The following is a 117,130-nucleotide window of genomic DNA, read 5'->3' on the forward strand; positions in this document are numbered from 1 at the left end:
TGTGCCTGCAATCACGTTCACCAAATCATCCCCTTGCATACAGCAGCCACAAGGAATTCAACCCACTTTATACTCTTGCTCTGACTCACCCTGATGATCTTCATAGCCAGCACAGCCTTTGCCAGGCAGGTAGTTCCCAAGGCCCAGCTACTGTCATTCTTCCCACCTGCCTCCTGTTACCACCAGAGCCACAAACATGACACTACATACCCTACCTGCTCTATTTTACTACTGCTGCGTTTCCTCACCCCTCACTTCAGAGGGTTTGGAAGCTTTCTATCTCCTACATCAAATAGAAAGAGACTTAATTTTGAAATTATTTATCCTCATCACCTTTAAGGGTTGCTAAGTATTTGAGAGTCATGATATTCCCATAGTGGCTGCATCATCACCAAGGTATGAAATATTGCTACTGCAAAACTTAAGGTTACAAAGCATAGAACACCAGGGCCACCCTGGGTGAGCTCAGAGCCAACACACAACAGTCCTGTCCAGGCAGATGCTTTTCCTGTTTTGGTCCTAAGCATGATCAAGAGTAGGAGGATGGCACCTATTACAGGAACTGCAAAAAGTCAGGTTAACAACCTCTAACTGCCCACCTTTCACCAAGATTGCCCTCTAGACTGTATCCCTAAGCACCACATCTACATGTTTCTTGAACATCTCCAAGGACCGTGACTCTACCACCTCTCTGGTAAGCCTTCTCCAGCCATTTGCCCACAAAACAGACATGACAGGCTGGGCAAACTGCTGGGTAACACATGCTAATTGTATTCTTGTACTCCAGGCTAAATAAGAACGTCTCTGTGGAGCCTGAGAGCATGCAAGTCCTCCCCTCTATGCCTGCTCTCCTGGCACACAGCTTTGTCTCTGGGGGCCTGACACAGAGCCTGCTGCACAATTGCTGTCACTGAATTAAGGAGCTGGCAGAATTTTCTTACTGAACTTGCCAGTGCACCAAACGGAAGATGGGCATCACTCAGCAGGTGTGCAAGTCATCTGTTGGCTTAATAAGTGGTTTGGGGTTTTTTTCCGTGCTGTTTTGTTCTAAATAAATATCATTGTGCTTTAAGCAAGGTGGGGTTCATTGGCCTGTTCTGCTCTTCCTCTTTGGAAAGAGAACCTGTAATTAGTAAAGATATATTTGGGTCTGCTGAAGTAACGATGGCAGGGTTTATCAAGGGAAGTGGCAGACCTACACAATCAGACCAAATGGAGAAGAAAATGCTATTTGATTCTGGTACAGATGAGCCAAAGTGGATGCAGTGCAGAAAATAATGAAACAAATAGAGTTATTATTAAGCCAGAACATCTCCAGTAAATACCAGGAAAACAAATGCATCGTCTCACACACAACAAATCTACAGTTATTTTTCCAGCACCAAAGCAGTTCTTGATACAGATACCAGAGGTACTACAACATAGAGACAAAGATTTTCAACTGCTTGCTAAAGGATTTCTCTCTAGGAATGCAAGACAGAGACACAGTCTTAATGAACACCAAATATCTTCCAGCATGGCCACATATGAAGCAAAATCTGCCAGTATTTGTGACTACAAAAGCCTGTTTGTTATGACCTTCAACCTGTTAGGATGATCACTTTGGAGACATTAACCAGACTTTTCAGTAACTTCAGGAAAATGCAACTCACATTTGCTTATATTACAAAATCATTCTGTTTTCATTTGCATTTGGTATTGTGCTAGTTAGCTCCCTTACACACAGCAAGGCTCAAGCATTCAAACTGTGAAATGAAACATGACACACATGCACACACCACAAAAAACAGCAAAGAAGAGAGTGTGATGAGTGAGTGGCTTCTTATCAACATAGGTGCTTACCTCTCTTTCTTCTGATGTGTTGAATGGTTAATATCTTGCTTTGAGCAGAGGAGCAAACACACATCCACCCCTAAAATGACCAACCTCAGCCTCCTTTTTACCTTGTTAAGGATTCAGACAAGTGGGTGGTAGGTGGGTCCCTTCCTCCCTCTGATAAAGAATATTAGTACCTGCTGAAGGTAGCCATAGTGGGAAGGAGTTCTTGTTGTGGTGCTTGTTGTGCACCAGTCACAGACTCTTAGTTTGGGCCTGCCAGAGGCTTCGTGGTCATCCTTTTGCTAGCAGTGTCCCAGCTTTAGCAGAAAAAGAATTCCTGACTTTGAGGCCTCATACAAACAACACAGACAGTGCTTGTTATGAAGACACAGCTGTGAGCAAGTTGGATCCCAGCCTCATCACTGCAAACTGATGAAGCTTTTCTGATGCCAGGAGTCTCTTGAAATTCTGGAGCTGGGCTCCAACTCACTGAAGATAAACATGGGCTTTTTCCTGTGGTGTTCCTCAGATGGAAACTCTATGTTCTTCAGATGCACTGTATGGAGAGATAGGTAACGGACATAATGGCACTGCATGACCTCTGTTGCAGTTAAATCAAGATAAAGCGGGTCCTTTTCTCTTGCTTATTCTCCATTTGGGGAAGTGAACATGTGATACTAAAAGCTTGCTGTTCTACAGGTCAGGATGTTCTCTTTGATGTCCAGGCTACACCTTTCCTGTCCACATAATGCTCATGTACTTTTGTGCCAGTTCAGTTTGAACACAACAGCTTCCTTCTCTCTCTTTCTCTCCAGACACTGGAGTAAACCCTGTGATGTAAAGCAGTCCTATTCCCTTGTTTACACATGGTCAGACTAAGCAATCCAGCAGCCTCCAGAAGGGCTCTTTTCCACCCCCTTCATCCTAACAGCTCTTCCCTCTTCTGCCCATGCTTTCGTTTTTCACTGGAACTGCAAACAGTCTGTCAGTTGACGCTGTTGCACAATAAGCCACTGAAAATTCAGTTCCCATTGATTAGGTAAATGCTGGCCTTATGTGTCCTGGAACCACACTGCTGTATCGCAAAACAACAGTACCCAGCTGATGTACTCTGATTTGCTTCTCTTCATCCACTTCCGTCATCTCCCCTTCACCAGCTCCTGGCTACGTTGCAGCTAACAGCTTGCCAAGCACCACCCTACAGAATACTTCTCTGATGCCCAGATAAACAGAATCTACTGTACATTCTCTTGTCTACAAAAGTCACTTATCAAAGCTGTGAGGTTAGTCTGCATTGATTTGTTCTGCTAAGTCTATTGTGCATTTCAATTATATTTACACCCCAAGTTTTTTTTCCTAGCAAATCACATACTAGAAACTGTTGTGTTACCATGGTCAGGCTATCAGGTCTTTGGTTTTCTACGCCACATGGTATTTTTCATGCCTCAGATACGAGCACTGTTCTGTTCTCCAGTCATGTGGTGCCCGCTCCACTCGGATATATTTACATTCCTTGCTTATAAACACTTGGTGCGCCTGTTCTTTCACCTCCCCTGACACAAGCACAGGAGCTTTCAGAACATTGCTTTTTCTTCAAGTACAGTACCATTTTTTTAGTTTAAAAGCACAGCAAAGTGCCAAAGGGAGGTTTCTCTTTTCCATCCCATATGAGCATCCTGATACTTCTTACAGCCTTTCTGAATTCAGTGGTTACTCCCCTAAACACTTGTCCTTCCCTGCTAAGGTTGCTAATTGCAGACCTCTTTCTACCTTTGACCAAGGGTCTTCTACTTTTCAATCTTCAGCCTACCTGCTTCTGTAAGTTCCTTCAGTTTTCTTCAGATCTACTTTGTTAAAATAAAATTGTAGCCATAATTTTATCTTCTCTTGATGCCCAAAGTGAAACTAAACCATGCCACTGAAACAGCCTGGATGAGGTGCTGACGTTTCAGCTGAGGCTGAGGTTCCCAGCCCAGCCCAAGTGAGCCTTGCTACCTCTTGTCCCAGTCTCCCTGCAACGCTGCTGCCATGCAAATCCATCCAGTTCCTCAGAATACCCTCCCAGGCATCAGCACATGCCTAAGCAGCAAGGCCAGGCAGTGGGGAGCCAAGTACAGCAAGTTACAGTGCACCACTATGAGTTGATCCAGTTCCTGGCTCACAGCCTGGCACTTGGATGAGCTCCTGGCTTGGGATGCAGTGGGATCAGGGCAAGGTTCTGTACTCAGCTGTTACAGCAGCAGAGTGACCAGAGCCATTGAGACCAGCTCCTGCCAGTAGGTCAAAACTGTCCCCAAGCTTCAAGTGAGAATGGAAGGCAATGCTGACAAAGGCCATATTGCAGTATGTTTCATCCATGTACAGGACTCAAAAGCCAAAAAGTTAACATGGGGTTTTCTTTGTAGGACAGTAAACTACCACACCATGGGAACAGATGGCATGTGAGAACTTTCTTTTGGATCAATGGATTACTTTCCCTTTTCTTTATTTTCTTTCTCTTCCCCACACTAACAAGTCCAAGTAACCACTGCAAACTCTTCCATAAAACATTCCTGATCCCCAGGCTCTTATCTGGAAGCTTTAACAATGCCATCTTTATTTGCATGTGTTTGAAACAGAGACATCTGTGCATTCATACAATGTATGCTCCTACCTGATAGTGGACTCATAAATGCCATAGGAGTTGGGTTCAACACATAGAAGTAAGATACCCGGTGATGTGTGTGGATGTGGCAATGTAAATATCAGTTTACATCACTAGAATATTTTTGTGGCATGGTTTGAACTTCACAATAGCTGTAATCTTTACTGAAGCCTTAAGGAAAAGGGGCAGATGTGTTCTTTAGAATCTCTTGTTTGCTCACTGTAAATAGAGGGAAGCGGTGCCAAGTTGATGGTGGTAGATGTGGCATCTGAAAATGAACAGCAGTCTTCCCATCCCCCATCAGTGCCAGCTGAGTACAACACGTTTTGGTAAAAGCCACTGTGTGTCCTCAGCTTATTGAGCCTGATAATGAGAGCCCGAAATGCAAGATGAAGCTAATGGCGGTTTCAGTCCACTGCTATGTGTCATGCCAGCCCTGCTGTTGGTTCCTCTGGCTCTGCGATGATTCACTGCTGTCCTGAAAAACAGGCACCTGTGGCACAGCATTAGTCACAGACACTGACATGGAGGATGCTCGCGCTGGGGAAGTACAGAATACGCTGCTAAAGAAAAACTAGGTCTACGTTTTCCTGCAGCCTGGGAAAACCAGTTTCAGGATGTCACAAGTAAAGCTACAGTTGGCTTTTGTCCCCCTTCCTGAAGGAAAGCAAAAATAATAATAATAAAATGCTTAACAGCAGGGAGATTTAGGTGTGTTTTTTAATAGTAGGCCACTGTCTTCCATCCATTTTTTCCCTTTGACACTTCCAAGCTGTTTGACGCCTACATTTTTTTCCACCTTCTACCTCACTCCTGCAGCTCCATCCTGTTCCTCCATCGCTGCACTGCATCCTCCCTCACACCCAACTGAGCATTACAGTGGCTTACTTTGGAGGCTGTCCTCCTTCCCTTACAAACACAAGCTCCAACAGCACCGGCAAACACAAAACCTTCCCCTTAGTACCCACTGCTCTCCTTACCTCCCATGGGTGCTGCTCAGCTCCTTCAGCCCCACCAATCCTCACAACCTTTCTTTTAACCTTAATAAAATGAAGGTACAGGCAGCAATGAGAAACAGATTAATGAAAGCTTGAAACCAGCAACATTCCTCAAGTCTTGCTGTGCACGTAGTAACTTCAAAAGCAGTCTTTCCCCAGGCTGTGCTCCTAATGATAGAGCAATATTCCAACACCTTTACTCAAGAAAATGGGATACTTGACTTCAAAATACGTTTCTAACCTCAGACTTAATTGCTCCAGGTGTAACAGTGCTGAAGGGAACACAGACCTGCAGCGTTCAGCTGGTGTGGGATCTGAATCAGGCCCCCTGCGGCTCTTGCTTTAAGCAGCGGTTCCTTGCTGCAAATGATGGAAATGGAAATGAGTTCTTTCTCGACAAGCATGCGGCCACTTCCCAGCAGCATCTTTTATTGCGTTGTGTATTATCTTTAGCTTGAGCTAACAGACAAAGCGCAGTTGCTTCACTTGTGAGACTGATGCCTTACACAGCTCATTTCTCAGCTGGACAACATTCACATCCTGGGGAAAGCTGGAAAAAGAGGCTAGATTTGTGCTTTTTTAACCGCTTTCTCTAAGAACGGAACCTAGCAAAATCTTCTGCTCTTTATCTCTTAGACACTGACTTGTCTGTCACACCATTAGGGCTGACCTTGCGATGGGTCATGTTAGACACCGAGCTGGGCACAGCAGGGCTGGGGAGCAGGGCACTCTCTATATAAGGCATGGTAGGGCAGATGCGACAGCAGCGCCGTTGTGTCACCCATAGCGCGGGTGCCAAGGTCCAGGGAGCAGCCTGTGCTGTGCGTACTGTATCTGAAACGCCCTGTTTACGTGGGACAGAGAGGTGGGGGCCCGCTGGACGGGGACCAACAGGAAACTAAAGCAATGAGTGCAGGCGGGCCGTGTGGGTGATGAATGCGGGGAACAGAACAACGAGGAGTTCTGGTTCTGCATTTCCTCCACCACCAAAACGAATAACTTTGTAACTTGTGCCCACCCTCGGAGCGGGCTGCACGACACGCCACGGGCCGGGAGCCCAAGCTCCAGCCCTGGGAACGCACTGCATCGCTCGATCCCGCCCCATCCCCTTGTCTCTGGGTTCTCTTTACTACTCCCGCACTGTCCGCGCACTTCCCGGCTCCATCTGTTCCCCGTCCCGGTGCTCCCCGCCCCTCCCTCTCACTTACAGCCGGCCCTGCCGCCAGCAGGACGAGCGCTGCGGGTAACGGCCCCGCCTGACGCAACCCGCGCCCCGTTTTGCCCCATCGCGGTGCGGGGCGGCGAAACAGCCCGCCCTCGTTGCATCACCCGCCATGGGCAGAGCCGGCCGGGCGGGGCCACGCCGCTGCGGCCTTTAAAGGGCCGGGGCGACGCGTGCATCCCCAACAGCGCCCGGCGCGATGAAGCGGGACGCGCAGAGCACCCAGGAGTACCCGGGCCGGCCCGAGGGGCCGGAGCAGCCCGAGGCACCTTCCAACCCAGAGCCGGCCGCGGAGCTCAAGCCGCGGTTGTGGATCTTCGGGTACGGCTCGCTGGTGTGGAGGCCGGGCTTCGAGTTCACGTCGCGGAAGGTGGGCTTCATCCGCGGCTACAGCCGGCGCTTCTGGCAGGGGGACACCTTCCATCGCGGCAGCGAGCGGGCGGTAAGCGCTGGGCTGTACGAGGGGCGGTAAGCGGGGCGGTCGGGCAGCCGGTTTGTAACTCGGTCTCCTCGCTTTCTCCCCACAGCCCGGCCGGGTGGTGACGCTGCTGGAGGATTGCGGGGTGAGTAGGGCGGCCGGTGCCGCGCTGGGGGCCGCGGGCAGGTGCGATGTCGGCGGGGTGTGAGCGCCCGTCCTCTCGTTGCAGGCGTGCACGTGGGGCGTCGCCTACGAGGTGTGCGGGGAGCAGCAGGTGGCCGCCTCGCTGCAGTACCTGAACGTGCGCGAAGCCGTGCTGGGAGGATACGACACCAAGCTGGTCAGCTTCCACCCGCAGGACAAGGAGGCGGGGGAGCCCATCCAGGCCCTCGTGTACATCGCCACGCCGCAGAACCCCTCCTACCTCGGCCCGGCGTCCGAAGAAGACATCGCGGCGCAGATCATCGTCTCGAGCGGCTGTGCGGGTCACAACGTGGAGTACCTGCTGCGCCTGGCGGACTTCATGCGCTACTTCTGCCCGCAGGTGGAGGACAAGCACCTGTTCTCCATCGAAGAGGCCCTCATTGCCCTCCTGCCCTGCCTGTGCCACTCCAAGAAAGCCCTGGAGGAAGCGCCCGGGGTCCCGCAGAAGGCTGAGAGAGAGAACTTCTTGCAGGGCTCCAGTAGGAGGGACGAAACAGTCGGGACGGCCTGAGCTCTGACAGAACTACACAGGGCTGAGTGGATGCAAGGAAAAGGGGTGGGAGGAAGGGAGGGGGCAAAGGGGCTGCACGGTTCCTGATACACTGTTACCTGTAGCACCTGCAGCCCATCGCTGCTTTCCAGATGGGCAGCGGAGATCTGACCAGAGCTGTGCCCTCAGGCTTGGTTTTGGGGGTGAGAGCTGAAGCTGTGTGCTTCCTCAGGAGGGGAAAGAGGCTCATCTGCACACTTCTTTTATTCCTTATTTTTTCCAAAGACTGGTTGAGCAGGACTTGACTGGGTTTTAGCAGTATCTTTGTGTTCTACCTCAGGCTGGCCAAAGCTGTTGCATGGTGGTAGAGCTTGGGCATGCTCTGCCAAACAACCTTTTTTTCCCCCTCCCGTGTCTCACCTCCAGTGCAATACAAAGTGAATGTGCCTCTGTGGGTCCTGCCTCCTGGTGTTGCAAAGGATCACACTAGTGCACTTAACTTTTTTTAAACTGTTATGTTGTATTTATTATGTGTTGTGTGTCTCCTCCTTAGGAGAGGTGTCAAGCTGCTTATGTGCCACTGTGGGATGCAGCCCATGCTCACCTTTGCATTGGTGCCTTCTTGCTTTAGCTCAGTTTCCTGAAGCACTGAACCTGTGTCAGTGACTGCAGCTTTGCTCTAGGCTTCACTGACCTTGTGCTGCTGCAGGCTCAGCTGATGCTGTAAGAAATGGGAAAGCTGTCTGATGCAGCAGCACTTTAACCTGCCTCATATTGGATTGCCCTCTGGCAATGGGTAATATGGGCCTTTGGAGAAGAACCTGAGAGTTCCAGCTTTGTACCCAGAACTGTGCTTGGTAGATTTGTACTTAACTGTGAAGGACCACTGCTGAACATAATGCAATCCTGGATCCTGCTGTGTCAGTAGAAGCAGAGGTACTGCTGCAAGCTCGGGCTTCTCAGCTTCACATATTAACAGCATGAAAACCTATAGTATTTGGAAAGGAAACTGCTGCTACTGCAACTGGCAAAAGAACTCCTGAGGGCTGAGCGCAAGGACACTCAACTCCTCCCAAACATTGTTCTTTTATAAAAAATAAATAAAAAATAGGGAATATTTCCATTACTGTCGCTTGTATGTCTATGAACTGGTGCTGTGCTGTGCCCAGTTATAAAACAAGCTGACAGCGTCACTCCTCTGTACTTCTTTAAGTTAGTGACTACAAACTGATTCTTATTTTAAATATGCTTGAGTTTTATTTATTTATTTATTTATTTTGGTCTGTTTTCTAAACTGAGCTGTAATACTCCTGCAGTTCCTATCTATTGACAGAAAAGCAAGTCTTGCTGCTGAGCAGCTTCCCTCAGCCAGATTTCCTAGAAGACACCTATTTTGATATTTCACTTTAAGAGGAGTGGGTTCAGTCATCCTCCTCCCCCCCTTCCCCCCCCAGCACTGTGCTGACACCAGCCATAAGTCAGCCCTGCTGTCTGTACAAGGCGGGTGAGGAAATACAACTCCCTGGGCATGCCAAGTGCTTTTTACCTGAGCTGACCTCGCTCAGGCTGCTTCCATGGAGTAATAGCACAGTGCCAGGAAGCTGCCACTTGTGGCCGGCTCTGCCGACCGTGGTGGAGGAGAAACATCTTCTCCTGCCTTGCGCACAGCTGCTGTGTGTGCAGCAACAGACAGCTGCCATGCTGCCTGATTCCTCTTGTTGCCAGCTGCCTCCACGCTGAAATAACAGTACATACCTGTGTTACCTGTTTCTAGACAGGAGTTACCGAGTGAAAACTAATTGAAACAGCTTAATTTAGCACTAATTAAAGGCAGGTAATAGTCTAGAGAAAACTCTGCTTTCCCTGTTCTGTGGAGGCTCTCACTTCAGCTGAGCAGCTGCATCTTCCCCAGGTGCTGCTGCATGGAGTGAGGGCACTCGGCTGCTGCCAGCAGAGAAGCTCCTACATGAGCTGCCGCTGCCACCACTGTGAGCAGCATCATGTTCCCTATAGAGGACCACGAGACAGCTTTGGAGTAACTCACAGTGCCCTTCTGGAGATGCTTACGCGTGACAAATGTCCAGTTGTTATTCTCCTGTTAAAGCAAGCAGTGCCACAGCTGATGGGCAATGTGGTGTTCAGCTGCTCCTTTGGGGAAAGCCGAAGGAGAACCCCATCTCACCCACCTCCAGCTGTGGTTTCTTGGCACTTAATTGCTGCAGTCCTCCCTGGGGCAGTCAGTCCGATGTCCCTCCTCCCCCAGCTGTTAGTGTCTCTGCCTTGTGTCTGTGCCTTGCCACTAGCCACCAGCTGCAACATTCAAGTGTTAAAAAACCAACCTATTTGCAGGGAAGCGTACTTTCATCTTGACAAACAAAGTATCTGCAGCATAGATGGTTTCTCAGCTGTAACAGAAACGTGTTTGCAGCACCACCACATGCTTCCTAAGTCTAAAACCAGCACGCTTCACACCATCCACCTTTATTACAAATGCGGTTACTGTGGTTTACGTAGAGCATCACCAGAGCCCCGTGCGGGACCAGATGCTCAGTGGGGCTGTCTATCTCTGGTGAGAAGGGAACTCCAGCATGCCCGAGCCGGGAGGGGCAGGGAATGAGCATCACTCGTTGGATGGCAGACAGCAACGCCTGGGCTGAGCCTCCTTGAGGACAACGATGCTCGTCTGGACGCTCAGAAAGCGGGGCCAGCACCCTCCAGGGAGCAGCAGGGAGCCGTGCAGAGGAGCAGCCACACGTGCCCTCAGCGTGGCAGGGCCCCGGGCCTGCGGGCAGCACGCGAGCTGCGGGAGGTGACACGCGCCGACTTCAGCAGCTGCTGCGGGGGATGAGGAGGGCAGCGCGTCGCACATGTGTCGCTCCATATGTGCCCGCTTGCCGCTCGGGAGGCGGGCCGGAACGTGCGCTTAATTACATACAGATGCTTCGCAGGCAGGGGAAAAGTAAAAGATCAAAACAAAGGGCGCTTACCGGGGCTCCCGGCCTCAGCACGGGTCAGTGCCAGCCTCAGCTTGGCGAGCGAGGAGCGGCCCGCGTGGTTGTTAGAGACGCTGCAGCGGCTGTGCTCTGTCTGCCGCTCCCATCTGCAGCAGGGGCTGAACAGAGCCCCATGCACGCTGCAGCACGGATGTGTTTGTCCACAATCTGGCTCAGTAGGCAGGGGAAAGGAGGGGCTGCTCGCTGGTTGGGATGGATTTTGCACGAACCAGCCTGAATCGCCCAGCACACAACTCACCTGGGCACCGTGAAGCTTCCCGGTGTAACACATTCCTCACTGCCAGAGCGGTAGCACTGCCCACAGCATAAGGCTGTAAGTCAGCCTGTGCCTGAAAAGCACCTCACAGAATCTGAAATTGGTTTGTCTTGCATTCAGCTCAGGATGGAAGATTCCCCAAGTCAGACTTCCTGCTTTGGTACCATCCCATTTCACAAGGCTTCAGCAGCACAGGATCCAAGGGGCTGCTCAGAGCTGGCGGACAGGCAGGCACAAGCGAGGCCCCAGCATAAGGGTGACAGTGAGATGCCACCAGCTCCAGAGGAAGAGAGGGGACAAGGAACGGACTCAGCCAGGCTGAGAAAAAACTGTGCTTGCAGCAAAAGCAGTGGCCACCTGGCAAGCCTGGAACTTCCTCCTACTGAGTTGCCTTGGCTCATGAGACAGCCTCCCTCATTTGTGAGCTGTATTCAAGTTTATTGAAACTGCATTAGGAGAGAAGGGCAGAGGGCAGGGGCACTTGGGACAGCCCTGTGAAAGCTCTACATGCTGTGTTTACAAACCCCGCGCACTTTTTGTTTGGTTTTGGATGTGCATTATTCATTCCCAGCTCCCTTTTCATCTCCCAGCAGTGCCAGCCAAGCCGATGAGTGTTTATACTCCTGAATTCCTGAAGCACAGCCAGTACCTTGAACTCCAGAGAATGAGACTGAAATAACGTAGAAGGTCAGGAAAGTTCAGAACAGAGGGGCTGTTTTCCTGGCTGGGGACACCATGCTGTTCCAGACCACGCTGAGCTGTGCTGGGGACAGAAACAAAGGCTGCTCTCAGGCCCTTCTGTTTATGCCACTTTCTGCCTCCGTCATCTCACTTTTAATGGGACACATTTCCCTGGGCGCTCAATGATGGCTCCCAGTGATCGGCCTGGCTCTGTGCTGAAGGCTAAAGAGACACCTGGAGGCTGCTGGCACCTGAAAGGCTGCCAGGGGGTTTTACCGCAGCGCTCACACAGCAGGAGCAGCCTCTGCACAGTGCTTTGCCTGCACACAGATACTGCAGCACCCAGAAATCTGCAGGAAGAAAACTCAGAGGATGACTTTAGCACAGAGCAGCTTTCACTCACTGTCCTTCAGAAACATGACTAACGCATCGGAGCACCTGCTGGGTGCATGCAGCACTGGGGCAGCACAGGGCACCCATGGATGTCCTGCACACTTTGCATGGCAGGCCCTGTCCCAAACACCTCCATGAGCAGGAGGCTCCAGAGCAGTCAGAGCTAGCACGGGCACTAGGACCTGCCAGGGTTACCTGCTCTGCTTCTCCACCACCAGCTGAGGCTGCAGACATCGACACTGACTGCACAGATGCTGGAACCCTCTCAGACTCGTATCCAGCCTGCTTACAGCAAATACAGCCCCACTGCAAACAGCCTGGGGGGCAACCGCAACAAAGTATATGTGCCACCTGAAAACATTTGGAAAACAAGCCAAAAGAGCAGCTTTTTGTTCTCTCTGTGTCTAGACAGGACACCTGCATTTCCAAATCCCCCACACAGTGCCCTTGCCCTGCTCACATTTCGGCAGAGCCCGGCTGGGAGTCACCTCCCAGCACCAGGGCTGACACGTGGCAGATACTGTTACAGACAAGTGCGATTGATGGCTTTGTCCTCAGGATGCTCCCAGAGGCATCCAGAGCTGGAATCTGTTTTGGTTTCCCGATGAGGTACTTGTTTCCTTTAAAAAACAAGAAACAAACAAACAAACACAAGCAACACAACAAAAGTCCCTTTCAAACAGCTAGCAGGTTTGGAAATCATATATATATATATATATATGTTCAATCTTTCAGACCGCTTTATAAGAGTGTGCTCTTGTCTGAGGCATTAGTTTGACATGGTGCAGACAGGGACAGGAGCAGCAATGCCAGCCTCAGACAGATGCCTTCTATCTCCCCCTCCTACTGGACCCCCAGACAGGAGCCAGATGAAATCGCATCTCCTGGTGCCACATAGCACACTGCATTTTGGCAGCATTGGCATCTCTAGAATACATATGTATCATATCTATTCCTGGAAGCACATCCTATAATTTGAGGACCCACGAGTTCTGCACCAAGAAGTAACTAAAGGCCTCATTTAGAGTACAAATCTACTTTTTTTTTCCCCAGAGGATTCTTGCCTTGTTTCACTTGATGGAAGGAAGGTCACACACAGGCGGCAGCCCCACTCCTTTTTCTCCCATCCAGCTCTGCTTATTGACACACACCTTGCTCCAAACACCAGGGACCATCCCCCATTTTCTCTTTTCTCTGGAAAGCCAATACAGCCACAAAGAGCTTTGCAGCCCCCCAAGCTTTTCACTAATGGCTTCAGCTCGCAGTTGCCAGCAGATCCAGACCTCTCCCCTGTTTATTCCTGTAACATCTCAGACGTAGGCTCTGTTTTAAATTAGGAATTTAAACAACATTACTTCTCTCATTTGCTATCAATTATATCGCTGCAAGGGAGAGCTGGGCACTGTAATCTGTCTGCAAATACTCTACTGGCCCAACACTCGCTCTTAGCATCAAATAACTCGATTTCAGACAGGCACAAAGATACATAGCTGAGGACAGCAAACTGCACCATAACCAAATTACACTCATTGCACAATACATACCTCTGATTGCATATGGCAGCAGCAGATTACCAAAGCCAGAGAAGCCAATCTCCTTCAGCAAAGCTCCTGATGGTGTGTTTCAAAACACACCCATCACCTGGGTTGTAACAGCCCATCGTGGCTTCCAGTCCCAAATCACCACTGTTGCACTTCACAGATTCAGCTTCATGGCAGTAAGTTTTCAACGTAGCTAATAGGAATTGAGCTGCGTGACAAATTACTGAGCAATTAGCAGTTGTTTTTCCATGTTGAGCGGTGCATATAACACATTAAATTCATGACTAAGAGCAGGCACTTCTTCCAAACTATGAACAACACAGAGAATGATGTAAGGAATACCAAAGGTGACCTCTTCAATGAAGTCAGATCTTTATGAGCCAACGCACAAGAACACAAACAAGAATTTTTGTGTTCGAAATCCACAACAGAGAAAAGAGTAAAAAAACAAACCCCAAGCAAACCTGAACAGCAGACATCTCACCTTGCGGAGAGGGCTCCTGCCTGGGATTTACTCCTCCCTAGAGGAAAGCCTACATCAGTTCTGTGACAGTCCAAAGCAGCAGGGTATTCTCAGACAGGCTCTCCTTATCTCAGAGCAGCAGTCTTTGGTTTCTTTGGTTTGTTTGTTTGTTGTTAATGTTGGAGGAGGTTTATTCAGTGTCACAGTGCTTGCACACTGTGTATGCTTAGCTTTTGTTTTCTTCTTCCCCATCCCCATAACCTCATAATGCAAGGCTGAGGGTTATCTGTTTAAAAATTAACCTCCTGTGGCCAGAAACCCTGAAGACAGCCCATTGGTCTTGAGAACGGTTAGGTAATGCTAAAGAGCAAGGAGGGAAAGACAGGTGCTAGACAAATGTCGTAGTTATAACAAGGGACCCTGTGCCACATCACACCTCACTGCTCATGTGCTGCAGTACAGAGAGAGGAGGGTTTAATGGCAACACTGGAAGAAGGAAGAAACAGCCCCTGGGAAAACTCCAGAAGACGTGGAAGTGGTTTCAATCTCTTCCTCCCCTACCTCATTCTATCAGTGATGCTCATCGGCTAAGGAAGGAAGGAGCTGTCATTTCATACCTGAGCAATGAAACATTTCCTCATGCCTGGGATGCAGACGAATACCTTCATGTGCCACTGGATGAGCACTGTGTGAATAGTTTGGTGTAAAACACATGGAAGAGCCATCAGCTCTGTGGTAAATTCACCTTCCTGAGGGAAGAGGTGGGAGCTAAAAAGATAACAAAGCTGGAAGAAACCCAACTCATCTCACCATGTATTTCTCCATTCTACAAGACATTTGGAGTAGTATGATAATCTGAATGCAACAAGACGGCTGTTTACAGTGCAAATCTGCTGGCTGGATCTGAGAGCTCAGGCCATCAGTATCACCCTAACAACAGCACTCCTAAAAGAAATGATGATTTGCCCCCCTCCCCTTCTCACTCACCAGTACACACCTGATGCATGCTGCAAATGAAAAATAAACCCTTCACAATTCAGAGTGCTTATTGCCTAGGGGCATACGATGCTTTATTTCAGCATATTTGTCTCGGTTACACTTAACATCCACGTAGCATCTCTTTGGGCAGATGGCTTTCAAGGGCTTCCCAGATACCTGTGCAGAAGTTCCCCCAGAGGACAGCATGGAGTGCACAACCTCTTCTTATTGAGCAGCAAGGTGAGAACAAGATATGCCTATAGGGCTCGTTCAGAGTTACAGCATATGCTTCAGTCTCAGCAGTCAATTAAAAGGAAACAGGCAGAAGCAAGAGGAGGAAGAGCCTGTAAACACACCTGGGATCAGAAGCAGAGCAGCTCACCCTGCAGACAGGAGGACATCAGGACTGCAGCACTGTGGTTATAGGGCAGCATTTCCCACAGCACTAGATCCACATCCTGCCCCCAAAGATTCCATCAGTTGGGCTCTTCCTCCTCCCAACCACAACTCAGCTGTGCTACAACCAAAGCAAGATTCCTACTCCCTTGGCACAGAACGTTTCCCACTGAGTTGGATGTGCCTTCCCCCCTGAGAAATGCTGCTAAAGGAAATACTTCAGGAAAATGGCAATAAAGCAAACCATAGCCCTGGGCAAACAGAAGGCATTCCACAAACAGAACATGAGACAGCAAAGCGCAGAGACACTTGGTGGGAAAAGCGTGCAACAGAAAAGGGAAAAGGCACAGAAATAATATTACATTTGGTCACTGTGACATTAGCACACCGACGTTGAGAACTGAAGCAGTTCCAGATGAAAATTCTTCTCCAGTAATCTGTCCAAGTCTTTGCAAACTAAGAAGACATCAGTGGCTGACTAAATGGGGACAACAGAAAGAAAATGGCTTGGAGTAACGATGTTCAGGGAACTGTATTTGACAGCTTTGCAGTAACTGCTGAGTGAAGATATCAACGCTACAATGAAACAATACGAGGCATACACAGCATGCCCTACTTCCCACAAAGCTGACATCTATTCCACCATTTCACCACTTCGATCACACTCCCTTAATTCAGTATTTTGTTTCTGCCAGCAGCAAATACCTCCTTCCCTCAGAGGAAAGGGCCATTCCTCGCCATTAATCCACAAAACAAGAGCACAATGCACAGAGTGAAAAGATGCTCAGACTGAAACCTCACAGAACAAAACTGCAATATGCACATCATCCATGTTAGGAGCACTTCTGTCTCCTGTGTAGACCACAAAACCTCCTTCACCTCCTTATAATTTTTCCCAGTCTATGTCTATTTAGCACTACTTAGTTCCCCAAAGCAAGAAAAACCAAACAGAACAGCTTTGACCTGAATTCTTTGTAATTCCCTGATCAATATTCCACAACCTCAGCTCTGATATATAATACAAAGAATTCATCTGTTTAAATGTTTCACATATTTTGAACAGGATCTGACCTAGCAGTTCCTTCACTGCTACGTTTGGTCTTCCTGAGTTTGCTGGTCTGTAAGCAGCCGGGATGCTGCTGCTTTTGGCAAAACTTGTGATAGCATTCTGTACTTCGTCTGAAGATTAAATGAGTTTTTAATATGCTGTCGTCAGCTTTCACAGTATCAACACTTGGATCTCCCAAAAGCACACACACAACGGTATACGTTTGTTGCAAATCTTTTCAACTCACAAACGTATTTTTCCTCTTGACTTGGGATTACGCCAAATTAACACCGTTACCTCGCAGTGCAAAAACCAGAGTTGCAACACAAGTCATTTCACTTCTCACTGAAAAAAAGAAATGCAAGAAGGAATTTTGTTTCTAAAGGAAAAATCTATCCCAAAACAATCAACAGCATTAAATTCACTCATTGTAACTCAGATACCATTATGCAATCACAGCTGCTTCTGTTTTCTTGTGACCTGTCGCATACCTGCTCCAAGGCAGCTCACCAGACCATCGGTGTATACAGACACAGGATAACGTGCACGGTTGTAACTGAAAAAGGTCACGGAATGTGACACTCAGAGGAATGTAAAGACGCCAGAGCATTACACTGAGCAGCATGTCCCCAGGAGCACTTGCAGATGTGCGCCCTCCATGCTCTCTTCCCTAATCTCTTGTTTAGTTTTAAGTGTAAAAACCACAAAGACGCTGATTTACATAAAATTATCTCACTCCATTTTATTTAAGATTTTCTTCTCCAGTTAGTAAAAGAAAGGTGTGTCTCTCTTTATACATATGTACAAGTTCAGTTATAAAAATAGACAGCACATTCAAAGAGAAAAAAAGGCTTGGCATTTGTCTGATTCCCTCTAACTATCATATATACATGTGAATACAAGGGGAAGGGAGAAATCTTCAATGAGTTAATTAAACACAATCTCTCCCTCAATTATCCCCTGCAAATCTGTTTAAAAATCAATCTAACTAAGCTCAGTTCTGCTATTTTCAGGTGTGCAAATTAGAGGCAGAGCCAACAGGAAGCACTTGCTCCACACTGTAGGACGCCAGGCAAAGGATTTGGGGTTGGAAAAAAAAAATTATAATAAGTCATCTTCTGCTGTCACAGCCCAGACCTGCAACTCAAAACTTGCTTCTCTCTTGACAGATTGAAAGTGCCCCGGCAGAACAGCCTTTTAATTCAACGTGTCAGACAGAAGAACTGCCCCACACCTAAATCTCAGTGCAATGCAGACAACGCTTACAGCAAAGCAAGGGCCTACAGAGGGGGTTTGTGCATTGAGGAAGGAGAAGGAGCAATAGGAGAATGAGAACACAGATGGGCACTGGCAGCCCTGCTTTCTGTCAGCCTGCGGGAGATGGCTACCAGTATCCGCACGTGGCAGGGAACTCAACCAAGCTAGTACATCTGATGAGCACAAAGATGAAGGGAAAACACACTGGAAGAACAATCAATGGATGGCTGGGATACGAGACAAATTTTCTCCCCAGGATTTGGCTCAAAAGGGGAATGGCACAGTTCTCTTCCTCAGTGCTGTTTTTCAATGCTCCGCTCGCAGAGCTGCTAGCTGCAGAACCATGCTCTGCTATGGCACAGTGAGAGGAACAGCAGCAAACTCTTCCTCGGCACTGCAGCTTTCCCTCCTCTCGAGATCTGTTCAAGTAGAGCCTGATTGCGTTCCTGAGCCTTCAAGAGCTCAGCACACCTCAAAAATGTGAAAAATCTTTCTAAGTACAGTGAATGCTCACGCTGGTAACAACTTTGAAAGACAAACCAAACCACTGGCTTGAGGCTTCTTCCACTGTACAAAGCAGAGACAGTGCTGCTGCTCTCACTAGACCTGTCAGAGCTCTCTGTAGTTCTTATCCTATTCTTGACAAATGGTGCTGACGAGTCCACTCCCCAGAAACCCCCTGAGATACCTTCCTTTGCATTTCAAACCTTCAAGAACACAAAAAATAAACAAAAACAACCAGAGGTCCACACTAGAAGAATACAAGATTTTTTTTGATCATACCATATCCTCAGCTTAGCCCCTAGTTACCCCCTGCATGTACACCAACCAGCTCCCAGTACAGAAATGTCTTCTTACTCTGGCATTCAGATACTGATTTCACTGAAGAAAACTAAAGCTGAGTTCCACCTCAAGCTACAAGAGAGAAAGTACACTGGTGTGACTTCAAGTACATGCAGCTTCGGAATATTGCATGGAGTACCTGGATGCTTTCTTAGGAATCTTTGTCAGATACATATCAGAAAACAACATCTGACACTCTCAGCCACTCCAGACCCCCCTTTTCCATCCTTCTCGCAGTGTCTGCAAAGATAAATTTTTTTGGGATACACATAATCAAAGTGCTCACATAAACCACCCATTCCTATTGTGCTTTGATTTTCCTTTCACACAGGTGCATGACAGCAACAAGACATTCCTTTGCATGCCTTCAGCTTGCAGGGTGGTCTTCTCCAATAGCCGACACAGTTTAGACAAGCTTTGGGGGTTCAAAATTACTACCGACCACCTGAGGTGTGGGCACCTTTGCTTTGCTTCCGAATGGCAGTTTCTGATACGAGACTGCTGGTCAGGTTTAAGCTTTTGGGGGTGCCACAAACACTGTTTCCTTTGCTCAAAGGTGAACTCAAAGGAGAAGAGGCGCTTGAAGGTCCAAAATCTGTCAGTCCAGAAGGCCGAATAATTGCTGTTTGTAGAGGGCTGCTTGAAGACATGCCTAGCAACAGAAAAGAGAATCAAATTCCATGTGAGCACATTGTACCAACTGAAAGATTTCAGCAACAAAATAACACTTAAATGGCAACAACACACTAACACTTAGTAAGCACTGCAATGTACTCATGATTTTTGAGATTTGATGAAGAGGGATAGCCTTCACATACAAGTCTTCCATTTATACCCAGGGTCAATTGGGTTACCTAATGTAAAGGCTGAAGCTCCACCACAACCTATTTAGAACATTTTGGAACTTAATGCTGTAAACTGAATGTTACAGCAATACAGAAAAGCAACAGACAAACCCATGGGATAAACAATACAACCTCATTTGCCTGGGTGCCAAAACAAAAAACAAAAGAGAAGTTTTTGATATAATTCAAATGGCAGATAAAACTTCCGCAAAGCTAGTTTTTCAGAGTCCTTTGTGGTGACAGTGGCTGCCCTCTCACTGTGTCACAGCACTACGCTGCACCCTGCCTGCATCTCAGAATATACTGCGCAAGCAATACCAGCAATCCAACAGTTTTATCTATTTTTTGGCAGGCTGTAAACAAGCCAACGCCCAAACTTATGTGTTTGGCTGTGCTCTGGACGGCCTGCCGCCCCCCTTCCCCCACGTACCTTTGGAGACATTGTACCCGTACGCTGCATACGCTGCTGCTGAGGCTGCTGCTGCCCCTGCTTTGGCACCTGCCATTGCAGCTGCGCTTCCTGCTATCGATTTCCTGCTCCTGCCTTTCCCAGTGCCCTTAGATCCAGCGTTCCCTCCTTTAGGACGACCGCGGCTTCGACTTGACTGGCCTCTGCCAGTGAGAGATGCATCTTGCATTGAAACTCCTTAATGAAAACAGAATGGTAGAAGATTAGCCACTATAGTGTGTTGGACGACACACAAATACAGCCTCATAACTATCTCTTACCTACAATAGCGCTGTTCCTGTTAACTGCTACTGTTCATTTACATTAATGCAGACATTTAAGCAGTCATCTCATGAAAAAAAATTATGTATACTTGAACATTCATCGATTACATCTTATTAACTCTAATTCCTCGTCATTGTTACAAATCCTATCTGCATACAGATGGAGGATTCTAAGTTCTACTTCAGGATGAAACTTTTTTTTTTTTTAACTGAAGGAACATTTCATCTTTCCATCTGCTATTTGTAAAGAAACTCATTGAAGAACTTTGTTTCTCTTTATTTCAGAGAAGAAAGATATGGTAGTTAAAAACTTTTACCATTCTTTGAAACTATAGTTGCTTCAAACACGCCATGGAAATAAAGAACTGACTATTAGCCCTATGGCAAATTCAAGGAAAAGATTAAATATTTCTGTGGTTGTCTGCCATTTGGTAAGGTGAGCCCAGTATTCTATAGAAAGAGGGGTAAAACTCCTAAGAGAGTAACATAGGAAAAAGGAAGTTGTAATGAATGACAGACAAACAGACATTTCCTATCATATCAGAAATTATTTCTCAATGAAAAGATAAATTATTCAGTGCAAATCTTGTCAATCATGGACAGAATTTAGTTCAGTTATACCATACATATCACCTAGGCATACAAAGTGAAGTTTTAGTGCTAGTATTAAATCAAGGCATGAGTACTAACCATTTATGGTGTCTGAAACTGAGCCAGTAATGGAAGCAGGAGAGTTTGTTGCCCTTGACTGAGGTGCTGAAGAAGCCGGATCATCCACAATCACAAGCATATCATTGCTGCTCTCATCAGGAGGGATAGAGCCCATATGTAATTCACTGCTGATGGAAATCTAAACACAAGCAGGAAGAACAAAGCCGTTAGCTTCTCAGGTTAGGAAAAGAAAGGGAACAATCACAGTAAGACATACAATCACAAGTAATTAAATAGTACATGTTCTGATTTCTCTCATTTTCTCTAATGGCATGGTACATATCCTGCCTACTCACACCACACCCTATATTTATATGCTGAGCAGCAGTAAAAACCTCCAGAACTTAACATCCTTTCATGAATGATGTATGTAAATGTTAAGATGTAAATGTTAAGAATGTAAATGTTAAGAATGTAAATGTTAAGAAGCAGGAAACTAATAAGCTCAGCAAAGACTTAAGAAAACTACTGTACAAATGTGCATTTTTCTCAGATTGCCAGAGAGAAAACAGAAGGACTCTTAACCTAATAGTAGTGCCAAGAAAAATCTTTATCAGTAAGGGAATTATCTAACACAGGAATCTCAATCAACATAGTATAGAACAAAACATACTTGTTGCCAAAAATTGTTTTCAAATCTTTATTAAAAATAGATGAAGGAAAACATGATGAGTACCACCAGAAATGTACAGTCTAAATTCTGGATTAAAAACACATTAATTCAGAATCAGAAGCAAGGAAGGAAGTAGAGATAAGATGCAGATGAGGCTAGTGAAGTACTTACAAAGAAACTGAACTAAGGAGCTAGTTTAGGGATACTGCTTGGCTCAGAAGCAGAAAAACTGCTCTTGCTACGGAAGGTAATGGCATGGAAGAAGGGCATGCAGTTATCAATACAGACATGACAAAGGAAGGAGAAAGGGAAAGCAGAAAGATAGTGGGAGCGCAGGCAGGAATGGAGTAATTTCAGAGGCTGAAAGGAAGAGAGATTTATGAGCATTAGCTTGCTGCAAGAAAAGGCAGACAGAGAGCAAAGGAAAGGGGGCATAATGATATGCTAATAGAACAAAGGAAAGGGGGCATAATAGTAAGTTAGTATAGAAGAACTACAGTGGGTAGTTTACAATCCGCTTCAATGAATTACTTTCTCTTCCATGGCTCATCTTTAAGACACACCATTTACCTACACATCTGAACTCTGTACCAGCTGAAAAGCAAGAAACTTACAGGGTTTAAGATCACAACTAAAGTAGTGCATAGTGTAAAGAAGCAGTCTCACCTCACTGAAAGGACTGGGCATGGCAGAGTCTACACTAACAAAGGAGTCATCCCCATCAGCGGACAGGTTGGAGTTATCAGCTGAGGGAACAAATGGGATCACAAGGTTCATGCCCTCTTTCTTTCTCTTCCCATCCAACTCATCCTCCTTCTTCTTCTGAAATAGATAAAACAGAAGAGAGAATGAAAATTGTAATTAAAACAGAATAAATGGAATAAGAAAACTAACATTTCAACATCCAATGTTATATCATAACTCAAGGAATGCCAGGTACAGAACTATCCAAAACAAGTTTCTGAGGGACATAAGAACAGATTCCCTTAAAGGCTCTGCAAATGGGCTTTTTTCTTCTTCATAAAAAAAGCTGGAATGCTGTAGAATTACTCTTATGGAATTACTTTGATTTCTACTGCCTTCTGGAATAAGGCTGAAAATCATTACCATTATACAAAATTATTAATGCAAAGCCTTCCAGTCTCAAAAATGCAGAATTTTTATAAACTACTTTTGATGATACTTTAAAAAACAAAACAATGAATCTTCCCTCATTCCATGCAAGCCTTATAGCTATTGGGTTTTATCTGTATTTAGTGCTTCATCTGTATTCCATTTTCATCCTTGCAAAACAAAATCTTAATTAAGTCTCCTTTTCATATGTCAGTGAATGATCATTTAACTGTTTTTTTTTCATTTGATTCCCCAAATGGTCTGTAGACTACTGATGATCTTCTGTGCTGTATGACAGCACAGTACTTCCTTTTTTTTCAAGTTGCAAAGGATATTAAAATACCAGGAGCTATTTATTACATATTTTGTAACAACTGTATTCTGATTAAGAAAGTACCAGACCGATGTTCAGTGGTGAAGGGAAGTCTTCCCTTATTAAACTGACTTTGCATAAAATGCTTCCATACCACATAATCAAGTGCCTGAGGCCTTTCAGGCTCTCTGTCACTGACACAAAAAACTTCTCCATCAAGTTACCTTTTCTGCATATTTTTCCCTTTTACGTTTACGTTCCTTCACACGATTTGTTTCTTCTTGCTGTCGCTTCTCTTCTTGACGCTGACGCACTGTCAGAAAAGAAATACAAGTTGTCACCACTGAAAAGATAATTCATATCATTTTCTGAATCTTACAAGCTCTAGTTCTTACAGAACTGTGATGAAAAGTCAGCTATAGTAAAACTAAAGCACATTGAAAAATAAAAAGGAGAACTATTACATTAAAATTATTTGCACCCGAATTACTAAGAAACCTTACAGTTATAGCAGAAGTATTCTTTCAAATGTGTGTACCTCTAATACAGCTTCAAAACTACAAGGAAATGCAGCACTCTTCTTGATACTTTCCTTGTCATGACCTACATAGATCTTCTCAAAGCTTTGTCATTCAGGAACAATGTAATGATCCTGAATGAATGCCAATAAAAACTTTCATCATCGAGTCTCTCTTGCACAACCTCACCTCTCAGCTCGGCAGTGACAAAAAACTAGCTTGTACTAATGAGACTGGTAATACAAAATAGGCCAGGAAAGACTGTAAGAAAAACAGATTTCATAGGCTAATGAAGTGGAAGATGGAGAAAATGCTGTAACACGAATTTCACATACATTTCTTTTCTAGTTCTTCATCATCTAGTAGAAGACTGACCACCTCTTTTGGCTTCAAAGTGTCAGGTTTGAAATTGCCACCTGAAATTACCATTCGTTGGATCTAGGAGGAAAAAAAAAAGAAAAGAGAGAAGAATAAATTACTCAAAGAAGTCAGGAAATATTATCATTTATTATCATACTCTTCACTGAAAGCCAGGTAAAAAAAAGACACGAGTGCAAGTGTGCAAAGTCAAACTGATTTTAACATCAGTCAGTGTCTCAGATTGAGTAATTAGTTCCACCTCTTATTACCTCAACTCTATTGAAAAGTAGTAAAAGGCACAACTCAGCAAAAGAGCTTTTGTGTAAGTCAATTTTGATGGTTCGGATTGCCAGCAAAAAGACTGTGCACATAGTTTTATATTTCTTTCCTCATCCTGATACGCATTTTCTGATACTCTTTTCATACAGTATCTTCCTATTCCAGATGATTTCTTTATTCCTACCTCACTCTTTTCCTTAGCTCTTTGTAAAATGCGCTCCTCAATGGTGCCTTTACATATCAATCTGTACACAGTGACTTGTTTTGTTTGTCCCAGCCTATGCGCCCGGTCCATGGCTTGCTGGTCTACTGTTGGGTTCCAATCACTGTCATAGAAAATCACCTGTAAGAGAATACCAGAACAAGATTAATTAAATAAAACCATATATTTTGAGTACTTGGAGATTAAACAAACAAAAAGCAACATATATTAAAAAAAAGAAAAGTTCTAATATATATCTCTAAAATCACCAACCCACTGCAGGCTGTGTTCACTCAGCTTTGGCCAGCCCTCTACAATATTTTTCATTGTATTTCAAATGCATTCAAACATATCCACATTGCCAACATTTCAACTTCTGGTTGAAATATAATACAGTATGTTATTGTACTACAACTTAAATATCTTCTTCAATAAATCTGCTTCCATACAGCAACACCAATCTTCCTAGATAAATAGTGAGGCTGGGATACATGAAAAGAGCAGCCTGGGGAAAATGGTGTTTGGAGGCATGTGAGAACTGAAAGCTAACAATCAGTAAGCTTGTTTATTTTGTTCTGTATTACTTTAAGATATTTCACCTACCGTATCTGCAGCTGTAAGGTTAATGCCCAGGCCTCCAGCTCTTGTGCTTAACAGGAACACAAAAATATCATTCCTGGAGAGGAAAGAGGTTAAAAAAAAACACTTATTTTGTGCATACTGAACAAGAAGTAACCTTGGAAGTAAGTTTTTTGACCCAAGTCATCAGGGTGATTTTTATTACTTGAACACTTCAGAATGTTTTGTGCTGTTCATGAGTTAGAGAAAAACATATGAAAAGTTAATATAAAAAATCAAGACTGCTGGAACAAGCAAACATTCAGCTTGTAAAAGCAGCAGCTTCTCTCTTATCAAAGCAAACCAGGGCTTGTTTTTCTTGACCACACTGGAAATTAAGACTTGGGAGTGATTTATTGTTTCACAGAAATGATCAATGTTAAAAAATAAAAATGAACAAATGAATAAAAACTTGCACTAATGCTGCTCAATTAATAAAGAAAAATCAATGCTTAAACTGTCTAGATGCAATTTTTGTTCCAATTTCGATGCTTTCAAGAGAACAAACAACTGCTGGAGTAAAACAAAATAATGAATAAACTTCTATAAAAGTACACTGGCAAATTGAGAGGTATTTATAAAAGCACAAGGGTCTATCAGCAGATTCAGATATCCTTCAGTTGAAGAAATCAACTCTAGTCCTACTGCTGCTGATTTTTTGCAAGTTTTATTCTCTTTTGTCTTGTTTTCTTATGAGTACAATGAGAATAAATTGATTCCATGACACAGTTTAGGCATCGCTGAACACCCCACTAGAGGTCCACAAACCCTCACACAGTCACACTAATGCCAGAAGTGACACTTGCTAGCACCAGATTTAGGAATGCTGGATACTGAAGGAGACTCGAAGCATCCCAATATCTGACTTGGAATAATTCTCTCAAGCTAAGAATCCTTTAAGTAACTAAGGCAGGTACCTGTAAAAGTGCATTAAGTCCTAGCAGCAATTTGAGGAGTAAGAGAAAAGAGAACATGAATTTTGAAATTCTGTAGCAGTTCTAACATGATGCACATACAAAATGAAGGAGACAGGTCCGTATGCAGGACAACCATGTACTGACAAAAACCTGAGTGGTAACAGGGAAATGAGGATTTCTTTTAAGAGTGTGAACCTCACTAGTGCCACTGGTACAGGGCCAGCAAAATATAATTGTGTTTAACACTGTGTCCAGTTGGCACAAAGCAAAGAGAAGAGGACCTCAAAGAGGCTGACATCCTTTGACAGGGCACAGCAAGAGAAGTGCTTAAGACATGAGTATGGATTAAATAAATAAGCAAACCAACAACTCTAAAATCAGAAACAGAAGGCTATTGGCAGCCTGAGATCTAAGAGTACAAAAACTCCACCTTGAGCTACAGGCAGCTGAGAGGAACTAAAGCCAAGCTACCAACTCCAGACTTAATCTGCATGTATTCAAGCCAAAGAAGCCAGTAAATGCCTATTTACTATCTAGCTAATCCTTGGCCAGGAAGTCTTTCTACTCTTACAATAGTGGAACATGCATACAGACAGCCACCTGAACATCCAGCTTTGAAATGCTTCTGGAAACGCCATAAGGGAAGGAAAGAAAGAGGACAGTTCCACAGACTACAGGAACGAATTATGGTTACATATTTTCAGCACCCTGCTAGGACATCCTGCAGGATAGTTTAGTCTCAGTCAGGCCTTTTTTTTTTTTTCTGGAAACATTCTCATAAGTAAATCATGTATAAGAAGAACACAAATAACATTTTAATAAGAACTCTTGTTTATACTGGCTGACCTGTATCGCAAAGGGATTTCCTGTCAAAATGATTGTTTTTCTTTAGTTGTTCTGTTCATTAATAAAAACAAATTTCTTTTTATTAATAAAAACAATTTTTTTGACTTCTTTGGTTAAAAGGCCTTGCAGGAAGAAGTGTCAGGATTCCAGAAGGATATCACAGCCAGCACAGAACAGGGAGAAAAAGCACTGCACAGTCCTTCCATCTCCGGCACTGGCACAGACATTTTTCAAGTTCTACTGTTCTGAGGAGCTCCCCCTGTCTTTGGTCGTGATACCCTGGGACTGTTAATACTAGGACTAGAGTCACCTGCTTTCACCTTGCAGAAAACCATCTGGGAACCTAACTTGTCTGAAAAACAACAGTGACCATCTTAAAAGCACACATCCACATTCAGGAAGGGTAACCTCATTTCACACAATGATACAAAAGTTATATCCTACCAAGCCATATGTCATGGTTAAAAGGAAACTTAATAACCATAAATTCAGTTGTTTATTTTTAATGTGCTTCAATGGAGACAAGGTTATGCTGAAATATTTGAACTTGCAAGATGATTACAGAGCTTTCTGTTCTGATGGCCAACTAGAAGTTGCAAGAATCCATCTTGTTTTTCTCAACTGAACAAGCAGCATGTCTTACAACTTAACAACATTTGCTCACCCCCACCTCCCTCCTTGTTTAAGCTTCCTTAATGAATCCTGCTGCATTAATGATAGAATCATTTATTTATACTGCTACTCTGTGAAACATGCTTAAGTGACATGGCTTGTTTTGCAGCACAGCAGGACACTTCCAAAGCTGTGGCACATGCAAAATTTTGCATTTCTTTATTGTGTCAGTTTTCAGAGTACATAATAACTGGAGAATATTTTTTCCGTTCCTATTGTACTTCTTTATAAGAAACACCATACTTAGAATGGCAACAAACAATTTATGAGTACACTAAAACTTGCTTCCTACACTGCTTCAAGATGACAAACTCCTTAAGGCTTAGCATCAGTACCAGCGACTTCTGGCTGGCAGACAACCAAGAAACTTTCAGATAAATGATGTCCATCAGATGCTATAAATCACAAACTTCATTTATTTCCATTGAAATTAATACTGACTCTTACCATACATATGATGAACCACACAAGCATCTTTTAAAATATATTACCTGTTTTGGAAATCCGCTACCATATCCCTTCGTTCAGAAATCTTTGAAGAACCATCCAATCTCATGTAGGTATGCTTCCTATAAACCATGTATTCCTGCAAAGAACACACACCAGAAAAATACAGTTGTTCTCAGAACTGCTCAGTCTTGATTATTAACCATAAAAAGAAAAAAAGAAAGAAAGAAACATCAACACAATAAAAGCAGACCTTTTGCTTAGGGGAAAAAATGCCTGTATGTCACTGGTAAATGCTATAAGCAGTCCTATGCAAACAACACTTTATTTAGGGCAGCTTTCATTTCTGAAATAATGATTTGACAGTTTTTGCATTTCTTGTAAGGTAAGAGATGAACAATGACGTTATTTCAGAGCTGGGCGACAGAAAGCGTCATTACAGCATGTGTCTTTTCCTACTAATAAATCTAGCAGTAAATGAAAATCATTATGCTATGAAACTTATGTTCACAAAGTCTAAACTTTTACCAGACCCTGAGCTTTCATTGTGTCAGTGAACCTTTTCTAACCAACCAACAGTACCTGCTACCTGTCGATTATGAACCACCTGACCAGTGGTTTTAAAAACCTAGTACTGCACACCAACACCTGTCCAGGCTTTATCTCAATGATAAAGACCCCAGTGAATCTCACTGAGAGCACTAACATACTGGTGTTAGCCCTCAGTAGCAGAAGTGAACCCAGTTACCTGGACAAAAATCAAATGGCATCAACCAGAAATGCTGTGGGCAAAAGACTTTTCCAATGAAACACATTTTTCATGTTCTAAAGTACTCAGCATTTTCTGGTAACTGTGCAACTATCAATACAATCTGAATTACACAGAAAGCCCTGCAGGCTATACATATATCCTTACAGTTTCTTTACAAATACACCTCCTGATATTTTAACACTAAGAGCCTTGGCTGACAAGGCACAACTCCTACTGGTTAGATTTGTTAGATTTAACTCTACTGGTGCATGTGTCTCTTTTCTATCTGCTATGACTGCAAATGAAGACAGAATGGAAACAGATGGTGCTTTAGCAGCAAGAACTATTGGATTCATCTTGTTCCAAGCTCCAACATTTAGCAAATAAACTGCTGTGCAGTGCGAAGTCATAGCAGTATTTGCACTCTCATGAACTCTCCTCTGATAGTACCACGCTCAGCTCTCCTTTTCACCTAGCCTTAGGGCTCCCATTTCTCCATTTTACTTCATCACTGCAGAAGAGGTGAAAGAGCTGCTAAAAGGAATCTGAGAAAAAGAACACTGTGCTAAAGAGAAGCTTCAACGTGTAGCAAATTAAAGAGAAAAATAGGTAAATAAAATTAATGATGTTGAAGAGACCAAAAGTCACATCTGGTTTACCTCTACAAAGCAGGGCTTGTGGGTTGTAGGATTTACGGAACAGAGCAATAGAATTTCAAAGCAAAGAACAGCTGCTTAACCACACAGGCACTTAAGCCCTAATTTATTATCGATTTATTATCCATCTACAACAGCTTTCTGCCACCAAATGAAACCAGAGCAATACGGTTGTCAATTAGGCACTATGCAACCTTTTCTCCAAATCTGATCAACCCTTCTTCAATTATCACATGGGCTTTCTCTTTCCACTTCTTTTTTATTGTCTCAATCAGCCTTTACACCAATTTAGTATTTCAACATCTTTTAGCATTCCCTTGTCTTATAATTTCCACCTCTCCATCAGCACCTTCTAACCAAACTTTACCACAAACAAAAAACAACTTCCACTCAGTCAAGTCATTTATTCTAGACATACACCATTTTCACTATCACACAATTTACAAAAGAATAAGCTATGAAGTGCTCCTTGAGTCTTTAACGCTGACAATGCATAGAACTTCATGCAGAATATAATTTGAGTCTTCATCACACAAATGCATTATGATTCCCACTGAAATAATTAGCAATTACTCTTCCTTACAGGAGCAAATAATCACATTGGAAAAAACAAACAAACAAACAAACGTGGCACTAATCTAAGAAGGTGTGAAATAAACATCTGCCTGAAATGATGATATTGAAATTATATTTTATCTCTTTCAGCCAAAAGAAAATCTTTTTCCTCTTTGCATTTATATCTACCATTTCATAGCAGCAAAACTAACCCATAGTTCATTAAGTGGTGAGAGAAAACTAAAACACAGGACTTGGTAAGTGGCTTATTTGAGTAACAATGCCCAACAAGCGAAGCTGAAAATTTAGGAGGTGCAATAGCAAAATGGTGTGCTCCCAAGCCTTTACAGTGGAATGCTAACAGAAAACAAACCTGGACGCTCAGGCTTTTCATTTGTTCTCTTCTAGACAACAGCTCAAGTAAAACACTGCTGAGGGAACCCATGTACATCTAGAACCAATGGCTGAAGGATCACAGGACCTTCATGTTTTATCAGGACTGAAATTACACTGCCAAATGCAATTATTGTCTTATCTGTTACGTATTCAGTCAAAAAAGTTTATCTCTTTGAAACTAATGAACGTCAAGTTTCCTATTTTCTTACTCAGAATTAGATAGTCATAAAAGCTACTATGACTAATCCTCCATTGATAAAGGACTGCAACACAAGACAATCTCATTTCTTTTTCCTCTCCCAGATCCAGAGAAAAAAAACAAAATTTGCTGTCTTCAACAGAAGTTCAGAGAATGAGGCAATTGTTTGGTTTTTTTTTTTAAACACTGTAAGTATTACAAACAGGAAATAAAATTAATAAGCCTCTCACTAAAGTCATTTTAGACTAGCTCTATAGCAGCATGGCTGCTAATCAAATAGTGATTATTATTTTTCTTCTAAGGCAGCATGGCTGTATTTAAACAATGAGTATCACTTAGTTACTGATTTCTTTCCTATCGTATACACCAGATAATCTCTTCTTATTAATGTCTATCAAACTTCTGCACTGAAATAAAACGACAGAGGGAAACAGTAAGGGTCTGTGAAATTACCAGCAACATTAACAATGGAAAATTAATGATTGTTCTCACTTTTCCTTCCAGTACATGGGCATCAAAAGAAACTAGAAGAAAGCAGTTCAGAACCAGCAAAAGAAGCTTATTAAGCCATGCAGCATCTCTCCACAGGGCAGTGCACACAACAAAAATTTACAAAGACTCAAGATGTAACTATTAAATTTCATACAAAAGCCACACCTGGCTTAAGAAGCCCTCAAGCTACAAAATACTGGACACAGAGAATAACTGTGAACTATCACTGTTCTTATACATCTTCCCCTAACCATCTGTGCTGTACACTGCTGGAAGTTCGAGAAGAAGCCAGACCTTCAGTCTACCTCTGTATAGCAGACCTTACACACTCACATTAATGAATCTGTTGAGTAACCCTCAGTGTAATCATTTTAAGTCAGGCTTGCTGCATCCACATTTTTGTATTTTCTCCAAAACATGGCTACTTAATTTGCACCTTCAGAATTTGCCTCCTGTAGGCTACAGATCTCTTACCTCCAGTAAGTCAATCATCCGCGTCATCTGAGAGTAGATAAGAACTCTGTGCCCTTGAGATTTCAGCCGTGTCAACAGAAGATCAAGAGCATGAAGTTTTCCACTGTCAGTGATCAGACTCTCCTTGTCTAAGAAGAAATGGAAGAAAAGAAGTAATACAGTCAAAATAGCTACAAGCAATGGCTTAAGTAAATTCTAAGTTTTTCTAGCACTTAACAACATTATAATTCCTAAAGCAATGAGTGATGACAAAAGAGATGGCAGTGTTCCCCTGGCTGGCACTCGTGGTCATTCTGCTGATAGTAACTTTTGTTTGCTGGGAACATGAACTTATCCACACAGCAAAATTACATCACAGATTGATCTGCTCATGAGAAGGGACACAGTCCTTCTTTGGACAGTCATTCCTCTCTTCTAAGGATCAGTCCTAACCAGTTCAACAAGTGTAACGTAACTCTACAGTTCCCTTCCCACATCATAATGGTGTCCTTTGAACATTTGCCGCTACCCACTGCTGAGCTTTAGACTCATTGTTCACAAACCTGTTTTCAAGACCAAACTCATCACCAACACAGGAACTGAAAAACAGTTCTCTAGGTCTCTGTACAACAACTGCCCCTTCACAGCACTGCCTTAATTTTTATTTCTCTTCCCTGCCCTCCACTTTTTTTTCCCTCTGTTTAAGAAACACTTCCAAACAGCAATCTTGTAAATCATTGCAGATTTTATACTTCACGTCCTCTCTATTTCAGCACTGCTTATGAAGTATTTTTCAGGAAGGAGATCTTCCTGTTTGTACATTCTCTACATAAACTTCAGTAAACAATACATTACTGTTGAAAGAGGATGAGGAGACATTTTCTTCCAAAAAAACTATCTGTTGGAAAGGCCACTGATCATTCTTTATTCTTTGGCATGTCTGAATGTAGGTTTACAGCCAAAACAGAAAGCTGACAACAGCAGATAGTACAGGCTAGTACAGAGTCCAAATATTTTCAATGCATCCAGCAGGTAATGCTTCTCACAATTCTAGCTGCATAGAAAAAATTAACCAATAGTCTGAAGAAAACCCAGCTATACAGCGTCACACTGTATATCAAACAAACGGTATATGCAAAAATCAAGGCTGATCCACTCCAATTTTCCAAAGATCAATGTGCAATATGCAAGGTTCTTTTAATCAAAAGTTTTCAACAACAAAAGAGAACTTTATACTAACAGAGTATCCAGTAACTAAACTCAAAACCATATAAGCTGAGCATGCTTCTCTCCTTAGTCTCCTAACAGTAAAGGAAAAACCAATGAGCCAAAGTTTTAGCCAGAAACATGGTGGATTCTTCATTGTTTTAGTCTTTCCAATAAAGATCTCTAGAAAAATTAGATTCTTAAGTTTAAATGTAAGGAATGGGCTTGATGCTGGAATTACTGGCATCTGTATCAGGACATCAGAAGCTGAAGCCACAGTATTGTGTTCCGAAACTCAAAAAATTGTGAAATGTCAGTGTCGCTTAGAACTATTAGCTATTATATCTGTGCTGTGAATGCTTCCTCCGTTGCTAACTGTGTAGACCTTCTGCATTACGCCAGCTAAAAAATTGAGACAGAAAAGCTCAGCTCATTTTTGCTTCTCTGCCCATCTAGATGCTCACTGTTTTTGTTAATTGGAAACAATGAATGTCCTTTCCTACTGGCTCCTTAAGACTCCATTACATAAGTCACTGTTTTTGAATTGCAATAGAATGAAAATTAAAAGAATTGATTTACAGATGGTTTTACAGCCTAAAAAGCTAGTTAACTCCTCATAATTTGTCTAACATCTCAGCATCTGAGCAGACCACACTGACAAGAAAGCTTTTTCAGGAAAGCAAACCAAAACCAAAAAAGAGATCTGTCATCTTTGGAAGAGAAAACCACATGACTATAAGCCTAAGTGCGCTGAGGGTGTTATCTCGGTATCACTGTTTTCCAAACTCATATATTTTTGCATGCTTAAAGCCTGCCACCTAGTGTTTCAAAGGACGGACTGTGTAAAGTCCTAACAAAAAATGTGACATTTTATTGTCCCATGGTTGGAGAACATCAAAATTATTTCAAATGTGTCTTCTATCTCTAGCTTTTCCCATTGCTGTTTCTCATTCTCTTTTGCCCTGGGGGAAGAAAGTGGCCTCTCTTATTAAATGGGATTTTCAAAATTTGCAATTCTAGTTTCAATAATTGGTGAAAGCTTTCAACAACGATGTATATATTAATAACATCATCAAATGAACTTCCAGAACTTTGAACCAGTCAGGTAAAGAGGTCCTGGGCTGCACCTCAAAGAACAATCCTTGGGGCACCTTTTTTTGGATTCTTCTTCAGCACTGTATGACAGACAGAGAACAACAACCAGAACAAAAGGACAGCAACTGTAAAGTTCTACTCTGTGGCTTTCTGTCTTAAAAAAAAGTTCCTGCCTCCAGCTGTGGACAATGATTATCAACAGAGAGATACTTTGGGTTCCCATGGTCCAGGAAGAACAGCTAGAAAAGATTATGACTCAAAATAACCCCAGCCAGGAGTACTGGCCTATGATTGCAGCCGGGCTCGCTGCTGTCTGAAGAATGAGAAAAAGTGCCTCTGGACATGCAAAATGCAGAGGAAAGAGAGATAAAGCCCGGGTTCCAGTTGACACCCCTGGATCCCCTCCCGACAGTCTGTGCAGCACAATGGGGTCAGTGAGGAGCTAGCTGGCTCTCACAGTAAACAGCCAGTGAGGCCGGTGCTTTTTATCGATGCTAAAAGGACTCAGACACTTCCTGCCATTTAATCCAGGACCATTTTTCTTTCAAAGAACAGGAAAAGCCTCAAGAGATTCCCACAGTGATCGCAGCTGAGCCCACTGCCAGGGCACTGGGAACGCCAAGGCTGGAAGAGGATAGATCAGGGTTAGGAGAGAGGTTTCCCCTTTGCTCCTGTCACCTATTTACCACGGACCTTCACACCTATGGCTCCATCTTACACTTGCTAGTTTTCAACACTGTAAATGGCTCCTTCAGGCTATCAGTCACTTTCTAGAGCCTGCTTCTGCATGTATAAACACAGATGTCCTGTTGTAGTATGTGCCCACTTCTCTTAAGAGTAGGTTCAGATTTGAATGCACCTTTCCACCTAATTAAAACACAGCTGTAAAAAACAACTTTTTTTTCATCCACTTTTAGCTCCAACACCTCCCAAATTAAGCCAGCTTCACAAACAAATGCTTTATTGTGCTTGGACAGCAATTTGTCAAATGTTGTACCTATTCACTCACTCCTGTAAGATTCCTGTTCCCCATCTTTATTCCTCTACACATTTCTAAAGCTCTCAGTCCCTTCATGAGAAAGAAGCTCTCTCTCTAATTATATATTGCCCTCTTTTTTTTCATTTCTGACCCTGATTTCTATCTCAGTGTACCCCTTAATTAGCTCCTTGTCTTCTACTTCGGAGTAACTGGTAAATGATTCTATGAATTCCTGAAGAAAGGAAACTATTAAATCAATCGCTAAACATTAATTGAGTGCAAACTCATGAAAAAAACAGTTTCTCTATTACACAGGTACAAATGTGCATGTTCTTCAAATGACTCCATGTACTTAGGATGTACTTTCTTAAACCGGACTCTAGCAAGCAAAAGGCCATTCTCCTTTTACTGTACTAACTTCCCCTGCCAAACATCCTTGACCCAAAAGGGTCTGGGAATAACTTAGGATCTGGCAGCGTAAGCTGTTTTTCCTCTTAGCTATCTCTCAGATCTCTAGTGCTTTTTGCACAACTCTGCTCACTGTTCAGGACCATCTTCTGATAACTAAACCATGCCCAATTTATGAAAGTCACTGTAGTATTGGCAATCAAATTCTAGTAAGTCTTGAATTATTTTAACCGAATTCCAGGAAAAAGTGACATTCACTTACATTTACATCTCTCACTTTACTGGGAAATATGAGCAAGCCTTCCTTATTGCAACTCAGCAAATGCTGTATGCCTTGTTTCCCAGGAAAATCTTACTAGGTCTGAACTAAGTCCCTGTACCCATCCTTCTTATGGTGAACTGCTACAAGTAGTTTTTATCCTTTCACTACCGAGAGCAACAAAATACCTCAGACCAATACAAAGGTCTTCAGTCTCCATTGACAGCTTTACTGCCCACAAAGGATGTGAAATCACAGTGCATTTTATGATATCAGTGTTAACTTACACTCAGGAGGAACAAACAAAACTGAACAAAATCCATAATCAAGCAGCATGACTACCAAAGAACAGATGGCCTTATTTACCTCACCTCTATTCCATGACAAGCTCCAAACTCACCTGGTATCCTGATGAATGACCAGCCATTCTGAGGCCTGATTCCCAACAGTCCTCCTGGATATTCTGGGAAGAACTGGGAGCTTTGTTTCTGCCAGTCAGCTGCTAGTTCAGGGGCTCCATTGACTAAACACTGCTTTGCTTCAAGACTTCCTCCTTCCCTCAGTGCTCTGCGCTCGTATTCTGCACTTCGATCATTGCAGTAGAACTCCAGTGGCACAGCTGTTACCTGTAAGTAAAATTGTAAATCAACATTCTTGTTCAGGTTGTCTTCATCCTCATCCTCAAATCCCACTTCAGTCACCTTCACACTGGTTCAAATTTAAAAACAACACATCATTTCTGACACGTACAAATGGAAAACAACCTTAACTTGGTTTAAAATAAGGGCAGCACCTTCCCTCCCCACAGAAGGCTCCATGAACAATCAGGCACGGACTGTTTGCCTTTTGACACACACAGTCTTGACTCAATTGCTATACAACTGATTGCAAAGCGGACAGTAGAAAACAATCTTCTTGCTGCATTTTTCATTTTGCCTAATTGTTTTTGTTTTGCTCTTCACAATGAAGCATTTACCTAGCAGATATGAAAGGTTTGTTTCACAAACAGGTTTATCTTTGCAAGGACTGATAGCTTCCTTAAACAGATTCATAAGGACAATTATAAGACACAGTGAAACAAATACCAACCAGTCATACAAAATTTTAGGAATAATTGCAAGGCCATTGTTTTGCAAGATGCTGAGAGCCATTTTTAAATCAAGCTGTCTTGTAAGTTGCATGCAACACTGCAAAGTGAAAGGGACTTCATTAAGTAAGGCTTTGTACACATTTCCACCACTTATTAGATGGTGCTGGAGTTGATGCTGTCTTGCACTGCCACCTGCAGTCCATGCATGGGACTGCCTTCTGAGCACAAAAGCTCTCACAATTCCAAATTCTAATTTTGTTGCTTCAGCATTGTTGTCCACTGCAAACTATGGCAGAGATTGGTATTGTTTCCCTTAAGGGACACTGTTAGCCATCACTTTTCAGTTCCTATTTCTACAGAGGATAGTTGGGAATATTTCTTCAAGCACTGGTAACGTGCAATACCTCCCCTTCAGGAAGCACTATTAGGAGATGGCACCCCCACCAATACCTCCTCCCCACTGCCCTCCCAAAATTGCTATTACATAAACACACGCTCCTGTTTCTTTTGCTCCATTAATTTCTCAAAATCCATCACAGGTCAAACAACAAGAGAAGGCTACAGTTTCTGAGAATATGTTCACTTTGCTATTCCAAGTCTTGTACACTCCTGCCAAAAGTTTCCAACAAACATAAAATTCAGCCTTTGTATTCCTAGAAACAAAATGTAATGCTTCCATTTCATCATTCTGATACACTAGCCAACTAAAACAAGTACCTTGATTCACTGGAAAAATGATCAGATAGGATCTCTCTTCATCTTTCCCTTCAAACCTGACCTTCTAAGCCTGTTTCTCACCTCACCAATATTTAGGTAGAATTCAATGCATATTTCAGAAGTAATTCAATCTTAAGCGTAAAGAGTGACAAAATATCTTTCTTAGAAATCTAAAGGAGTTTAAAGGAAAAGGGAGTAACTGCTTGTAATCAAACCAGGCTGTATGTTGTGACTGGGTGTTGATACGTTGCTTTGAAAAACTCAGTTGTATTTCTAGCCCTTGGGACTGAAGGCACAGATGAATTCAAATCAAGGAACGCACAGGTGGTAAGCAGAGACCTAACAGCCATTTTCCCTTCTCCAGATGCCAATATATAAATACACACGCAGCCACATTTTGATCAGACGGTATCAATAACATCAAAACTGATTAAAGAATATAGCATTCTATAGTCTGGTAATGGCTCTTCTGCTATTAAACTGCTTTTGGATCATCATAAACAGTATTAAACAGATATCTCAAAATTACAGGGATTTTATTAGCCTGTAACTGCTTCAAAGTAACTTGAAGCAGATGTCTACCCTCATTCTAAGCCCCACTGATGCTTACTGTTCACTTACAGTAGGACTCCTCCTCAAGAGCAGAAGGCTGATTAAGGGCAATCTTGGATATGTGATAGTGTACAGAAAAAAGAATTGGAACTGTAATATTAATTTCCTGAAGGAAAAAGAAAGGGTTTGCTGGTTGTTTCCTCCCCCCCCCCCCTTTTATTTGACTGTGAAGCAATACAAGATAAGGTGTGCTATTAATTAACGTTTGTTGATTTGGAGATATCATCCACACGACTTCATTCACCAACTTAAGTTGAGAAGAGCAAAGAACTACATGGCAGAGAAAAAATAATCCAGAGACACAACTACACTAAATTAACTACATACTGCCTACTTGGTGGAGCACAGCTTCAGCTTTCTTATCTTTAGCAGGACCAAAGATGTGCCCAGCAGCCAGATTTCTGTGGAACTTTACCTCTGTAACTCATTCAGCATGCTATAGAACTCAGCACAGTGGCATCCACTGCATGTTTATCTTACTTTCAGCTGTTTCCTCAAATCTGATGTTCATCCATGCGATTAGGAGAAACAACGTTTGGTGATTTATCTTTTAACAAGAGCATAGGTCAAAACCTCCTTTTTCACAAAAGGTCATTCTGAAGGTGGAAACTCTCTATAGATATGCTTATCTATTATGATGACAAATGGTAGATTCAAGCCCAGATTTGAATCTTAAGTATTTTGTCGAGCTTTGCCAAGATCCAGCAACACAATAGCCACGGACTTCTGCAGGTCCCCTGTGTCAGCCCAGAAATCTTCAGCTAAAGTAATTCCAAAATTCAGTTACTAGCTGATAGACAATCCCAAGCAGTACCATTTAATAATATCCACAAAATCTTGAACTTTTTACTCAGTCCACTTATACTACAATTTGGTGTTTCTTTTTTGGAGCATAAGCTGATGCAACAAGATAAACTCAGCACCCTTCTCGAAAAATGCATTACTTCTCAGCTCCCTTTGTCATGAGAATTCATCAAACAATCACTCCATTCCATTCATACTTACGCACCCATTAGATTAGATGGGAAGAATCAACCTCACAATCTTTTTCTGTTATTTTACTGCTTTTATTATTAAGAGAGAAAGTGAAATCTACGTATGTCACAATAACTGCTGTTGGGTGCATCTCACAACTTTCCTTTTCCCTTCATTAGCCACTGCAGTCACTTCCTCTATGAAAAAAGCACTATAGAATACAGTAGCAAAAGGATATCCTCACAACAATTTTTACCCAACCAAAAGAAGGCAATAGATCATCCTGTTCCTATGACACAATTCTAACAAAATTCTAACAATAGAAAATACATAATTTATAACTTCACTTGGACTTACCCGTGGACTGGCTATGCACAGGAAGGATGGCAGCTCAGTCACCTGGCAGCACCGTACACATGAGGTAGCTGATCTCCTTCGATGTATGACATGATCTGAATAGCCAGTAACTGCTTTACAGTGGCTACTGAACACCAGGTTCTAAAAACAAATTTAAAATGGAGAAGTTATTATCTTTCTAATGAAAAACTCCGTTCAAATCTTGCAATCGCGTACAAGAAAGACAGAAAAAGAACAGTCTCCAAGTATTTCTCTTGGAAAGAAGAAACTCTGTGCATCTTCTGAGGTGGTAATGTACAAGATCTCTGTGCAGTTACCACAACATTCAAATACTGGAATGCCTGGAATCAGCATAGCTCATACCCGTATTTATCTTTACACTCAGTTGGAACTAGAAACCAGTTTTGTTGTTGTTGTTTTTTTCTTTTTTGAACCCTCGGATCATAGTTTTTATAATGAAGGAATATATTCCAGCAGATCTAACTCTCAAGCCATTTTCTAGCTGCTCCTTTATTTATTCTGAAGTATGGGAATAAATGAAATCTGGCCCAGAAACAAACTTAAGACACTAAATAACACTGGACAATCTTTAGACATTCACTTTTTCCAACTTTTTCTTCCCTTCCAATGCAAAAGAGCCCTGAATGTTACCCCCAAAACTTTCAAGTGTTGGCACAATTACTGACACATGAACATACCAATGTGTAAAACCTGGAATTTGCAAGAGGATCGATGTCCTTTTGATATAGAACAATATACTGACTGCCCCTGCTGACAAGTGGGGTCCATTCAGTCAACACTCAAGTTTAAATCAAGGACAACTCTTTGAAGATGCCCAACTACACAGAAGAAGAACAGACAACACAACTAGACTTTCTTTGTGTGCATCAGTTATATTTCCTTTATTACTGTTAACGGCTGCATCAAATGATGAAATTAATTGCTTATAGACTAAGCCATTTCCACTGCTTTGTTTTTATTCCAGCTCTTCTACATTCTTACCAACCAACTGTTATACTCAATGCAATTACAACAGCAAGAACATAACATCGTTATTCTGCATACTACAGGAAACAAGCAGCAAAAAGCAAACATTAAGAGGCAAACTCCTTGCTGCCGTAAGATCACAGAACATGCCCTTATTTTGCCACAGATCGTACTGCACCAAAATTCACAACATGCTACTTTCAATCAACAGGAACTCCCAATTTTCTAAAATTTCAGTGTCTGGAACTCTGAACATCAAGCCACACTTAGGAAAGTTTATATCCAGAGTATCTCAAAAACGTTCAAGAACGTCCAATCAGCCACAGCAGTACCCTACCATGGACATTCCTGGCCCTATTTCCAGATGCTGATGCACTGATCAAGAAGCAGATGGCTAGCACACAGGTGACTCCACTAGTTAAAATCTATACACCATCACCTGATCTTTACATTGATTGGGTTAGTTCACAGTTCAAAAGAAGAAAACAAAAGAAATAGTGTAATAAGAATTACACTAAAGGAAAGAGATAAGCAAAATAAGTTGGAACCTCCTGACAAAGGAGATAAATAGCTTTACTGTACTAATTGCTCTGACCACCTACGAAATACAAACAATCCTAGCACACAGGCTGATCTTCCTGCTGCTACCAGTATTACTTGTGATCAAGCAAAAAGTTCCAACTCTTACTGAATATCTGCTCCTCTATGTAAGATGTCTGAAAAGGCTGACAGTAGACTTCCACTGACGCTCAGCAGGGCTTGACCCACATAGGATAACATGATCCTAAGCAGGCTCTTACTCAGCTGCAACTCTGTATCAGTAGTACTATCTTAAGTAGAAACTGTTTCACACGTTCATTCCCACACCGACAGAGCCCCTTCTGCTTGTTGGCAGAACTGCACATTAAGAAGTGGATCAAGATGAAAACAAACCCTTGCTCGTCCACTACATGGTTTTGTGATCCTTTCCATCACCTGGTAAAACAGACTGTGCTGAAATAGCATAGTGCACAGTGCAAGGCTGGGGATACACAGCTGTGGCCAACTTACACATCTGCATACCAAATATTCAGCTATGCAAAAAAATGAGAGAACAAATTCAACAGAAGGAAAATTACTGCAGATGGCTCATTCAGGGCTCTGAGTGCAAGGGCACGTATCAGAGCAGGCAGGATCCAGCAGCTGGGAGTAAAGAAACGAAAACAAGGGTCAGAGGAGAAGACTGGCTTCTCTTAGCAACAGCAAGCTATTAGTCAGAAGAGTTTCTTTAGGTTAAAGTTCATTTCTCCCCTGGCCCATATACAAGGTATAGCTGGTACTAGAAGTACACAGGAAGAAGTAAAGAAAGAATAAATCTTCCAACAAGGTACCCAAAATAAAATTATTATTTTTACATGCAGACAGTATTAGAAGCAGTTCTCGTACAGTGGAAACAAGCTTGCCATTGGTCACCCATGTAGAAAAGCCTGGATAAGGTTACAGAGCAGAACACAGGCATGGCTCTAAAATAGCTCCTATATCTCAGTACAGCAAAGCTAAGCACACACAGACAAGACTGTTAAACATGCATGTACGTGTCCACTGCAACCATGCAATCACAGTAAGTGCTGAAGGAGGCTTTCCTATCTAGCAGACAGGGTTGCAAATATGGGCTACGGCTACCAGCACTGTCCTAAACTCACTAAGGTTTTATACAAAGAGAACAAGGAAAGCGAAGGAGAAAAGGGTTCATCTCAACAGATCAGACTTCATATTAATTTCAATCAACATATACAAATCAATACACGTGTGGAACTGCTAAGGCAAATGAACAGACCTAACACTGCAAGGGACTCCTGTGTCCACATGAAAAAACTCATGCCAGCTTTAGACAGATGTTACTGCAATTTTAGATTGAACCATTTAAAAAGGAGGCTTTTTTGGTCTACTGACTTATTTTCATAGTTTGCCTCTTACATAGGAAATGCTGATCTGAGCAGTTAAGAAAAGCCTTTCCAGATTTATACCATTTCCTTTTTCCTCTGTTTCTCCCCCTCCCCACTCCCTACATGTTCCTATCTTGCAAAGCCCTGGATGAAGCCTCAGGGAGTTTGACTTGAAAAATTTCTCAAATTTGGGCCAAGATTTAAAAAAAGAGTGTCCTGTTAACAGAAAGAAATGCGAAGGACTGCTTGATCTTCTACACCAACTTCAGTTTTGCACATTTTTAAGAAACTCTGCACATAAGTTACGTGAAAAATTCAGGAAACGTCACTTTTTTAAACATGATTTCAAGTAGAAACTTGTCTATAATGAAGGTTAAAGACTTCTAAGGAATCCTTCATAACTGTAAGGCTAAACCTCCTTTCTCTTTACTGGGGCTATCACAAATACGCTGTATTGCACAAGCTTATGAACTTTACTCCTCAGCTGGCTGTTTTCTTTGTGAAACACAACTTATGACAGTCACAGCCCTGGGAACCCCAGAGACACCAGTAACAGCATCATGAAACAACACAAATGATTTATTTGGAGAAACAAAACCACACATCTAAGACCTGCCAGACTGTGGTACAGACGAGTCTCAAGTCTATCCACTTATTTTTCATTTCATTCTTAGTATTAAAAGCTAGATATGCATATTCCACATCTCACATCTGTAATGTAAGACCATCTTCTGTTCTATAGCAAACTATAAATTTTTTATTTCAGCATTTACTTGTGCTTGCCCAACAGACTTATAATGGCCTACAATGATACCATCTCCTACTTTCCTTTTGTTAGACTGCAACATTTTCTACAACACACAAGTTTTCCTTGGCCATACTCTAGAGAGGACAGAGCTCCAGTATAGTTTCCGAGACAGAAGCTCTACACAGACAGTATTCAAATGGCTGAATACAACTTAAAAAAAAATATTTCACAAGCAAATCCACAGTTTAGACATTTTATCAGGCTAGAACGGGAATTGCAGAATATTTAAACACCAGAACAGGCAGAGTTAATTGGCACACACACTCACTTGGCTCGATCTTTGTTTGATAACTAGAAAAACTCATTTTGTTGGCTTTGCTGTTAACGATGCAAAACATGACACCAAGCTCAAGGTTGGTTTCCTACTGCTTATGTGTCTTCAATTTCAACTTCCTCTACACGCTGTTCAATTGAATTCTGGCTATCTCCTTTCCCCTTGCAGACTCATGAAGCGAAGCAATATTCCCCAGAGATATTTGGCAAGATCTCAATGTTTCAGAAAAGATTTTTTCACTGCAAATATGACTGCCACTAGAGGAGAATTTCAGCTATATGCTAGCTGTTTTCCTGACCCTAATGCTAATCTTTTTTTGATCTTATATTCCAGTGAAACAACTTGATGGAAATTTAACTCAAGAAATCAACAAGTTTGTAAGTGACAAAACATTCACTCACATCCTAGAGTAAGGCTCAGAGAAAACAACCTTGCACTACACAGTAAAATGAACACATTTGTAATCTACTAGCCAGCAACAGAAACAAATGGTAGAATAGAAAGGCGAACATTGCTAATGGTGGACAAGTGTCCACCAGCTGCAACAATGTACTGAATTTGAGAAGAGTTGATTATACTTATTAAACAAGTAGATTACATGCAGAAAAAACTACAAAAAACTCTCAGGCTTACACACAGAATCTGCCTCTGACAAAGCTTAATTCAGCTATTCCAATAAAGTTTTTAAGACTTCTAATTCATCAAATTTATTTTTGAGTAGCAAGTTTTTAAATGTATTGCTACACAAGAAGAAGACAGTAGTCAAACCATTTTTTTGTACAGCACTCCATACTTCATCTAAGAGAGGGTACTAATAAAGCTATCTTGTTTCTAATTTTGTGTTTCCTTCTGTTTTGTAACAACAAGAGGTTCACGCCATTCTTCCCTCATGGGGATTTGCTTACCTGCAGCAAAGTGCAGCTGTGCAAGTTAGGGAAAGACAGTGGGAAATTTACATCAAGCAAGAAATCCTTGTTCTTTAGACAGTGTGAGTCCTGCTGTTTCTCTTCTTCTGGTTCCACCCAGGAACGCAAATGATGGAGCCTGTAGGAGGCTTTCAGAGACAGGAAAAGAGCTAACCATCTGAAACAAACCACAGCAGACACATTTACTCACCATTTCGTGAAACAAAAGCTTGAAAACATTTAACAATAATAATTTCATTTGACACAAATGTTTTTTAGGTTTTTGTTTTGTTTTGTTTTTTTTAAGAACTTTAGGCTGAGAGTGTTCTGACTTGAGGATTTTTACTGGTCATCTGCTAATTTTTATTTTCATTTTTCTATAAAGGCTTAAACTGAACCTTAATGATGAAATCAGAATACAACTGGAAGTACTTCATTTAAAAGGGTCAAGTTTGAGTCAGCCACTACTTCCTAAAATTGCATTCTGACTTCTCTGCAAATTATTCCATGTACGTATTGCTCATGGCAACCTGTATTTATTTATTTATATGTATTTATATAATGCAGAGTTTGTCACAAAGATCATTCAGACAGAAATTTATACTGCTACTGAAACACAGTAAAACAAATTGTCAAAAATAACTGCAGCAGTAAGAGAGTAAAACAAAGCCCTAAAGAGCACATCTTCATTTATTAATACATACTTGCTTTTTATCTGAAAATTCTTACAGTCACTACTAAATGTCACCCATAGTACTGTCACTTATGGAAAACACCATCTTAAACAGATGATTCTTTTTCCCTTCCTTTCCAAGTCAAGTCAGTTCAAAATATTAAAAATCCACCATTCTCAGCCTGTGCCAAGGAATTTAAATCTACATTAAAAACAGGACATGTGGAGAAGAGAAGATATGTACTGGATGAACAACTATCACAGTGCAAGCTTATTCCACACATGTTAAATACACGTTCAAGTGCAACTGATGAGCATTACTGCAAACATTCTTCAGAAGTCTAGATTTCATGCTTCATAATGACAACAACCCACAGTGTGATCCTAAGCAAACTCTTCCCTTGCCCTTTGATCATCTTGTATATTTGGAATGTAAAATCTTTGCAATAGAGGGTTTCTCTCACAGAGGCATAAAAAAATTACCTCACATAATGGTCTCCTGCACCTGGAGAAAACAAGTTTACTTATTCCTTAATGATAGATGACAAATATTAGGAGGCACAGTAAATGCAGGTTTACAGAGATACCTTAACATCGCCTGTATTTTTCCTACAATTATTAAGAGAGAGAAAAAAAATATTGTCCTCACCTGGCTAAATGTCCCTGATTCATGAGGTTTGCCATTTCTGCTGGCGAGACATCAATAAACCGGAGGAAAGAGAAACAGCTTTCTTCATTGATGCCTATGTCACAGAAATACTGAAGTTAGGCCAGGACATATTACAGACACCCATAGCTAAAAGAATGAATACACTTCAACTGTGGTAAACTCCATTAAAGATACACATTCTCTAATACAGCTACTCTGAGTGCATGACCAGGAGATTCTAATTTAACCTAGATCTCTCAGAAATTCTGAAAAATAAAGCTTAATTGCTGTTTCCCAATTCCAAGTTACTGTTCATTTTCCAGTCTGGGCAAGGGAAGGGTATTTACAGACAAACTTATTCTGGACCAGAAAAACATGCAATCATTAAGGACATTTATTTGACCTACAAGGAATCAGCAGGCAATTATGCATTTGTTACTGTGATCACACATCAGCCAGAGAGCTAAGTAGAACATGCACTCCTACGGACAGTCTGCCAAACATACTCCCTCTCTCACCCAAACAGTGAGTCAAACATGTTGGATGCAGATGTAGGAACTGGCAGGAGAATGTCAGTGAGTACAGGATGCAACAGGTACAGCAGAGAGCAGAGAAGACATGTTCCACTGTTAATTAATAAAGCCTTTCAGGCCCATCTAAGTGCCCTTCTCTTCAGGTAGAAAGGCTAAAAGAATTCTAACAAATTCTAATCAGATTATCTCAGAGGACAGACTGATCCGACCTTTCAGTTCTGTCCCTAAACAACATATTACACCTCACATACAAGTGTGCAACCTGGCTTGCTTCCCAGGATTATAAAACATACCCTTCCTATGGAAGAGAGACTGCTGGATGTGGTCTGGTGCAAATGGCGAAAGTAAAACCCGTAACCACCTGAAAATGAAAGCAACAAAACAAACAAAAACACTAAGAAGGTGTCAATGCATACAGCATTCAATCACACAAACAGCAAAAAAAGTAAAGTAACCAGCAATCCCATTCTTAGTAAGTATTGCTGCACTCTGGATATGTGGAATTGCATAGAATCAGCAGTGCACATGCATTATTGTCAGTCTGACACTGAGAAACACCGCTGTTTTTGAACTGCATTTTACGCAGGAGAACAGTTAGTCACATCTTCAAACATGTCTTTTTCATCTCTGTCTTGAGCATTCTCAAACTGAGCACAAAAACAGACTGCTCAGGAACTGCCAGTCAGAAAAATCAGCAAAGTGCACTCAGGCAGCTTTTACTCATCCAAGGTAAGCATTAAAAGCTGTCAGTGCACAAGTACATACTCACAACATATCATGTCACTACAAGCAGATACCGATAGCTTCCTTACACATCAAAAACTGCTGAAGGGAGAAGTTTTTTTCTGAAATTCTATTAAAGATAGTTCTATTATACATCATTAGCAACTACTTTAAATTCCTTTTACCCACTTTCTTATTCAATCAAAGGAATATCTGATGATCTGGATTCCAGTAAGAATGAAAATCAGACATAAGACGTTTAACAGCTGTATAAATGAAAGAAAATGCATTGCTTGGCAAATGCTATTTAAAGTTCACCAGGTAACAGTGTTAATTAATGTGTACAAAGCTAAAATAAGTCTAAGTCATACTACTAAATATACTAAGTTGGAGAGGAAGTGGAGTTGCTTGCCTGTCTCGTGAGTGGTTGAAGACCCTGATCTGTCCATGACGGTAGATGAACTTTGAAATTGGGTATGGCTTTAAGGAGATGTGAAATGGAGACCAAGTTTCTTGTCGCTCAAATAGCTCTGGGTGATTGCACACCTGTAAGAAAGGGAGTGTCAGACATAAAGAAGAGTTGAATTCAGGCTAGTGCAGCATTCATATCCGAACACAACTATGACTACCGATCACTCTAATATTGGCTAGAATTTCAAATCAAACACCGCATAGTATATTTTCCTATTCATTTCACGGCTACTCCCTCTCTTCCCCAAGTAAATGATGTCTTCAACAACCGATATGGAACCAGATGCAAGAAGCATTTGCCTGAAGCTCTTCTAACCCAACACAGTGCAACATTGCTCTAGAAAGACAACTGAACCACACACAAATTTGCATGTTTACAGCATAAGTTTTTTTAATATGATGTTTTCTAGAAGTTGTACTTCAGCTGTCAGCTAACAATGGAATATACTTCTTAAATTGTTACATAAAATAGCCTTACCTTCCTGAACTGCATGACTAGATTCATGAGACTACTAGTAGTGGTCTGTGCTTGCTGTGTAGTGCCCATTGAGGACTGCAAGAGGTCATCGATAGAGATTTTATTTTTCAGAGCTTGATACAACAGCTTCTGTCGACTTGTCTGCTGGCAGTACATAAGAATCTCAATCTGCAAAACAATAATAAAGTTTTAGCTTTTTCTCTCTCAGAAGTAAAGCATGACCACATCAGTACAATCAAAGCAGGGAAAACTCCTATTAAGTGATTCTTAACATTCTCAAATATATATATACATGCAGTTGTGTTCATATCTGTATTTCAGGATCCAGTCTGGAAAGCACTTAACCATCAGCTGTTTTGAAAAGCTTAGTTAACAATACAAGAGACAGACCTTTACAAGTACATGAACACAACAAAGAAAGCAAGAAAATTAAGAAGCTACTGAAAATACCACATTTGCATCTTCGTTTTGAAGAGTTCCAGTTTTGAAACTAACAAGTACTTAAAAAAAAAGCACGTCTCTTAGACCCAAAACCATGGGACATGTTGTTCACAAGTCCATCCAGCACCACTAAGAAGAAATTACAACCCAAGAGAGAAGAGCCTGATGTTGCCATTATGTATATCTTGCTTAGGATGATTGACGTTATTGGAATGAGATGCCAGAAGCAGAAGGTCTACAACCAAATTTTAGATTACAGAGGGACAAGTCAGCCTGTAAAAAGCAGATGTGATAACAGAGCTACGACAATAAGTTGAAATACTCTAATTAAGGATCAATACTTTTTCTCACCTTATCTGACAGCTCATTTTCCACATCTTTCTTGATTCTTCTCAACATGAAAGGCTTCAGGATCATGTGCAAGCGGGATAGCTGGTCTGAAACACAAGGAAATGTGAAAAAGGAACAATTACTTCACCAGAAAAGGAAACTACTACTACTACTTACTGCTCAGCCAGTTCCACTAATATGAGTTCTTGAAGGACATAGTTTGGGTTATTTAGGAACTCTAAAACCTTAACCTCTGTGACAAGATCCAACTGTGCTGTGTTCTATTCCAACAAAAATTACCTATATCATGTAGCTAGATTTTTCAACATAATTATTCCTTGAAATTTACTGTGAAACTTACTCTTTTTTTCCAGCAAATAATTTTTATACTTCTGAAGCTCAAAAGGTGTTCAGTGCCTTCTATAAATAAAAATTTATTTAGAAAGCTTGTAACATACTCTCAAGGCCTACAAAATGATAGGCTCTAAAGAAATTCACAAATAATTGAAGTATTTGTTCTCCTGCATTGGTAAGTGGGAGGATTCATCAGAAATCAAACCACCACCTCCGCCATGTGCCTTTCTATTCATTATGCATGATGCAATCAGAAACAAAAATTCTGACAAATAGTGGAAAACACAACACAGTGTCCCAATCTCACTAATGTACGCTCTGCCTTAGAAGACACTTCCCATGCACAGAATGATAGAAAGTTTATTCATTGGTAGCTGGAAAAGACAACAGATTTTCAATACACAAACCATCATAATCAAACACTGCGCTTACTTTCATCAATGGCAGATTTGTTCTCTGCATGACTTTCTATGTCCTTAGAAAACCACTCATTAAACTCTTCATGGGAATCAAACAATGTTGGCATGATAAAATGCAGCAGGGCCCACAGCTACAAAGGAAAAGAAAAAAATAGCGTATCAGCAAAAGTCATTCTGCTGCGGATAAGCTAACTAAGGATCCCACATTCTTGCAGCTCTTTATAAGCTAAGCCACTTTACCTGATCACCAGACAGGGAAACTGAAAATGAAACTCAGCCAAATTCTTCCCAACAGCAACAGCTACCAGAGCTATTTTTTATCCTGTAACCTAGGCATTACTGACTATTAGATATCTTCAGCTTTACTGTTATTCGATTATGCCCTTGCAGACCTGATACTAGGGATTTGTTTGGCAAGTGGTGTGTAAGACATGATCCCACACAAATACAACAGGTTTCTCAACTGTTCACAGACATTTAGGACACGATCTTGTGATAAAGCAAAGCCAGCTCTTGTGAGCTTATGAATACCTCAGCCATTGTGTTCTGGATTGGGGTCCCCGTCAATAACAATCTATTTCGACACTGGAACTGCAGTAGGATCTTCCAGCGAACACTGATGAATAAAATTGAGAAAAAAAAGTCATGAGAATTGTTTTTGTGGGATATAAAAAATAAGGAATTTTAAGACCAACTGCTTCTAGTGACCTTGGAGGTCATTGGGTAATAACATCATAACTACTGCCCAATTTCAAAAGGGAATTACAGAAGGAAGTAGCCTTTTACAAAATACAAAGGAATGCACATCATTTATTTTATTTATCTAAGTATGTTTTAACTCACTTTTAATACAAATGATAATAAACTCTTATCATCAGAATAATTAACTTCCCAAAAGACAGTTATTATCAATCATAATCTTGTGTGTTTTTCAGACTTTACAATACTAAGTCTATGGGACACTGTGAAAAGGGTGCTGGGCTGTATGTTACAGTCTTGGAGGGGCAGTTTAAAAAAAATGCTGGAAAGGCAGATTTCAGTCTGAGTGAGTCTCCATCCAAAGGAATCCTGAGCTTATGGAACTGAGATTTGATGTGTACAGTGACAGTATGGGGAAAAGTTATGAGAAAGCAGTTACAAAAGTAGAAATGGACACATCTCCACTCAAATCAAAAGAAAGTTTTCTGACACAGAGCATTATGACAAATATGGGGCTTTATTGCAACTTCATAGGGTTCTAACCTTCATTAGAAGGGTTGGAAGTGCCACAGGAAAAGTAATCAAAATAATGCATTTAATGGAGCAAACATAAGAAATGCACACTAAAGACTACAGTCTGTTCATGTGGCAGAATTGTATGAGTAGTCAAGACAAAGGTGAACAGCATTTAATACCATTTACTTTCACAGTTCTGTACTTTATTCATACTTCTGTTCCACAGTCACTTTTTAATTATGTTAACATGTTCGGAAGAGAAATATTGTGGATCATTCCACTGCCACAGAGTTGCAGTTATATACATACTTAAACTATGTTAAGACACTTGATGTCTTACATCTGTTTCTGTATTTGTATTTTTTATATTCCCATTACAAATTGTTAGAAAGAAAAGATGTTTTTCCAGTTCATTCATTACCTGGAGCTACTCTTGAGTGCTTGTGCTTCATCCAGCACCATATATTGCCACTTCACGCGCTGGAAATACTTCACATCCTGCACGACCAGTTGATAACTGGTAATCACCACGTGGAAAGGAGCATCCTGAGTATATAATGTCTTCTACAAACACAAAGTAAAAATCAGATGTTCACAGAATCTAAGCACACTGTGAAGAGTTCATCTGTACATGCTGTAATTTCAGACTTCTGTTTCATAATTTCCTCTCATTTATTATTTCATTTTTCCCCAGATGACTTTTCAAAGTATCTACAACAATGTTATTCAGTTAGCGGATCTGAACTTCAGCCCTTCAGTCCCTGGCCAATTTCAGATGCTTCCTAATGCACCAAACAAGAGCTAGGTGTTGAACTCTATAAAATACTGTTTACTTATGTTAAATTAGGAACAATCTGACGGGTCTGCAGGGATGCCAGCCTTGGGCACTCTGAGTAAAATTATCCAACCAGAATGAACAGTTCCTGACATTAAAACAGCCTGCTTCATTTGTAGGGCCCTAATTCCTTCAACTAACATCATACTACCCTAAACTGTGGTGTACTGTGCTGCTCTCCAATACAAGATTGGCTTTCTACCTCATGATATTAACAAAGGTTACCACATGGATGAAAACACAGCACTCCGTTACCCACACATTGCTTAGCATAATGAAGTGCAATAATGCACAAATAATCAAGATGGTCCAATCACACAGGCATGCCAAAATTACCTGACTCCAGAACTTCCTGATGACTTTTCTATCATGGGGATTTCCCCAGTAAGGTAGCACCTGGACAGTATAAAAATACAAAGGCGTTATTTTCAAATACAGATGTACTTGCTCAAGAATTTCATCCTAGGCATTCTACAAAACAACAGCTTTCTTCAAAACCAAAAGGGAATAATTTCTCTTATGCAGATAAAAAAAAAAATCAAAAAGTACTTTAAAAGTTCTTAGAAATGTAATTCCAAGAAACAATTATCATTTGTCTTATGCCTAATATAAAGACAGCGTATCTTGATCTAAAAATGCCTGGAAGCACGTTTCTAAAAATGAAAAGAGATACGTTATTAATGGAAGAAACAAGTCTTTGCACAACTAAAAAGTCTTGCTCTCCTGTTTAATGTTCCCAGTTGTTTCTCCCTAATAATACCAACTCTGTTGGATTTATACTTCAGAACTGTTTCCAGAGATGAAAGTTAACACATCTGGTCTAGACATAAAAAATAAAACAATTTTTTAATAGTCAGTAACAATACAAAAAATCTGGCCATTCATTTCTAACTGAGTTTTATGGGTCCTGTTACTCTGAAACAGAGCTCTGCACTGAACAGAAAGCAGCCAGAGTTGTTATTACTAATTGTGCACTGCCATCATCTGTCTGATGAAAGGACTACAAGCAAGACTGGAAGGCAGAAATGCTGGTTTCTGAGCTTGGGAAGCATCTCCATCCTCTAGCAGGCAAGCTCTAAGTTACTGTACACGACATGCATCATGTTGCATGAACATTCTTGTAATCACTGTGAAATAAGGATGCTATTATCCACTATTATTATGTGAAATAAGGATATATATATATATCAGATGAACAAACAAGTTAAGCCTTTTATTTTACATATTTTCCATATTCTGCCATGGACCTGAAAAAACAAACTCACTGTGATTCACCATAAGCATAAATGACTACAAGTTTCAGCATGATAAGAAGCAGGAAAAAAAGTGGTTAACAGAAATTGGTAACATTTATATTCAGTAACAATCCAAACCTTTTTATTTTTTTAAATACAATTTGTTCAAAAAAAAAGGTATTATGCAACTAACCCACAAAACAACTACGTAATAATAGAAACAGGGAAAACCAGGCCTATACTACTACTACTACTACTACTACTACTACTACTTAAAAAGATAGATCTCTTGTCTCAAGCAGCCTGGCTGCATTTTTGATGTATTTTGTGTATTCCATTTCCCAAATGGAGAAGAAGCATGAAAGATACTCGTCTATTCTATATAATCATCTGGTTGGAGCAAATTACAGAAAGAAAATAGACAGTTGGGCCAGTTGGGCTCTCATGTTTTCTACTCTGGGTTTTAAGCTAAGGTCCCTACTGTTTTGGGACCAAGTGTCTTCCCACACCTCATTAAGTAGCCAAGGCATTCAAACAATTAGCCTGGGTGTCACTGATATAATGGCTACTTACAGTTCTAAGTAGGTGGTTTTTATCTATTGGTTTTATAAATCCTTTGTAAGAATTAAACTTACTTGTGCTTACAAAACCTAATCAGGATCTCTTCATAATAAACGTTACCCTGTCAACAACTCAAACATTTAAACCATAATCTCTTTGCAGATGTAGCCACAAGCTTCAGAATCTCTGTCTACCTTTATTTCTAAAATGCTGTTACTGTTTCAGTGATAAATATTCCTTACAAACCTTCCTTCCAAACACTCAAATGTTTTTCACTGGAGTACAGGAAAGCAGTAACTGACTGATTCTTGCTTTCTCACAATTACTATATTTTTCATGCCCTAGATAAATGAATGCTCCAGAAAGACAGGACGACGAAGAAATATCAGAACCAGGCTCATCACAGAATTTGAAACTGCAAGATAATGAGGGACCCAGATGTGCCAAAGAATTCAGGAAAATAAACAGTTTGCTTCTGAGAAAATATAAAAGAACTTTCTTGCATGTGCTTATTACCTTAAATTTAGGAACAAATCTGGCAAACTCCTGGTGCCAGTTGTTAAGAGTAGATGCAGGTGAGATTATTAAAAAAGGTCCCCAGATGTTCTCTCTCTGCAATACACACATTAAAAAAAATAAACAGGCATCCATAAATTAATTGAGGGGAAGGAACATGGAAATAGTGTCATACAGTACTGTCACTGCTAAGTAACGGTTGCTACTTAAGATAGAATTATACACACTATAATAAAACTTCCTCCCAGAGCAGCATGGTGGCACAGAATTAAACAGAGCAAAGCTAATATCTAACACAGTCTTTGTTCAGTATAGCTAAGTTGTTCCCAGAACAAGCACCACTGCTTCAAACTTGCTTGTTCATTTTTTTCTTCCCAGAAAGCTGCCACCTCCACATTGTTACCAGCCTCTGTTATTTTGTGAAGGAAAAAAACACCAGGTGATACTGGAAAGCTTTGCTCCATCACATCATAACAGAATATCTCCTTGTGAAAAAAAAAAAAAGATGAATAATTAGTGTATTGGTGTAAGCTGTTCTGCGCAAGGGAGAGAAGGAAAAGTTAAAAGCCCTATAAATGCTTCCAAAAATCTCAAGTTGCAATGGGGAGACAAGCCTATCTAGTTGTTATCCCTTACATACAGATGAGCTTAAGAGCCTTTGGCTCTGCATCATTCCGATGTTGATAGTACCATCCAAAGTATATAAAAACCAACGTAAACAAACACAGACAATGGCCAGTCACTTGGTCACGAATCCAGCTGCTTCTGCTCTCACCAGCCAATACCTACCACTTAAGGCAAGTGGCTGGGTGCCACTTGTTTTTTTGTTTTGTTTTTTTTTCCCCCTTAAACCTATCTACCTCTTTCAATACATATATATTTCTGCAGGAAGAAGAAAGCTCGTGTTGCTTTTTCTCTTTTGTTTATCTGTCCTGGCACAGAAGAATCACTGCGTCTCAAAAAAAAACCCACAAAAAGACAAAAAAAATCCCACAATCAGGTACAGAAATCCATGCTAACTGCCTTAAAGTTCAGAATTGGAATTTGGGCTTTATTCTACAAGCCTCTCTGATTCATAAAGGTCAGTGAATCATTAAGTCAGCAACTTGCACTCTCACCAAACTTTTACAATTGCTGCATTTGAAATGTTGTAACTCCGAATAAGTGACAATCCTATTTTTATATAATTATACATAAAATTATATATACATATATGTATATATATATGTACACACATATCTAGTCATATACACATAGGAACTTTTAAAGGTACAACTTCAGATCAAACGGACATGCCATAGATATAATGTCTTTTAAGGCATTGAAGCTTTATAATCTAGAATTCAAATGCGAAAAGTCTGCATCTTCTATCAAGTATGCTGACCACAAAAAAACTACAATCCACTTACTTCAGCCAGATGTGCAAGGAGAGCAATACTTTGTACTGTTTTACCCAAACCCATTTCATCTGCCAGGATTCCATTGATGCCCTGCAAAAAAATCCACAAATTTATACTTCCATCTTACTACTTTTTTATCCATGCAGGACCTGAAAAATGAAGCAACCTACTTTCTTTTAGGTCCTCTACTGAGAGATATTTCACATCATCTGTACTTTCATTCATTTCTAGGCCGTGTTTTTTTTCCCCCTCAGTCTACCCACACATCACAATCACACTGCAAACTGGATATGCACAGGGGCAACACTGCCTGCAATTTACAGTCTGCCCAAAGCCTAAAATAGTATGCAATTCTGAGAAGCAGAAGTCTCCTCAGTGTATAATCTAAATGATAAGCAGTTCTGTAAATATTCACATAAGGAATCTTGAAATTTATGTTCTGTTCAAAGTCAAGGATCCTGATGGGTGATTTACATAATATTTTCATTTCTTCTAAAAATATTGCAGATGCAATATATGTGGTCTATTTTTTAAAACCTGTTAATTTTTTAAATGAGTTTCCACTAATTACTTAAATTCTCCTAGAAGTTTAAAAAATCTGCAAGATGTACTAACATACCTGCTCATATAGGTTTGCCAGCCAATTCATGCCTTTCAGTTGGTAAGCTTTCAGTTTTCCATTGAAAATAGTAGGCTGTGGAATATCTTCCCCGGCCCGGATAGATGGATTTGCTAAACTGTAGCTCTCTCCAAAGCCAGTACCAGACTTGTTAGCAGCCCGTAAAGCAGCTGCTCGACTTTCCTTTGCATCTTCATCAAATGATCTAGTCTAAACAAGAAGAGGAACAAACATGTAAGATTACGAAAACACGAAGATTGTGAACACAAAGATTATGTTTAACAAGAAACTGTATAGTAAAAGGCTTTACTCTTCACATTAAGACACATGATGTTTGCCAGAAATTAAAGGTTAACAAACCTGTCCCCAGATATTTTATCTTTATTCTACTTGTCTGAACACAGAAGGGGGCAACAAAATCAAACAAACCTACTAGACTTAGCTGCTATTAAACATTCTGGTTTTGGTACCTTTACCAATTACTCTGCTTTCTCTTTTGCTTCATGGATTCAAAAGATACATACCCGGGCCTGATGAATCTGGTAAGCATCCTCAGCATTCTTCAGAGCTTGGGCCTTGTAATAGTTACTATCTGAAAACAGCATCTCCATGTTAGAGCTTTGCATAGTCAACAACCCAAGTTAAAAAAAAAATAAAAATCAGATGAGCTTCAGTAATTACAAACGTACTTCTTATATAGAAGGAATTTTATGTCTGACATTGTAAATATGATTAATAATATAAGTAATACAGTAAATTTCAAAAGTGCATAGGAAGGACTGTGGATAAATTGCTTACCATAATCTTCCTGGGTGATGTTGACCACCACTCCCCCTCCAATATCAATCTGCCTTTGGGTAGAGCTGTCTTCCAGTTTGCGTAGGATTTCCTCCTGTATTCCATCATGCCCAATATCTCGCTTACGACTCATAAAATGGGCATATAATTCAGTTTGTGTGATCAGGAAGTTAAGTTTTCTCTGCTGCCTTTTAGCCTAAGAGAAAAACATTCACCAAGGTCACAGGTAACGAACAAACAGACAAACAAAAAAGACAGAATAAAGATTTAGTGATTAAAATATAGTTGAAGAAAAAAAAAAGTTTCAATTTAATAAAATGACAACCTATCCAGGTTATACTACGCACATTATTTTGATTAAAAAATGCCAGGACATCAGCTGCATACAAAAAACTAGCCACCACCATAAACACCTATATTAAAATAGAATACTGATAGACATGAAATATTCTTTTTAATTACATAATCATGGCAAAGAACAACATAATCTCCTAAAAGAAAGATTAAAGGTTTTTTTTACACTGAAAAACTTAAAAGATTAATTAAAAAAACAGCATAGAGGTCTACAGTAAAAGAAACAAACAGTTCAAAAAACTCACAATGTAATCATAGGAGGTAGCTCTAATGTTCTCTTATTTATTACCAAGGAGAACAGTGAAAGAATATATTAAATGTACACATCTGAGATACTGTAACTGTCTGGGCTTCTGCAAGATGTCGCAGAAACTCTGTTCATTCCAAGGTTCCAACTGAAAAACGCTACGGTAAAATTCACCTAATAATTTAAGGCACACAATGTTTGCAAATTCACCACTGAATACTGAAGGTAAGACTGTAAATCCACCAGAGAATTTTGGCAAGATTTTTTTTCTTAAATTCAACCCTGATCACTAAGAAGGTCAATGAATCGATCATTTGGCCATCACAGAAAAATTCTCAACTCTGTAGGCCCCCAACAGTCCTGCTCACATTCTCTGACAGTTCTGATGCTAGTTTACAGCAGGAAAAATAAAATATCATGTGAATGAAAAGGCGACTTGACCACTGTATTAAGAAAGATGCACAAATCATTACAAAGGCCGGCATGAACTAACATGGAATCATGTGTGCGTCAGTGAGACATGTGGTGTCCTTTATTCTATCTCAATCATTTGTAAAGAATTTAGGTAGCTCAAAGGATTCTCATGTTGGACAAATTATGTAAAGAACTTTAAATTAGCAAAGAAATACATACAATATTATTGAAACAGAATAAACAACTGAATTTAATGGCCCAGATTTAGAAATCCAAATTGTTTGGTCATTTCTGTGTTTACCCAATAAATTAATTATCAGCAACCTGTGTTTTTGCTTTACCTCTCTCATCTCCTCATCCAGCTTGCGCTGTTCCAGAGCCTCCTTCTCAGCCCGTTTACGATGTTCTTTTTCTACCTTCTCATATTTTTTCCAATAGAGAAGCATCTCCTTGGTAAGACGACGTGCCCGTGGTAGAGTTTCCTTACAGTTCTTCTGGGCCTGGAGAGCAGCTCGACGTACCTCCCTCATGCACTGATGAGCAAGCTAGGGAGAAATAAGGTTTGAATGCAGATGAAAGATGGGCAGGTTTAAAGAAAACCAGCAATGTACATCACATTCAATTTCAAACAAATCTGATCCTTCAAAAGAGAAAAACAGTGATACTTTGCTCAGCAGTTTGACTTTTGAAATGATGAGAGAGAACATAAATGTCCAAGAACTTCCTGAGATGCATACAAAAAACCAAAACCTAGGACAGCTGCAGCACAACACGGTACTTAAAATGATTGATCTGGTGGGTAGATCTATGAAAAGTACTCCAGACCAGAGTTCAAGGTCTGTCTGCAAATGTTACTCCACTACGAACATTTTTCTGTGGCACACACTCTTTACTCACTGTTTTAATAAGGCTGCTGCAATAACAATATTGGTAGCACACAATCACATTCACATTTTAATATACTGAAAAGCGGGGGAGTATCCTACAATTTTCCTACCATCACACAAAGAAGCATACTAGTGTCATTTTTCAATCCAGTTTATATAAATTAATGTCGTTGTCATAATGGTCAAAATTGCTGGGTTTGATGTTTGTTATAGTTGTTTTTTCCTCCACTGAAATTTGCACATCAATAATTCTACCATACAGAGATTGCAAATGACCAAATAAAATGAAAGCAAAGGAAAAAAGAGTGTAATTCCAATTCCTTTAAGTCTGCTGCATCACTCGCTTGCTAAAATACAGTTTGTGATATCTACAAATACAATAATCGTAGAATATTTGTCCAGACATCAAAAAGAATTCTAGTCTTTGGTAAGGATGCACACAATGAAGTAGAACCTGTTTCCTGTATTCCTTACCTAGAAATCATTGCCATTCTTACTGATGTATATTTGGAACGTAATGCTTTCTACATCATCTTGTATCTGATGATCATTAGCCATATACATAATTTTTTCATTAGGCATATAAATAAATCACACACTTGAGTGTAACACTTTAAAAATGCTTTGAAAAGCATTACCAAATGTTCCTACAATAAAGTCCTCAAGGTAGAAATACTGACACTTCTTAGAGACCACTCCAATGAGGAAATAAATTCCTTTGGCAATCACTTAATCAAAAAAACTGTTCCATTTTTACTCCCAGCTCCTATGTAAGTTTGCATAAATTAACACATTTTAATACCTCCAAGAGCCTCTTTGATTTACACACGAATGCTTAAAGCAGCAAATTCTAGCTACTGGATAGATGGGCAGTTCAAAAGTCAATGCAGTGTACTGAAGTCTTTATTGTATCAAAATCAGTAAATAAAAACAAACATAGTAAATCTTATGAAAGCCAATGAGATTTCAGGACACAAATTTATATTGCTTATTTCCTCTACTGCTTACAAAACACACCAATATGATACATCTAAAAAATGAAAAGCCTTATACAAATTACTTACATACAGATCTTTCTCCTGTACTGTCCTGCTAGAATCATCAGTAAGAAACAAAGAGAGTACAGTTTGCTGATTACATTCAATATAAGTATTGGTATCAAGCTGAACACTTACCTTTTTGCTGTTGGTAAGGAAAAGGTTGCGCGCTGATGCTTTTTGTTTGTATGCCTATAAAAGAACACATCCTACAATTACCTGATGATTAATACATGTGCAGTACCTTTTTTTATCCCGCTTTCTTGTTACCATCAATGATGTAGTGCCATCAACCAAGCTCACCTTTGGCAATTCCTTTTTAACAATGCTAAGCCACACTTTTCGCCGACGAGCATTAAGTTGTTCAATAGACATATGCTTTTTCTTGGACCCGGGTGGTGGTGTGTCATTAGAAAACTTGGCAAAAACTTTGGTCTGGTGATGGTGGTGTTCTGGAGACTCCTCTGAAGAGAGATCTTCATCCCGTCTCCTCTTTTTCTTTACTTTTTTCAACTTTCCTGCAAGATTAACCATTAAATCATTTTTCTTTTCCTATTTTGGGGACCTTCTGCATTTAGTCCAACATCTCTCCTAACTAAGCTATCCAAGGCACTTTATGTGTGGAGCCAACAAAAAAGTCAAACTCACCTCTGCCTCCAGTTCTAGAACCATACATTTATTTCTTTATGGTTTTGCAGCTAACTCCTATGGCATGTTTCCTTTCATGAGGAAGTATTCATTAGGAAATTAAATATCTGTGATCTGGTACAATGCTTCTTATCTTGTGATAAAATTTTACTTACAGACACATAAGGGACATTTAAGAGTAACAACATGAGCATTTGGTAGATGTCTCAAATCGTTGTGAAAGAGATTGACGTGTTATCATTTATTGGGAATACAGTTTTCAGAGTAAACTATCAGATGCTGTTATCAGATAATAAACATACTATTTGAGTATGCAAAAATACGGACACTACAAGATTAGTGGGAAAAATACAGCATTAAAGGAACTCACAGAAAGATTGAAAGGATACAGGGAAGCCCAAAATAACTTTCTCAAAACACAGCTCCAACATGAGTGCTTGCACTACAGAGAATTCACCTTACACTGACAGTTCACAGCCTTCTCTTTCTGCTTCCTTACAAATCTACAGATGCTGTCAGCTCAGTCAAGAAAGGAAACTGTACTTCCTGGCAAACATGCAGCTGAAAAACTCCAGCTGAGATGTTACAGAAATAATTCTATTTTAACTTGCACTGGACATCAATTCTGAGTTCCCTCTAATTTCCAGAAAACAATCTCATTTCCTACAATTTCTCATTCACTGGAACAATTACACATTTGGGAATAACCGTATCAGTTACTGGGTAGTTCCTTATATTTTTCTAAAAACTATCAAATTTCCAAAGAAAATGAGCAAATGGATCAAGATACACAGCAGTATTTATGGATTCTGAAACACAGCCAAGCAGTGCTAAGAAATAGCTATGCAGTACTTATTGCATGAGTTTCATTCTAGACCCAGAGGTCCACAAAGAAAATATAAAACCACAAACTCTCAATTACACCATCTTTTTTTTACCCTAGCTCTCTGGAGGCCAGATAAAGCACAGCATTTTCTGATTTCTCTTTGATGGAATCAGCCATTAGCTTTCCATCCAAAACTCAAAAGTCTGGAATATGTTCAAACATGAATGTTTCTTCAAAGTCAATAATACAAGAAAGGAAATTAAATCACAGCAATTATCTAAAAACACAAGGAGAGTGACTTTACCTTTTAATTTTTTCTCTTCTTTAAACTTCTTTTTCTTGGGCCCTAGCAGGTGGCGCTGCTGCTCATAGTAAGGATCGTAGGTAGACAGCAGTCCTGCACTGTAGTACTGGTATTGCTGCAACTGAAGTAGATGTAAATGAGCACACTAATACAAACCAGATACAGCAGATAACAGCAACAGCAGGTAAACAAGTTCACGCCTTTAGAAATAAAGATTGTAAAAATATAGAAATTGTAAATAAGATATCAATAAATGTACTTCTCCATATTTAGCACTGTTACCAGGGATTAGAGAGTCCAAAGGGAAACCACTTGTGCACAGGAGTCCCCCAAGTTCTACAGAGGCAACCAAACCCACTCAGTTAAATAAGACGGGAAAAGCACGTAGTGAAGCTTACACTTTCAAAACACACCACTACATTATTTTCCATACTGGTGCTGCCCAGTAAAACATCACGTTACATGCAATAGTCCAACCAAGGACTTCCTACTTGTTTTGCTTGCATTCTCAAGTTACATACGTGTCCTACTTTTATCACATGAAAAGATATCAAAGGACAGGTTTAGGTAAAAGGCATTTAAAATTTTCCACATGAACAAATTGACCATTCAGGTTGTCCTGTAAAAGCAGGTGACTAAGCAGTTTGGAGATTATAAAAATATGTAATATATTTCAAGTACTGTTCAACTAAAATACCAAAGAACTACGCACAGGCTATACACAAACATCAAAATGCTATGTGGAAGCTGGGTGTATGAATGCTTCTGCAGTTATGTGGTATTTCAAGGAGCCAATGTAATCTGAAAAAATGTAGAAATGCAGCAGGTATTTTCTTAGAAGGAAGAGATAAAAAAAAGTGGATACAAAAAGACAATCTAAAATAGAAAAGGAAGGTATAACAAGAAAAATAAAATCAAGTAAAACCCCAAAGAATTACAGAAAACACTAAGAATACGAGGAACTCTCTTTCAAAAAGATAAACATCACCTCACTACTTGCAGCCTCAGCAGTGAGGCAAACGTAATTTAGTAGGTTCAAATATACAATTTTAGCCATGAACTACTGCGACCACCTGTATTAAAATCTAAGCCACAGTAACTCAGTTTTGATACCTACTGTCTGAATGTTGCATTCCAGCACCCTGTTGGCTCTAAAGAACATAACAGGATGTTGTGGAAGCTGTATGTACACATGTATCCATACTATCTATGTAAACTGTTGGGAGATTCTCAGCATAAGGTATCAATAGCCTTTCAATTAGTACATAATTAAATAAGCCTTCTATAAAACTGACATTAGATCGCTCTAGTCTATAGGCTATTTCTAGTCCACAAAATACTACAGATTTAAAAAAAAAAAAAAAGTCTAAGTAGTTGAAATAATGCAAATAAAGGAGAAAAGAAAATTAAGGAAATAGGGAAGTTCTGGACTTTTACCTCTTTGTCTTTGCTGTATTTGCTTTGATGTAGTTTCTTATATTTGTGTAATCGCAGCATATTGTGAAGCTCCTCCCTTGAAAGAGAAAATTCTTCATCCTCTCCATCCTCATCACTTGGAGAATCTGTGTCACTGGAATCATCACTCAGCAGGATACTCTAACAGCAATAAATGAATAAAAACATTAACAATCACAAGTCACCGTACTGCATTGTTTATTTACACAGAACACTCTTGAGCCTTTATCTAATAAAGGCTGACACAAGCACAACACTTAGCCTTTGCAAAGAGTCTTCCCTCTGAAATGCCTCAAATGGAAAACAGTTTTCTGATCTACAGCGCTGTTCAGCATCTAATCAAGTAAACATTTTGTTTTATCTTCAGAGAGGTACAGTTCTGTTAGTTTAGTGAAAATTAAGTCATTTTAAAACCCACTGCAACTGCCTGTGGTCTCAAAAGGCTCTTTATAGCAGTGAGAAAAGCCAGGATATAAGCAAGGGCATTTTGTGATGTATGGTTGCAGGTGCTTTGCTACCTCATCCGTACCATTTGTCCTGCTATTCTCACACTGCACCACTTGCACAAGGTTTGGCTCCTGCTCGACCTCTTGGCAACCTGTATTTACTAACTAGAGTACACTGCAGTACAATGAAAGGCAAAGATGGCACAGTGCCACTGTTCCACTCTCTCTTCCCTCCCCTCATTTGGACCTCATACTGACTTTATCTTAGAAACAAATTTTCATCTCAGTCTCCAGTGTCCATTTAATACATTTCATAAAGCTCACTTTAATTTGGACATAGTACTAAAAAACTTAATGTTTCTCAGTGTATACTCAATGTGGTATTTAACCAAAATGCTGCTGCTCACCAAAACTGAAATGCCAACCGTCCATTTTGCTACACAACGGAAATGAAAGCCTATAATCTATAGAGACTCTGATTCAATTTTGTTCCAACAAACATCCAATGCAATACTTACTATGGACTATTACATATTCTTCTTTTCATCATGAGAAACCTCTATAGAATGCATTGTTTGTTTTGCCATTTTTTAATGCAGAAAGAAAACAAAACAACTAAAAAACACCCTTACTTCTTCTTAGCAAGGGACACTGGAGCAACTCCAGTTACTTAAAAAAGAAAAGTGCAGCAAACAACAGACCAATACAGTACAAGATTAAAGAAGTCTGTTAAAGATTATTTCCAGCAACATAACAAATATTACTATAACCTGTGCTGCTTCTTCAGCATGACACCTTGCATCAATTAAACTGCATCACACCGTTTTAGGCAGCTTTCAAACACAAGCAGTTGCTGTGTATGTTGTGTCAAAAGTATCCTTTGCTTTGAGTGTGGCCAAAGAGCATGGAAGATGCAACAGGAAAAAAAAAAAGTCTAATGCTCTGGCTTTATTACGTTTATTAAGTGTCATGGACATTCAGGTCCGATATTAGGAAAAAATTCTTGTCAAGTTTTTGTGAAAAGGGTAGATGTGGCACTGAGAGATGGGGTTTAGTGAGTACACGCGATGGGTCGATGGTTGGAATAGATGATCTTAGCAATTGTTTCTAACTTAATAATCCTACTGGTTATTATGACACCCGTCTAACTTTCTAAGCCCTCTGTGGTACATGTGAAGTAAAATGGGATATGGCAACAACTAACCTTACCATAACCATAAGCTTACCATATTTAGCAATTATATTTGTGATAATTTGTGATAATGCTCTAACAAGGGCTCAACTTACTTTCTTTTTGCCGCCAACATTGTTAGATGTTCAGGACTCCATGATCTATACCAGATGAGAAGACAGAGCCCCTTATTCACCCCTGTCTACGGGGTGTTAACTAGGACTCTTCTATTCTTCTCAGATTTCTCTGTAATACCCTTACCTTCAGCCACTTTCTGCTTTTCTTCAGTTTAGAAAAGTTATACAAGCTCCCTTTTTCAGACTTTGGCTCTGTTTAAAGAAAATATAAAAACAAATTTCTTCAGAAATAATGCTTTTTGCAGCCTGCCCCAAAGTGAGCAGATTCAACTCAGTAGATGACTACCTGGCTGCAGTACTCCATTCAGGGAATGTGTGTTCAGCACTCCAGAATTCCCTACTCCAGAAGATTCCCCAAGCAAAGCATTTGGAGGCTCTTCTTTAACTTGCATCAGAGGATCCCCAGATTGAGCCAACAAAGGATTGTCCTCCAATCCATCCTCACTTTCATCGCTGCAAAAAGATACATAATGTGCTGAGAGTGAAAGGAAAACATTCAAAAGAGAAGATGTCTGTGCAGCTTTCCTTGCATGTGGCCATTTGCCTAAAGGTCTGAGAACTAAGGCAGGCTCAGCTGCAATTCTGCACACTACAAATATTGCTGTTAATAATTTAGCATTAAACCCTCAGCAGCAGTTAATCATCAGACCAGTCAGGTTATGCTATCAAGCTGCGTCCTTAGTCTCGAGATAGATATTTCATACTCGAGGCACAAACTAACCAAGAAATGTAGTGCTGAGTCAAATCAAAGCGCAATATTGTTATTCCCAGCACTACTGTACATGTAAAAGATATAAAGTGTATTTTATTCCTTGCGTGAATCCTATAGGCCTGTAATATACCAGCTATCTATTATACACGTGCTTTTCAGTTCTGTAAGATTATAATTATGGAACACTGATAAAATTAGAAGTAAATTGCTTTTGGACAGAAATGCACCTTGATGAGTCACTTCTCAATGGTACAACTTACAATCAGAAACGCTGCATCTGACAACACTGTTTGCATTCCACTTACAGCTACATGCCAGTTCCCTAAAAAATTAACTTAATGCTTGTTCAACCTATTTTTTGCAGGCAAAGAAAGTTTTAGCCACTCAACTATGACAAAGAGCTTTAAAACATCTTACTAATTTGTACCTGGGCAGGCCATATGATGAATTATCAACGAGAAGAGAAGTACAGTGCAAATTCTTTACAAGAGAAGGTTTTATAATAAACACGTCATTCCTAACGATCAAGTAAACTCCTACTATGGTATTGCCTGAGAACAACATTATAAAAATGCTTGTCTTTCCTTGATATTCCTTGTGGAAAAGGTTTTAGTACCTGGATATATTCCTGTTAAAGATGGCAGACGTTTGTCGTAAAAACTGATCCAATCGCAGAGCTTTCTCCAGGTACTGCAGATAAAGAGGCTTTGCCAGCTCTGAGCAGCTGCCATCCTCCCTGGCACCCAGCTCCGAGGCCATAGAACAAACTTCTCATGCACAGATGCCTCTGAACATGCAGCTGTTGAGAGGAAATCACAATTATCATCGCTGCCACCACCTCTGAGAAGAAAGATCAAGGTGAGCAGGCAAACCTACTGCATGTGACACCCAAATGCCAACACATCCAATCTACAGCTGTAGCTGCATAAATGAAAGCACCATTAATGCCCTAAGTATCATACTATTGACTATTACATAAATGCCTCCAACTAAAATTTTTGCTTATGGAAGAGGATAAAATGAAAAAGTCAGTTATAGAAAGATTGAATGTTCTTCTAAAGGATTCTTCTGGCTTGTATTACTTCACGGAGATACTACCAAACCATGAAACAAATTTCACGTTACATTACTGAAAAACATCTTATATGTATTTCTTCAGTTACTGAATTATCGACTACATTGTTTATGAGTTTATGAATGAAGCTTAAGCATCTGCTCTTCTAACTGTTCTATGTCTACAGTCAGCATCTTTCTCCCAAGTCCTTTATACTAAAAAAAAAATATTACAGAATAGATTCAAATCTTCCAGTATTAAAGAAAAAGATTATAAGTGACCACCACCTTTAGACTAACAGGCATGGTTGAAAGCAAAATGTATTATTTCTTAACAAATATTCAGGCTTCACGCCATGTCTTTGCTACAGAATAAGCAACAGAATGCCAGGATCTGTTAGAAGGGATAATGGCACTCATTTAAAAATGACTCTTAGACTGAAGCTGCCTAGGTTCGATTTTCTATATACTGGACCTTCTCATGCCTGGCAGAAATACAACGGATGACCTCTGTCATGAAACATTTGTTTCAAGCAGAGGTTAGCAAGACAGAAGGAAGCTCCTGAAAGCCTTCCCTACACAACAAATAAACAAATACGTAAGATTAATGTTGCCCCAGAAGTTTTAAAGTATCTGTGTGATATTCTTTATCATCCACCTGGGGGGAGGAAGGGATGCATAAAAAGAAAAACCACCACCTAAAACAAAGACTGTCTCCTAAGAAACAAAGGGTCACAAAGAAAGTAAAGAGGTGAGAAAATGAGAGGAAACATGAAACTTGTGTGTCTGATGGAGATTTTGGAAGGAATGGATAAAAAACGATGCCAAAAAGGTGAAAGCAGTTTAGTATCATGTTAACAAAATTGATGTATCTATCACACAAGCAGCTTAACAAGAATTATGCATGGTAAAGAGCAAGATTCAATACTTATAATATCAGGAAAAAAAACCAACAAACAAACACTTTCTGTAAACAAGAGCTGGAATGTATTTTGTGAATATGGCATCATTTCAGTTTCCAGCCAAAATACCACACAGAACCATCACTGAACAGGTTTGCTCACAGCCACAAGACATCCTTCACCCCAAGGTGCTCCCCAACCTCAACACTGGGTTGCAGTGCTTCCTGCTTCACTATGCCTTGAGGACACCAACAGACCGAATGTGCTCCTTTCTACCCCATGAGACTTGGCCTAACAAAACGCTACAAGCTTAGCAGCAAAATGAATGGAAAAATAATAAGAGAGCAATCATAACGAAGTCCTCCTTGTGCTGGCCCAGTAACAGCACCCCACATCTCAGGCCTCACAAGCTTTTCACCGTTTTCCTCTTTTAACCGTCCCAAAAGGTTCACGTACACACATGGTTAATTACTCTTGTCTTCAGAACAGTTACTGGTGTTCACTCTGCCTCCTAAATAACCAAATAATCACATGAGAGCTTCAGAGCTCCCGTACATATATCAGCGATGCCCCAGACTGAGAGCTACAGATGCATATTGAATACAGAAGAACTCAGGCACTGAATTCAGCCATTTATTTATATGCTAACAGCTACGCTCTCTATCTCTCCTGCTTAGATACCAATTTGACAGAAATAACTTTCAAAACGATACATTTTCTTACAGATCCAAGTTCACTCTCAGGATACCTGCCTTGTCCTTTAAAACACATTGCTCATTCATTAATGATGGTACTGGGCTTACTCATTTACTTTGGTTTTCAAGCCTGCCCACTGTCAGTAAGCAAACACAGCACTGGAGAAGCGCCCTCCAAGGGCATCCTCAGGAAGCAGCCAGGCTTTACACAACTTGCCTGAGTTTTATGCCCACTGACCTGCACCACCAAGCCAGCCACAGCACTGCTCTCATGAACCAGCTCAGCTTTAACAGCAGACTTACTGCGTTTAACACCTATTGGCTATTTCTGAATGAAGTCCAACAGGTTTCTGCTACCAGTATCATTTTAAAGCAGGAGCCCCATAAGCGGCAAGCGTACTGAGCTCCTGCTTAGCTGGATGGGGCTTTCTTTGTACTGCTTCTCCAGGAGTCATCTTTTTCTTCTTATATCCCTTTCATCACTGGCATTTCTACACTTTGGTGAGGCCCAGCAGATTACTTTCTCTTCTTTTTATGCCCTATGCCAACAGGAAGCATTACACACATCGATGGTAACCACGCTCCTGAGGGCACACACACAAATGCAAGCTTCCTCAGAGGGCTAAGGTACAGCACAGCAACTAATCCACAGAGTCTGTACTTAGCCTGGGGCAAATCAGCAAGGGAAACTAATCCCAATGGGCTCAGCTGCCATGCTGAGTATCTGCATGCTGAGTATCTGCATGCTGAGTGCAACCAGCCGGCTGGTGAGCACGTCCACTTGGGCATTTCAACCCACACGAGTGGCTTCTCAGCTCTCTTCCAAACCAGTGTCAGCACACGAACCACACACTGAAATGGGCCAAAAGCTCAAATCCCAGTTTATACGGGGATTTATGCACTTCTCACACCTCCACTTACACCTTGAGAAGTTTTATCCAGAGAGCAGGATTAAGAATTGAATACAACCTTCTAAACTGTTTTAGTTCCCTCAGAATTTCAGCGATTTTCCCTATGTTTTTTCTTACACCATCTTTTTATGCTTTGCATTTTGTCACGAAGGTTTTCCAAACTAACATGAACACCTTGAATACATGTATGAATCAGACACACAACTCTCCCTGTAACAGCAAATGCTCTAAGAACACTCTACAGTCACATCTCCAAAATCACTCCTGGCACAAACATCCACATCCACACAGGTCAAGGCTTAAAAGGGAAATTCACGAGTACAGTATCACTTAGGTGCATTTTTGTCACCTTTTCTTATACACATGGAATCTCTAATTCAGGCAATTGCAGTGGCACGAAGGAGCCTGAAGGGGTTTTTTACTTGGAGAATAAAAACTGAAAGGGGAGAAACAGCATTTAGTTTGATAAATGAACAGTTACACAGACAACCGTTCTCCACTGTTCATTATATGCCCAGTGTTTAAGTAAAGACAATTCCCACATAGTCCTTCCATGGCAGTAACGCTCCTAAATGCAACTCTGATACCTGAGAGCCCATTGCTTTTCAAACACCAGTCAGAAGAGCACTTCATACGGCACTCAAGCTCTTCATAGTGCAGACCCACTACGTGCAGGCTGAATAAGTACGTGGAACTGAAGATAACTTTGCATCTTTTTGCTTTGCAGTAGCTAAGGAATCCTTTTAATCACTTATCCAAGGAACGTACTTAGTTAAAACTACACACTGCTCCACACACGGTGCTGTGCTGTTCTGCTTTTGTAGCAAGGTTCTGTATTGCTTTCCAAGGAACAAGACAGCGCTTCATTGATTTCAGCTCCACTTTAACTGCTTTTAAACACAGAGAAGAGCCACTGGGGCACTGTGCCCACAACACAGAGGCAGCACACACAGACTGCCTGTCTGCATGTCACCCTTTTGCCCCAGCTCACAAAAAGGAAAGCATGCCCAGGACAGCCCTAAGAGAATCGTTTTCTTCTTGCCACCTAAGCAGCCCCTACCGCATAATTCAGCTCTCCACGCAGCACGCTTTCTGCAGAACACAGCGCCTTTACGTTATATCTAAGCAGAACAGAACCTGCTCATGTTAACAGCCGAGAAGCACGAGGCGGGATTTGAAGCAATCTTAGCAACACATATGGAAGAGATGGCTTAGAGGTGACCTAGAGGAAACATCCTCAAGCACTGGGGAGAAGTTCAAGCTGTGGCCCTCTCTTCCTCTTCTCCCTTACTGCTCTCAGCCTTACCAACCTCATGGAAGTCACAGCCCAGTCCTACAAGTACACACTGAGGGGGTGACTACAGGAATATCAGTATTGATCCATGGAAATGAAAGACGGGTAAGTGTTGCTAACACACAGGTGTATGAGGTACACAAAACATATACAAACAGAAGGTTTGCATAAGAAAAAAGGTAGCATTCTAGCAATGCACGTGAAGACTTGCTATAAAAAAAAGGGTTTTGGCCGAACCGTTCCACACACATGAGGAAAAAGTAGTCCGAAGGAACTGTCATAACCGCAGAACTGGGATGGAAGGGAACTCAGTCTTCTCGGTCCCACCCTCGCTGCAGGCAGGCAGGGCTGCCCCCACCAACCCAGCTGCCCACAGCCGCATCCAACCGGGTCCTGACCGCCTCCGGGGCCGGGGCACCCAGCGCTCCGTGCAGCCGGGCCGGCTCCTCACCGCCCTCGGCGCGCAGGATTTCCTCCCGGCGCCCAACTTCAACCCGCCCGTCTCGGTTTCAGGCCGTTACCCCGTCCCATCGCGCAGGGGCTCCCCGCCCCGTCACCGTCTGACAGCGGCATCGCCCCCCGGCGTTTCCCCGTACACCCGTGCGGCAGGCCCGCCCGCGGCCGCACACCACATCCCACGGCGGCGCGGCATCGTGCTGACGCGGCGCCGGACCCCGACAAGCGACGGCCCCGCCGCCGGGCGCCCACGCGAGGCCGGGGCGCGGCCACCGTTTCCTCCTCCTCCTCTTCCCGGCCCGCCCCGCCGCCCGCCGGCACCTCACGCCCCCGGGCCGGGCCGGGCGGGCAGCGCCGCGCGGGGGGAGGGGGAAGGTTCAGCGGAGCCGGCCGCTGCCCGGCCCTGCCCCCCATGGCGACACCCCGCGGCCCCGCCCGCACTCCGCGGCCCCGCCCGCACTCCGCACCCCCCGTTCCCCCTCCCGGCCGCGCACGCGCCGCCGCCCCCCGCACGCACGTGCGCCCGCAGGTGCACGACCCCCCCCCCGCGCCCCGACCCCCCCCGCCCCGTTCGCCCTCGGGGTCCCGGGGCCGCCGTGCGGCGCCGCGGGCGGCGGGGGCAGAGCGGGGGGTGCGGCCCGCGGCGCTGCCGGCGGCGGGCGGGGAAGGGGCTGCGCCTTTAAGAAAAGGCCCGACCGCCGCCGCCGCCGCTCGGGGAGGGGGGGGGGTAGCGTCGTCCCGGCGGAGCGCGGCCCAACACCGGCCCGACGCGTCCCCGCGCGGCCGCCGCGTCGCTCACCTGTGGCTTGGGCCCGGCTGCGGCGCGGTGCGGGCGCTGGGGGTGTCCCCGGGGCTCGCCGCCCCGCTCGCTCCGCCCGGCCTCAAGCCGCGCGTCCACGGGGCCGCCGCCGCCCGACTCCTGCCGCGGGGCGCTCCCGGCTCCCGCCTCGCCAAGATGGCGCCCGCGCTGCAGCTGAGGAGGAGGCGGCGGCCGCGGGCGCTGGGACGGCGGCGGCGGCCACTTTCGCTCACTGAGAGGAGAGGAGCGGGGACACGGGGAGCCATGGCGGGGGGGAGGAGAGGCGCCATGGCCAGGCCTGAACAATCGAGCCCCGCACGCCGGCCCCGCCGCTCCGGCCCCGCGTCTCGGGCTCGTCGCCCCAGCGGCCACGGTGCCGCCAAGGTACGAGCACCGGGACCGCGCCCAGGCCGCGGCCTCGCGCGTAGCCCGCGGGGGGTCCGCGCTCATCGATGCGCTCGTCGGGCCGATTGGTAGAGTCTGGCAACGACGGAAATTGCCGAAGGGACTCGGGCGAAGCGGCCGGGTGAGCCGGCGAGTCTCGCGCGAGGCGGGGGCAGCTCTCGCGATGTCTGCGGCGGGAGGCTCACGAACACCGGAAGTGACGTCCGTCCGCCCTTGAGCCGCCGGAAGGGCGGAGGGGCCCATGGTGGCGGCTGCCGCGGGCCGACACGAGGCCGGGGGGCGGGTGAACGGGCAGAACGGCTGCCGCGTGCTGAGCTGCCGGGCGTTGTGCTGTACTGACACGTGAGGAGGTACGGCAGGGGAGATGGACACAACGGCTGGTGGACGCCACGGTGAGAGCTTCCTCCAGCTGTCCTTATCCGAACACACACAGCCCAGTGCTGAGCAGGGCTCAACACAGCAGCTCCTCATAGACCCGATTAAACAAGTCTCAACAGCCACATGAAAAGGCTGAAGAAACGTTTCAAGCCTGTTCCGGTTTCCTACAGTGATCCAAGATAAAATAACTGTACGCTTCAATCACAAATAACTACAATTACACAACACTGAAGAAGTGCACTGTCAAAGATGACAGAATCACAGGCTTTGGGAGGGACCCTCCAGAGGTCATTGAGCCCAACCCCCCCCCAGGCAGAGATCAAACCTTCAGCCTTCTGCCCCTTCCTGCAATAAGCACATCTACCGTTCCATAACCTCATTTAGACACCTGCGGTCTAGTACTTCAATGAACAACAAAGCAAATACACTGGAAATAAGTTTCGCCTTTCTAATTTTTATTGAGGAAAACTCTAAGCATAACTCAGACTCATTCAACTGTTTTCCCCTTTAGAACAGATGCTTTTCTGTGTACACGCTACAGTCTCTGTCTTATCTATATGCCACAGTAGCGCTGACAGGTGGGCTGCAGCTTTACAAGCACAGTGCTGCTTTTGCCAGTTAGCACAACAGTAATTCTGTCTTGGCAGAAAAGAGCCTTTTTTTAATCTATATTCCTCTGCTGTTTCTGCCGGCACTGCTGTTCCATACAGTGTGATCTCTTGCATTCTCCTATGCAAGACTTGTACAGTTATGCCAAAGAGACCCATCTATAAACCAAGCCCATCTGGGCCGGCCACAACTTTTTGTTAGTTTTAAGAAAATAACTTTTCCAAGCAAACCCTTTCTAATATCAATGAACAGGCATCTCACAAGCTCCCCCTTCACATATTTGGTTTGAGTGAGAGTTTTAAGTATCTACAACAGTTGCAAACAACTTTCGTATGCAAACAAAGTTGTATCAAAGCAATCTAAGACAACAGTCTGATAAAATAAACGGTAGCCAAAACAGCTCATGGGAAAAAGTGATCTCAAAATAGATCTTAAGTCAGAAATTAGGATTAGAGAGACCAACATTTTTCCTCAACAACCTGCTCACCTGTCCTTGAAAAGGTGTTTTTGTTCAGTGCTTACGCATGAGGAACAGCTCCATCTTAATTCTTTGAAAGTCCTGACACATAACACAAGCTTATTGAGTTACCTGCATCAAGGATTTTCACAGCCAACCTGAGGTTAGTCTGAGATGCTCTTACAGACTTGACACTTGCTTTTTACTTTCTTCCTTTCACTGATAAAGTAGATCCTGACTACTGAAGGATGTAGTTCGACACACTGCTTCATGTGGAGAAGATAGACCCTGTCATCTCAGTGGGTTTCATCCTTCTGTGGATTTCTCTCATTTAATTCTACGACTCTTCTGATCAAAAGCCCATCCTCATTTATTCTGTGCTCCTTCACTGCCTTCTCCCTTCGCAGCTTCTGGATGTCTGCCAGCTGACGCAGCTCCTTTGGCAGCTCCAGGCAATTAGGCTGATAAGGAAAAAAGAAAAGAAATAGAAGCCATACATACGCATACACATGCTCTACTTTTGTTGGTACCAGATAAGAGCTTCCTCTGATTCAGCAACAAAACAGAACAATCACTTCTTATTAAATCTACAGCATGAATTAACTACCTGCTTATACAAACACTATCTGGGTTGGGGAGACTCCATCCTTTCTCTCAAAGGCAGCCTAAAGGGAAAAATATTAGACCTACTTTACTGTTCATGCCTTTATTATGCAGATCTTCAGGATTTAAGTGATATTTTATTATGAGGACAGGCTGAGGGAGTTGGGTTTGTTCAGCCTGGAGAAGGTTGCGGGGTGACCTCATTGCAGCCTTTCAGTACCTGAAGGGAACTTACTCCCAGGAGGGGAGTAAACTCTTCGAAAGGGCTGATAATAGCAGGACTAGGGGAAATGGTTTTAAGTTGAAGGAGGGAAGATTTAGGTTGGATGTTAGGGGAAAGTTCTTTACTAGAAGAGTGGTTAGGTCCTGGAACAGGCTGCCCAGTGAGGTTGTGGATGCCCCGTCCTTGGAGGTGTTCAAGACCAGGTTGGACGGGGCCCTGGGCAACCTGATCTAGTAAATGTGTATGTTTGGTGGCCCTGCCAGGCAGGGGGGTTGGAACTACATGATCCTTGAGGTCCCTTCCAACCCGGGTAATTCTGTGATTCTGTGATTTTGCATATGGGATTAAGACTTCTTCAGGGATCTTCTGTACTACTAAGTTATAAAGCCCCAAAAGACTTATGTTCAGTTCATGTTTCCTTGTAGGAACCACTGCAAAGGCACCTCTCCCAGCTTTTCTCCAAATCAGAGCATTTCTATCCTAAACAAACAAACAAGCTTCATGTAGAATAGTAGTCAGTAGTTCATAGATAAATGGAACAGCTGCCTACGAATTTCATGAAAGGAGATGCACTTCTGAGCAGTTCATGGAACACAATTCAAAACATTACATTCAAGGAACTGCTATTTAACAAGGACTGCAATGCTCACCCTGTTTGTACAAGCATCAAGGAAATTCACCATTGCTCTCATCCTTATGAAGGGCAATTACATATAAATAAGCTTGTAACAAGTAGGAAAAAGGAGCCAAACAAATTCAAATCCTATCAAGTAGCATAGAGTCACTTTAAGGTAACATACAGGCAGCACTGAGTACGCATTACTTAAAAGCAAAATATATGACAAAGCAAAAGGAAACTGACAACTGCTGAGCAGGGCTACAGAGACTACTCAGCAACCATCCTTCAGTAGAGTTAGGTGTATAGAAATGAAAGTAAGGATGAAGGCAGACTAGAAAAAAAATCCCAATTTGCACAAGTATAAGAAAAATGAATTTCTAAAACTTCCTTTTATCCCCAGAAGCACAGGAAACATCTGCCATATTGGTGGGCAAAGCAACAGCCAGAACACAAAACCAGCATGGGAACAAATGCAACATTTTCCCCTCCTGTATTTAACATTGAAATATGGGAGGATGCTAAATATTTAAAGAAGGTCCATAGGAAGATACAGGAAGCTACATGTTGCTAAATGAGATGCCCCGTGAGCTCACTGGCAGAAAGACTAAGAGCAGAATGAACAAATACACAGGTAGGACACACCAGGACAGAGTTATCATAGCTGTTGTAAAGGGGAGGTATGCATCTCAAAACCTGCATCAAGAAATTCGCACAGATCCAGAAGAAGGCCAAATAGAAGAAAAAAAGATAGAAGAAAAAAATAGCAGAGCACTTATTGAAAGCCCCACTCACAGTCTGTTTACCCACTTGAATTTACAAGTGGGTGAATTTACAAGCACAGTGAGAAGTAACCTATGCCCTCAATCACTTAAGGCCAATCTGCATGAAAATTCCCTTTACAAGATCAACATGTGGGGCCCTCACTCACATACCAGTTAGGAGGACTTACTGTTCAAGCATGCAATTATATATAAAGAGAACAGACTTCCTACCATCACCTGCCATGAACATGCTACTTGGTACTATATACTGCACTGCAGTAGATATACTGGTAGTGAGCAAAAACTCTATTGGTTCCAAAGCTCTCCTGGTAAACTTTTACCACTCAGAACACTGCCCTTGTAGAAGTGTATTTGCTCCTCAACATTGGTTCCTAGGAAGTATTTCTCTTTGAATTTAAGTCCTACACAGCAGAATGCAGTGGTTATTTCAGAACACTCAAACACAAACAACACACATCTATAAGGAGAAGAAACTTAACACTGCTTCTTTACTAACTCTATTCTAGAGATAGAGGCACAGAAGCCCATATAAACTTCATGTCTGCATCCACAACGTGAACAATTACTCCTGGCAGAAAGTCACACTGAACATACAAGAAACAGCGTAAGTCTTCAGGTTGGGAAGTCCTGGCTGAATATTCAGCAGCAGATTATCAGTTTGAGAAAGATGTAGAAGAATGCAGTGATGATTTTGCTAATGAAGTACTGGAGTTCAGAGTTTACTGTTTCTCAGCTGTTTTGAGGGTAGAATGTTGGGTGCTAAGGAGGAAACATCTGCTACTCAGATTCAAATGCTCCCTGCAGGTGATAACACAAAATTACAGAAAGCATTAATGTACAGGGATAACTAAAACTGAAGATCCATGAGATGTCTTTCCTTTTCATTTGCCCTGCAGCCATTCTCTTCTCCCAGTACTGTATCAACAAGAGAGCTGCATTATCACACATTTCAGCTGCTGTGGTCACTGGAAATGCTTTCCTATTGCTAACACCTGCTGACAGAATGCTTAACACTCATCTTTTCTAAAACTCATCCCCAAAAGAAGCTCTTGTCCATGGATTTGCATCACGCCAACTTTACATCTCCCCCAACTGGTGTAGCAGTTCACAGGCCAGATACTCAATGCATTTTCTGTTACTGCTGAAACAGATATCAAGTGACAGAATACTGCACTTGGCTGCCCAGACACAAGGTGAAAGGAAGTCTTGCCAGAAAGGCTGCCCAGAAATACTCTGGTTCTCTGCCATTTCCAGCAAAACATCTAAAAAAAAACAACCAAGGGGAAGAAAATATGGATGAAACCTCAACTGAAAGCAACACTCGCTGGTGACAGCTGTAATTGCTCATGAAATTTACAGTATGTGTCAAAGATTCATTTACATGGTACTTGCACAAAATACATAACTGCTACTTGTTCTGCTCATTCCAGTTTATTGCTGCGAAAGCTATAAAATATCACTGATCCATTTTTATTTGTAGCAGCTTATCCATAGCCTCTGATAATCTAGGACTTTGTTCTCATCAAATTCTTCACAAAAACTTTATGATAAGGAAGAGTATCAGCTTGTGGTGAAACAGGCTGCAACAAAACAAGCTCACTCTCTGGCAATCATGAATTTTCAGCAAACAAGGCAAAATTAGGCACAGGTACCTGCAATTATTCGTAAGTCTGAAATCAAGCACTCCTGGGTATATCCCAAAGCCCCCAGGACATTCTGAACTGGCAAGAGTTCTGCATTTAGCCAGGAAGTGCTTCCTGTATTCTGCCCCTGGGGCCTATTAGGGTACACAGGAACTTCTCACTTAAGAGATTCCCCTAGAAAACTGACTAAAGAGAATTGGCAGGCAGAGGCCCAAGGCATGGCAAAGAATTATCTTCATTAGCCTTATTCACACTTTCCTCAACGGTTACTACATGAAGCAACCCACAAAGGCAACTGCACGGTCTTGGCTTTTCTCCATGAGGACGCACACTCACTTTTTCTTTCTGCTATTTCTGAGATTAGGAACAACAAAGGGTAGGTTCAGTCTGCTCCCATCCCCCCCATGAAGCATAAATAAAGTCTTGGTATTGAAAACTAAAAATGTTTTCAGATATATCTACCTGTGAAGCAACTGTGACCTCTTGTGGTTATGTAAGTTTCTCTTACTACATCCTTAATAATTGGATTTACTGTTATTTACTGTTCAGAGCCTATATATAATACCTAAAGGATTCAAGTCCAGGACTGAATGCTTTGTTACACCAGGAAAATAAATATTTTCATTCTTTAAGACAGATCTGCACTCAGTTTTCCTAATATTTCAAAATATTTACAACTGCAAAAATGAGGTAGTGACAGGATCTAACCATAAATTAGTTCTGTTTGTGATGAATGAGTATGTCTGACCATTTACTTTTTTCTTTATTGCAACAGCAGCAATATCTTTCATAGACACTGCAGTCCCCACCATAATTTCTTCACTAAAGACACTGAAAAAGACCACACCAACACCACTACCTATTTAGTTTGCACAGAACTGTTCTTCCCATTAACAAGGAAAGTCAAGTTCCTTAGCCAAAGAAATCCCACACCTCTCCCCTTTCAAAGATAACCGAGGAATTACAGAAGAGTCCACCACCACACAAAAGTAATGACAACACGAGTGAAGAAAAATAGAACACATCTTGGGGAGTAACGTCTCCTACCAAAATAAAGCAACTCTGGCAACTCCAGATAACACCACTTTACAGCTGCCTCTCTCTTTTCATGTCCACACCCACCCACCATCAACTGGGCCCAGAATTTCTGTGTCAGACTAGAATGAACAGAATGCATTTATGCCTGTGCCTTAAGGGCTGCAAGCTCACTAACTGCAACACAAACTTAAGGTGGATTTATGCTAACAGACTGACTTGAAATGCAGCTAGAGAGCTGTAGACACCATCACTTCTGCTACTGAGTGCTAAAAACAAGATGTGGCATAACGCAGATTGTACATCTGCAGATGAAGAGACTTCAATTAGGTTTTCCAGAGTTTATCCATTTGAGCCTTAGATTATTTCACAAACTGAGAAACAAGGAAATTTCTACCTTTATACTTCCAAGTTGATCTTCAGATCCATGCTGTGAAGTATTTAAGTAAGCATGTACCACAGCTGTGAAGTCTGCCATGAAGCTATCCATTAGAGACGAGCGGAGAGGCAGAAGGTACATAGCCTTCAGAGCAAGTACTTGAAGCAGAGAAGCTGGAAGGGGTCTCAAAAACCATATATCAGGATTCTCCTGTGCATCCCAATACAAACAAGAAGTTATTTAGTTGTAAGAACTATAATAAAGCTTTTAATCATATTCCTCTGCTGTTGAATCACCTGATCTTGCTATCTACTTTAGTGTTACTGAACACTCGCAGCTTTTAAGTCTCTCTGCATACAACCCTGCAGATATCAGAGGAGGTTTGGGAGGTGGAATTGCTTAAAAACATGCATCTATTCCAGTATTTAACGTGAGATTCTCTCACCTATCTGCCTGAAACTAGGTAGAATTCCTAAGATGGCAAATGTCACTGAAGCACTAATCTAATTTTCCACACTAGTTGCACCAGCATGAAGTTCCCCCTTTCCTTACTTGACTCAGGACTCATTTTTACTTATTTGTTGTTGGACTAGTTTCAGAATTGTTCTGGGTATCATAATATACTTGACTTTTTTTTTTTTTTTACAAGTTATACATAATCTCTATTGCACAAGTTCTGTGTTTCTTCAATACCTCAGTTTCAAATGAACTATTGGGAAATACTAGAAATACTGCAGCTGAAGCTTGTGTTTGTCTCCCAGATGACTGTTACAAAATGTCCTTAACTACAGCAATCCAACCACTAAACAGCATCACACTCTTAAAAACTAAAATAAAAATCTCTGAAGAGATCACCCACCAAAGCCATTTGCTGCTTGCACTTCATGAGGGTTTTACATTTGGAAGGTATCCTCAAGTGCTGCATCAGACACTCCTGTAACGTGCAAGTGCGGTGTGGAAAGAAGCCACCTGTTGCCATTGAGAACTGCAGAACATCAGCAACCTGTGATGGAAGGTATTCATATGTTACGACCACTATCTGTTAACCCAAAGCAAAGCAATCAATAGCCAACAACAATAACTGCACAGAATATTGTTTTCTCATTTCAAATCCTGGTTTTATTCATTTTGCTCTTTACAGGAAGAGCAGGAACAGACTGCATACCTTGTTTGTTCCCAACCACATTATCTGAAGAGTACCTGTGTATCAAAGACGTTGTCAAGAACTATGCCATACTTGTGAAAGAGGCAATCTGAGATCCAACGGCAGTCATGTATGACCTGGAGCAAGAAAGAGCTGTCAGACAAGTATGTGCACAACCACAACTTTTCTGGTGATCAAGACACATATATACACTATCACCTTAGATATCCTTACACCTTCCACCCTTACCTTCAAAATGTTTTTGTCTTCTAGCACAGCTTGTAATCCATTTCTGAAAGCTTGAGGTCCCAGAAGGAGAATATCAAATAGAAAAACATGTTTTTTTGTTGCCATCTACAAATTGATGTGCAGAGATGAGTAAGGAACAAAAGAACAATGGATGTGAAGGTGGAGAAAGTACACTGTTACATACAAAACAATCTGTCACATAAGGGCTTACATTAAGGTTTCCTCAGTTTCCTCAGCACTAACCTGTGAGAAACTTCCTTTTTCAAGCATGCAGAGATATAGAAGCTAGAAAGAATGATCCAGCAATATACTGTACACATTTTAAGCTGCATTGAGACATATCAAAAGAAAACTCTAGCTGAAGTACTCCAGACAAATTCCTAAAACTGTTATGATAACATAATAGTTGACACCATCAAGCAAAAATCTCATGTTGATGACATTCCTTTTGTTTTCAAAAACTGCTACCAAAAAATAAAGGATATCATTTTCCACCAAGACATTCCAGATAGAATGGTCTAAATTTTATGGCCTATCCTCAAACTCATGTCTTCACAGCTAATACAAATTCATCCACAGCAGGCAGACACTCCTGCAAGTTTGAAGTACAAAACTCCCACAGAAGTTTTTGCTTTAGATAAATAGGCTTAGGACTGAGCACGTTTAGAAGATAAACCAAGGTGCTTTTGAGCATATTGAACAATACTCTTTTCTATCTCTTTTGAAATATTAATAACACAGTCAGACAAGATCTTTTATCTTTAAATAGACTTTAATCTTTCCATCTAATTCAGTTATATTGGCATTATGATTAGGTAGGCCTTGTAGCTATTTAATAGACAAAAGTTGTATTGTTGTAATACCTCTACTGAAGTAAATATAGATGGCAAGCCAAGTAAACTATATTGTTTTTACAAACAAATGTTAAACATATGCTATATAGTTTATTTATATTTAATAAATTTTATAATTTATACAATATATAAAAACTACTTCATATTAAATATAAATTACTTATAAGATTGCCTCACAGTGGCATAATTGTTTCTGCAACATATCTTCCATAAAACACTTAACTTGCCTAGAGAAAAATCATATCCCTTTACCTTAACAGTTATGTAAGTCTTAAACACAGGCTAGGCCCCAAACATTTCCCAGTTTTGCTGCTATGCAGGGCCACTTGTTGGAAAACATACGTTTCTTACCTGAAGCCACAAGAGATTTCCATGGGGACAAAAATTAACACCTTCTCCAACAACACTGATAACATCCTGTTGTTTCAGGTGCAGCAACTAATGGGAAACAGGGCTAAATAAATAGTGCCAGAGACTAATAGGCAGAGAGACAAATAGTAAGGTAGAATTTTTCTGGTCATAATCCAAATTTAGGAAATGTAAATATAAATCACAAACTACAAAGCTCAAGTATACAGTGACCTAAGAGAAACAGACAGTATCAGCTCAGTTAGAGACACAGCATGACAGAAGTAGAAACAATGACAGATTTAACAGAGATCATGGATTAACTAAAAGAGTATCGACTCTCCTGATCTCCTCTTAAATTTTTAAGTAGGTTGTAGGAACTTCCTTGGGATCACAAAGGAGGTGTTCCTTTGGGGTAAAAAACAATAACTCATCTTCTTAAGTATAAGAAATGAAACTGTTACTCCCAGACAATTAAGATGAACTAACCCATACTGTACATACTGTATAAAAGGAGCAGGAAAAAGACAGCTTCTTTTCAAGCAAAAATTAAAATCCTCTGCAATCAGGGAAATCATCCCCTGTGGTAAAAGGGCTATTTTATCCGAACATGCATTATACATATAATAAGTACCCAAATCTCAGCTGACTTAGCTGCAAGACAAAATGGCATCAATGACATACAGCATTGCTGGGCTAATTCAGACCTAAAAATACTATTAGGTCTAATAAGTCTATCATTAGTTCTGAAGCAAAGCCTTTCTACCAAATTCACTGATGTTACACACAGTTTAAAGAAAAAAAAAGCCAAGGTCCAGGCATTTCTGAAGTTACACCCATAAAAACAGCACTGCCAATTCCCTCTCCAAACACTAACAAATCCTGGTACTGTTACCTTCTTCATTGCTCACTAGTTGCAATACTGACCCCTCACCTCGTTTCACAGCTGATACAGATTCTGAAAACCATAACCAACAATCAATGTTATCTGCTGCAAACTATTTCCATCATGTACATACAACTTAAATATACCTTAATGCCACCAAGGATACCATTTCAACTTAAAGAAGCAGGTTACTACTTAGAACTCAAACTTCACTACAGCCTGCAGAAACAATTTTCCTCATGGACCTACGCTCACAATCCTGTACTGGCAATTAGGACAGAAGAGGCTTTGAAGTCATATACACTGCATAAAAGCTTCTATACTCACTGCTGGGCCAAACTTCTTCTGGAAGCAATCAACAACTGTATACTGTATTCTCTCTTCTTCCTCCTTCTCTAAAATGAAATTCAAAAAAGATGTTTTCTCTGCTTGAACAAACTCTTACAGACGGTATATATTTCAGTTACAATACCACTCTAATTCAGCAGTTCAGCTCTTATCTCTCTACTTCCTGAACACACACAAACAGATCATAGAATAAGAACTGCAAATCACAGAAAAGGATCTTAAAACTCATCCAGTTCCAATCCCCCTGCAGTAGGCAGAGTCAGTGCCTATGGTCTATGTGGTCTATATATAAATTTCAGGGACAAGTATAACATTAAATAATCACTGAAGTGGAATGCTTAACAACTGAAGCACTTTGATTTATCCAAAAGATCAATTATCCACTTTTACTATTGATGTGAACCACAGGACAAACATTCCTGAAAGGAGGAGTTTCTTTTTGATGTCACATACATATCTGCATGCAAAAAGCATGTCTGCAGATAACAAGCTCTGTGCCTATCTGTCCATGTCCACTGTTCTTGCAGAGCACAGCCTGTCCAGATAACAGTCAAGCCAAGAAACTGCAGCTTCTAGGGAAGATACTGACTAACACAAACCAACTACACTACTTGACCATGTATGGGAATTGTTGAATCACAGCCTGTACCACTGATTGAGCACCTGGAGAAAAGACCCCATCAGCCCTGGGAACACAGGGGAAGGCAATTCATCAGCACAATCAGAAGGGGCAGAATCTGGCTGCATCTCTCTTGAACCCTATCTAAAACACTGACTGTCACTACAGAAGGCTCTTTCTCTGGAGATCCCTCCCCTGGGGAGTTTCCTCTATTAAACTAGATCCTCAGAGACAGATGAGCAATCTTTCCCTTTACTTTGTAGCATCTTCTCATCACACTGATCCTTTTGCCATTATACTTCCCATCACACCAGTCTGTCATTACAGCTAACATTGACATTACCTGGGAGGGAGTTCATGCTTAAGCTATTAAAGGCCCTGAGCTGCCTCTCTAGGGAAAGACATGGAGAACTCCCCAGGCCACCATGCGCTCTTCTTGTGTCTACTCCTTTGTTCTCCTCTACAGATGAAGCGCACCTGCAGGAGCAAAGCAGCCATACAAACATGCACAAAAGCGAAGCATTACACATTTCACTATGGTTGGATATTTTAACAAGGAAAAATTCTTAATGTGATGCCATCCACCTGCATCCAACAATAAACAGCTACACATGAAGCAACTTCCTAATCTTAGGAATTAAGTTTAGGCCCAATTCATAAGGAAGAATTTGAAGCTATTCAAACAAGTTTATTCTGCCCAGAGGATCTTTACATGAAATTTAGGATATGTGTCTGAAAGTGAAAGGTGAAAACAGAACCTGAACAGACATTCATTGCAGAGCTCAACTATGAAGGTTTCAAGGAAAAAAAGAATTACAAGGACTGAATTGCATGACATATGCTCAAGACACAGTTTAAACATCTGCAAATCTTTACACTGAATCCATAAAAAATAAATAACAGATCAGATATTATAATTGAAGGCTGGTTTTACAAGTTCATAAATACGTAGAACAGTTATATCCACTGGAACTTCACTACACTTTAAAGGAGGTTATTAAATAAATACTTGTAAGTCAGGACCAAAGAGTTAAACAGTCCTCTACCTGCATATTTAAGTACGTGCATGGGTATATTTATTCAAAGCCAAAAGAGACAAGACAACAGGAATTAAGAAGGCCACTGCTGATCACAATTTCATGTGTTTGCTGTCTTTGAAAGCTGTTTGCTAGGTACCACTTCGTTCTTGTCTAAAAAGGAAAAAACTATTCAGACCTGGTCTTGCCAAAAGACTCAAAAGCAAAGCCATCTAAGAACCACAGGCTGCAGGAGTTCAAAGAATAATTTTACCAGCTACCTAAAGCTACATTTACGTAAGTTTAAGGGCAAATGAATAAACTTAACTCCTATGTACAACTGCCCTGGAGTTACTCAACAATCACAGAAGAAATGTACTTGGCAAATTCACCCTGAAACCACAAATAAATCAAGAAAATTATACCTAGGAACATCAACGGGAAGAAAAAAATAATATGCAGCAGCCTGAAAAAGTCTTTTAAACAGTGGAGGCCTGATACTCATCACCTTGCTCACTTCTTGTGAGGTGAAATACAAAATTGGCAGAGTTGGGTTTAAACACCAGTAAGATATTGAATGCAGGTGTTGGCCTCCCAACCGAGTACATCTCCACCCCAACTTTTATCATGAAAGGAAGGAAATACTTCAACATACTCGGACAGCACTGCAGTTTTCTTCTCTGAATCTGGTTCATCCAGCAATTCCACTGCAATAGAAGTAAGCAATTTATATTTTGGTGCTGACCAGCAACATTTTGACAGTTATTTCTCAACAAAAGGAGAAATATACTAATCAGAATAGGACACAGCTATAAGAGGGGAAAAAAACCTCAAAATTATTTAAAACTCATTCTGATGTAGGAATTTACACAAGTGGTCTATAAAAAGGTGTATTGCAGAACTGAAGCATTTTAACAAGGCTAACTGATGGCTTGCATCCCACCAAAACCAAAGTCAGTATAGAACTACAACTAATTACCTTACATACACTTAGGTACATGGGAAGAAGGCAGATGGACACAGTTAAACACTTGATAAGTTACCTTCCATCTATTACCTCTTCAGCTCACTGTTTCCAAGCCAAGATTTATAGCAAACGCCAATAGAAGCGCACAGGGCCTTTACATACTGGGAACAATTTAAATGAGAATTCCATATTTTTATTATTAGTGAATCACACAAAGGCTTGCATAAGCAGACCACTTAATGGAGACTACCTTCACCTGGGCAAGTAAAAAGCAAAGCCAAATTAACTAGAACATTTGGTAATTTTACTTCCCAGACTTACACAAAACACAAAAACATCACACAATGAATGTGCAGTTACTCCTTCCACCTTCAGGAAGTAAACAGGGAGCACGTGCATCTGAACTAATTAATTTCAAGCTGTTATTCTCATCAGTGGTCCTACTTAACTGTTTATTTGACTCATAAGCTTTAATGCAGGACAGTCACAAGACCTTCACAAAGTGGAGAATTATTATTTCAGCAGCAAACAACAATGGAACAAAAGCTATGTGACTTATACAGCACTGCTTCCCATTGGTTTTATTGGGAAATTGCACAGCTGAGAAACTGAGCAGCAACTAAAATTGGACTGAATCAAACACATGTGACCCCCATGCCTCAGCACTCATTAAAGCCTCACCATTCACTATTTCTTGGCTGAAAAACACCTTCACTCCTGGGGAGCTCCTGCCAGTTTCCAAGTTCTTCACTGCAATAAGGGAGTAGGAGAAAATGGAGACATGTGGGTAAAAGCTTATCATTTGTAGAATAAAGCAAGATGAGAGGACCACATAGTTCTAATAACTCAAAACAAATAAATAAATAAATCCAACCCAATCCAAAAACTACTAGATTAAGTATTTCATGCAACAGTTCTGCCGCTCTTCAGAACAGTATTCCTGTACAATGGTTCTTTACACTCAGTAGTTGAAATTCTGATCTGTTGTACTCATATAATCTTAAATTAGAAAACAGATGAAAGCAATTATTGTTATCTTAACTTCAGGACTGTGTTTTATTTAGCCTAACACCTGCTTTGGCATTAGGAACCACACATCCACACCACTTCAGCCAGGCGTGGTTTTGGCTACTTACAGACCCTGCCCTGTAAGGTCATAATTGTTTTAAGCCAGATTATTTACAAGCTACCAGCCCGTAAGGCACATCCCCACTGCTAACCAGGCTGTGAGGAGGCCGAGGCAACCAGCAGCCCCATACCATCCCCTTTCAGGCCAAGGAGAGGCAGAGCCCATCACCAGCCCCAACCTGTGTGCAGCAGGAGGTTACAACCGGGGTTGATGTGATGCAGCACACCCTGGAAAGCCCCACAGGTTAAGGTGAGCTTAACGCTCTTGCCCAGGGCAGTCTCCAGGCGCTGATCCATGACCACCTGAGCACACTCGGACGCACAGCGCCCAGCAGCGCCGCCAAGGCCATTTTATAGCGCATAGGGGCGGGACTTGCACGGCCGCAGCCCAATGCCGTCGGAGCTCACCACACGGAGACAGCAGCGGGAGCACAGCACGCTGGGAGCGCTAGGCCGCGGCTCTCTCTCCCTCGCTGACGCCGGCTGGCGTTTAGGGGCGGTTGTCGGGGCGGGGACGGGAGCGGCGCCATAAGGGGCGTGTCGCCACTCTTCTCCTCAGTGCTGCCGGGTTCGGGTCGAGGAGCTGGGGTGCTGTTGCTGCCGGTCGGAGCCAGAGATGGGTTCCCGGGCTTCTACGCTGCTTCGGGATGAGGAGATTGAAGAGATCAAGAAGGAGACGGGCTGTAAGCGTGCGGTGGTGGGAGGTGGCTGTCCTCTGCCTCCCCTCACGGCCCCTGGGATGGGGTTGGGATGGTCAGGCCGTGCTGCCGCCTGGGCGGGCTGTGTTAGTGCCTGCAGAGGCCCACCCGAGAGCTGGGGTCGTCGCCGGCTTCACAGTGCCCAGGGGCCTTTGCTCACTCATTGTATAGTACTTCTTTCCTTTTTTTTCCTTTCTTGAGTGTTAGTTGTGTCGTTACCACAAAAACTAAGGTTATCGAGGATATAGGGCACCTAGTGTAACTTGTGGAAGTCTTGTGTTGAACAACGATAGGGAGAAAAGTGAATTATTGTATTAGCCAACAACTGGGAGAGCGTTACTATAGCTGCCCCTTAACCCCGTGCCGTGGGGCAGGGCTGTCCCCATCAGCTCGGGCTGCCCAGAGCCCACCCAGCCTGGCCTTAGGCCCATCTAGTAATGGGGCACCCGCTGCTTCCTCAGTGCCTTCCTACCTCAGGGTGAAGGTGATGGTAAATTCAGTGCCACTTTCTACCTGATCAGAGCAGAGAGGCTGTGATATCATGGTATTGCTCTGTTTGCTTTTTTTTCCTGCTGTTCTTTGGTAAATCAGCATCTCTTAAAGTGTTTCTGCTTATGCTTGCTGGTTTTTCCTTGCTCTGTAAAAATACTTTGCTTTCTTTTCGATCAAAATGTTGTATTATATACATCTTAAGTAATAGCTTATTTATGGCAGAGAAATGAATGGGTCCAGAAAAGGCATACAGGAGAAGGGAATACTGGCCAGTGTATTGGTCAGCTGAGTTAACATACTTTCCATGATCCTTTCCATGCTCTTTTCCCTATGTCAGGTGAACTTTGTACAGCAGAGCTATGATAAACAATTGAGCATGTAAAGGTCTGCATTTATATTCCCTTTAACCACAAAAATCCATGGGTTGGAGTTGGCCTTGCTATTTAATGTGCTCTTAAAAAAAACATATCTGGAATGCTTTTCCAGGAAGTTTGATTCTTTTCCTTCCTGTTACTATTTGATTTATTATTGATTCAGTTTAATTTGTAGAGTTTTATTTCTTGAATGGCTGCATAAATTGAGATGGCTGTATAGGCATGACCTGAGCAATAAACCCCTCAAACTTTAGTTACCCTCTAAATGCTTTACTTAAGTACCTATGTTATGGGTTAAAGAAGGTTTAAGATCCATGGCTTGAATTTACTTAATTTCCGTGTTTTTATGACTATGTTTTATCTGTTGTAAAATGCAGTTTGATTAATCAAGTATTACTGATATTCTGTGACTCATGCTTGCTTGTGAGCTGTCATAAAGTGCCTCTTAACTTTATCAAATTCTTTTTTTTCTTCTCTCCAGTCTGTAAATGGAGTCTAAGAATGTCTTTTCCTTTGAATGTCTCTTCCTTTGCCTTTTCTGCTTTTGTAGGTAGATGGAAAATTCCACCAAACTCTAGAACTGTTACATGCTTCACACAGGTGCAAATACTTCTATGAGCTACGAGATAGGAGGAATACAGGACTCTGAAGTTATCAAGAACAAAGTCTATAGGAAGAATATGGCAGTAGTATTACTGAATAAACTAGGTGATCATTTGCTAGAAACTTGATTCTAATAATACTTACCTTGTTAAAGAGTTTGAGAAAGTACTGCTTGCCACTCATGGACTGGTGTGCTAAGTTCTCTGAATGATTCTGTTTTAGCTTCCTTGAGAAAAATGTCTGTTCTGGTTTGTCTGGAGTAAGTACAGAAGAGCAAACCCAACATTGAACTTATTGGAATTAATTCAGCAATCCATGTGATTGAATTTTACGTAGTACAAAACTGAATAGCTGATAATACTAATACTAGTGGTAAGCTCTATGTTAGTGTTTCTTAGTTGAACAGATTAAAAAGATATTTTCATGGGACCTTGAAACACAGTCTTTCACAATCCGTACAATGACACTTAAAATCTCTTGAATGCAATTTTAAATTCAGAGTGAAGTTCTGTATTACATTTTCCTTTATGTTGTGATGGAAGGCACTAACATATAAGTTCAGAAACATCTGCAAAGGTGGTTCTTCCAAGAACTGGGGACTGATGTGCCCATTAAGACTTAGGTTTACTGGCAGGTAATCTCCAGTTTGAGAGAAAAGTACTTTGTCATTTCAGTGATCACTATTAAAAACAGATAGGGTGTCCAAGATGTTCCTTGTTAACATTCTTGTAAGCTCTTTGGAAAGACATTGGAATGTAAGTGTTCATCCCTTTGGTTCATACTCTTTGTTTCCGTGCTTTGAAGCTGCTCACTTACGGATTAATAATAAACTCATATTTATGTGAGAGTTTAGGAGAATTAAGTAAGAGGTGATGGGTTTTCTTATGGTTACTTATATGTTTAGGAACTATGTTTTCATATATCATGGAATAAAGGTACTGTCACTGTTAAGGATGCTTTAAAAAAAACTAAACCCTGAATCTGCAGTGCTGTCATGGTTTGATCTTTTTTATTTCTCTGAATATATCGCATTTTTAATATAATTAGAAATGGATAAGTACTGTATGCTTATGATCTTGTGCTAGTGTTTTGGTCATGTTTCAGCATATCTACCTACTAAAAACATTCTAATTATTTTAGCAAAAGTAAAATAGAAGATAAAGCTGCTCTCTTAGAGGGCTTGACTTAAACTTCTGTAAGGGCCTTATTGAGAGCATTATAAAGTCATGTTTCAAGTAGCTTTATGTCTTAGTTTTTGTTTATAAGAAGCAGTGGTAAGCTGTAACCTTGTTCTGGTTTTCTTTTGGTCAGCTGAGAATTCTTTTGCCTGAGGAAGCTTTGAAAAGCATCCGATGCTGCAGCTTTCATGAGGGTTGAGAGTCAAATAGGAAATTAAGAAAGAGTGCAGTGCTGGATCTGAATCATGTTCCTTTGTCATATTGCTTTGATATGCTGTTTATCCAGTATGGTAGTAACAAACACCTCGTCTCCTGTCAATATGTGCCAACTCATCACGTTCTGTTATGGAATTGTTCCAAAAATGGAGCTGGGTGCACTGACTTGAAAATGGTGGATGGAGGAGTTGGAAGTTTTTTACCAAAGGTGTAACCCCAGGATACTCACTTAATAATCCGTTGTTTTGATTGCATGTATAGTATCTAAAACAGTAAAATGCAGATGTTAGTCTTGAAAATAGTATTATCTACTTTGTGTGTGTGTTGCTTAACTTGCAATTGAGCAAGCTGCCCTATTTGATGGGAGAGAAGTTGCCTTATGTGGATGTGAGCAAGTTGCCCAACCCAGTGTGAAGAATGGAGGTTGCTTAGGAGACGTGAAAAAGAACAGTTGTTGGCAGGTCATCCTAGAAGAGGGAGCAGTTGAACCTAAACAAATAGACTGGAGAAATAACAGAACTGATAACAAAAAAATTACCTCAGTTGTTACTGATCAGACAAGTGCTGTGCAACCTGTTCCCAAATAAATTTTGTATGTGGGCTGGTAAAGGCTTTTAAAACAATTCAATCCAAACACTGCAGCATGTGCTAGTTCAACAATGGATGGAATCACACCTTTACTGAGCAAACATTACAGCTCAATTCAGTCTTCATGTACTCACTAACTTGGTTTGAGGGAGCTCTGAAAAGCCAACATATTCTGTCAGTTTTACAGGAGTTAATATTCTAGATAGATTCCCACCTGTTTTGACCACAGATTCCTCTAAAGAGCTGGATGTCTGGTACCTCTGGAATGCCTAATAATTTTGTAATGTTGATGCTGTTGTGCTAAATTTAACAAGTGGCCTTGGAATATCTCTTGTAAATTGCAGGTTTAGTCTGCAGTGATTGTTTTCTTTCTGCTTGCTTTGGGTTCCAGTTCACTCTTGAACCTGTTTAGAAGTTTACTTTTCAGTTCTGAACACATTGTCCCGGAAGCCTGCAACATACTTTAGTGAACCGCAAAATGAATAAACTGTTCAGATTCAGACAATCCTGTAAAGGGAAAGAAGTGATCAGGTGTCAAGCCTAGTCACTTTCTAGATGCAGAGGAAAAACACATTTCCATCTAAAGATGGATGAAAAGAGACTAACTGTAGAGATAAAGAGAAATAAAGATGCTACAAGAAAGGTCTACAGAGTCCTGAATGATGTGGAAAAGACTGGGGAAGGCTGTTGTTGAGATAATTTCCAGCAAGAAAAGAAATAAAATACTCTGGAACTGTGACTCAAATCTCCTGGCAGAGCAGTTTGGTGTGGTGTGTAGTCCTGTAAGGAATCACTGATGTGCTCGTTTCTTTCTTTCTTCAGTCTCCCACAGTCAGATCACTCGCCTGTATAGTCGCTTCACCAGCCTAGACAAAGGAGAAAATGGCACTCTTAGGTAGGTACTGCCACTAATTTGTCTATCTCTGTTGATATGTCTGTAATGGTGGTGGCTTGCTGTTGCAGGATGTGTGTGTATGTTCTTACCATTTGGTGAATCACTGAGGCTACTGTAACAGGTTCCTTCATACTCACTGTCTGAATGGAATTTCAAACTTTTATGAAAGACCAAGAGAAATCTGATTGCTGGACCTCAGGTCCAGGTAAAGGTAAAGGTACTCTAAATAACAGCTGTCTTTATTGTAGAGCTGAAGGTTTGTAGTAATTAATATAGGAAAGCTCAGAGTTGATTTTCAGGGTTAAACAGCATGTTTAGAAGTGTTGAACCATATTTTTTTTTATTGTCACTTATACTATAAGCTGCTTCTAGTTTATAGACAATTATTAAAAGAACTGTTCCAGTAGGTTGTCTCTGTTCTGACTTTCAAAAGAAAGATATGCTGAGAGCATGAACTTCTAATTATGATGCCTTATGTCTTTGACAACAACTGTGTCTGCTAATATGCTCAAAAATAATGTGAAAGTGTTGGAACTCAATCAGTGACTAAACAAGTTCTCATTTGATTCTTTTTCCTTGTAGTGGCTAGCAGGTAAGATGTACAGGATGTTCCAAAGCTGTACAAAAGTGAACTGATTAGTTGTGGTCTATAGTGGTTTCACACTAGTTGGTAGCTCTGCTCTACCTTTCTGTTTTCTCAGTCTTCAACAGAATGGGGAGAGAAAATGTGATGAAAAAGGCTTGTGGTTTGTTTCTCTCACTTTCTCGCTCCTCTTAACAGCTGCTGTTGTGCAGTTTTTTTTCCCTGGTCTTAAATATACTCGAATAGCTGTAAACAGTGTTGCACAATGCCTCAGATTTGGCCTTTGATAGATCCTTTTTTGAGCTGGTTAGAGCTGGTTCTTACCTACCATGGGATAGATGCTGTGCTTTGCTACCAAAACCTGACACATAAGCCTAATGCACAGTTAAATAAAAATGAACCTTAAATCTCATCTGCAAAGTATTTTTCACTTTGATTCACTGAAACTGTTGGAAAGCGCTGCCTGGTTATTGGCATGGTACTGGTTTGCTCTTTACGTATTGAACTAATTGTGAATTCTTACTATATTTGATTGTTTACTGTTCTGTTGATGATGCCTACACATGTCTAACAGATGAGCTGTTCATGGTTGAACATACCAGAACTGCAGTTTTGCAACCAACATAAGCAGGTCTAAGACTGTACTGCAGTTGGAAGTCTGTGTTGATTCTGTTTTCTGTGTTGATTCTGGTGTTCAAGGCTCATCTTTGGAAGCTGATCTACATCTTTGAAAACTTGCCAAAAGAACAAAAAAGGAATCTGACCTGTTTACAGTCAGGTTTTGCTTCACAACACTGTGTAGACAAATATGCTGGAACCAGTGCAAAAGGAAGTTTGAGATGATGCAGGGAAGAGGAAAGAGACCTCATAACATTGTGTACTGGTCTGGTGGGAATGGGATTAATTTTCTTCATAGCTATTCTCTTGCTGCCAAACCCAGTAAGCATAGATTCAAGGATCACCTGGGGATTTTCCATGGTCTGATCTTGCAAAGTGTGGCTGTAGAATGGCCTATAAAGCTGGACCTACCTATATACTTGTCTAGATATAAAACTACTTCCTGCCATTTACTTCCATGATTCATGCAATTCCTTAAGGTGCCACCACTTGCCAAGTTATCAGTTAACATTTAAGTTGTGCTGTCCTGTTGTGTAAACAGGACTAAGTGATTAGTTTTGGTTAAAAGTACACTTCATCCCTGTCTGGTTTGTGTAGATGTTTTTAACCTGACTCCAGTCTTTTGGACTGTGATTGTACTGCAAGTACACGGACTGGCATAGCTGAAGGGATGGCAAAATGGAGTGTGGGAGTGGAAACAGTTGTCATGGGATGGGAGGGGACTTCTTCAGTGACAGGACAGGCTTAAGCGGATGTATCATAAATTGTAGTGCTGGCTATTGTGTCAAACTAACTAGGTGATAATCTATGGGTTAAAATACTACTGATGTCTCAATGGAATTACTTGGAGTGAATGCTAACAGCATCATCAAAATCTACATGTGGCTTTTGTCTTTGCTGGCTAAAGATGAGGGCATCCAGAACAGTCCAGCACATTCAGAACCTGAATTTATGCACATGCTTTCTCAATTCCTCCCTTTGACTTTTATGAACTCAGTTGGTGAATTTAAAGTTTTAAATGTCAAAGGGATTATATTTTGTGTAAGAGGAATAATCAGTCAGATATTCTATGAATGATGCATATTGCTCAATGGTTGGTTTCATAGAGTTAAATACCAGGAGATGTTTAACTTCCTTTGTTGATAATCACATGGTATTTGGGAAAGTGAAATTCATTTGGAAAAATCATCAGATGTGCAAACTGTGCTCTTAACTTGCAGTGTTGGCCCCCGAGCATGGCCATCTCCCTGCCATGGCTGTCTTAGAGGGGCATTCAAATCTTGAAACCTGTTATGGCACTCACAATATGTGGAAGCAGTCATTAAGGTTAAGTAATGGAAAAGTATTTCCTGAAAAACAGTGCTGGGGTAGTGGGTCAGAAGCTTAGAAAGCACGGCTCTCTGAGTACGGAGTTCTTTGCCTTCGCTTATGAGAGTGTGAAGGATTTCTGGCTTTATCTAAAATTGGCAAAGCAGGCAGCACATGGGTTTGGATCAGTGAATGATAGGTTACTGTAATAGTTTATGCTTCTGTCCTTGACTGTGCATTCCTTTATTTGTACTGCTTTCTGTCACTTCTAATCATCTTTACTTTTGGCATTCTTTGCCTAATGTTTATAAAGCAATTTTTCCCCAGTTAAACTTTTTTTTTTTTTTTAACTTTGTGTAAGGATGGAGTTGGATGAGATGGCTGGCATGGCTGTTAAAAGAGAATGATCATTCTGTCACTTCTCCATGCTCTCAGCACATCTGTTAGCTGTGATGGTATCTGCAAACAGAAGCAGTTCAAATTAATCAGTGATAACTGGGAGAATGGAGAAGAGGAAGGTGGGGAGCTTTCCTTTTTGTTAATGAGGTGCATTAGACCATCAGGCAGTCTGATGAATGTTAAAGCTGATGTTAACGGGGAAGAGAACAATAAAATGTCTTTTCAGTAGTAACCTGTTAAATCTGGCCACATTGCTATTTAATCTACTTCATATTATATCCTTTTAATTCTTTTCTAGAAGTTTAAATATTTCTTATTGTCTTCACCATCTGGACATCTCCCCCTTTTTTTACTGTTTTACTTTGCTTCACCCACTCGTTTTGAAGTAAAAGGGCAGGCAGCCAGAAATAATGGAAGGAAAATAAAGAGTCCAGTCTTAAAATTCAGAATTTCCTTGCTGCAAACTATGAATGCTCTGGCATACATACAAAACATTCAGTCTCCATAATAACATGCAGCTAAAGGTTGCTTTGCATGTTATGTTTAAGCAAGGGTTTAGTGGCATCTGGGCCCTGGAAATAGCCATGTGAGAAAAGCATGTTGCTGTGTCACCAAAACAGAAGCAGAGGGCAGCTGATTTCTTGTAAGCTCCAGCCTCAGCCACAGGAAGCTGGTCCCAAATGACCGCAGGAAGTTTTCCTTTATGAAGTGGAGAATAACTTGCATCATGCATTCATTTACTTTTATGGCTGTTAGAGCTATTTCAATTATAACCACTCACTCAGTAATGTGCTCTTTACAAGCAAAAATGGTCTACTGCAATCCTGGTAATGACAGGACAAATAGATTTGAAACCTGGGGAGTTATTTGTGGTTAATTGTTAATCTGCTATAAAGTGGAACTGGAGGTTGGAATGCTGAGTGTTAATTTAGGCTTGATACTAAGAAATAGTGATGTGCAAGTAGAAAAATTCTAAGTGTTGAGATTTTTATCTTGAATGGAAGCTGAGAGCAGTTGCTGCTTTTAGATCCTAAATTCTAGCATTGAAGAGTGTTGCTGAAATATTGTTTCTAGAGTGCACATTTCCCACACCACTGCTCCTCCTACCTGGGTTATTAATGCATGCTCTACCCTTCAGCTATAGCTTGAAAAGGTAGCAGTCCTGAAGGGTAGGGTAACTAGTTGATTATGTTATGCAGATGCTGACTTTGCCAATTAAAAAATAATACCTGGTCAGAGCAGATGTAGGCTTAAAAATATGATCAGGTCATTCTGTTAGAAGGTCAAACAGTTTTAGCCATGTTGTAACAGACGTACTATAATTGGGACTAACAGTGCTGTGGTGTAACTAAGTACTAGGAATACTTTAGAGTTCATTTGCAGTCAGAACGTCTTGCTTGATCTTTCTCTGACCTTCCTCCTCCTGTTTTTAAGATCACACTGTTATTAAAGAGGCCGGTATACTTAATACGGAATAGGCTGGGATTTGGAGGCCAATTTTGTGGGTTTTGTTTTTGTAGCCTTAGTGTGTTGCTGTTATTGTACTTTAAAGCCCAGATGACCATGAAATGTATCTTGTACTAATGAACTGCTGTGCTTTATTGTAGTGAAAAAACCTTTGATTCTGGAGGTATTCACAGAGAATTGCTTAATGAGTCTGCCTTGACCACAATGGGATTACTCCACTTTCCTGTCAAGGAGATATTGTTAGGCTGGAAGAAAAATTGTCAGGACAACTTTAATGATAAAATGGACCCTGTTTTCATGATCATACTGACATGAATACATTATTTTAGATCAGCATAGCTTTTGTCTTCTAGTTCAGAACAGTTGACACAATATAAGCATAGCTATGCGTATGCTAGCTATGTGCTTATATATAATTATGAGCAGGAGGGAGAATGGCTGACAAGTGCGGTGAATATTGGTGATGAATTGGTGAATCTGAAGTGAACTAGTCTGGAGAAATCATTGTCAGATGTAGCTCCAAAATACGTGGTTTAAGAAGTTTACTTCAAAACTGTTTCAGAAGTTTTCCTTCCTTAAACTGAGAACTAGTGAGCACCGTTTCTAGGGTTGTGTCTAGCACAAATAGTGTTAGCATCTCAATTCTTATGAAGCAGTTTTTTCTCCTGTGACTTGCATATTTGTTTATACAGATGTGTTGTGTTCTTGCTTTGCTTAGCCGTGAAGACTTCCAGCGGATTCCAGAGCTTGCCATCAATCCTCTGGGAGACCGAATTATCAATGCCTTTTTTTCAGAAGGGTAAGTTCCAACTGCCTGAATTAGTGAATAGTCATAAAATGTAGTTTGTCAGGAGCTCTAATACGAGAAAAGAGATGATTAAAGCACAGAATTTGAATTCAGTGATAACTGAACATCTCAGACTTCTGCTAGTCATGTTGGTATGTTGCTTCCTCTGTACACTTCCATTACATAATAAGAGACTCTTCTCTCACAGGAGTTTTATATCCTTTGAGTGATGAGATTTGCTTGTGTGTCACTGTTGTCCATTCTTCTTGCTATGCTGCTTTTTAAGAGGGTCAAGGGCATGGACTTTGATTCTTAAAGCAAACTTGTAGCAGTAATACCTTATGTAAAGTAGTATTGCAGTTAACAAATTCAATTTTTCTTTGCTTTTTTGCCTTCTAAGTGTGCCTTTGTTAACAGATCAACTTCTGCTTTCTAATTTGGATCATATTGAAGCTGTATCTTATGACACTGTCAACTTGAATCCAAAGAGGCAGTGAGATTTTCAGTGTTGTAGGCCAGGATTCAGATCAGTAAGATACACTTCTGGACTTGGGTGTAGTTGCAGGATAACTTAGGCAAGGGCAAAGGGTGAAAACTTGAATTTAAATTTATAGGCAAAGAGGGGAGCAGCCTGTAACAAGACTTCTTGCAGTTTTTTTCCCCTCATATATCACACTTCAATCTTTGCAGAAGTATGATCCCAGGTTACAGCTGCAGAGAGCTGGTTTTAATCACAGGTTGCTAAACCCTGGAGAGATAGGAATTAAGAATTCTCATGGTGTGGACACTTGAGACATTCTTACTGTTTTTTATTGAAATAAAAAGCCCGTGTGAACTGTGCTGGAGCTGACTGTCTAAAATGCTTGTGCAGAGAGGACCAAGTGAATTTCCGTGGATTCATGAAGACACTAGCCCACTTCCGGCCCATAGAAGATAACGAAAAGAGCAAAGACCAGAATGGACCGGAACCCCTGAATAGCCGAAATAGCAAGCTGCAATGTAAGAAATGTGAACCTTCCATTAGAAGCAATTCATATTCTTTTCTTTCTCTGAGAAGAGAGCAGAGGTGTTAAGTATTTACTACACGGTCTTTCTGTGTGGAATGATATCTTATAATAACCTGGTTTTTACATGAACTTGTATTCTTACCTGTCCAGAATGTCAACCTATATTTGTGTAAAATTTGATAGAATTGTTTGAATCTTAAGTTCATATGTCTTTTCCTGAAGGCTTCACAACAAGTGTTTAAAAATGGTTTGCAACGTTATTTCATATTTAGAAGCCATGTTTTTTATATGTGAATGGGCTTTTCTTTTTCTTTCTCCAGTCTTCTGTGTAATATACTGCTTACTGAATGCACTAGGCAGTGCTTCCTGGAGCACTTAAAAGTTGTTAATTTCAGCTGAAGTATAGCTGTATGTAGTGAACAAGTGTTAAATAAAAGGCTGGCTCTGAAGTTAAAGCACTGACTATATCTTAGAGCCTCTGTGGCTCAGGGCTTTAAAGAAGTAACTCTGCAGGTAGAATACTTCTGAAACTTTGAGTACTTGAGGATGTACTTAATGTTTTTCACTTCTTGGCAATAATATTCCTGGATGTGGTAATAACTTTTCATGAACAGAACATGAGTTGTATAGCGAGTCAAAATTCTACCTTAATTGTCTTAAAATGATTTATAATGAGCTATTATTAGTTTTATAGGTAATTGTCAGAAAGAAAAACAATGATGCTTGAATTTAGTACTATATTTCTCTCCCTGCAGTTGCTTTTCGGTTATATGATCTAGATAAAGATGGCAAGATTTCCAGGGATGAGCTGCTTCAGGTAAATAACTGGAGACTACTTTAGATTCCATCATCTGACATTTCGTGCCATTTGGGATGAAGAGGGGTGTTGGTAACAATCTTAATGAAATTCTTGCAGGAATTTGTGGCTATTTGTTACCTAAAGCTTTAAACCAGAGATATATGAAACCTTACCCTCATTTGGTAGCCCAGATTGTTTTATCAGACCAGGGATTCTAGATTTGGGTTTAAACTACAGTGTTAGGCTCAGTAAGATCTTACTAGAAACGATTCCTAAAAGGAAGGTCTTCTTGGTTAGGATGCTTAAAAACCCAACAAATAAACTAGAGCCCCTTAAGATAATCTTCAAGGGTGTTTTTAGCTTAGGGGATGTTGCTGGGGTGAATGCAGTCATTCTGGTTGTCTTTGTCGTCACAAAGTAGAATAAAACTTGGTGTAAATGCAGTGAAGACCAGCAGAGATAATCAAAGTTCATCAGTGGCTGTATGTATTTAAGCTAAGCTTGAGCTTAGAGTAATTGCATACTACTAATCCTGGGAAGTAGACATGGCAATTTGTGGTTCTTTATGTAGGACAAGGTTTTGATTTTGACTGAAACTGCCCACTTTCAATCTGTGCAGAAGATGCTTTACTAAATGTTAGGAGGTAATGGCTGCTATCACTTGTGCTTATACTTAGAAAATTCCTGTAGGAAGCATTTTGAACTGTAGACACTCAAATCAAGTATCCTTATATTTTTGTGGGGAAAAATTAGAAGCATTGGAACAAAGTGTTATTCTTTCCTGGTTTGGGAAGCTTATTTGTTGTTTTTCTTTGTTTTTTTTTTTTTTACTACTTCTGTGCCTTTCAGCTGCTTAGTGAAAAAGCTGGCTGAAGAAGAAAGCTTTCTTTCTTGGAATCCTTTATATAAAGGACCAATAATAATAGTAATCTACCCAAAATGTCTAAAAGTATTTCCATGGAAATCTTTGAGTTGTCTAGGTCATGACTTAAAAGCAGCATACACGAGAAACAGCATTAAGAATACTTGTGGTTTTATATCACTCATGATTAAAAAATAATAATCTAGGGACTTGTATACATTGCAGGTGTTACGGATGATGGTTGGTGTCAACATCTCAGATGAGCAGCTTGGCAGCATTGCTGACAGGACAATCCAGGAAGCTGATACAGATGCGGATGGTGCCATCTCCTTTGAAGAGTTTGTAAAGGTTGGTAAATTACATACTTAAATGGAACTGCAGTAAACAGACAAATCATTCAGACTTAAATGCACATGGAAAAATAAATGATTCAAGTATTTCTTCTACCTGCATTTGGCTTATTAGGACTTTTTTTTAAGCTATTCTCTTATTGTGCAAATAATTAGTCCATACGTTTCTCTAGCATAAGCTACAGCACTGAACATACTGCAGAATGTTCATCTCTTGCTAAGACTACTTCAGGCATCAGATCCTGAATGAAACTTATCTCCCAGACTAAGGTGTTTAATGTAACAGTGATGAGCTTAAAAATTAGAGATAGCAATATACTCCCCAAACCAGCTCATAATGAGGCAATAGAGATTTTAATGCACCAAACAATATTACTATTACAAATGCTTTCTACACAAATAAGCTGACGAGCAGTTAACAGCAAAGTAATTCTGCTATAATTGTGTTGATTCAATTTCACTTGAGTATTTTATCTGTTACACAACTAAGTATATACTTATATACAAACTTCTAGCTGTAGTCCTGTTAATTGTCTTCTGATGGTTGTCAGAAACAGCTGGTAGTAAGGAGCCATTATATAGTCAGCAGGAAAAAGTGGCCCTGCCAAGTAGCAGTTTTAACCTAGTGGGGTGGGATTGACAGGAACTAAACTCATCCTGGATGTGGACAAAGATGAGATGATGCAGCACAAACAAGTTGCAATGTGGGAAATGCTTACTAGGATTGGGTGCTAGAGATATAAAAACCCCCCTTTCTTTGAGAGATTTAAAACAACTGGTTGAGGCCTTAAGTGACTTGATCTAGCTGGCCCTGCTGTCTGAGAGAGCTGAACTAAATGACCTCCAGGAATCTCTTAGAACTTAACCTTACTCTAAATTCAGCTTTAAAATAGTCTGCTGTGCTCTTTTAGTTCAACTGCTTGTGCCCCTTTTTCTAGTCCATTCTTCTGTTTCCTCACCATGCATTCTTACACAGTCTACTTTTGAGAACAGTTCAGCTCTCTCTGGGCTATTGGTGTCCTGCATCAGTTGTGTTTTAGTTGACGTCCTTCTTCAGCTTTAAACAGCTGGAGTTTCTGCAGCAAAACATTGTAGTTTCTAGATGGAAGAATGTCATGCCAAATTGAAGATGCTCCATGTACCTGCCCATCTTCTTTTTACTTGCAGGAAAGAAGTATCTTGTGTAAATTAACTAAAATAACTATTTCTGGATTTTATTGCAGGTTTTGGAGAAGGTGGATGTAGAGCAGAAAATGAGTATTCGATTTCTTCACTGATGGATGGAGAACCCATTCCTTTCTACCGTTACTATACAATGAATAGAACTTCGTTCTTTCCTTATCACCTTTCCCCAGAGCGCTGTTACTGGTGCATATAAAATACATCTCCAACCCTTCACTGGTTTGTTCTACCAATGTGAACATTCCCTGTGCATCAGGAACTAAGAGAAATAGCTGCCATGCAACTTGGGAAGGAGTGTTAAAAAAAATCCTTCTGTTTTTTAATTTTTAATTCTTGTCGTCTTTTGCATTGCGAGTAAATGTTTCTCCTTCCTATGTACTGCAGTTTAATCTACAAACTGATTCTTCTGAGCTCTGAATCTGAGAATGGAAAAAAAGAAAATGCCACAGAACTGCCTTCTGAAACGCTTTTTGGAGACAAGCACCTGCTCAAATACTAGGTGTGGTGATAATTCTTCACCTTGGTTTCCAGTAGCAGCTTTACATCACAGCCATTTCTTTCTTCCTTAGTTGGCTCTTTATGTGGAAGTTTTGTTCCCTGCTTTCAAAGCTTGACTTCTACAAAAAGATGTTGTTCTTATGGCGTCACTGTAAAACTAACACAGAATGCATGGTAACAGTCCAGAGGTGTGGTGTGGAGGCTTTCTTCTTTTTGGGATTGGCTCTCACAGTAGGAGAATAGGGACAGTAGGAGAATGCGTGGTGGTGATGGACACAGTGGTGTCTTCAAAGGAAATAGGAACTCCGCACTAAGTCACTTAAATTGTTTCTGCATTTGCTGCAGGAATGTTTCTTTCCTATGAGCCAGTGGACCATGAAGTACCTTTTCCAGGTTGCTTTACTCTAAGATCCCTCTTCCCATTTGAGTGGCTTTGCCTCTGAAGGTGTAAACTTGTTTACCAGCATACAGAATGCAAGAGAACTATTCATGCCAAAAGCTGGGATTTGTCTTTCTGTCACTGCCCCAGTAAGTGTCATGAAACATTACTGAGTTTTTTTTTTTTCTTAATTCTAGTGATTATTTGCACTTTCCTATATGGATGTTCTGGTCTTTTAGATTTGTGTTGATTGTGCTAGATGTATTTATGGAAGGTCGGGCATGCAAATATCTCTTGGGAAGTACATATTAAAAGTTTGAGTACTAGTGATATTTCAGGATATATTTCTAGATAAATCTCTCTGCAAGTACAAGATAATTATCCTTCCATTTATCTTTCATTTAATGCAGTTAATAGATTTGCTCCTGATCAAAACAGGATGTCAGAAGTACCAAAGGTTCAACAGCAGCGCATTTTTCTGTGGTTAGAAGGTAAATGTTCTCACATAGTTCAGCTGGAGCAGCCTGTGGTCTGGGAGGACCTTCTATAAAACCAAAAAGCCCTAAGAGCTTCTTTAGTGAAGAATCAGTTGTTACAACTGCTTCTTTGTTGTTTGTTAATATTCGTTAATATTTCTATGAATACTGCCAGTCTCCAAGTACCCTCAGATATTCGTTCTGTTTTCTTTTGTTCCTTGAATCATTTACTTGTATAAAACAACACGCAGGTCTCTGAAGGGTTTCTGGTTTGTTTTAAGGAACTGCCCAGCAAAATGCTGTCCTTTGTTTTGCAGAGTGCAGCACAAGTCCTGAAACAAAAACCTCTGTATGGGGAGGAAGTTTTGACTGTCATGTTAAACAGGGTTGTAATAACGCTAAAGTGTTTTTTGAAGTTGCAGGTGTTGCGATCTGCTTTAAATTAAGTTTTGCTCTCATTTTCTGGCTGTATAGTTGTAACCTACAGTTGTGCCTTATTGTCCCAGTGAGACTGGATATTGTATTTGTCAATCCATAAATAAACCTTCCACTGTGTTAAAAAAAACAAAGTATTTATTGTAACTGGGCATCCTCAGGCTTGAAAAATTAAGTACTGCTGAAATATTGCTAGTGTGATTTATGGATGAATTCTTGTAACTTAGTTTGTTTTCAGAGTGCTGCCAAAATCCTTCATTCTGCTGGTAGAGCGGAAGAAAGCAGTAGTGCAAAGCAGGAGCTCCACAGGAGCACACGGATGGTAAGAACAGGAGCTTGACATTTCTCCATGGTTCCAAACAAGGTGTGTGTGTGTTTTGGTGGTTTTTCTCCCTTGGGGGTGGGGAGGGAGGAAGGAAAAAAGCAGAATGTGACTTTGCTGTTAGCGGTTTAGATCAATTAGAAGCTGTTTGGAATGTGAAGCAATAGGAAGGTGACCTTAAGCTCGTGGAATTTTGCATCATCAGTGATGCTGGTTTATAGGCCGGTTTCAGAGATGGGCATTGGTTTTGCAAGAGGTGGTTTTTATGTTCCTTCATGAGAAGGAGCTGATTGATAAGTGCTGTTAGCAGAATTCCTCAGGCTTCCGTGCCATACAAAAACACGATTCTCTAGTTTGGCAGCTCAGTGTCTTATCCAGTGTTCTACAGCGTGTGTATCTGAGTTGTGAATTGAGAGGTGGTACACAAGTTGTACAGAATGAAGATACAGTGTTTTAATTTAAAATCCTTCCGAATGAATCCATGCAGATGCCTGCAATAAAATAAAAGCTTAAGGAGAAGGTTAAGAAGAGCGCGGCCGGACCGGCTCATCCCGCGGGCGCGGCCCGTTGCGCTGCAGCCGCCCTTCCTTTCCCTTCCTTTCCCTTCCTTCCCCGTCCCTTCCCTTCCCTTCCTTCCCTTCCCTCCCCGAGCGGCTCCTTCACGTTCCCGTGGAGGTCAACGGCGGATTCGCGCAGCCCGGCCCGCTCTCGCTCCGGATCCAATCGCTGTGCGGGCGTGTGCTCTGAGGGGACCAATCGGAAACCACAGCCTCGGAGGCGGGCGGCGAGCCTCCGTGACGGACGTGGCCGGCTACCAATCAGCATCCGAAGTGGACGGCGGATGCCTGGGAGCGGCACCCAATAGGCTGGCGGTCGCGGGGGCGGGCCCGTCGTCGCCGAGAGCCGCGATCCCCCCGCCGTGTGTCCGCGGTGAGGAGGGGAAGATGGCGGAGTGAGAGCGGTGGGCGGGGGGGCCGGGCCGGCCTCGGCCCCGCGGCCTCGGCCGCGCTCAGGTGAGTGAGGCGGGCGGACGAGGGTTCCGCCGCGGAGCCGCGCCCGGATGCCGCCCGCTGTCCCGCTCTCTTATTACCGGGCCGGCTTCGGGCACGGTCGCTCCGCCGCTTCCCGAGGCGCCGGGCTGGGGCCGCCGCGCACCCGGGCGAGTCCCGGCCCCGCGAACGGCAGCGCGGCCTGTGCGCTGCGGCGGCACTCAGGAGAGCGGGGACGGACGGGACACGGGCAGCGACCGGGCGAGGAGAGGGAGCGGGAGCGGGCCGGGCCTGCCGCCAACACCACACGGCTTCGGGGGCCGGGGGAACTCGGGAGCGGGGCCGGGCCGCGGCGGGGCAGGGACAGGGGAGCTGGGCCGGGCCGTTCCGCTGCTGTGCGGTGGCTCCGCGCCCTCCTGCCGTAGCACGGCGGGACCTGCTGCTACGGATGATCCGGCACCGTCGGAACGCGAGAGAGATCTGCGGGGCAAAGTAACTTCGTGACGAGACTGCGCCGATATGCGCTATGAACCGAGCGGCACGGGGAGCAGCCGACGGGGAGGTGGAAAGGGCCTCAGCCGTCGTTAAGCTATCGCTGAAAGCCTGTCCTTGTCTGTATATGCGAGTCAGACTCAGTCTCTAGCATGGAGTTCCTTGTGTTTCGTGCTTTATAATAGTTCTTTAAATCTAGTTTGTTACGGAGTTTGAAGTGGCTGCGTTTTCAGTGTGGATGTCAGGTAAAAGTAAGAAAAACATAACCCACCAAAGCGGCTAAATGAGAAGTTTTAGATCCTGTGTAGACACGGGGTGTCATCTTGCATGACCTGATAATAAGAAATGTGTTTGTAACCAATGGAATAGCTTGGATGAAATGTGTGATTTGGCAGCTAGTTCTAAAAGCAGCAGCTACTTCTGAGACCGTTTCCTAAGGAATGCTCTGAATGTGTTACAGCACATCGATATTCCTTGCACTGTATCATTCTCCGAGTAAGAGCAGCTTGTGAGCAATGTAACGTTAAGGCTGCTGCTGAGTACCTGCTTGGACATGTCTGTGTATGAATGGTTTGAAATATACCAAACGATTTGCATTGATCATAAAACATATGAAGATGCATTGACATCCTACCTCCCCCCCAAAAAAAATATTAATGGAAATGAAGCTTTGGCTTACAGTAGAGTAAAAGAAATATGAGTAGGCAATAGGTCAAAAATAGTAGTTTCAAAATGCTTAATAGGAAAGTATATATATGATGCTGAGTATTCACAAGTATTTCTTGTTCTAGATTATATGTTCCGAAGTAATGTATGAAACAAGAAAAATAACTTTTTCCCTGCATTTCCAGAAGATTTTAATTATGGAGTTGCTGCTGCCACTGTCAGTTTCAGTGCCTGCTAATTTTAAATAGCCTTGGATTATATCTGGTTGCATTAGCAAGTTCTTTTGATGCTGTTGTGAACCTTCTCCCACATCATCTATGGAAATCAGATAGAAAGTATATCGAGAAGACTGGTTGAAAACTGGGGCATCCAAAATCAGTGAATTTAAAAGAAATAATCAGTATCGGGTGAGACATTTTTTAGCATGAGTTACTTTATGTCACCTGCTGCCTTTTTGTATAAAGACTTTCTTAAGTTGTAGGTTTAGAATGGGTGAAGGAAATGCCAACTTCTCAAAGACTGATCTTGGAAAATGTGGTGGCTCAGCATCCTTGAGAAAAGGTGTTGTGATTCCTCGATGTGGTATTTCAAGATATGTACAATCGATTAATTTCAGCGTTGATGTATACTTAATTCTCCAGATATGAGTTGAATATGGACTGTAGGCTGTTAATCAGTAAAAACAGATTCCAGGGGGAAAGGCAATTTAGTCCTTTGTATACTACAGGGAAGGAATGATACACACAGTCAGGAAGCAGAATGGTTTTTGAACCAAAGCTTTTCAGGCTTGTTTTGGGCATATGCTTCCCACTGCATCCTGTTAAAGTTACCCATCCTGAGTCTTCCATACTTAGCCCTGACTAACTTAACTGTCCTTTCTCTTACACTGGAAGGAGACAGTAGCTGCGATCATCTGGAAAGTAACATCGTGTTTGATGTAGGATGTCTGCAAATGTTAACTAGGTCCTTGAAGATGTAGATGATCTTCTGTTTTCTGCAAATAATAATCTGTTATGTGAAGGGCTTGCTAGATGCAATTTCATTTAATTTTTTCATCTCTTTTTCTCTAGATTCTCTGAAGAGAATGTTGAGCACTGTAAAATAGCGGTGAGTGAATCAAACAGATTTGTTGTTCCTTTTCTTCTTAATCTTCCTTCCCGTTTTCCCCTCCTTTCTTTTTTTCCCCAACTGAATACAGCATTTACTGGGATTTTAAGAAAAACTTAGGATTGTGTCAGAGAACTGGAATTTTTTCTCAGTGTCAGTTTCAACTTCGGCTTTGCTTGGAATAAGCCTTGATTTAACTATGTATACGCTAACACAAATAAATGCTTTAAAAGTTAGTAAGTACCTGACCCATGTTGTCATTTTGCTTTGCTAAGAGACATCATTATCATGTGTCACTGCGTTATCTTAGAGTAGTTATCTTAAAGGTACATTTGTTAAACAGAAGGATTGGATAATGTAACCAAATGGCAACTATCAAGTAAAAGAAAATTCAAAACGTCTGCGTATGACAATCAACTTCTAGAATTCTGATTGATTGATTTATTTTTCCCTGTAAATGAAATAGACGTGTTCTGGTAGTTAAGATAGGTAAGAGACTGTTAGATTCCATTCTCAGCTTTGCCACAAGTCTTTGGCATGTTTTTTTGCATTTCTGCAGGTCTGTTTTTCCTCACCTTCGTGATAAGAATAAGACCTTCCCATCAGATGTGGGCATGAAGACTCAAGGTCATGATCCGCTAAAATATTTGTGTGCCTCGTAACGAAGGTGATGGTGATGTGCTGTACTGCCATTTTCACAGTCTACTCACGACTTCTAACACAGGAGTTGAAAATTTTAACCTGGAGATTGTTTCTGAACAACTAAAGGATGAAGGTAATTAGAGTAACATGAGAAAAACATGCAAGGACAGACCAGGGGAAAGGGAGGGATGGGAGAAGTTAGAAAACGTGATGTATCTTCATGCTCTTATATCCAAGAAAGAAGGTAAAGAGAAAAAACTCTTCCTTTTTCACATCTCTCATTGTTGTACAGGAGAATGCAGGGTTGTACTCATGTTACCTTCTAATCCAGGCTGGCGTCAACGTTAAAGCAAAAAACCCATGTTTTAACAGCTTCTGTGTCTGGGTGATTCTGGGAGTGTCACTGCTGAAAGACCAGGAGATCAGTGACAAGATGGCAGTTGTTGAACTATGTCTACACTGTGAACAAGTGTGGAGAAAAAAAAACACTTAATCTGTGTAATTTTACAGCTGTCATAAGTGCTTTTTTTCCCCCAGTACATCACCGACAGTTTTGTTATTAATTAGGTAACAATTTAGAGTGTCTCTTTGAATTGTGACCTGCTATAGCAGAATTTATTCTCTCTGCATTCTGACACTATCTCAACATTGTCATAACATATGTCAGAGCCACAGTTGAGAAGTTCCATGGCTTATTAACACCAGTGTGTTTTTGGATGCGCTGCTTCTGAGTGAGTTTATAGTTCAGTATTTCTATAGTATATCACTGTCCAGTTTATGGACATCTGAATGAGGTATAAAATCTTATAGAACAAGGGATTATTGCCATCTGAAGCCAACTAATTTTATACATTAGAAGTTTTTGGTTTTAAGTAATGAGCTGGTGAGTACATCAATGTGAACTACATTTTATGCTGTTTCCTAAACTGCTTCTCTTCATTTTGGAATTCTGGATCCTCTCCTGACATTTGAGATGATTGTCCTTTTGCTTGCTCGTAGGCTGTTTCTGTTCTAGTGAGCAAAACCCTGTCCTTCACTTCCATGGAGCTGAACGAACAAAGATCTCTTCCCTTCTTATGTCAGCCATCTCACCCAACATTTGACTCGAGATTACTTCTCCTACAGAAGGACTCTACTGTTTCATCAGAACTCATAAGCAAAGTAACAGAAGTCAGCATTAGTTTCCTTGGAGAAGTGTCTTCAGTGCCAGCTCTTCATCCAGCTTTCTGCACTCTGTTTTAAAATGAGGAAAAACTTTGCAATCAGATGAAGCTGGTAGCTGGCTGGTGTTCTTCACTGGTATCTTCCTTGTTTTCAGAAGGTTAAGTTCTTCACTGTGTCATATTGGAATTCCTGCATGCATTGCCATGTCAACCTTGACATGTGTGCAGCAGGAAACCAGGACATGCTTTCTGCTCTGCTATGAGGAAGAAACTTGCCAAGCAACTGGAGAAGTCCCACACATAACAGGTATTTTGTAGTTCGGAATCCTGGCTTGACTCTGTAGATAAATATCTTGATGTTAACTCAACAAAGCAGCTAATGCACAGGAACAAATGCAGAATCACCTTGTCTGTAGTGCGTAACAGCATCATCCCAGTCTGTGATCAAAATGTATATTTGCATGTGTAAAACCACATAGGTTCTGGCTATGAAGAACTTTGATCAGAAGGAAAAATTACTCTGCACCACTTCATTTTTAGCAAAGAAAAATGAAGCTTTAAAGACCTCTAAGGTTACAAGATAATGATTAAGTTCACATTAATCATTCCCTCCTTTGAGCTTAAAATGGATCCTTAGCAGCAAAAAGAACAAAACCATCCTACAGTTGAAAAGATGTGACAGAACTTCTTTCTTTATTAAAGAAATTAACTTCTGGTGAGATGGAAGAGACCTGAGGTATAAAGCTGCAGCTTGTCCCCTGGGCTTCCATGACACAGATTCAGCTTTTTCATATTGCCGATGGAATCAGATTTTTAGGTTTTTTTGTGACTGAGAACTGAGACGACTTGTGTGTTTCCATCATCCAGGCCCGGAATGAGCTCGGCCATGTAAGAGGTATGAGTTGAGAGATAGCAGAAATGCGTAGAGTGGACCTTTTCCTGGTTCTTCTTATTCCTTCCCAAATTATGGCGCTATCTGTTGTTCTTATGTTTACACAGGGTTCTCTGTCTCCATTGTTTGTGATTATATAAGATATTTTCAGTCATTTTGAGGTGGGATCTTATACTGTTCACATGCTCCTTGCTATGATATTGTATGTGGCAAGTAAGATTTCTTGGCAAAAAATAATCTCCATTTCAAGTCTGGATCTCTTAGTGCACCTTAATCCAAACTTGCAATTTACAAAGTATGATTTAGCTTGAAATATTTTTAAATCTGGATCCAATAAGGGATATAGGCTCTCGTACTATGTTTTGGGGAATAGTAGCGTGGCTGGGTGGTGGGGTGTTTTGTTTTGTCTTTCGTTTCAGAAAACTACTGGAGAGAGCCAGACAGCCTGAAAAAACAGCTGGGAAAGCCAGCAATTGAAATCTTTCTTAAATCTTACTGCTAGATTGCAAGGGCAAAACTCTGAAACTTAAAATGAGGTAAAATTTTAATGGCACCAAGTTTTCATAGCAGAGAAAGGACAGATGTTGCTACTGACCCTGCTCCTTGGAGTAAAGTTAGATCTGTGTTTAGACTTGCATTGTAACAGTAAGATTTAGTGAAAGCCCTCCCCAGTTTATGGGTCCGATCTTTACGTCCTGGAAACATGTAAGCTAAGCAGGGTGGTTGAGACTCTGCATATCAAAATTATGCCCACTGTAACAAGTGTTGAAATTAATTATATGCAACATTGTGATGAACTGTGTTCCTTTTATTATTTTAGATGAGTTACTTTAATCCTTTTGAGGCAACCACCAACTTGGCCTGATTTATTTTAAGAATATGGGATTTCTTTGCTGAATATCTGAATTTTCTGGTACTAGATGCATCTAGAAAAGCATGTTCTTCATTTAGAACCTCCTTATGTTGGAACCAATAGGAAGCATCTACCACAGTAGATGTCTGTAGAAGCAGGATCCATCTCTAACTGATGGAAAATACTGTTTATATCTTAGGATTATGTGTTGGAAGGTGTCTGGTGTTAGAATCATCTGATCCTGAATCTTGGTATTTCCTTTACTTCCTCCTGCTCGTTCTTGTCCTTCTGACATTAGAGCTAGCAGTAGATTCTTGCATAGCTTGATAATAAAATACTCGGGGGACAGGAATGTATTTTTTTTCTCCAATGGGTATGAACAACAATTCAAAGATGTTTCCGACTAGAGACTAGAGGCTTTCAGCCCTTTGGTTTCCAATTCTGTAAGAATAACCCTCAACATTTTGTAACCCTGCGTTGTAGCAAAAAGAATTAGAACTGACTTCTAACCCTGGCAACAGAACAATGTTAGTTTTCAAGTTGTAGCTTAGAACATAGTGTTTTTTGTGGGGCTAACAATCTGTGGCTTTTACAGAAGTCATACTCCAATAATGCATGCCCAGAAGGCCCCACTGCCATACCTTTCCAGCGGCTTCTTATAAAACTGCTGTTAGGAAATGCTGCCTCAGCCTACTTACTTTTTCTTGCTCCATTTTTTCTCTGTGTTGGTTGGAAATCTTCCTGTGTGAAAGATTACAGAAACAAGGGGCATGTGCAATAGATCATATATATATACATATATATATTTTAATACTTGTGGACAAAACGATGTTACAAGTTGTTTGAAAACAACAAAATCACCAATGTCTTCCATTTTGAGATGTGTATAGTTCCATAAGCATTAGTGCTTTGTAGCAAACAGTAGTGCCATGTTAGGATCAGTGCATGAGCCTAGTAGTATTTTTACAATTTCAGAGTGACAAATTTATTAATAAACCGTGATAATAATGTAATTAACAATAGAAAGGATACAATAGAAATGTCACAAACATGGTCTAAGTATGCAGTATCCTCCCTTTGACAATGATCATGCTATCGTTAGAAATGGAACGGGCTTCATAGGATCATCATTACCATTTTGTTTTCAGTGTATCTTTGTAAACTAGTGTACATAAGCATCCAGAATTCTTCTCTCTGTCGCAGGTTATTCTTTTCCTTTTAGTCTTTGTTGAAGGTGTTTTCTTCTATGAGCAGCATTTTCGGTTTTATTGTTACCCATCACATGATATTAGCAGAATTATGCATACGCTCAAGAGTTAGTGTGCATTTTGTGCACCTCTCTGCTACCTTAATATTATTTACAAAATCTGTTAAGTTAAAAACGTACGTATATTTCAAATCAGATTATGTAATTACAATAACCAGTTAAACATTACTCTCATTTATTTAGTTACTGGTTGCAAAGTGCTCTCTGCCAATTTTACGTACGAGACTTAATTCTTTCAATAATGGATAGTTTTTGATTATATTTTTTTTCCTGAAGTCCTATTGACTCTTTAACACCTTTGGTGGATCCTGCATTTACACACATCTTAATAAGAGAGAATGTAATAAGGTTAAGGGCTGTTGAGGAACAACACTGCAGCCTGTATCTGTTCAGCAGGCAATATCTAGCGTATGGATCGTAGATTCTCCACCTCTGTACTATTGAGGATTCAGTATCTTGTATTTTGGGTAACTTCCAGCATTGCTTTCCAGCTCTAATCTTGATTTTAATAACCTATGTCACTCCTGCTTTTTTCAGAAGGAAAACTTAGACCAGGGGAAGTTGAAATGAGTTAGCACTCAGTGGGCAGCTTGGGCTGGTCAAATAAGAGAGTGGTATGATTCCTGAGGTGCGTAGTGCTCTGTGGATGGCATCCTCTGATTTCCTAGGAAAAATCTCTCTTTATTTGGTGCCAGTGTTGCTCTTCACACATTTCCCCCTTTATAAGAACAAAATTCTCTTGTTGGTTTAGAGAGGATACTGCATCTTATTTTTCCTGAGACCTGCCTGTAAATGGCCATTAGGAGGAGGGGTGGAATGGGTGGCTCGGTTTTGTAATTTTAATAGGGTATATCTCTAAAGTAATTAATCAAGTAGCATGTTCTTTGGTGCAAAACCAGTAATCCTTGCAGAGTTAGTGTAGATAACAGCGTCCCCCCCGCCTCTCTGCATCTAATGCATTGCCAAGAAAACTGAGTGGGGGGCCATTTACAGCAGAGCTCTGGGGGACTTGTGCTCATTTAGGTTCAGTTCTGAACAGAAGTAGCTGTACCATACTAAAGTAGTTTAGTGCTCGGGAGAATCGATTTGAAAAATACCTCTGAAACTGGAATGCAAAATAGCACAGTATGTAGGGGGAAGAATCCCTGATGCAAACAAAGCCATAAGATGATTTAATAAGAAAATAGAACTTTAGTAGCAATAACTGTTTTGCATGTGATAGTAAATAACTTGCGTTAGCAAGGCTGTACAGTAGAGTAGGTGGGTAATAACCAAATAAGTTTGTGGCGCTCTGTGCTGCAGGGAGTTGGGTGAAAGTCTCTTTTCCTAAGATGGGTGAATTCCTCTTAGTGTTCCTCTCATCGGAGGGAATTTGGCACTTGAATACTTAATTAACCTTATGCTACTGTTGAGCTGTATCACGTATCTGAAGCACTGTCAGTGGGTGCTGGGGACGGGCAGGCAGTTCTTTCTGAAATATCCCTTCAGGTAGCTGAAGTTTCCCCATTTCTTTTTCATAGTCTAGTGCTTGCTCTGCCCCTCTGAAGGGAAATTAGATCCTTGAAATATTGGACCGTGGAAAGAAACTATTTCTGAAATTACAACTTTACTGTAGGTACTTCTTTGTTTAAAAAGACAAATCTTGATATGGATGAATGACCAGTCTTAAAAAGTAAAATAAAATGGAGAGTATTCGTACAACCCAAAGGAGATTTTTAGGATTCTAAAAATGGTACTTTAAAGCAAAAATAATTTTAGACTCGCTAAACATTCTGTTTCAGACCATTGATTTCTGTTAGTGCTTGAAGTCTTGCCGAGGCAAGCACTGTGAAGCCTCTGGTTACAGAAAGGGATATTGATCTACAGCTGTAGCCTCTGCACCCAGCAAAGCATTTGCTGTCAAAGGGTTACATAAAAGAGCCGCAGGAGTTCAAAAGCATCCATAGCTGACTCTGATTTCAGTGTAGATACAGAAGTCTGTGGAGACTACGTGGTCCACAGATGGCACTGTATTCTGAACAGAATTATTGCGTCAGAAGCTTAGATCTATCTGGCTAGATTTCTTCTAGAAAGCTGAAGTAATTTGGAATGCAATTTCCAGCTGAAGGGAGGCTTTGAATGTTTTGAGGTGAGATAGGGTGAAGCCTTTTGGCTCTTCATAAGTTGACAGAGGGATTATTAAGGGCTGTGAGTGTTTTTCACGGTATGAAGTAACTGAGATAAGCATAAATTGGTTCATATGTAATGTGTATGAAAAGCTAACTGATCTGGGAAGTTACAATCAGCTTAAATTCCAGCTATTGAATTATTGATAAAATTGGAAGCTTTGTGATCCAGCTACATTAAATAAATTACACATTTCTTGTGATTGGCAAATACATTTACGTGATAATAAATTAATAATGAAAACATGGTCATGTTTGGACTTCAGAAACATGAACTTTGTGACAGAACAGAAATTTTCAGGGTCTCGTTAATTGAGAGAAGGGGAGGAAATCAAGACTTGTATCTAGGCAAGCTATCTGCATGTTCTTCTCAGTTCAGACTTCAGTATATAATATCCCAGAAATCAGTCTTCACAGCCACAAAGGAAATGCCTTTGTTTTTCAGTTGTTGTGTTATGGCATGATATTTGTTCCAAACTAAACTCCTGAGTTTTACTGCTTCTAAAACTATATAGCAGTGTTGTACGCTACAGCATTGTGGCATTTCAAGTGTGGTGACCACCACTGACATCATTACTGAGACCAGCCGTTCAGCAGTAGTAACCCCAGAGGTGACGTGTAAATACCATTGCGTACCCAGTGGTGCTGCTGCAGTAGGTCTAGGCAGTACGTGTGGTGGAAGATGCAACTTGACAAATTGCAGCTGCTGCACCTGAGCGTCATGTGGGACAAAAATAACAGGCTTGCAAAGGCTACTTGATGGATAACCAGTCTTAGAAATTCTGACTGCTTCTCTAGTAAGGAGTCTGGTCTTCCTTCAGAGGTTAATCCAGCTTGCTGTTCAGGTACAGAGCTGCATAATGGCAGTTCAGGTTAGATTCCATTGCTTTTCTTTTACTGAACAATCCAGCATGTTGCCCCTATAGCACTTTGATTGGCACACAAAAGCCAGCAGTCAAACCAGGGTGTCTCGTTTAACAGTGCAGAACACTACCGTAATTTGTTCCCTTTCATTCTGCTCTGCACTTTCTCCTGAGTTTCGAGAAAGTGTGGGTGTACTTGATATAAGCAAGGAGTGTGTTTCTGTCTCTGACACTACGTACCAGGTTGTAATGTAGGCAGATTTCCCACGGCTTCACAACATCTGAGGTTAAAGATAAAAGGTAACTTACTGTTCAGTGTGTCCCGTGTAAGTCTCGTCTGCTTCTCTCCTCTTCCCCTCCAAATGAGCACGTTTGCAGGTCAAATCAAAGGCGTCTGGTTTGTGATGCCTCAGGCACGAAGAACTGTGTGGAGAAACTGAAGGAAAATGGCACAGGCCCACAAACCAAATCTTAGAGCTAGTATTCTAATTATGCATGATTCACAATGTCTAGTGTAATGTAGTTATTACCAGTAAATTGAGATATGCATTTATACATAACGAAGCAATAGGAAATTATATACCAATAGCTTGAACTTCCTGCTTTGATTCTCAAATTTTGGGATTGTTTTGTTTTTGTTTTTAGAGAATGTGCTGCCTCCGTAGAGAAGGGGGCAGAATGTATAGATAGGGTCAGAAGCATGGCACCAAAACTGTAAATCAGGAACCAGGATCAGCGGAACTCGCCTTCGTAACCTCTTGTCTGGTTCATATTAGTGCCCTGAGCATGTAAAAAGCAGGGCATGAACTAAGCATGTTTAGGGGCGAGATGAGGTTTCTCACCTGCTGCAGCTGTAGCAAAGAAAAGGGTGCAGAGTTTCTTACTTATGGTGCAGGGGGGAGCAACCGGTGGAAAAAGAGGAAAAAAAACAGTAGCAGAAACAACAGACTCAAAATGAGTGTAGTAGTTGCCAGACGGTAGGTAATAAGCTTGTCTGTGGTGAGAGAAATTATTTGGAGAAGACTGAAATTAATAAGCACAGTACATATATTTCAGGTGTTGAATAGCTTTTTAATAGACAGTATTTTCAGGTAACTCTCTAGCCACATAGGCAGCTGTACTGAAGCATACTGGTACCAGCCAGCAATAATGGCATCTGCAGGAACGAACCTGAAAATACTGGTAATCTTGTATATTTTTTAAGTTCTTTGAAAAGGAGATTTTTAAAAACAGAAAATGAGATTTGATCACTGAAGGTCTTTATCTTCTGCAACAAGGGTTGCAATATAATCTTTTTTTCCTTTATTTCACTTATTAAATAAAAGGGAACTTGGGTGCCATCTTTCCGTCACCTTTTATTCTGCTTTCTGTAATATCTCCCAAGTCCTTCAGTGAGTAACGCTGGCAGTTTGAAAATAACATAGGATGTGGCACAGCCGCTGTCACCAACACTTTTCCTGTTTTCAAGTATACTGGCGTGTTACCGCAGAATTCCATACTTCTTGCTTAGCTTCATTTTGCAGGTGGGCTTAACTTGTGCAGGAAACTTCTCCATGTCCAGAGGCTCGGTCCTCTTTCTTAAGCAGAAAGAGGTGGCGTCTCGGAGGAAGGAATTGTGTCAAGTTAACTCCTGTTCGTACTGTGTAGCCAACCGTCCATAAAGCTCCTTGATTTGGGTTTAGAATAGGGCCTTGTTTTTCTCACGAATGCTTTCTAGATATACAAGAATTGCCAAATAAATATAGGAATATTATAAGAGAAGATTTAATTATTTTACTGTACCGAAGTTAGATTAAATGAAATCCTTTGAGCCAGCTTCTTCAAGAAAAACTCGATTTGGTAAAACAAGTTGAGCCCAGCAGTTAACTGTGGCCACCTAATGCTGAGTTGGGTATTTTTTTAGAACATTTCACGTGGTTTTAAACTGTTATGTATGTTTTCTCTTGTGTGATGAATAAGCACTTGAATCCATTCTTCATGCTTGTCCTCTCCAATATAAAACCTGGGGAGTGAGCTCCTTTAGGACTTCAGTGAAGATACCTTCCTTTTGAGAAGTGAAATCTAACAGCAAAGGAGAAGTAGTAATTATAGATTGTTTAAGAATAGCTTAGTAGTTAGAAACCAGGTTAGAGAAGACTTCTTATGCTGAACTCCTGGTGGCATTACTCACGGGGGATAGTGGAGAGAATTACCGGTATCGCTAGGATCTATGTACTCGCATTGCACGTGTTTTACATGGTAACAGTAAAAGAATGTTTCCCTGCAAATTCTGATGTTTTTTTCCAAAAGGCAGCTTGCTTTTATATCTATGCATCTTTGAGGATTTCGAGATAAGATTTTATTCTTTTGACGCTGTAAAGAGGAACTGTTTAAAAATGAACTTGGAAACTCTGCACCTGTATACAAATTTTTTTAGCAATAAAGCAGCACAGGCTGAGAATGCACTAAGACTTGATGTGTCGTTTGTTCAAAAGACTGATTAACCAAGTTGCAATACACCGCTTCTCCAGGCAGGTGCTTCTTTTGGGAAGTTCTGTAATGCAGCAGTGAAGACACCACCTCCTGAGGACTGTGTTGAAGAAGCCACAGTTACCAACACTGCTGTGAACCTTCCGAAACTTCTTAGAGATTGCTAACTCTTAGGTTAGCTTATAAAACACCAATTGTATGATTGTTGCTTCACTAACCCGCTTCACCTCTATTTCTTTCATTTTCTGTTTGCTTTTCTCTTTAGGTTCCAGAGAAGACAACAGCCAGTAGCTCATTTAAGACTAAAACTAGCTGTGGCCTGACCGTGAGACTTGCTTTTGAAGGAGGTGTTTGTTTAAAGAGAGAATCCATCAATCCTGAGCCAGACTGGCCCTGGCTACACATCTCTCGAGATATCTAGCTAGAGGACATTTGGTTCCACATGAGGAAACTGAATATTCCTTCATTAACTGTAGATTCCAGCAGAATTTGAGCCTGGGTCAGGGTGAAATTGAAAGCTGAAAAGTTCAAACATGACTTAAACTGGAGCCTTTGGTTTAAATTGCTGTCTTAGGAAATATTTGTTGCAGACTGCTGACAATACAGTTGCGTTTTATTTGTTTAAATTAAGGTGGTTTGCTTCTTAAAACAGGTTTTACTTAGAAAACTGTACTGCTGTGAGTGCCAGCAGGTCTGTTGGGCAGTAGTCAGTGCCATCATTTGATGAGCAGACACAAAGGACCACACAGTGACTCAGTAGAGCTGAAGTCTTCCCTGTTGAAGAGATAAGCCAAATGCAGTTTAAAAGTGAGCTTACAACACATGTGATACTACTCAAGGTCTGTATAATGCATATTTGTGAATTTCATCATTTTTATTAAAAAGAATAGTTACAACTGTAAAGATTATATATAAAAATGCAACTAACAGCTGCTTTCTTTTCCTCTCAGGGGGTGGATTCTTTGCTAAATGAAGCAAGAGAACTTAATGCTGTTTCTATTGTACACAGTACAAATGTAAAGCTCTGTGACAAGGAAGGAGTCAATGTGAAAAACAGAAGGGCAAAAGTGAGTGGTCTCGTTATCAACCATGTTTCTGAGACTGATGCAACAAAAGTAACCACCACTTAGAAGTAATGCAGAGATGAAGTTACATAATGGAAAACACCTGATAGGGAGCGTGTTTGCACAGTGTGTTTAGTGACAAAAGCCCAGTTAAATACAAGCAGTTCCTTTAATGTAATTTAAATAATGAAGTCTTAAAAAAAAATAAATTGCTTGTTCTTGATCATGAAGTAGTCAAATAGAACTCAAAACTTTACATGAGAATAAAGTGACAGCTATTAAAAACAACTGCTCTCTAGTTAAGGGTTCAGGCAAGAGCACACGCTGAAAAGGCATCTATCGT

General features: G+C 41.1%; 4 protein-coding genes and 2 long non-coding RNA genes across 14 annotated transcripts; 3 read left to right on the forward strand and 3 right to left on the reverse strand.

Moving 5' to 3' along the window:
* Positions 1 to 4,322: 4,322 nt before the first annotated feature.
* LOC146760720 (uncharacterized) lies at positions 4,323 to 5,502 on the reverse strand. Its single transcript, XR_014947145.1, has 2 exons — positions 5,443 to 5,502; positions 4,323 to 4,940 (listed from the first exon to the last, which is right to left on the reverse strand). It is a non-coding gene; the product is annotated as an uncharacterized LOC146760720 (long non-coding RNA).
* A 1,190-nt stretch (positions 5,503 to 6,692) lies between these two features.
* CHAC1 (ChaC glutathione specific gamma-glutamylcyclotransferase 1) lies at positions 6,693 to 8,920 on the forward strand. Its single transcript, XM_015864265.3, has 3 exons — positions 6,693 to 7,124; positions 7,210 to 7,245; positions 7,330 to 8,920. Exons 1-3 carry the CDS (start codon positions 6,882 to 6,884, stop codon positions 7,813 to 7,815), a joined length of 765 nt encoding a protein of 254 aa, XP_015719751.2. The 5' UTR covers positions 6,693 to 6,881; the 3' UTR covers positions 7,816 to 8,920.
* Positions 8,921 to 17,280: 8,360 nt separating this feature from the next.
* INO80 (INO80 complex ATPase subunit) lies at positions 17,281 to 71,240 on the reverse strand. Of its 3 annotated transcripts, none has more exons than XM_015864248.3 (36): positions 70,948 to 71,240; positions 65,454 to 65,636; positions 64,412 to 64,578; positions 64,250 to 64,317; positions 62,354 to 62,512; positions 60,917 to 61,037; positions 59,442 to 59,656; positions 59,277 to 59,330; positions 57,556 to 57,759; positions 56,200 to 56,395; positions 55,926 to 55,993; positions 55,402 to 55,611; positions 54,792 to 54,872; positions 53,383 to 53,478; positions 51,407 to 51,466; positions 50,657 to 50,799; positions 49,552 to 49,636; positions 49,034 to 49,151; positions 48,269 to 48,354; positions 47,477 to 47,644; positions 46,940 to 47,073; positions 46,098 to 46,165; positions 45,272 to 45,365; positions 43,950 to 44,127; positions 39,051 to 39,191; positions 35,700 to 35,925; positions 31,374 to 31,501; positions 27,895 to 27,989; positions 24,954 to 25,026; positions 24,333 to 24,491; positions 23,845 to 23,947; positions 23,216 to 23,304; positions 22,232 to 22,387; positions 20,932 to 21,091; positions 19,940 to 20,155; positions 17,281 to 19,316 (listed from the first exon to the last, which is right to left on the reverse strand). In XM_015864248.3, the coding sequence occupies exons 2-36, from the start codon at positions 65,594 to 65,596 to the stop codon at positions 19,099 to 19,101; spliced, it is 4,680 nt and encodes a 1,559-aa protein (XP_015719734.1). In that variant the 5' UTR covers positions 65,597 to 65,636; positions 70,948 to 71,240; the 3' UTR covers positions 17,281 to 19,098. The 3 variants fall into 3 exon arrangements, with proteins under 3 accessions (XP_015719734.1, XP_015719737.1, XP_085406398.1); XM_015864251.3 differs by lacking the exon at positions 70,948 to 71,240 and adding an exon at positions 70,214 to 70,443; XM_085550272.1 differs by lacking the exon at positions 70,948 to 71,240 and adding an exon at positions 69,942 to 70,378.
* A 924-nt stretch (positions 71,241 to 72,164) lies between these two features.
* EXD1 (exonuclease 3'-5' domain containing 1) lies at positions 72,165 to 86,147 on the reverse strand. Of its 3 annotated transcripts, none has more exons than XM_085550274.1 (11): positions 86,048 to 86,147; positions 85,193 to 85,261; positions 84,200 to 84,251; positions 82,872 to 83,005; positions 81,889 to 81,956; positions 80,679 to 80,765; positions 79,474 to 79,578; positions 79,281 to 79,361; positions 78,940 to 79,083; positions 78,099 to 78,290; positions 72,165 to 73,257 (listed from the first exon to the last, which is right to left on the reverse strand). In XM_085550274.1, exons 4-11 carry the CDS (start codon positions 82,885 to 82,887, stop codon positions 73,093 to 73,095), a joined length of 858 nt encoding a protein of 285 aa, XP_085406400.1. In that variant the 5' UTR covers positions 82,888 to 83,005; positions 84,200 to 84,251; positions 85,193 to 85,261; positions 86,048 to 86,147; the 3' UTR covers positions 72,165 to 73,092. The 3 variants fall into 3 exon arrangements, with proteins under 3 accessions (XP_085406400.1, XP_015719744.2, XP_085406399.1); XM_015864258.3 differs by lacking the exon at positions 86,048 to 86,147 and adding an exon at positions 85,819 to 86,015; XM_085550273.1 differs by lacking the exons at positions 82,872 to 83,005; positions 86,048 to 86,147 and adding an exon at positions 85,819 to 85,997.
* A 49-nt stretch (positions 86,148 to 86,196) lies between these two features.
* CHP1 (calcineurin like EF-hand protein 1) lies at positions 86,197 to 101,967 on the forward strand. Its single transcript, XM_015864267.3, has 7 exons — positions 86,197 to 86,322; positions 90,611 to 90,683; positions 95,777 to 95,857; positions 96,717 to 96,844; positions 97,608 to 97,669; positions 98,739 to 98,861; positions 100,087 to 101,967. Exons 1-7 carry the CDS (start codon positions 86,256 to 86,258, stop codon positions 100,138 to 100,140), a joined length of 588 nt encoding a protein of 195 aa, XP_015719753.2. The 5' UTR covers positions 86,197 to 86,255; the 3' UTR covers positions 100,141 to 101,967.
* Positions 101,968 to 103,074: 1,107 nt separating this feature from the next.
* Positions 103,075 to 116,318, forward strand: LOC146760721 (uncharacterized). Of its 5 annotated transcripts, XR_014947144.1 has the most exons (7): positions 104,488 to 104,709; positions 105,373 to 105,409; positions 105,969 to 106,184; positions 107,051 to 107,521; positions 107,917 to 108,109; positions 115,765 to 115,897; positions 115,989 to 116,318. It is a non-coding gene; the product is annotated as an uncharacterized LOC146760721 (long non-coding RNA). The 5 variants fall into 5 exon arrangements; XR_014947142.1 differs by lacking the exons at positions 104,488 to 104,709; positions 107,917 to 108,109 and adding an exon at positions 103,075 to 103,168; XR_014947143.1 differs by lacking the exons at positions 104,488 to 104,709; positions 107,917 to 108,109; positions 115,765 to 115,897 and adding an exon at positions 103,075 to 103,168.
* The last annotated feature ends 812 nt before the right edge of the window (positions 116,319 to 117,130 follow it).

This window comes from Coturnix japonica, chromosome 5 (genome assembly GCF_054131305.1).
Source record: "Coturnix japonica strain WE chromosome 5, WE-NBRP24, whole genome shotgun sequence".
NCBI classification, from domain to species: domain Eukaryota; kingdom Metazoa; phylum Chordata; class Aves; order Galliformes; family Phasianidae; genus Coturnix; species Coturnix japonica.

What these genes read in the sequence shown, in the direction of transcription:
- CHP1 (XM_015864267.3), top strand. Translation starts at nt 86,256, where the DNA reads ATGGGTTCCCGGGCTTCTACGCTGCTTCGGGATGAGGAGATTGAAGAG. An exon ending in GATCAAGAAGGAGACGGGCT is followed by an intron (nt 86,323 to 90,610) that starts GTAAGCGTGCGG and finishes TTCTTTCTTCAG; the next exon opens with TCTCCCACAGTCAGATCACT. An exon ending in CCTTTGAAGAGTTTGTAAAG is followed by an intron (nt 98,862 to 100,086) that starts GTTGGTAAATTA and finishes ATTTTATTGCAG; the next exon opens with GTTTTGGAGAAGGTGGATGT.
- INO80 (XM_015864248.3), bottom strand. Translation starts at nt 65,596, where the DNA reads ATGGCCTCGGAGCTGGGTGCCAGGGAGGATGGCAGCTGCTCAGAGCTG. An exon ending in GATTTGTTCCTAAATTTAAG is followed by an intron (nt 51,467 to 53,382) that starts GTAATAAGCACA and finishes TATACTGTCCAG; the next exon opens with GTGCTACCTTACTGGGGAAA. An exon ending in GAGCTAAGGAAAAGAGTGAG is followed by an intron (nt 23,948 to 24,332) that starts GTAGGAATAAAG and finishes TTTTCCTCCTAG; the next exon opens with ATCCAACGAATGGTAATTTC.
- EXD1 (XM_015864258.3), bottom strand. Translation starts at nt 85,936, where the DNA reads ATGGATCAGCGCCTGGAGACTGCCCTGGGCAAGAGCGTTAAGCTCACC. An exon ending in CAGCCAAGAAATAGTGAATG is followed by an intron (nt 84,252 to 85,192) that starts GTGAGGCTTTAA and finishes CTTCTATTGCAG; the next exon opens with TGGAATTGCTGGATGAACCA. An exon ending in AAAACTGCAGTGCTGTCCGA is followed by an intron (nt 83,006 to 84,199) that starts GTATGTTGAAGT and finishes TTGCTCCTGCAG; the next exon opens with GTGCGCTTCATCTGTAGAGG.
- CHAC1 (XM_015864265.3), top strand. Translation starts at nt 6,882, where the DNA reads ATGAAGCGGGACGCGCAGAGCACCCAGGAGTACCCGGGCCGGCCCGAG. An exon ending in ATCGCGGCAGCGAGCGGGCG is followed by an intron (nt 7,125 to 7,209) that starts GTAAGCGCTGGG and finishes TTCTCCCCACAG; the next exon opens with CCCGGCCGGGTGGTGACGCT. An exon ending in CGCTGCTGGAGGATTGCGGG is followed by an intron (nt 7,246 to 7,329) that starts GTGAGTAGGGCG and finishes CTCTCGTTGCAG; the next exon opens with GCGTGCACGTGGGGCGTCGC.